General features: G+C 44.2%; 3 protein-coding genes across 55 annotated transcripts; 1 reads left to right on the plus strand and 2 right to left on the minus strand.

The window, feature by feature from the left end:
- Positions 1-8,277: 8,277 nt before the first annotated feature.
- Positions 8,278-76,292, minus strand: DZANK1 (double zinc ribbon and ankyrin repeat domains 1). 45 transcript variants are annotated; one of them, XR_014832859.1, is made up of 22 exons: positions 76,126-76,292; positions 74,501-74,617; positions 70,843-70,996; positions 65,108-65,222; positions 63,616-63,712; positions 61,911-62,029; positions 57,862-57,947; positions 53,892-54,009; positions 45,354-45,467; positions 39,546-39,638; positions 34,946-35,110; positions 32,865-33,072; positions 26,392-26,495; positions 24,411-24,485; positions 21,957-22,053; positions 21,140-21,237; positions 18,557-18,637; positions 17,518-17,645; positions 11,089-11,218; positions 10,155-10,228; positions 9,977-10,051; positions 8,278-9,259 (listed from the first exon to the last, which is right to left on the minus strand). XR_014832859.1 is itself a non-coding variant. In XM_021078183.2 (20 exons), exons 2-20 carry the CDS (start codon positions 74,607-74,609, stop codon positions 9,130-9,132), a joined length of 2,166 nt encoding a protein of 721 aa, XP_020933842.1. In that variant the 5' UTR covers positions 74,610-74,617; positions 76,126-76,292; the 3' UTR covers positions 8,278-9,129. The 45 variants fall into 45 exon arrangements, 17 of the variants coding, with proteins under 17 accessions (XP_020933842.1, XP_084860656.1, XP_020933845.1 ...); XR_014832858.1 differs by having other exon boundaries at positions 9,977-10,077; XR_014832867.1 differs by lacking the exon at positions 45,354-45,467.
- A 343-nt stretch (positions 76,293-76,635) lies between these two features.
- On the plus strand, positions 76,636-94,444 carry POLR3F (RNA polymerase III subunit F). 6 transcript variants are annotated; one of them, XR_014832884.1, is made up of 10 exons: positions 76,636-76,815; positions 78,166-78,283; positions 84,769-84,836; positions 85,278-85,298; positions 85,423-85,490; positions 87,707-87,819; positions 90,266-90,409; positions 90,630-90,717; positions 91,727-91,918; positions 93,601-94,444. XR_014832884.1 is itself a non-coding variant. In XM_003483899.5 (10 exons), the coding sequence occupies exons 1-10, from the start codon at positions 76,754-76,756 to the stop codon at positions 93,676-93,678; spliced, it is 972 nt and encodes a 323-aa protein (XP_003483947.1). In that variant the 5' UTR covers positions 76,636-76,753; the 3' UTR covers positions 93,679-94,444. The 6 variants fall into 6 exon arrangements, 4 of the variants coding, with proteins under 4 accessions (XP_003483947.1, XP_003483946.1, XP_084860674.1 ...); XM_003483899.5 differs by having other exon boundaries at positions 90,630-90,737; XR_014832885.1 differs by lacking the exon at positions 85,278-85,298.
- A 2,869-nt stretch (positions 94,445-97,313) lies between these two features.
- On the minus strand, positions 97,314-106,466 carry RBBP9 (RB binding protein 9, serine hydrolase). 4 transcript variants are annotated; one of them, XR_014832889.1, is made up of 5 exons: positions 106,354-106,466; positions 105,099-105,141; positions 102,254-103,775; positions 100,063-100,528; positions 97,314-99,389 (listed from the first exon to the last, which is right to left on the minus strand). XR_014832889.1 is itself a non-coding variant. In XM_085004554.1 (5 exons), exons 1-5 carry the CDS (start codon positions 106,450-106,452, stop codon positions 99,163-99,165), a joined length of 555 nt encoding a protein of 184 aa, XP_084860680.1. In that variant the 5' UTR covers positions 106,453-106,466; the 3' UTR covers positions 97,314-99,162. The 4 variants fall into 4 exon arrangements, 3 of the variants coding, with proteins under 3 accessions (XP_084860680.1, XP_003483948.1, XP_084860681.1); XM_085004554.1 differs by having other exon boundaries at positions 100,063-100,148; positions 103,670-103,769; XM_003483900.5 differs by having other exon boundaries at positions 100,063-100,148; positions 103,670-103,775.
- Positions 106,467-107,902: the final 1,436 nt, after the last annotated feature.

Genomic DNA, 107,902 nt, shown 5'->3' on the forward strand with positions numbered 1-107,902 from the left:
ACCCCGGACGGGCTGTAGGTGTCTGCCAAGCTGGGAGGCAGGAGGGCTGAGGGCAGACAGGCCCCTTGTGGCCCCCACCCCACCAGGAAGGCAACCCAGATCCTCTCCCCAACCAAGAGCTCAGGCCCTGCCTCCCTCACCCGGAAGGTCTTGCTGCAATGTCACCAGGCAGAAGCCTGTGCTGGGACTTAGGCTCCATGCTCTGAGCCATGGTCCTCACCTTTGGGCCTGGAAACAGAAAGCATCACACAGACCTCCTTAGGAAGAGCTCTGTGCTGGGTAACATACTGTCACAAACGTGTCACAAACAACCCACATGTCTTACCTGGAGGTTTCCGAGGGTGAGGAGCCTGGGCACAGCCAGGCTGAGACCTCCCCTGCCATGCAGGGTCACCCAGGCCATAGTCACGGTGTCACTGGGCTTGACCTCACTGAGACTCATGATTCTTTTCCACAGTCTCGGGTTGTTGGCAGAGTTCAGTCCCCAGCAGCAAGGCCTTCAGCTCCAGGAGGCTGCACATCCGTCCCCACAAAGTCAGTTTGCTTTAAGACCCAGAGACTCTCCTCTTTCGTGTCTCTGACCTTGAGATGTTCTTTTAAAGGCTCCACCGATTAGGCCAGGTCCACCGAGCACAATTTCCCTTGTTAACGTTACATCAGTTGATGGTGGTTTTTCATGACATCACAGATTCACCCCACCTTTGCCACAGAACACAATCCAATCACAGAGGGGACATCCCGCAGCACTCACAGGCCCCTCCAGGAGGGAAGAGTACAAGAGCATGACTCACTGGGAGTCCCTGTAGGTTTCTGCCCATCACACCTGGTCCACAGTGCTTGGCATCCCCAGTTTGCAGGAAAAGGAGAGCGTGAATCTGGGCTGAACATCAAAGAAAAAACAAACAGTAGGAGTTCCCGCTGTGGCACAGTGACTTGGATTTGCTCCCTGGCCTGGGAACTTCCATATGCTGCAGGTGTGGCCATAAAAAGAAAAAACTAATAAAAGAGCTGATATCTAACTCTTAATTCTTTATTGATTTTTGTTTATTTGTTTGTTTGTCTTTTCGCCTTTTCTTGGGCTGCTCCCGCGGCATATGGAGGTTCCCAGGCCAGGGGTCTAATCGGAGCTGTAGCCACCAGCCTACGCCAGAGCCACAGCAACGCGGAATCCAAGCCGTGTCTGCGACCCACACCACAGCTCACGGCATCACCAGATCCTTAACCCACTGAGTGAGGGCAGGGATCAAACCCGCAACCTCATGGTTCCTAGTTGGATTCGTTAACCACTGCACCATGACAGGAATTCCCTGATGTATGCTTTTTATATTTATTTACACAACAACCTTCTGTTCCCAGTACCTCTGAAAAGGTTGAGGGTGTTTTCTGAAACTTATTGACAAGTGTAGAACCTTATTCTCTAGACAATCTGTTAATCGACTCCTATTTATTCATTCATTATTATTATTTTTTTTTTTTTGGCTTTTTCTTAGGGCCACACCAGAGGCATGTGGAGGTTCCAGGCTAGGGGTCGAATCAGAGCTGTAGCCGCTGGCCTACACCACAGCTACAGCAATGCAGGGTCTGAGCCAAGTCTTCAACCTACACCACAGCTCATGGCAACACCGGATCCTTAACCCACTGAGCGAGGCCAGGGATGGAACCTGCGTCCTCATGGACGTTAGTCAGATTCGTTTCCGCTGATCCACGACAGGAACTCCTGTTCTGCTTATTTATTCACTGAGGTAGCCAGCTTCCAGAATGGCCCCCGTGTGATGCTTACCTCCTGGTAGTTATGCCCTTGTGTCCTTGCCTCTCTCAGCCTGTGGAGCTGAGCACAGCAGGATGCCGTGGGGATGACTGTGGGTGGTCCTGGGGCAAGGTAATGAAAGACGGCTGGGTTCTACCTCGCTCTCTCAGACCCCTCGCTTGAAGGAAGATGGGCCTCCAGGTTGTGAGGCCACTCAACCCACCCGTGGAGAGGACCACACTTGGAAAAAAGAAGCCCTAGTGACAAAAACCAGCACCAAGTCAGCAAGCCATCCTGGAAACACATCCTGTGGCCCCACTCAAGCCCTCAGATGACTGAGACCCTGAGCAACATCTCAGCCACCACCTCATGAAAGACCCCAAGCCAGCAGAACCCATCTAACTTGCTTCTGATTTTTTTTTTTTTGGTCTTTTCTTTAGGGCCATACCTTCAGCCCTAAAAAAAATGGAGGTTCCCAGGCTAGGGGTCAAATCGGAGCTGCAACTGTGGCCTACACCACAGCCACAGCAATGTCAGATCTGAGACTCATCTTCGACTTACACAGCTCACAGCAACACTGGATCCTTAACCCACTGAGGCCAGGGATCGAACCCTTGTGTTCATGGATACTAGTCGGGTTTGCCAACCACTGAGCCACGATGGGAACTCTGAATTCTTTTTTTTTTTTTTTTTTTTTTTTTTCGTCTTTTTTCTAGGGCCGCTCCCACAGCATATGGAGGCTCCCAAGCTAGGTGTCAAATCATAGCTGTAGCCACTGGCCTACACCACAGCCACAGCAACGCAGGATCTGAGCCACGTCTGCAACCTACACCACAGCTCACAGCGGCACTGGATCCTTAACCCACTGAGTGAGGCCAGGGATCAAACCTGCAACCTCATGGTTCCAAGTCAGATTCGTTAACCCCTGAGCCATGACGGGAACTCCATGGAACTTTGAATTCTTAACCCACAGAAACTACAACACAATAATGTTTTTTTTTTTTATTTCATTTTTTCTTTTTTGGCTGCCTCCATGACATATGGAAGTTCCCAGGCCAGGGATCAAATCCGAGCTGGAACTTCGACCTACAGCTGCAGCAATGCCAGATCCTTAACCCACTGTGCCCTGCCAGGAATCAAACCGGTTCCTCCATAGTGACAAGCCAGATCATTAACCCACAGTGCCACAGCAGGAATCCCAATGTTTTATTATTTTAAGCAGTTAAGTTTTAGAGTGATTTGTTAATACAGCAATGAGTACTGAAGATATTTATTTACTGAGAACGTACCGTTTGCCTGGCCTTGGGTTGAGAGAGAAGAGACAGCAGTGTTCCTACAACTGGAACATCCCTGATGTGGTGAGTCTGTGGGTGAGCTGTGGACGCTCCTGGGGCACTGTCGGTTGGTGCAGGGAGTAAGTGTAGAATTTCTGAATGCACAGGGCTGCTGGGGTAAGATGGAATGAAACTAGCACAGAGCCAGGGCCTCTCATTAAACCCAATACAATTATGAACAAATATGTAAAAATACAAGCAATACCCACACAATTCAAACTTCAGAGCAAAGGGTGTTCAGAAATGGGAGTTTCTAGAAGTTAGGTGTCTCATACTTGAGGCTAATGACCTCCCTCATCAAAGCAGCCTAGGGGAAGGAACCGAACAGTCAAATTCTCAAAATCTCTAATACCTCCCCCAAATCTGAAGGGAATCACAACTGGGAAACAGAATATACTTGCTGAAGGGAGGACACGCATGTCCCTCTAAAGGCAACCCCCTCTTTGACTACTTAGAAAAGAACTGAGCAGATTTCGTCAGCTTTTTTTTCATGCTTGGAGAAAGTAGGAAAGAAAATTTGATGGGAGAAGGAGAAAAATAAATGAGACGCACCCACCACACTGGGGGAGAGAATGCGGATCAATCCTGATTGTGGAAATGTTACAGGAAAATATGGTTTTCTTTTTTCTTTTTAGGGCTGCCCCTGCGACCTATGGAGGCTCCCAGGCTAGGAGTCAAATGGGACGGCAGCGGCTGGCCTATGTCACAGCCACAGCAACTCCAGATACGAGCCGCATCCACTGCAACACAGGATCCTTACTTGCTTAATCCACTGAGCGAGGCCAGGAATCAAACCTGCACCCTCAGGGAGGCACTGGGTCCTTAACCTGTTGAGCCACAGTGAGAACTCCAGGAAATCGTGTTTAAGGATGCCTCCCTCCACTGCAAGTCCACAAGTGCTTGGGAAATACTCCAGGGATCACCTCTTCCTCTCACCCCCTCCTCATCAGAGGAGGAGAAGCAGGAGATGCAGGCTGAAGCTGGGGAGGGAGCTGTAGAAAGGAATACAGTTTCTTTGCTTTGCTTTTTTTTTTTTTTTAGGGCTGCATCTGTGACATATGGAAGTTCCCAGGCTAGGCCACAGCCACAGAAATGCCAGATCTGAGCCGCATCTGCAACCTACAGCACAGCTCATGGCAACGCTGGATCCTTAACCCACAGAGTGAGGCCAGGGATTAATCCCCCATCCTCATGAATACTAATCATATTCTTATGATTCCCGTTGTTGCCAATAGAACTCCAGGAATACCATTTCTAGTGTTGAGTGTCTGGGTCAGAAGTAAAATTCCTCAGGCTCTTGCTGCACCAGGGGAGATGAATCTAAAAATCAGGCTGTTTATCACCACCCAACTGGAAATATGGGGAGTCGCTATCGGGGGCCTGGAGACTGACATTCATACAGAAAAACAATAAATAACTGTGGGATTCCTGTCTGCTACATATTTTTTATTTTTTAAAATTTTATTGAAATAACTGCTATATATTTTTTTAAATAAACATAATTAATGAATGAAGCAACCCCTCCCCACTTCCAGTCCACCTCAGAATTTTTTTTCTTTTTTTTCATTTTTGGCTGCCCCACGGCACATAGAGTTCCTGGGCCAGGGATCAGATCCAAGCCACAGTTTCCAACTCTGCCACAGTTGCGGCAACACTGCATATTTTAACGCATTGTGTCGGGCTGAGGATTGAACCTGTGTCCTGGCACTGCAGAGACACAGCAGATCCTGTTACGCCACAGTGGGAATTCCAGTCCACTTCATTTAAAGTCATTTCTAGGGAGTTCCTGCCGTGGCTCAGCGGAAACCCATCTGACTAGTATCCACGAGGATGGAGGTTCAATCCTTGGCCTCTCTCAAGTGGGTGAAGGATCTGGTGTTGCTGTGAGCTGTAGTGTAGGTTGCAAATGCTGCTCAGATCTAGCATTGCTGTGGCTGTGGTGTAGGCTGGCAGCTACAGCTCCCATTCGACCCCCAAGCTGGGAACCGTCATATGCCGCAGGTGCGGCCCTAAAAAAAAGGAGTAAATAAATAAAGTAACTTCTACTCTGGGAGGGGTCCTAGTGGTGGGCTACTGGTCTGAAGGTGATGGGGATTGAGCTTCAGATCACTCTGATCCCTCTCAAAAGACAGTTTAGGGGCAAAGTGGAGAGGGGAAGGAATTCAGCTTCATCTGCGCAAGTAATGTTTTCACCCCCTCGGCACTTTGGCATTTGCAGAGGGCAAGGAGCTTGCTTACCATGGACTGGCTTCACTTTCAAACCTCAAAAGAGTGGTGGGCAAACAAGAGGTTAACAATTAAATCTGAATGTAAACACAAAAAAGAAGACCTTGAGAATGTTATGAACCAAAAACCCATGCAACTTCCAAAAATGATATGCAGAAAAAATGTTACAGCCTTATACAAATAATGAAAAAAAATGTACACAGTGTTACCAATTCTATTCAAGTGAGGGGTAGGAAAGAGAAGGTAACAGTGACATTGTGGAGCTCCCACTGTGGCTCAGCAGAACGAATCTGACTAGTATCCATGATGATGCAGGTTCGATCCCTGGCCTCGATCAGTGGGTTAAGGATCTGGCGTTGCCATGAGCTGTGGCATAGGTCACTGACTCAGCTTGGATCTGGAGTTGCTGTGGCTGTGGTGTAGGCCAGCGGCTACAGCTACAATTCAACTGGGAACCTCTACATGCTGCCGGCACAGCCCTAAAAAGACCCCAAAAAAAAAAAAAAAAAAAAAAAAAGACATTGTGATAGAGGCTATGATGGTGTGTTTGTGTCAACTTGTCTAGGCCCCAGTCCCCAATTATTCAATCAAACACTAACCTAGGGGTTGCTGGGAAGGTATTTTGTACGTGTGATTACAGTTCATAATTAGCTGACTTTAAGGGAGATTCCCCTCACTGCTCTGATTCAATCAGTTGAAAGGCCTTAGACGCAGAACTGAGACCTCCCTGGAGAAGAGGAAACTCTGCAGGTGGCCAGCAGCTTCCGCTCAAGCCCAGGAAGTGCACCTGTCCTGAGGACTCTGGACTTGCCCTTCCTGGCTGGCTCTCACCTGGTGGCTGAGCTGAAGCTATCAAGATGCAGCAGGACACAGGCCTCCTCTCCAGTGCACACCTGGGGATGGCTGGGCTCTGGCTGAGCTGCAGGCCCGCCAGCTTCTCCTCGGAACCATCCTGCTCCTTCCTTTCACATGCATGGATCCCCCCTAAACACACATCCTCTTTTGTCCCACGCTGTGTCAGCATCTGCTGCTGGAGAGCCCACCCCAGAACAAGCTCCGTGGAGAACGGCCCCAGGATCTCCTACACGACACCAGTGACCATGCGGAGAGGGAGGGAGACGTGTCCCAGGGGTTTCTTTCGGCTCCGCTCATCCCTATGTGGTGCCCACTTTCCTTCCCCACTGCTGACTACGGCGCATCTGAGCCACAATCAGACTCACTCGATCCCACAGCCACCCACAGTCTAATGACTTTATCATAAAGTCCTTACTAAATAGAGTGGCTTGGCGCCCTTATCAAGCCCTGATACACTCTCATTAGGCAGAGAAAAATAGAGCCTCATAAAGGACAAAAAGAAATCCATGATTTTTTAAAACAGGCCCTAACTTAAAACACAGATTTTTTTTTTTTTTTTGCTTTTTAGGGCCACACCTGCAGCATATGGAGGTTCCTAGGCTAGGGGTCCGATCGGAGCTATAGCTGCTGGCCTACACTACAGTAACAGCAACACCAGATCTGAGCCACGTCTGTGACCTACACCACAGCTCATGGTCATGCTGGATTGTTAACCCACTGAGCAAGGCCAGGGATGGAACCCACAACCTCATGGGTCCTAGTCGGATTCATTTCCATTGTGCCACGACGGGAACTCCTAAAACATGGATTTGATTCCAGTTTTCTTCCAACCACGTAGTTCAGTGTTGATGTGGTTTTTTTGTTTGTTTGTTTTTGTCTTTTTAGGGCTGCACCTGGGGCATATGGAGGTTCCCAGGCTGGGGTCTAATCGGAGCTGTAGCTGCCAGAGCTACAGCAACACAGGATCCGAGCCGCGTCTGTGACCTACACCACAGCTCACGGCAATACCGCATCCTAACCCACTGAGCAAGGCCAGGGATCAAACCCACAACCTCATGGTTCCCAGTCGGATAACCACTGAGCCACAACGGGAACTCCTCGATGTTGATGTTTTATGTAACCTTGTAGAAGTTCATCAAGAAGTTCCTGGTTGGAACTTGTGCTGTGGCATCTTAAGTATTAAGCTACCCGTTTACTTTTTAGATGAGGTTAGATCCTGAAAGAGTGAGATTCAAGGGTGATTCGTGTAGGCTGTGGGCCTTAGTGAGAGAAAAGGGCCCTGGTGTGAGGGGTCAGGTATGGCTTGGGATTCCTGCGCCTGGCAGCTGGCACCAGGAGGGCCGCAGGTAAGGAGGGAGGACTCTCCCCCGGGAAGTGTGGAAAATGCAAGGAAGCGTGGTTCCTGCACCTGGGGTATGAAAGCGACACCCAAGAACCCCAAGGGGGTGGTTTCTGGAATCCACAGGTTCATGGGGCTCCCTGCTCCCTGAGGGCTGGGGAATCGGTCTTGGACACCACACCTTCCTCCTGGACTGTGGATTCCAGAGCCCACGGGGTGCAGCCACAGGGTGGCTGGAGCCCTAACCCACCCTCCTGGGAGGTGGCCGCTGCGTCACTTCCACCTTCTGAATCACCAACCTTGTGCAGTTTTTCCTGCAGCCAACCCTGAACTCAACCTTACACAAAGAGAATGCTGGGAAAGGTCATCCCGGCCAAGACACGGAGACACAGTGCAAACCACCCAGACCCCAATCCAGACGGCCACACTCCACGGGGCTCTCTGGACACTGGTGACCCTCACATGTGACCCAGGAAGCCAGGGTCGATGCCGCCCAATCCTGCATTGGGGTGGGGGGGCCTCGGGTCTGACACTACACATCTCTCCCTGCACAAAGTCACCCAACCTGGGGAGATAAAGTGCTGGGGGGTGATGCCAGCAGCCGCCCGGACAGAGCCTATTACTCACTGTCCTGAACTAAATACTCGAAATTAATGAATATCCTATCGACGAGTGTTAACAGAAACCACTTAGAGACTCCGCAGCTGCAGCAGCGTTACCCCCCCCCCCAAGAAAGAACCGACAATGTGAAAAAAGAAATGGATCCAAATCACACATTCCTGCGATTGGTTTATTTGAAGCTTACTTGGCAACCACAGAACAGACCGGAACAAGAGGAATATTGAGGAGTTCGGCTTAGGGGAGAAACTTTTCAATAAGCTCAATCTTTTATCTACTAATTTGGTACCACTTACAAGACATTTTAGGCACAAGAACATGCAGGGTAGTGTGGGGTTTCCCACTAGTTGTCTTACCAGAGGGGAAAGAATAAATGAGTGTCACCTCTATTATTTACGTCTTACGTATACGCTACACGAACACGAATGTACACAACACACAAGTGCTTCTACAATCCTAAACTACTCCTGGAAAGACACAGTTGACACTGGCATCACTGGCTGCTTCTGCAGAGGGGACATGGGGGCTGTGGGACAGGCACGGGAGGGAGACTCTTCACTACACAATATTTTAGACTTTTTAGCTCAAAGCCATAGGTAACTAGGATCTACTGGGGAAAAAATTTTAAATTAAAAGCAAGTTCGAAGACAAGCAGCAATACACCACTGAAAGCATACGTTAGTTAAGCTCATCACCATCCAGGGCATGTTGGGGAAATACTCGTGATATTGGTGGCTTATATGATCACATAATGTTTTTTTTGTGGACATGTCTGTGGCATGCAGAAGTTCCTGGGCCAGGGATGGAACCAGCGCCACGGCAGGGACCCGAGCTGCTGCAGTGACGATACTAGATCCTTAACCACTAGGCCACCAGGGAACTCCAATTTTTAAAAATCTTAGGAGTGCCTCTCAACCTCAGTTTCTAAAGCTCAAATACACATTGCGGAAAGAAGCGGACAAAGACTAGCTAGAGCTGGGTGGTTTCTTTAACGGAGGCCTGCGGGGCCCTCAGGGCTCACGGTCATCCAGGCCGAGCTGAGCAGCAAAGAGCGAGGTGACAGGCTCATCCGCGGCTTCCAGAGCCAGGTCGTATGCTGTCTGGCCTCGCGCATTCTTCTTCTGGACGCTCGCATTGCATCTGCAAAGGAAATAGGGGTGAACTGAAGCACGTGGATCCCTGAACCCAAGGGTCTAAGCCCTTCCTGCCACGGAGGCCAGCCTGGGAGCTCGTGGCCCCCCTTCCCAAACCTTCCCCAAGAGGCCACTGTGACCCAGCTCTGGAAGGCAGCTCTACCCTGAGACCTTCTGAGGGGCTCTGTGATTTCAAATGTCCAACACCAATCCTGGCCGTGGGTTCCCACTGAGTCAATGTCCCACAACCAAGTGGGTTTAAGGGGGCAATGTTTTTACTGTGGTTTTTTGTTTTTTGTTTTTTAAACTCTCTTTTTGGTCTTTTTATAGCCACACCTGCAGCACGGGGAAGTTCCCAGGCTAGGGGCTGAATCAGAGCTAGAGCCGCTGGCCTACACCACAGCCACAGCCACGCCAGATCCAAGCCACATCTGCCACCTATGCCGCAGCTTGCAGCAATGTCGGATCCTTAACCCACTGAGCGAGGCCAGGGATTGAACCCTCATCCTCGAGGATACTAGTTGGGTTCTTAACCTGCTGAGCCACAAGGGGAACTCCTCATGGCGCCTTTAAAAGCCCTTAGTGCCCTAGGAGCCATGGTCGGATGGTGACCCCTATTCACTGGGTTAGCTGTTCAGGAGCCAGGACTGGCTAACATCCTTATGGGTCAACTCAGGGAATCACTGTGGCATCAGAAGTGTCCCTCAGAGGCCAAGGAACGTACCGCAGTAAGGCAGCGATGCACTCCATTCCTGCCCGGCCAAGCAGGGTTGCTTCATGAAGAGCTGTATTTTGGAGCCTGTTTGGAGGGGAGAAAATCTCTGGCTAAATCCTTGGTTAGTGTCCTCAAGAAGCTGGGGAGGGAGCAGGTGACCAAAGAGGCATTGGGTTCACCCACTGACCTGCTTTTTAGGGCCACGCCTGCGGCATATGGAAGTTCCCAGGCTGGGATCAAATCAGAGCTGTAGTTGCCGGCCTACGCCACAGAAAGAGCAACACCAGATCCAAGCCACCTCTGCGACCTACATCACAGCTTATGGCAATGCTGGATCCTTAACCCACTGAGTAGGGCCAGGGATCGAACCTGCATCCTGATGGATACTAGTCAGGTTCGTTACCGCTGAAACATGATGGGAACTCCTCACTGATCTATTCAACTAAGCCAGGAAAAGCTCCTGACTCTCCCCTCTCTGCTTCTTTCCTTGGAGGATTTGGAGGGTAAACATTGATGACCAGCCAGAAAATGAAAAGCTGTCAACATGTTTATTGTTTCAAAGTGAGAAACCCCACAAGGATCTGGTTAGTAGTCAATTTAATAAGTGCTAATAAAAACTAGGTTAGTATATTTCCTGCAAGAGTTTATGGAACGTGTTGGACATGGTCTCACCCTTAGCTTGAACCTCTTGGGCGCTGTCCACATGACAATAACCTTATAGTGCTGAGACTCCTATTCTTTTTTTTTTTAGAGCTGTATCCACGGCACACGGAGGTTCCCAGGCTAGGGGTCCAATCGGAGCTGTAGCCACCGGCCTATGCCACAGCCATAGCAATGCCAGATCTGAGTCACATTTGCGACCTACACCACAGCTCACGGTAACCCACTGAGCGAGGCCAGGGATCGAACCCGCAACCTCATGGTTCCTAGTCAGACTCATTTCTACTGTGTCACGGTGGGAACTCCTGAGACACCTCTTCTTGAGTAGGGACAATGACCTTGGCTTCAGTGAGTTTGGCTTGTATAATAAGAAAATAAACAGCAATCACAGAATGCAGAGGGCAGGCCTGAGGGGTCAGACAGCATATTTCACTATGTGCCAGAATATCTTTCCACCTTACCTGGCCAGCTTTGACCCAGTGAGGGAGCAGAGGATGGCTGAAATGGAGGACGGGGTGGTACCTGCATTCTAGAACTCACGAGAGGCTCCTGATCGGAAATGGCGGGAGTGATGGAAGGTGAGAGTCATGGCTGAAGACAGAAATGAGATGAGCAGCTGAAGGTCTGCATTCTCCTGTTCCCTGATCCTTCTCTTAACACCATCACCCCATTCCCTGTACCTGCAGCCATAAATTTATCCCAATGGACAAAAAGTATGGTGGCCTCTTTTCCGAAGGAGATAAACAGAACTTCTGGTGAGAACCAGGCCAGCATCTGCCACGCCCAGAGGGAAGGCTCCCACTTCCAGCCTTCATATACCCACACCGCCAGCCCCCTGCCAGTTGATAAACTATAGTCATACACTCAGATTTCCCGCCCATCTAGCCCATTCCCCATGCTCAAATACCTGAGAAAAACTTGTAGCAGCAAAGAGAAAAACCAAGATATATAAATATAAGAAATTTAAAATGACTGAAGACAATATTAAAAATAAGACTATATGTGAGGAAGAAACAGAGCAAAAAAGGGTTTTTAGAAAGTAAAAATATGACTATTGAAATAAAAGTATTCAGTAGGAGGGTCAAGAAAATCTCTTAAGAAATTCCCATTGTGGCTCAGTGGTAACTAACCCAACTAGTATCTATGAAGAAATGGGTTCAATCCCTGGCCCTGCTGAGTGGGTTAAGGATCTGGCATTGCCATGAGCTGTGGTGTAGTTTGCAGATGTGGCTTGGATCCCACATTGCTGTGGTTGTGGTGTAGGCCAGCAGCTACAGCTCTGATTCAACCCCTAGCCTGGGAACTTCCATAGGCCAAGGGTGTGGCCCTAAAAAGTAAAAAAAAAAAAAACAAAAAACAAACAAACAAACAAACAAAAAAAAATACACACACATACACACACAAAAAAAAAATCTTAAAACTGACAGAAAAAGGGAGATGAAAAACATGGGGAAAAAAGACAAAAACAGACAGAGGGGATCAATTCAAGAGGTCCATCATCCAACTAGTAAGAATTCTAGAAAGAGAGAATAGAAAAGATGCAGGGGAAAAATACCAAAGAGATAATAGAAGAAGTTTTCCCAGGGCTGAAGAAATACATGACTTTTCAAAATGAAGGGGTCAAGGGGATGAATGAAGGACCCCACACATCAAAAAAAAAAAAAAAATACCCTTGTGAAATTTTAGGACATCAAGAATAAATGCTTCCAGAAAGAACAAACAGGTCATAAAACAAGTAAGAATTTGCTATAGAATTTTCATGGGCAGCTCTGGATGCTGGAAATCATGAGAGCAAGGCTCACTAAGACTTGAGGAAAAATTACTTTGAACACAGAAATCAATATCAAGGTATTAGTCAAGAGTGAAGACATAAGAAAGTCATTTTTGACATTCAAGGACTTAAAAGTTTTCATCTATATATGCTTTCTGAAGAAGTTCCTAAGACCACACTATAGCCTGACAAGGGTCAAAACCAAGAAAGAGGAAAATGTGAACAATAACTACAGATAGATTCCAGTGGGAAAAAATTCCCATGATGACCACTGTTTAGCAGGGCCAGAGAGCTGTCAGGCAAAACCCAAGCAGGAAGTATACTCCAAGAAGAATGTCTCTAAGAATAACAGTGTTGAAAAAGTGAGAAACCAGATAGGATTATGGATGGGGTGAAGGCATGTTCTTTTTCTAACCAGAAAAAACAAAGGCAATCAGCAATTCCAGGAAAATCAAAGACACACAAAAATGCAAGTTATTCATGGTTTATGAAAGAAAATGAAATGTGACCTGATTCTGAATCATTTATGGTGTGTAAGGAGAATCCACTAGACATTTCTGGTAAGAAAACTGTACTCTGAGTGGCCTAAGTGCTGTTATCTTGAACCCACAAACAAAAAAATCAGAGTATACCAATGAATGATAACTATGTAGCTATTATAATGCAATTGCTCTTTGTGCCTTTCAACTATTGGAATCAACCTATGGATGAAGAATAGATGTCTCCATTAGGTTAACACAGGTAAATATAACTGTGATTAGCACTGTAAAAATAAGCGCATACTACCAGAAGTTGTGAGGTGGAAGGAAAAGGAAAGCTAGTAGTTAAGGTAGAGAGCACTAGCATTCACTCGTGCACTTACATACATATGTCAGGTCCGTCAAGAGAAACCACTGAAAGCTGAGGATCAAAATCTAGGCGTTCAGGCATATCATTTATATTTGAACCATAATTAATGAACCAAAAACAGTAAGAGTGATCAAATCATGAAGGTGGGGTCAGCAAGGAAAATCACCATCTATCATAGCAAGAATCAACAGACAGTAAGCGTGCTACAGCAGGAATGATCAGTTTCAGTGCATTGTTTAGTGACAGAGAAGCAGCTGACTGCAGGGAGTTGTAAAACATTTTGATGCTGTTGTCCTTGGAGACAGCAACTGGAGATGAAGAAGGGAGGGCAGTGGAGGACTTCTAAGCACTTCTGTAGGGTTTCATTTGTTAAATTATGTCCACGTCTTTGAAAAAAATTGTGATTTGGTGTGTATGAATTGCTTTTTTTTTTTTTTTTGCTTTGTAGGGCTGCACCAGAGGCATATGGAGGTTCCCAGGCTAGGGGTTGAATCAGAGCTATAGCTGCTGGACTATGCCATAGCCACAGCAACATGGGATCTGAGCTGCATCTGTGATCTACACCACAGCTCATGGCAACGCTGGCTCCTTAACCCACTGAGTGAAGCCAGGGATTGAACCTCCAACCTCATGGTTACTAGTCAGATTCATTTTCTCTGCGCCACACTGGGAACTCCTAAATTGCTTTCAATAAACATACACAATTTAAGAACTATTTCTGCCAGACTAGTCATAAATAAGGCCATGGGAAGCTGATGAGACCAGAAATGAATGAGGAAGTTGGTGAGGAAACCCCCCAATACTTCTTTGTACCTAAAGTAGGTCTGTCCCAGACTAGCTCCAGGGGGTCTCTGGTCCTGGGGGTGGAGGTGGGGCCTTTCCTGACCACACCTCCCTCTCTTCTCTTACCTGGCTTTCTTTTCTTTGTAGCACTTATCATTCTCTGGAGTTAAAGATTCATTTGCTTACTTGTGTATTGTCTGTCTTCATCACAGCTGTATCTCCATCGCCTAGACGGTTGATCAGCACACAGTAGGTGCTCAGTAACCACGAGTGAAATGAATGCGTCAATGACAAGAATGAATATTCACAAACAAATTAAGGGAAGGCGGATTGCCTCCAAGATTGAAACGCACATGAATTGAAAGAGCTTCAGGTAAACACAGCTATGAGCCTCTCCATCGACCTGCGGAAGGATCCTCCTCTGGCTGATTTGGGCTCTGGAACCGGAACTGTCCAGTTAATGAGAAGGCTTTCCATTTTCCAAAGTAAATGAGAAACTTGGCACTTTCACTGGCTTTTGCTGCAAAAGAACTCTAAGAGTCCAACTACCCTAAATTTTTTTTCCCCTCTTTTTTGGCCTCTCTGCAGCGTATGGAGTTCCTGGGCCAGGAATCAGGTCTGAGCCTCAGTTGCGACCTAGGGTGCAGCTGCAGCAACACTGGATTCTTAACCCACTGTGCCAGGCTAGGGATTGAACCTGTGTCCCAGTGCTCCAGAGACACCACTGATCCCATTGTGCCATAGTGAGAACCCCCACCCCAATGGTTTTAGAGCTTATCTAATTTTAGATCTTATCATTCATGTAATTCCACCTAACTTACTGGCCAAGGCTCCTGGTGTTAAGTATATCTGAGTGGTGCAATCGGCTAGTTTTTCCTCATAATTCTCCAGAAGCAATAAGTGAACATGGCAAAGCCATGTGCCTTTTTTCTTTTTTTTTTTTTTTTTTTGGTCTTTTTTTTTTGCCATTTCTTGGGCCGCTCCCACGGCATATGGAGGTTCCCAGGCTAGGGGTCCAATCGGAGCTGTAGCCACGGGCCTACGCCAGAACCACAGCAACGCAGGATCCGAGCCGCATCTGCAACCTACACCACAGCTCACGGCAATGCCACATCCTTAACCCAGTGAGCAAGGGCAGGGATCGAACCCTCAACCTCATGGTTCCTAGTCGGATTCGTTAACCACTGCGCCATAACGGGAACTCCAAAGCCATGTGCCTTTTGATAGAATTTCCATTACTTTCCAGAGATCTGCATTTTGTTTCTAAACAAATAGTTTCCCCAAGCAATCAAGATTTGGGGATCAGCCTTCATACGGCTGTTGCTGGGGGTATATTATTATTAGTTTGATCAGATCAACATAACTGACCTGTTAGGCACAGGGCCCCGGGGTCAGAGGCAGGTGAGTCCCATGTCCAACAGCACTGTGAGGCCATCTCCTTACGAGGGCTGGGCTGGGCTGCCTCTTCACATCTCTCTGTTTGGAAGGACAGCCTCTGGATCCTTGCTACCCAAAACTGTGGCACCTGCACCACTGGCATCTCCTGGGAGCTTGTTAGAGATGCAGAATCTCAGCCTCAATCCCACCCAGATCTACGGAATGTGCATTTTAAAACACATTAGGTGATTTCTCTACATAGGAAAGTCTGGGAACTTACCAAGTTCATCTTCCTAGAGTATGGCTCAGTGAAAGAACACATCTGCCCTTTCTTTACGTGAAAACTTGGGCTTGGGAAGACTTGATAACATCTATTAACAGCAACAGAACTTAAATCCAGTTCTGGAGTTCCCGTTGTGGCTCAGCAGTAACAAACTAATATCCATGAGGACTCGGGTTTGATCCCTGGCCTTGCTCGTGGGTTAAGGATACGGCATTGTTGTGGCTGTGGTGTAGGCTGGCAGCTGTAGCTCTAATTCAACCCCTAGCCCGGGAATTTCCATATACTGCAGATGTGGCCATTTAAAAAAAAAAAAAAAAAAAAAAAAAAAAGGCAGCTACTGTCCAAAAGCAAACAGATTTGGAGTTTTCTTGTGACACAGCAAGTTAAGGATCCAGCGTTTTCACTACACTGCAGAGGCTTGGGTTGCTGCTGTGGCTCAGATTTGATCCCTGGCCCTGAACTTCCACATGCTGGAGGCTCAGACAATAACAAAACAAATCGAAAACAAACAGCATTTGTTTCTGTGTCCCTCTCCTTGTGAGACCTTGAATCTGTGTTGCCAAACTCTGCTGGTAAGAGGTGTCCTTAGCCATTAAGCTAAATATGAGTTTATTCTGGTAAGAAAGATAGAAACGTGGGAACCAGAAGCCCAAGGGAGAGGCTTTCGGCTCTCGGCCCAGGTACTTGACAGACTGTACCTGGTAGAGAGACCACCTAGGCTGCTTCTCCCTATTAGTTAAACAGGCTGGGGGCGGGGGGAGGGAAACAGCAATTTAAACCTTTTTTTTTTTGTCTTTTTTGCCTTTTCTTGGGCTGCTCCCGTGGCATATGGAGGTTCCCAGGCTAGGGGTCTAATCGGAGCCGTAGCCACCGGCCTACGCCACAGCCACAGCAACTCGGGATCCAAGCCGAGTCTGCAACCTACACCACAGTTCACAGCAAAGCCGGATTGTTAACCCACTGAGCAAGGGCAGGGACCGAACCCGCAACCTCATGGTTCCTAGTCGTTTTCGTTAACCACTGCGCCACAACGGGAACTCCTAAACCTTATTTAATTCAAAGTCACTGAGCCTCTTTTAGAGGCAAGTCAGAGCTCTGGGTGGCCATCCGCAGAGCCCTGGGATGATGGAGGCTTGAGGTCACGTGCCTGGGTCTATGCGTTTCAGCTGTGGGCAAAGGCCAGGTCCACCCAGGTCTAAAACCTTCAAACTAATGAACATAAGCCAGACGTAACAGAATTGGCTCTCAGTGGAAAAATCTGCTTCCCTCTATTGGCATAAACGGAAATGAAGAAGAGATCTCTGTACTCTATTTGGGGCGAGGGCCTCCAGTCTCTCTTTCCCTCCCCTCCCCCAACTCCTCGTGAGCTAAATTTTGCTAACTGTAACCATGATAAGGCAGTAGGAGTGACAAAGAGCTATTACACACCATTCAGACAGACCCTGTAACCTTGTAGAAGCAATGCAATGAGATCACAGGTGAATAAATGTCAATTTATAGAATGATGATGAAGCAAAAATGGAGACTGAACACCTGAGGGAAATAGGTCGGAGGTGCTGGCCCCACAACAGTATAAATTCACGAACTAACAAAACAGATCATTTTTATAAAAGCTACTAAAAATCAGACAATCTGAGAGTCCATTTTAAAAACTTTCTTTTACCCAGTTTTGGAAAATAGAAACAGTTAAGTCTATTATTAAGGCCAAAATGGGCTAAAATGTTCAAACTAAACAGGGCGTGCACTGATTCTGCTCAGCAGAGCCCCCGAGGCACCAGCTGGCTGCGACATGGAACCAGCACCCTCCCTCCCTTGAGTTTTACTTACGGTCCCCACTGCTGGTCCACGTCTGCTCCTCTCTGCACAAGAACCGGAATCGCTTCATGGTGCTTGTTCATGACAGCTGTGCTAAGGACGGGGCGGTCCTCACTGTCACTGCAGTTGGGGTCTGCTCCCTGCAGGATGTGGAAAAGGACAAACTCGCCATAAAAGCCCACACTCACAGCATCCACTCCCCATTCCAGGTAACAAACATCCCAATGGAACTAAACTGCTTTAACTCAAAAGAGAGGAGAAGCAGAAGCAGACAGAGCTGCCGGGTCACGTGAGAAACAAAAGCGGAGCTCCCCTGGCAGGAGGGTCAGGCACCCAGACAACCTTGCTTCTTTAGGACACAGGAAGGTCGCACAGGGTCACAGACCAGGGATGCTGTCCACCTGCCTACATGTTATTTCAGCTCCTGTGCACTTTCCGTTTTTTGTTTTTTCGTTTTTTCCCCATTAAAAATTAGCAGAGTTCCCATTGCAGCTCAGCAGTAAAGAACCCGACTAGTATCCATGAGGATGTGGGTTCAATCCCTGGCCTTGCTCAGTGGGTTAAGGATCCAGCATTGCCATGGGCTGTGGTGAAGGTAGCAGATGTGGCTAGGACTCTGTTGCTGTGGTGCAGACCAGCAGCTGCAGCTCCAACGCAACCCCTAGCCTGGGAACGTCCATATGCTGCAGGTGAGGCCCTAAAAGAGGCAGGAAAAAAAAAAGCCCACAGAAAACAAATATTAGCGGAGTTCCCTTGTGGCACATCAGGCTAGGGACCCAGTGTTGTCACTGCAGTAGCTCAGGTTGCTGCTGCGGCTCGGGTTGGATCCCTGGTCCAGGAACTTCCACACGCTGTGGGGATGGCCAAAAACACTAGCAACAAGTAACAATTAATGTAAAGTTTTTGACTAGCCATTGAGCCCACTTCCAGACAGTTTTGAGTTAAACGGCACTGTGATGATCATAATACAGAACAAAACCTCCATCTGAAAGAGACAGAGGCGGAACACCAGGCTGAGGTCCTGGGAGAGCCTTGCTGTGGTTGCACTGACCTCATCAAGCAGCTGTTCCATCACAGAGGCTCTTCCTTCCCCCGCTGGTCCAACTTCCTTCAGCAGGAGCATGTTTTCAGGCTGCAGGATTACAGAATGCGGTCATTGCCAAGGCCGTAAAATACGTTTACTGTCAAGTCCCACCTGGTTCAGGCTCAACCTTCAGGGCAAATGTTTCTTCTCCCAGGTAAGTCCTGAACCCCTGGGGCAGGTGTGTGATGTGGTATGTGTGTGTGTGGTCTTTCACAGCCAGCAGCACAAATAAACACATCTAATGTAAATCTTGCCAGTCTCTGAAGCCTTGCCTTGGGGAGAGACACCCCACTGACACTGTTTCCTGTTATGAAGGACAGGATGCAGTGAGAAACCTCACAAAAACCCAGAAACGCCACACTAATATCATTGTGACTATCTCTAGGCAGAGCAACCAGGTGAATCCTAACATTTTCTTTGCACACTTTAAAAGGTGTTCAGGGGTTCCCGCTGTGGCTCAGTGGTAATGAACCTGACTAGTATCCATGAGGATGAGGGTTCAATCCCTGGTCTTGCTCAGTGGGTTAAAGGATCTGGCATTGCCATGAGCTATAGTGTAGGTTGAAGATGCGGCTTGGGTCTCATGTTGCTATGGCTGTGGCATAGGCTGGCAGCGGCAGCTCCAATTCAACCACTTGCCTGGGAACTTCCACATGCTGCAAAAATAAAATAAAATAAAAAGGTGTTCAAATTAGCCTAAGTATGATCCTGCCTATGGAGAACTCCTGCTGCAGGCCGGGTGCTAGTGTGAGCCTCTGAGCGGTACCAGGGCCTGGCTTAACTGAAGGTGGAGGGAAGCACTGACACTGAGTCCACCTCCGTCTCCATCTCAGGCAGAGATGACACTGTGTCCGTCTCCATCTCCGGCGGAGACCCCAGCCTTGGGCTCATCACTAAGCACGTGTGTTCCCCTACCGCAGCCAAAGAGGTTGACCAGGGCAAGAAGGTGGATGAGCACAGGCACCCACTGTCTCTTTCTCCAAAGCTCCCATTAAAACTATTCACAGTCTATATTCTCGAAGAACAAAACAGCCATGGGAAACTCTGAAAGGGTACCATCCATGGATCAGAAATTGGGAGGAATCCCAAAGATTCCAAGCAGATGGAATGGGACTGACAGGGAAGTCAAAGCCAAGAAGAAAACTGGGTGCAGACCCAAAGGTATGTGTTCTCTCCCAGGAGCCCTGCAGATGCCCAGGGTGCATCAGCAGGAGGGCAGATACTGGGCGCAGCTGAATTCACAGCATATTAGTAAAAGGCTTTGTGAAGAGATAAGATGGCAGGTATCCCCCGCCTCTCCCCTGAAGAAGAGCAGGAGGCTTTGCTCTCTCCTTAAACCCTGATACTATTTTCCAGACAGCCCAACAAAGGCTTCTACTGGGAGCACTGGGGTTCGAGAAGGACAGAGCCCAGGCCTCTATGACAGGCACGGAAAGGGTCTGGAGAGCCGGGAAGGAATGGAAAAACACCAGAATATTCTCACCGCCCTGCTCAGCACCAGGGGAAAGACCTTCCTACAAAGTCAGGGACTCCCAGCCCACCTGCCCTCCACCCACACAGACCTCAAGCCCACATTCTCGTGCTGGGGACCCAGGCTGGGCTCCTGTGCCAATTCAACCAGACCTTCATTTGTCAATACGACCTGACAACCAAGGGTCATCACATATTTGAAACAAACCAAAGGCAAGAAAGAGAAAGATGAACAGATGGAATTGACCCCAGAGGAAACAGAGGTGATTGGGGAAACTGAGGAGAACTTTACAATAATTTCAATGAATCATCTTGAGAGATTTTTAAAAGATTCTGTCTCCATAAAATAAAAACTGTTAGAAAAATGGGAACAGAAAATAAAAAAGTATTCATCCATTTTTTTCCTTTTTTTTTTTTTTTGTCTTTTTGTCCTTTTGAGGGCCATACCCACGGTATACAGAGGTTTCCAGGCTAGGAGTCCAATCGGAGCTGTAGCCGCTGGCCTACACCACAGCCACAGCAATGCCAGATCCGAGCCTCGTCTTCAATGCACACCACAGCTCATGGCAACACCGGATCCTTAACCCACTGAGCAAGGCCAGGGATTGAACCCAAAACCTCATAGGTCCTAGTCGGATTCATTTCCACTGCGCCACGACAGGAACTCCTTTTTCCTTTTTTTCAACTCAATGAATTTTACTATTTATAGTTGTACAACCATCATCACAACCCAAATATTCGTCCATTTAAAAAACAGTCTCAGAGTTTCCATCATGGCTCAGCGGAAACAAATCTGACAGGCATCCATGAGAATGCAGGTTTGATCCCTGGCCTTGCTCAGTGTGTTAAGGATCCGGCGTTCCCATGAGCTGTGGTGTAGGTCGCAGATGCGGCCCAGATCCTGCATTGCTATGGCTGTGGCATAGGCCAGCAGCTACAGCTCCAATTTGACCCCTAGCCTGGGAACCTCCATATGCTGTGGTGGGGCCCTAAAAAGAACAACAAAAAAAGTCTCAACATAAAAAACATTAAATACACAGAATGAAGAAGACAGTGATAAAGATCAAGGTGTAAGCATACTGTAAGCTGCTGCTTTTCTTGAAACGCTTTGGTCTTGAAATTCTTGGACCTTGTGACTTTTTCGGCGCCGTCCGAGGAGCTCTGGCTGTAGTCACTCACTGCAACAACAGAGTCAAGGACAAAAATGATGCCCCCGCCGCCACTCCCCTCCTGTAAAGAGCCACTCTCCCACCATGCCCCTCTCAAGAGGTCAGAGGGAGAAAAAGGCTTTTATAGAAATGTCTATTTGATGAAAACTGGCAGGAACTGGAGCTGTTCCTCTTGGTCCAAAACCAGACGATGGGTGGAAGAAGAGAGAATAAAACGGACTACAGTTTTCAGGCCCCAATGAGCACCCCTTCCCCAATTTTATCTCCCTAATTCCGGTGAAAGACTTCAAAGGTCTCACCCCTGACTTCAGGGAGGCCAGAAGAATAACACAGATGGAACATGAGAGTCAGATATGTGGCTGGACTGGAAAATTTTAAGGAATTCTCTGCCATTCTTGCCAAGTCAGTGTGCTGTTTTTGCCAACTGTTTTTGTTTGTTTTGCTTTTCTTTTTTAATTATTACTTTTTCTTCCAGTTTTATTGAGATATAATTGACATATAGCACCATATGAGTTTCAGGTGAAAGCATCATGATTTGACTTAACATACGCCATGAAATGATTATCACTGCAAGTTTAATGAACATAATCATCTCATGTAGAAACAAAATTAAACAAAGAGGAAAAATTTTTTTTCCTCATGATGAGAACTCTTAGGATTTACTCTCTTAACCACATCCATCTATAACTGGTCAACTGTTTTGAAGTCGCCGGAAAAGTACAACTCACCCAAGCTGGACCTGCTGCCATACAGGCCGTTTGCACCCTCGGTGACACTGCTCAGAAAGTGGTCACTGAAGTTCACCGCCTTGTTTAGGTAAAGGTTCTGGCCAGTGAAAAAATTCAAGCACCATGAATGATGAGGCTGCCGGGTCCCAGCAGAAAGAATCATTCTGCTAAGCCGCCCCTCTTTTTGTTACTGTCATCTCTGTCTACCCCTGACACCTGGCCTTTCTTCCAGACACCTCCCTCAACACACGTGAGGATTTGTCCACTTTGCCTCTGAAATGACCCCTCAGTCTAGCCCCTTGTCTTACACTGACATCATTGCAACAGCCTCCGAGCAGGTTGCTGCCAGCCCACCTCTACTGTGGTTGCCCCAGCACCTTTACACAACTAATAAGTAGCTGTGTCCTTCTCCTGCTTAAAACCCTTGGAATTAGGGAGGCCTGATGGAGAGGCTTAGACTGCCTGGTTCTGCCACTAGCTTAGGGACCTTGGAAGGAGCAAGCTGCTTAACTTCTCAGAGACTCGAGTTTCCTTGTCAATAAAGTGGAAATATTATGCTCTGCCTCAAAGAGGTTATAGAAGTAAAACGGGGTTAAATGGATGTCTATAAAATGAGAGTAGATGATACACAGGCCAGACCCAGAGTCTGTATTCATCTGGATAGATTCCATAGCATAGCATCCTGCCGCCTCCCTCTGCCCCCCTGTAGCCATGAGGCTGCCTGACCTGCCTGAGGAACCACCTGTTGCTTCCTGAGTGCAGAACACACAGGCTAAGAAAAAACACATACTGTGAGTTCCCAGGTGGCTTAGCGGGTTAAGGATCTGGTGTTGTCACTGCAATGACTCTGGTTGGTTGGTTGGTTTCTTATTTGGCCGCCCCATGGCATGTGGAGTTTCCAGGCCAGGGAACAGATCTAAGCTGCTGTTACAACCTACACCACAGCTGCAGCAACGCTGGATCCTGAACTGCTGTGCCAGGCCGGGGATTGAACCCGCATCCTGGTGCTCCAGAGATGCTGCCAATCCTGCTGCACCACAGTGAGAACTCTGTGGCTCTGGTTATTGCTGTGGCACAGGTTCTGTCCCTGGCCCAGGAACTTCTGCATGTCACATGCACGTGGCCAAAAAACAATAAGAACACATGCACACTGATCCTGGGGACACCTCTCCCACTTCCACTTGAGAGACAGCATATTGCGGCTGTACGTGGTACCCACCTAGTTTCCCTTAACTGGTCAGTGTAACCCTCCCAGCTGTTGCACTGGATGTTAACAGCTCTCAGCTGCCCCCCCCCCTTATTCCCTAGAGGTGATGCCCCTACCCCCGCCTCAACTGAGGACAGGTGTGTCAAGTGACTCACACTCTAGAGCTCCTCTTGGATGCGGCTACAGCTAGACTTTCCTGTCACTCAGCCCCTCCTTGCCTTGTCCTGTGTGCCTCGGTCCCATTCTCCTGAAGCACCTGCCTGGCCCAAGCTCTGCTGCAGCCACTCAACCAAAAACACGGCATTTAGTGCTTTGCTTGGTTTCAAAGCCGGTTCATGTGCTTTTTCATGCTGGACACCCCCAGGCTCCCTGAGTGTCAGGCAGGGCCCATGAAACCCCAGTTCTGGAGGCACCAGGAGCACCTGCCGGATCATGGCGCTGCTGAGTTCCCCTCCTTCCCCCTGCCTTCTTCGCTCATCTTCTCAATCCACTAATTATCCTTTTGTATTGTTGTGACTTCTTGTCCGATGGAACTAAAGCTGTCAATATCAATCAGTTAACATCTGTCACACACACTTACGGGCTCTGTGGCAGTGTTTCTGTTGCCAAACAAGAGGGCAGATCAAGGGAGACATGTCCACAGAGTCTGGCTTATATTTATAGGCAAACAGGTCAAAGTACATATCAGCAAACATTTTTGTCAGTTTTTCGTCTATAATCAGGCCTCAGTGAGTATAAATAAGCCTGAGAGGACCAATAGGGTGGGTGATAATTCCTGTTCTTTTTTTTTTTTTTTTGCTTTTTTTTCTTTTAGGCCCATACCCATGGCATATGGAAGTTCCCAGGCTAGGGGTTCAATAGGAGCTCCAGCTGCTGGCCCATACCACAACCACAGCAACTCAGGATCTGAGCCACATCTGCAACCTACACCATAGGTCACAGCAACACCGGATCCTTAATCCACTGAGCAAGGCCAGGAATCAAACCCGCATCCTCATGGATATTAGTCAGGTTAGTTTCCGCTGCACCACAATGGGAACTCCTGAAAATTCCTGTTTTTACTGCACCTTTATGTGCCTTAAAATTGGCTTCTCTAAGGTTTAGGTCAGTTATTTACCTAAAGCTATGAAACTGCATGAAACTCTCCCTTTCTATGGATTATGCAGAAGCATTTCAATAAACTACAAGCTACAATTTACTGGGTCAGTCAATTCTCAAATGAACAACCTCTGATGGTTTTTACTCACCTTGTTTGAGACTTGAATGTAATTCAGCCTGATGCTGACTTCATAGCCATCCTCATGGACAGTAGCAGAGATAAGCTTGTAAAAAAGTGTTAGAGAGAATTTACAAATGTGGGGTGGGATTCAATGCCCTGAGCCACAGCCAAGAAACTCTGAGATGCTAAACTGTAAATGTAATCAAAGGTTTAACACAAAAGAAGACAGGAAAAGAGAAACAAAAACGAGATGAACACAGATAGGAAAATGGCCGACAAATCCAACCTTATCCATAATTCCACTAATTAGAAATGAAATTAATACTCCTATAATGGAAAAAAATAAAAATCATTACAAAATAAAATTAAAAAAAATACTCCAAAGAGCAGAAACTGTGAGATTAAGAAAGCAAGACCCACATTTATACTTTCTATAAGAGACACGTTAATCGAGCCACGTGTCTGCATGTCATCACCAAGAAAAAGATGTCCTGGAGAGGAAAGGGGGGCGGGGGAGGGGGCAGGCCTTGGGATCAAGTGCCAAGTATTCAGTTGAGCAGCCGTCTCTCTAAGTAGCCGGAGGAATTCAGATCACAAGGCTCAGAAAATGCTTTAAGGATCAGATAGTAAATATGTTGGGTCTCATGGGCCATGTGGTCCTTGCCATAGGAACACAAAAGCAACTACAGACAATAAGTAAATGAATGAGCACAGCTGTGAGTCAATAAAACCTGATTTACCAAACTGGGTGGCAGGCTGGATTTGTCTCACAGGCCATAGGTGGCAGACCCCTAGATTAGGCCAAAGAATCATTTAACCACCAAAATAGTTTATCCAAGGAACTTGAGCAATACCTGACGGTGACACAGTTTCCATGTTGGCCTACTTGGTGGCAGAGGAGGGGTGGCGGAGGCTGACTTTTAAAGGTTCTTTCTAGTCTCCTGACAGAGGAAAAGGGCTCCTCACAGATGTTTTTCTAGAACAGCAATGTCCTCTGGACCCGCTCTAAATCCTGAATCCCCTGAGGCCCAGAGTGCAGTCCTGGGCAGGTCACTGAATCTCTCTGAGCCAGTTTCCCTGGGTGTCAAATAAGGCTTGTTCTGCTTTTCTACTGCCAGGTAAAAGCTGCCCAAACTTAGCGACATTGAACAACCCCCTTTTTATTACGTTCACGGATTCTGAAGGCACAGCAGGGAGCTTGTCTTTGCTCCACATCAGAGGCCTCAGCTGGAAGGACTCGAACGGCTAGAGGTGGCTCCACTTGGGGGCTGGACCGACCTAGAGTCGTGTCACTCATCTGCCTGGCTCCTGAGCCTGGACGATGCGAGGACTGGGTCTGGCCAGGGCTGCAGACGGTGCAGCCATGGGCCTCTCAGAGCAGAGTGGCCAGGCTCCACGACGGAGTGCGGGAGGTGGGCACGCCACGCAGAGGAAGGCACGTGGCCTGCGTGACCAGCCTCGGGGGCCCAAAGCACCGCTTCCGCCAGGGTCTGCTAGTCCAGCAGTCACCAGCCCACCCAGGTTCAAGGTAAGGGGACACAGATTCCACCCTCTGAAGGGAAGGCTCTCAAAGAACGTGTGGGCATGTTTCACAAACTGCCAGAGTGGTGCTACTGCTACCTACAGGTCTGCTACGAGACTAGAGATGATGGGCACACGCAGTTAAGGAGTAACTGGTGACTCCTATGACCACTAGTTGTAGGGCAGCATTTAGTGCACAGTGTGGCTGGACTAAATTACTCTTTAAGCCCTGACCATCAGAATTCCCACCGCAGGAGGCATCTGAAAGCGTGACAGGTTCCCACGTTATAGTCCCAGGTCAGGTGCCCAGACGCAGACCCTGAGACAAGACATGTACAAGTGGTTTCCTTAGCGCTTGTGGGGAGGACAGTGAGGGAGCGTGCAGAGCAGGGCAAGCAAAGTGCAATTTTGGGAAAGCCCGCGGGGGTGACCTCGGCCAGACCCCATGGGACACTCTGGAGCGGAAGTTCCACTCAGAGGCCACCCACCTTTCCCATCCTGGGCTCTGCAATCAAGGCCCGGAATTCAGGGTTGTTCTGAGCATAAGACCGGAGGTGAGCGGCAATGTGGTCCACCTGTTTTCTCCAGTATCCTAAAGAGAGAGAGAAACCCGATCACACGGATGACTCCTCTGAGGTGTAGAAAGGAAAGTACTAGCATGTAACACATAAATTCTCAGAAAGCCGACTTCTCTTTGCCAGACTCTGTGATGGTTGTTACCTACTGAACCTCGGCTGTGTACTAGAATAAGCTTCATTTTTGCTCCCAGCTTTTTTTAAACACATGATTAATCATAGAATAGAATAGAATTTTAAAAAATACATATTTTGATCGCCACATATAGGGTCTTTTTCTTTTATTCTTTTTTTTTTTTTTTGCTACTCCTGCGGCACATAGAAGTTCCTGAGCCAGGGATCAAACCCATGCCACAGCAGTAACAACAAAGAGACAAAAACAGAGTTCCCTTGTGGCACAGAGGGTTAAGGACCAGTACTGTTACTGTAGTGGCTCAGATCACCACTGCAGTGTGGATTCAATCCTTGGCTGGGAACTTCCACTTGATGAAGATATGGCCAAAAAAAAAAGAAAGCAGTGAGAGAGAGATGAAAACAAAGATAAAAATTTTTCTTTTTGCTTTTTAGGGCCGCACCCATGACATATGGAGTTTCCCAGGCTAGGGGTAGAACTGGAGCTGCAGCTGCCAGCCTACACCACAGCCACAGCAACACGGGATCCAAGCTGTGTCTGTGACCTACACCACAGCTCACGGCAACACCAGATCCTTAACCTACTGAGCGAGGCCAGGGATCGAATCCACATCCTCATGGTTACTAGTTGGGTTCATTACCAAAGATAGAATCTTGAGAGCAGCAAGAGAGAAGTGACTCATCACACACAAAGGATCCACAACAGACTAAAAGCAGATTTCTAACCAGAAGTCATAGGGGCCAGAAGACATATCATATTCAAAGAGCTTAAAAAAAAAAAACAAACCCAAACCCTGTCATTCTATTCCCAGGAAAGCTATTCCCGGGAAAGCTATCTTTCAAAAATGAAGGTGAGATGAAGACATTACCAGATTTTAAAAAACGGAGGAAAGTCGTTGCTAGCAGATCCACCTTATAAGAAACACTAAAGAAAGTTCTTCAGGCTCAAAGCAAATGGCCCCAGACAGTAATGTGAATCCACACACAAAAGAACAAAGAGCACTGATGAAATAACTACATAATCATAAAAGACATTATAAATGCGTACTTCTTTTAACAAATATACAAAAAGAAATTTCATAAAATGATATGTATATAATTATAAAACTTGGTCTATGCCATACAGAAATGTAACATATTGGCCAATAACTGCACAGAGGAGGTAGATGGGAACAGAGTATTACTGGGTTATTCCAGTATTAATGACTCCAGATGGTAGCTCAAATCCATAGGAGTAAATGAAGAGAACTAGAAATAGGAAGAGAAAAAAAGCTAAAATAACGAAAGCCATTAATACATAAGACAGTTGGTCCTTGGACAACATGGTGGTTGGGGCACCAACCCTCTGTGTGGTCAAAATCCCTACATAACTTTACAGTAGGTGGTGCTCCATATACATGGTTCCACGTTCATGGATTCAACCAACTGTGGATCATGTAGTACTGGAGCAGGAATTTAGTGAAAAAAATCTGCGGATAAATTGTCTACACAGTTCAAACTCATGGTGTTCAAGGGTCAACAGTAGTTCTTTCTTCTTTCAGCATCTTAAAAGACCTAAGGGAATATAAAGTAATAAATAATAGTGTTTTGTTGAGTTTATAATATATATTGATGTAACATACATAAACAGGTAGTATTTTATATACACCTATAAAAGCAGGAAGAAAGAAGAGAGCTACAGGAAGTTCCCACTGCGGTGCAGCAGAAACAAATCCAACTAGTATCCATAAGGATGAGGGTTCGATTCCTGGTCCCTCAGTGGGTTGGGGATCCAGGGTTGCTCTGAACTGTGGTATAAGCCATAGACACAGCTTGGATCCCACATTGCTGTGGCTGTGGCTGTGGCCGTGGCTGGCAGTTACAGCTCCGATTTAACTCCTAGCCTGGGAACTTCCATATGCTTCCAGTGTGGCCTTAAAAAGCAAGAAAAAAAAGGGGGGTTGGTGAGAAAAGAGAATAGAACTATATAGGAGTGGCACTTCTATATTTTATTGGAATTAAATTACTAGAAATCTGAAACATATTCCGATAAGATTATAAAGTAAGCCCTAGAGCAACCACTTAAGGCAATAGCTCAAAACATATGTGGAAAAGAATCATTAAACAATAAAATGTTACATTAGAGAATATGCAACACAAAAGAAAGCAGTAAAGAAAAACAGAGGAACAAAAATATAAACATTTAGAAAAGAACAAGCAAAAGTGAAGACATAAATCCAATTTTATCAGTAATAATATTAAATGTGAATGAATTAAACCCAATCAAAAAATAGATTATTAGACCAGATTTTTAAAAAAAAGATCCAATGACAGACTATCTATAGACATACTTTAGATTCAAAGGTACAAACAGATTGAAAGTAAAAAAGATGGAAACATATATTCCATGAAACAGCAACCATAAGAAAGCTGGAGTGACTACACTAATACTAGACAAAATAGATTTTAAGTCCAAATAAAATGTTATTAGATAAAAATATGACATTTTATTTTATTTATTTATTTTTTTTGGTCTTTTTGCTATTTCTTTGGGCTGCTCCTGCGGCATATGGAGGTTCCCAGGCTAGGGGTTGAATCGGAGCTGTAGCCACTGGCCTACGCCAGAGCCACAGCAATGCGGGATCCAAGCTGCATCTGCAACCTACACCACAGCTCACAGCAACGCCGGATCGTTAACCCACTGAGCAAGGGCAGGGACCGAACCCGCAACCTCATGGTTCCTAGTCGGATTCGTTCACCACTGCGCCACGACGGGAACTCCAAAATAGGACATTTTATGATGATAAAAAGGTATGAGGAAGGTATAACAATTATAAACAACTATACATACGCACCGAACAGCAGATCACCAAAATACGTGAAGCAAAAATGAACAGAAATGATGGAGAAATAGACAGTTCAGCAATAATGGTTGGACACCATAATATCCCATTTTCAAAATGGATAGAAAAACTAGGCCGAAGGTCAACAAGAAGCAGATCACTTGAACAGCACTCTAAATTAGCTGAACCTAATGGACATGTGTGGAACATTTTACCCCCAAAGAGCAGAATATATATTCTTCTCAAGGGCACTTGGAAAACTCTCCAGGATAGACCTTATGTCAGGCCATGTCAAGTCTCAATAAATTTAAAAGGATTAAAATCATACAAAGTATGTTTCTGATTGCAAGAGAATAAAACTAGAAACCAAAAACAGACAGAAATTTGGGGAACTCATTAATATTTGGAAATTAAATAACTCTTAAACAACCAACAGGTCAAAGAAGAAACCACAAGGGAAAAATACATTGTTGAAAGAAAATGAAGATACAACACACCAAAAAAAAAGCAATGTTCACAAGGGAATTTATGGTTGTAAATGCCTACATTAAAAAATAAGAAAGATCTCAAATCAAGATCTGAACCAGGAGTTCCCATTGTGGCTCAGCGGTTAACGAATCCGACTACGAACCATGAGGTTGCAGGTTCCATCCCTGGCCTTGCCCAATGGGTTAAGGATCCGGCGTTGCCGTGAGCTGTGGTGTAGGTTGCAGATGTGGCTCGGATTTGGCATTGTTGTGGCTCTGGCATAAGCTGGCAGCTACAGCTCCGATTGGACTCCTAGCCTGGGAACCTCCATATGCCGTGGGTGCGGCCCTAGAAAAGACAAAAAGACAATTAAAAAAAAAAAAAAAAAAAAAAAAACCTGAACCAAAAATATATAAATAATAATAATTTCACCTAAAAAAAAAAAAGACCTGAACCTTTGACTTTGAGAAACTAGAAAAAGAACAAACTCAACCTAAAGCAAGAAGAAATGAGGAAATAATGAAGATCAGAGTGGAACTTAAAGAAGAGAAAATCAATAGAAAAAAATCAGCAAAGCCCAAAGTTGGTTCCTTAAAAATTATCAACAAAATTGACAAATCTTTATCTAGACTTACCAAGAAAAAGAGAAGTGACTCAAACTGCTAGAATCAAAAATTAAATAGGTCTAATACCACCAACCTTATCGAGATAAAAAGGATGATAAAGGAATACTCTATATGAGTTCCTGCAGTGGCAAAGTGGGTTAAAAGATTGGGCACTGCCACAGCTGTGGTGTAGTTCATAGCTGCAGCTCGGTTTAATCCCTGGCCCAGGAGCTTTCATATGCCACAGGTATGGACATTTAAAAAAGGAATGCTATATGGAGTTCCCGTCGTGGCTCAGCAGTTAGCAAACCCAACTAGCATCCATGAGGACGCGGGTTCGATCCCTGGCCTCGCTCAGTGGGTTAGGATCCAGTGTTGCCATGAGCTGTGGTGTAGGTCACAGATGCAGCTCAGATCTAGCGTTGTTGGGGCTGTTGTGCAGGCCGGCAGCTACAGCTCTGATTGGACCCCTGGCCTGGGAACCTCCATATGCCACAAGTGTGGCCCTAAAAAGCCAAAAAAAAAAAAAAAAAGGAATACTATGAACAACTGGATGCTAATGAATTAGACAGTTCAGATGAAATGATGCTCAGCATTATCAGACATCAGGGAAATGCTGATCAAAACCATTTTGAGATACCACTCACGAGGATGATTATAATGAAAAAGTCAGGTAATAACTGTTTCTCCAAGGATGTGGAGATATCAGTACCCTCATGCAGTGCTGGTCAGAATGAAAGACAGTGCAGCCCCTTTGGAAGACAATCTGGAAGTTCTTCAAAAAGTTAAATATAATGTTTAACTTTACCCTTTGACCCAGCAACAGCACTCCTATATACACGCTTAACAGAGATGAAAACATCCCACGAAAAAAAATTTATACGTTACGGGTCAAAACAGCATTATTCCTAACAGTTGAAAGGTGGACACAACGCAGATGTCCATTACTGGTGAACAGACCAACAAATGTCACATATCCATACAGCAGAATATCACTGAGATAGAAAAAAAAGAACACAGTACTGAAAATGTGCTAATGGACAAAACTGGAAAATATTATACTAAGTAAAAGAAGCCAGTCACAAAAGCCCATGTACTACATGCCTCCACTTCTAAGTTCAGAAAAGACAGAAAGCAGATGAGTGGTGATTAAACACTTTGGGAGCGTGATGCTTAAAGAGAATGGGATTTACTTTCAGGGTGATGAAAATGTTCCAGAAATAGAGTGGTGATGGCTGTATAATACTGTTCACATCCTAAATGCCACTGAATTGTATACTTTAAAATGGTTAAGATGGGAGTTCCCGTCATGGCGCAGTGGTTAACGAATCCGACTAGGAACCATGAGGTTGCGGGTTCGGTCCCTGCCCTTGCTCAGTGGGTTAACGATCCGGTGTCGCCGTAAGCTGTGGTGTAGGTTGCAGATGCAGCTCAGATCCCACGTTGCTGTGGCTCTGGCATAGGCTGGCAGCTACAGCTCCGATTCAACCCCTAGCCTGGGAACCTCCATATGCCGTGGGAGCAGCCCAGAGAAATAGCAAAAAGACAAAAAAAAAAAAAAAAAAAGATGGGAGTTCCCGTTGTGGCGCATTGGTTAACAAATGTGACTAGGAACCATAAGGTTGCAGGTTCAATCCCTGGCCTTGCTCAGTGGGTTAAGGATCCGGTGTTGCTGTGAGCTGTGGTGTAGGTCGCAGACGTGGCTCAGATCCCATGTTGCTGTGGCTGTGGCATAGGCTGGCACCTAAGCTCCAATTTGACCCCTAGCCTGGAAACCTCCATATGCTGCAGGAGCAGCCCTAGAAAAGGCAAAAAGACAAAAATAAAAATAAAAAATAAAATGGTTAAGATGGTGAATTTTACCACAATGAAAAAAGGGATAATGGCAGACAGCAGTAATGACAGAGACTAACGACATTTCTACACGAGTGGTAGAAATCCTTATGCGCTGTCTGCTTTACAAATTGAAAAAAGGAAAATAAAGGCTCTTACTTCTTATATATAAAAATGCATTGAGGAGTTCCCGTCGTGGCTCCGTGGTTAATGAATCCGACTAGGAACCAGGAAGTTGTGGGTTCAATCCCTGGCCTTGCTCATCCGGCATTGCCGTGAACCGTGGTGTAGCAACGTTGCAGATGCAGCTCGGATCTGGCGTTGCTGTGGCCGTGGGGTAGGCTGGCGACTACAGCTCCGATTGGACCCCTAGCCTGGGAACCTCCATATACCGCAGGTGCGGCCCTAGAAAAGACAAGAAAAAAGAAAAAAGACCAAAAAAAAAAAAAAAATCAAAGGGAAGGAAAAAAATGAAATTTTCTCCTAGAGAAAGAAAGAGTTCCCTCCTGAGCAGAGGGTGTCTCACCTCTTCCTGGGCTGACGGCTGTGAGGAGAGGCTTATGGTCGCTCATTTTCTCCTGCCTCTGCTTCTGAGAGGCCACTTCCAGTTCTTTTTTCGCCAGCAGCGTCCCAGATGGGTAGAAGAGGCCAGTGGTCTGTGTGCCTGTGTCCTTCTTGGTCCCAGCATCAGCTCTGGGCAAAGTAACACTGAGGGACTGCCAGGCAGATCGAGGCTACGCGAGCAAGGCAGAAAACATTAAAAAACAATAATATTAATTTAATCGATTCTCCTTTTTACTCAAAAAAACCCAACAATTCTAATCAGAAGTAGCTCCCCAAAGCTACTTTGAACTAAAAAAGGGGGGTTTTGGCCCTTACCTCATGTTCCTTGCTTGTTTTTCCCAGAAACTCCCAGCCTGATCCATGAAGCCAGCTCACTCCCTTGTCCACAGATTGTCTCAAATTCAGTAAATCAACTGATATTCCCTGTCCTGCCACCTGAGGCCTGGAGGAAATCTATCCTCTCAGCTCTGCAGTCTAGTGGAGCATACACTTTACTACCCATTCACATTCAACTGGGCACCAACATTTTCTCTGAGACACTCTCCAGTATCTAGGCCAGGCACTGGAAAGGACCACCACGTAAGGTTGTGTGCATTGTGCACTGCACAACCGCATTGCATCTAAAGGGGTAACATTCACATGGTGGACATTGTCTATTTGCATATTGATTAGGACAATTTTTCTGATATATAAAAGAAAATAATAACAAAATTAGTAAATTATAATCAATTTCCAACAGAGGAGTCGAGTGTCTTGAGGAAAAAAACACCCTGTCTCATTTGCACAAAGATTGTCACCTGGGTTACTGGTAGTCCCAGGATCTGCATGTTGTTCATTCTGTGTTAAGAAAGCATGAACACCCTACGGATGAATTCAAAGCTGCTGAATGCACTTTCATCCTAACAATTATCAAGCTTTAAATTCTTGGAGTTCCTGTTGTGGTTCAGCAGGTTAAGAACCTGACATAGCGTCTGTGAGGATGAGGGTTTGATGCCTGGCCTCCCTCAGTGGGTTAAAGATCCTGTGTTACTGCAAGCTGTGGCACAGGTCACAGATGCGGCTCAGATCTGATGTTGCCTAGCTGTGGTGTAGGTCTGTAGCTGCAGCTCTGATTCCACCCCTAGCCTGGGAACTTGCATATGTTGCAGGTGTGGCTGTAAAAAGTAAACAAAATTTTTTTAAATAAATTCTTCTAATGAAAAGATAAAAAGAAACCTGAAAAGTCTTTCTGTAGTTTAGAAATTCATAAAAGGCTAACATGAAGCTGGTTAGAAATTAAGTCCTTCTGAAAATAATCTTGTGAGATTTTTCTCAACTATCTCCAGTTGTCATGAAGGGCAAAAGCAATTTTATGTGCCCATTTTAAGTTTTCTCAAACATGAAAGAGCAGGGGGGAAGTTCTTAGTGTGCTACCTGAGAACTTCAAGGGACAATTCAAGGAGTTCCTATTGCGGTTCAGTGGGTTATGAATCCAACTAATATCCAAGAGGATGTGGGTTCAATCCCTGGCCTTGTTCAGTGGGTTAAGCATCTGGCATTGCTGTGAACTGTGGTGAAGGTCGCAGATGCAGCTCAGATCCAGCATTGCTGTGGCTGTGGTGTATGCTGGCAGCTATAGCTCTGATTCCACCCCTAGCCTGGGAACCTCCATATACCGCAGGTGTGGCCCTAAAAAGCAAAAAAAAAAAAAAAAAAAAAAACAAAGAGACAATTCAAGAGAAAGTCAAGAAGTCCATTCTGTCCCATATATTTTAAAACTCCATGATGACATTACATCTACTGCTTTGCAAATGCAATTAGACCTCGATTTACTATAGATAAATGTATATCTATATTTATGCATCCTTGAATTCTGAAGAAGTCACTGAAGAGTGTTTAAAACATAAGTTGGTTGAGGTTATTTACACACACAGCTGAAAGTCCAGGAGAAAGGTCTCAATGTTTTGGCTCTCCTCCCCTGGGCTGGTTCACAGGGAAGAGAACACAAACTCAGAGTCACAACTTCTTCCCAGCCACCAGCTCCTCCTTCGGGGGAGGTCTCACCTCAGCAAAAAGGCCAGGTTCTCCAGCAGCGGGAGCCAGGCTGTTCTCCATGCTTGGTCTTGCCAAGGACTTCACATAAATACCACAGGAGCCACAGAACTGGGCAGATGGGTGATTGCTGGCCCCACATTTAGAGCAAACAGAGTAGCAGGTAGGAGTGCCAGGCTAAAGGATAGAAAATACTTTTCTATTTTCATGAATATTAGAGACATAATCTTCCCACATGAGTTATGCCCATCCTATACAATCTGCAGTCATCAAAAGAGCATATGCCTATACCCTCTGACCCTGCAATTCTACCTTCTAGAATTTACAGATGGACCAGTTCACAGTATTCAAGGTCATTGTCAGCAGAACTGTGGTTCTAGAGGAAATAACAGGAAAGAGCCTAAGTGCCCAGCACTACGGGATGGCCTACTCACTCCAGGGTATATCCAGACAGCAGAATGTTGTAAAGCTACTGGGAAAAAAATGAGCTTACTGACAAGACACATTGCAAGATAAAAAGAATTGGGACAGTGTCCATATTCAACCAGCAGTTTACTCATGAATGTGGTGAGTGGCTGAAAGATGACCTCAGAAGCTGGCTAACAGGGATTACTTCTGGGGACAGGAGCCCTGGGTCCAGGACGGGAAGGGAAACTATCTTTTCACATGAAAGTTTTTGCATTATTTACCACACTGACTCAATCATTTTGGATTTTTTTGGTGGTGTTTTGTTTTTTGCTTCTTTGCTTTTTAGGGCCGCAGGTGGGGCACATGGAAGTTCCCAGGCTGAGGATGGAACTGGAGCTGCAGCTGCTGATCTACACCACAGACACAGCAACAGCGGATCCTTAACCCACTGAGTGAGGCCAGGGATCAAATCTGCATCTTCATGGATACCAGTCAGGTCTGTAACCCACTGAGCCACAACAGGAGCTCCGGACGTTTTATTAAAAAGGTAAGCAGGAGTTCCTGCTGTAGCGCAATGGCATTGGCAGTATCTTGGGAGCTCTGGGATGCAGGTTCAATCCCCAGCCTGGCACAGTGGGTTAAGGATCCAACATTGCTGCAGCTGAGGCTTAGACTGAGACTGTGGCTCAGATCTGATCCCTGGCCCAGGGACTACTGGGCAGCCAAAAAAACTATAAGCAAAAAATTAATAAAAGAGAAAATACCAATAGTCAATAAATGAATGAAAAGGCTTAACCTCAAAGGAAGGCAAAGTAAAACAGCAATGAGAGACCTTCTCAGTTTGAGAGAACTAACTGCCTCTGTCTCCAGATTCTTATGTAAACAGATGCTAGTACCCAAGCCCCAAGAAGTGATTTCTGCAAGACTGTGGGAGGAGAGGAGCCGGCTCTGGGGTGGCTGTGAGGCAGGAAGAAGCTGTTTGAAAACACCTACCATGGCTCCACACCAATCACAGAAGCAAGCTTCCTGCCAAATTGCAACCTACCTCTCAATCCAGGGGAGAAGAAAGCCCCAGACCGGTGCATGGAAATACAGTATTTTTGTCCCAAAGAGTAAAATTATGATAAGCTTCACCAATTAAAAAATTAGAACAAAGAGCACCCATTCCTTCACCAAAAGGGAGTGGAACTGGTGGGCCTCACACCACTTGATGTCCCTCAGAACCCTGAATACCAAAGGCAGCAAGCCCGCTGCCCTTCATTGCCAGGACAGTAACAGAGAACCGGGTAAGGAGAGCTGGGCTACCTCAGGGGTCATGACGGAGGCTCATTCTCTACTCTTTGGAGTCTGGTTTCCATCTGGAAATGTGAATTTACTTCCCACTCCCGACACATGAAAGAATGAGTTATTGGGGGAGGGAGATGGGATTGTTTCGTGAGAATTCCTGGGCCTTTGTTACAGGCCGACCTGGATTCAAGTCTTTGTTCCTGCTACTAACTGGCTACTACTGCTGGGTAAGAGATCTTCTCATCACATAAATGGGGACGACAGTTGGGGCCAGTGCCAAGTGATGACCTACTATGCGCAGGCACTGTTCTGAGTGCTGCCCCGCCCCCTCGCAGCAAACCATCTGGGATGTGGCTGCCATCATTCTCTTTGTTTTACAGAGGAGAGAAACTGAGGCCCAAAGAGGATGAGACCCAAGATTTGAACCCAGGCTGCCCAACTCTAAAGCCTGGTTTTTATCCACAGCTCCATCAGCCTCTTCAATACAACAGCTTCCTCCCCGAGGGCTTCAGATGGTCAACTGGAATCAAGTACATAGGAACACTGGGCACGGGTCAGGGTCCGTGTGTCAGCTTCCTTCCCTTCCCATCCTACTTTCCACCAGATCCTGATGTCTTTATGGGAAAGGACTAGCATTGCACATTTTTTCCCCCACTGGCACAGTACCTGGGGCCCTGGCACATGGCAGGCATTTAAGTGGTTACCAAATGAATGAATCAATCAGTAAATAACTGATAACTGAATACTATATGTCACATACTCTATGAATACACACACTATGGAAAACTTTTATGAAGGGTAATTTTTCCTCAAAGGAAACTTTTTTTTTTTGTCTTTTTAGAGGCCAAACTGGAGGCATATGGAGGTTCCCAGGCTAGGGGTCTAATCAGAGCTGTAGCCACCAGCCTATGCCAGAGCCATAGCAACACAGGATCTGAGCAGCGTCTGTGACCTATACCACAGCTCATGGCCATGCTGGATCCTTAACCCACTGAGCGAGGCCAGGGATCGAACCCACGTCCTCATGGATGCTAATTGGGTTCGTTAACCACTGAGCCACAACGGGAATGCCCCTCAAAGATAACTTTATGGGCCCAGCTGTATCCTGTTTTACTTCAGGGACTGCTCTGTTGTTCTAAAGCAGACATCTATCCAAAAAGAGGCCACACCAGCCCCCAATATCCACAGATTCTGAGAAAGAAGACCCTTTTTGCATGAAACTCACCCTCACCCCATTAATGTACAATTAGAGGAGGTTCCTTGGGATAAACTAAAGGAGAAACCCTTTGCAAGCTTTTGCTTTAGACTTAAATTTCAATTTAGCTTGCTAAAAGACAGGGAACAGGGTTTTTATATAAAATTTGCCAATCTGGATTTCTAAATACAAAGCCTTCAGACCTTTCATTTAAATGTACCTACTCTTTTTTTTTTTTTTTTTTGTCTTTTTGCTATTTCTTGGGCCGCTTCCACGGCATATGGAGGTTCCCAGGCTAGGGGTCAAATCGGAGCTGTAGCCACCAGCCTACGCCAGAGCCACAGCAACGCAGGATCCGAGCCGCGTCTGCAACCTACACCACAGCTCACGGCAACGCCAGATCGTTAACCCACTGAGCAAGGGCAGGGACTGAACCCGCGACCTCATGGTTCCTAGTCGGATTCGTTAACCACTGCGCCACGACGGGAACTCCTAAATGTACCTACTCTTCAAGTGGATTTTTATATACCACTGCCTTAAAGAAAGAAAAGTTATCTTACCCCATTCATATTAAGGCAGCTAAACCAAGGGAAAAAGTTACCAGGTTGTTACTTCTATGCATTGGTACTTTGATGGCACTGTGTTACTCAATGATAAATACGCTCACTCTGATGTACCACTCAGCCAGAAACACAGCTTCAAAAACAATTCAATTTTGTCCTTGTTCCTCAAACAGTTTTGTTGATAGGTGTGACACAGAAACAATTTCATCACTGACAGTTAATAAAGGGAATTTAAACTATTTTACTATTTACATAAAAAGTCCAGAATGTCTGAGAAAATAAATCTTTTGCTTGGCAATTTACTTAAATCTATCAACAAAATCACACCAAGAATACCAAAGTACCACTGTTCCCTTTTTTTTTATGGCTGCACCTGCAGCACATGGAGGTTCCCAGACTAGGAGTTCAACTGGAGTTGCAGCTGAGGTCTATGCAGCAATGTGGGATCCCAGCTGTGTCTGCGACCTACACCACAGCTCACGGTAATGCCAGATCCTTGACACACGGAGTGAGACCAGGGATCGAACCCACAGCCTCATGGATACTAGTCAGGTTCTTAACCCACTGAGCCACAACAGGCTTTTTTTAACCCACTTCCCCTCCCCCCCCCTTTTTAATGCCAACTTCTTTTTGGTATTGTTAGGCCAGGACAAGAGTCACCTGGAAGTAATCTTAAACTTCATCAGAAAACACTTTATAAACACAAAACAGCTCATCTAACCTGAGCCTAGTCACTGCGTTGAAATGGCACGTACTCCTATTCCTTCATTTTAAATGCTCAAGACAGACTGGCAGGAGATCCAAGGAATGGGTGCCCACCATGTTCTCAGTCTCAAAACACAGCCGGCATGGTCCACATAGACATGCCTGCCTGTGGGTGAGCCATGACCGGGCCCCTTCCATGAAATATTACTAAAGGAAACTCTAAGAAACTGCTGATTTTATTGAATCCCCTCGAAGACTCTGAAAACAGCTTTGCACCGGTGAGCACAGAAGGACCTCGCGACACACAGAAATGCTGCTTTCAGCCGGTTGAGAAGCTTCTTTTAGTCTCCCAGCCCCAAACTTCCTCCCCACTCTGCAAATTATATTCCTTATCATTAACACTGAACATTTATCAGCCACTAAAACACAGGACTGGCACAGGCCATCGCCCTACCTCTTGCGACGAAGGCAGGGGCCCGTCACAGGTGACGCAGTATCTCAGGTGAGCAGGATTCCCGGTGCCGCAGGTGCGGCAGATCACTTTGTCCTTGAAAACAGAGAATAAGAAATATATGTTTCCATGGTGGTTCTCTGATTTCTTCATAGATAAATGTATTCGTTTTTCCTGCCAATTGATCTGAATAGTACAGCAACTCTAGGACAAAGGGGTGTTATTAAGGTGGAATCATAGGAGCTACATTATCCACCACTTTTAACAAAGTACTGAGATCGAACAAAAATAATCTAGCTGTTTGCTGCAGGAAATACTCTAGAAAAAGAGAAGTGTAAACCAAGTTAAATTGCTTATGTTAAGTCCAATGGCTTACCTCAAGACCCTCAACTTGCAGGACCCAAAATCCCAAACTAGGATGTCCTCACATAATTGCCCTTTGTGTGTGTGGCATGTGTGCAGTGATAGCACCTGAAATCTATTCTTAGCAAATTTCTAGTATACAAAGATAGATGTTAATTAGCTTGACTGCAGTAATCATTTCACTATATATGTGTGTATCAAAACATCACGACCTTAAAGATATAACATTTTTATTAAAGGAAATAAAAACTTTAAACTAGGTTGTCACAACTTGGCCGAATCCAAACTAACTCGTCTCAGTCCAAATCCTGCTTTGCAAAACTCTCTTTAATAAATTTTGTAACTAGGAGTCCCACTGTGGTGCATCCGAAACGAATCTGAGTAGGAACCATGAGGTTGTGGGTTCGATCCCTGGCCTTGCTCAGTGGGTTAAGGATCCGGCGTTGCCATGAGCTGTGGTATAGGTTGAAGACGTGGCTCGGATCTGATGCTGTGGCTGTGGTGTAGGCCAGCGACTACAGCTCTGATTCAACCCCTAGCCTGGGAACTTCAATATACCACACCTGCAGCCCTAAAAAGCAAAAACAAAAAACAAAACAAACCCAAAAACTTTAAAGAACTATGCTAAAATTTTTAATAAAAATAAAAAATGAATAAAAACCAGACAAAATTTAAATGTGTGAATATGTAAGAATATGTTTCTGTGCATATAGAAAAACACATACAAAGACATTCACTCAACTGCTAACACTGGTTATTCCAGGGAATAGAAGTGGAGATGGGGTGAGGAAATTGTGCACTTTGTGTATCTTTGGACCATTTCACTTGCTCCCAAACATCAGAAAAATTTTAAAAGCATAAAGTCCTCTCGTATTCTTAAATACAGGCCAGAGGATAAAAGAAGAACTCCTGCTACTATGTCTTCTAATTCTGGCAATAAATAAACAAACCAAAAAAAAGCATGGGATCAAGCAAAATTCCTCAGCATTCACAAGGGCTTTGCATCAACACCAGAGAAGCCTGCCAAGCAGCTGGCTGTGTCTTTATTAAGCCCGAGGAGGATGGATGATGCTCTCTGCACATGAAGTGTAGTGGAGACCAACATGGAAATGGGAGGGGAGTTGCCAACTGGCCCTGCTGGTGCCCTGGGGAGGGGAAGGCTTGTTGGCGTCCGTAAGCAGTTTATACAGGCATTCCCAATGACCTGAGAGGGGAGAATGTTCTCTAAAAGCCTCTCACCTGGAGTTCCTGTCGTGGCTCAACAGGTTAAGAACCTGACTAGCATCCATGAGGATGCGGGTTCGATCCCTGGCCTCCTTCAGTTAGTTAAAGGATCTGGCGTTGCTGTGGCTGTGGTGTAGGGTGGTAGTTGCAGCTCCAAATCGACCCCATGCCTGGGAACCTCCATATACCGCAGGTGTGGCCCTAAAAAGAATAAATAAATAAAAACCTGTCACCTTTGTACCATCTGAGAAAGCCCCTGGGATGATTCCCAACTGGGGTTCTTTTGTGAGAAGCAGCAGCAATCCTGACTGTCCACCATAAAACTTGAGCATTGCCCACCAGATCGGATGTGATTAAAGTCTCCCTAAAATTCAAATCTGATTAAAAGCTGTCCTTGCCTTCAACCCTCCAGGGTCCACTGGAGGCGCCATCTCGCACAGCCCACAGCTCCCTGTCAGCATTTCTGCACCTCACAAAACCAAACTGCTTGGGAAGTTTTGAAGCACATCCTGCAATTTCTAGTTTCCACCGTCTTCCTGGCATGCCCCCCCCACCGCCCTCCCCCGAAAACACATACCCATGAGCCACTTCTCTTTGCCCCACCCCTTCTCATCTGGCAAATGCTTGTGCCTCCCACTGTATCTGCTCAGATGACACCCCCTCTTCAAAGCTATCCCTGGGCCCAGACCCCTGATACGAACCCCTCCTCTGTGCCCACACACACCACGACTGCCATCGCCACCATGGTAAGCAGGGGCCCAGGTCACAGGCACCTTGGGTGTAGGGGTCACAGTCCAGGAAATGCAGAATGCGGAGCCCTAGGGAGTGGTCCAGGGAGGAGTATGATGGGACAAGTCACATCAAAGGAGGCCTTTTTAGGGCTGTACCCTCAGCATATGGAAGTTCCCAGGCAAGGGGTCAAATTAGAGCTGCAGCTGCCAGCCTACACCATAGCCACAGCAACACCAGATCTGAGCTACATCTGCAACCTACATCATAGCTCATGGCAACACCAGATTCTTAACCTACTGAGCTGGGCCAGTGATTGAACCCCACATCCTCATGAATACTAGTCAGGTTCATTAGCACTGAGCCACAGTGGGAACTCCCAAAGGGTGTCTTTGACCTAGGGATACAGAGAACAGATTTGTGACTGCCAAGGGAGAGGGATAGATTGGGAGCTTTGGATTAGGAGATGCAAACTATTACATTTAGAATGGATAAGCAGGAGTTCCCATCGTGGCTCAGCAGTAACAAACCTGACTAGCATCCATGAGGACGCAGGTTCGATCCCTGCCCTCGCTCAGTGGGTTAAGGATCGGGCATTGCTGTGGCTGTGGTGTAGGCTGGCGGCTACAGCTCTGATTGGACCCCTAGCCTGGGAACCTCCATATGCTGCAGGTGCAGCCCTAAAAAGACAAAAAAAAAAAAAATGGAATGGATAAGCAATGAGGTCCTACTGTATAGCACAGAGAAATGTATCCAATCTCCTGAGATAGACTATGATTGAAAAGAACATAAAAAAGGTGTGTGCCTATATGTGTATACACACACACACACACACACACACATACACACTTTGTGTCACTTGCTGTATGGCAGAAATTGGCATAACAATGTAAATCAACTATACCTCAATAAAAAAAGATTTTTTTGAAAAAAGTGTCTTTGAGAAAGCTCCTCAGTACCTGAAGTCTCACACTGGAATGGCAAGGCAGAACCCAGAGAAACTGGGTGAACCTGAAGGAAGGCTCAAGGCTGCACCGTGGGGAGGCTGCCTGGGGCAAGGAGACCAGACCACTGGAGACCAGCCTGGAGCCTCGCTCCTTCCTGGGGTCCCTCCCCATCCCCGTCTTCCCTGTCCAGTGACCCTAGGACCGGTGTCCAGTGATTGCTGCCCAGGCTCACACCACTCCCTGTGCCATCCTGGCACTGCTGGGAGTGCAGACTCGTTCCAGTAAATTCTTAGGATGCAGAATATAATGTATACGTGGTAAAGCTTCCAACCAAAGAAGAGTCAGCGATAAGAGTGATCTGAGGAGTTCTATCGTGGCTCAGCGTAAATAAATCTGACTAGGAACCATGAGGTTGTGTGTTCAATCCCTGACCTTGCTCTCGTGGGTTAAGGATCTTGTGTTGCCGTGAGCTGTGGTGTAGGTCACAGACACGGCTTGGATCTGGTGTTCTTGTGGCTGTGGTGTAGGCCAGCAGCTGTAGCTCTGATTGGACCCCTAGCCTGGGAATTTCCATATGCCATGTGTGTGCCCCTAAAAAGACCAAAAAAAAAATTTTTTTCTTAAGATTGAAAATAGTCATCTCTAAAAATAAATAAATTACAAATAAAAAAGAAAACAGTCATCTAACAAAAGATTAATAAATATTCATATACCTGACTTTGGCCCAGCCAATTCTTTAAAATCTCACTTCTGAAGGTTTACATAGCCTGGGACACTGCTGAATTTTTTACAGTGAAAGGGAACAAAGACAGGTTAAAAAGAAGACGTTTTCTCTTGTAAACTTCAATAAATTTTGCCTACATAAAATCTGTAAGGTCACTTTAGGAGTGTTACAGTTCTGGAGCTCCCGTCCTGGCGCAGTGGTTAATGAATCTGACTAGGAACCATGAGGTTGTGGGTTCGATCCCTGGCCTTGCTCAGCAGGTTAAGGATCCGGCGTTGCCGTGAGCTGTGGTGTAGGTTGCAGACGCAGCAAGGATACAGCGTTGCTGTGGCTCTGGTATAGGCCTGTGGCTATGGCTCCGATTAGACCCCTAGCCTGGGAACTCCATATGCCGCGGGAGCCCTAGAAAAGGCAAAAAGACCAAAAAAAAAAAAAAAAAAAAAAAAAGGAGTGTTACAGTTCTAATTGTACATTAAGTCCACGCACTTCTCTTGTTAAAATTCTTGCTTTTTCTATACCCAATTTTATATATATTTTTTTCTTTTTACAACCACATCTCTGGTATGAAAGTTCCCAGGGTACAGGGCTGGATTGGAACCACAGCCATAGCAATGCAGGATCAGAGCCACATCTGAGCAAGGCCAGGAATCAAACCCACATTCTCACAGAGACTAAGTTGGGTCCTTAAACCACTGAGCCACAATGGGAACTCCTTTATTTGTATTGATTGATTGATTGGTTGATTGATTGATTTGGCCATGCCCACAGCATATAGAAGTTCCTGGACCAGGATCAAATCTGAGCCAATGCATCAACCCAAGCCACAGCAGTGATAACTCAAGATCCTTAACCCGCTGTGCAACAGGAGAACTCCCAACATTATCTTTATTAAATCTATTTCAATCTCTTTTTACTTGAGGTCAAGTTAAAAAGGAGGTGAATGGGAGTGCAAATTGAAAAACAGAGAAAAGATACAATGATGCTTGAAAGTTTTCACTGCAGGATGTCATCTGTCAAATAAGGATTTTTGAATGTTGGTGATGACACAACTTTTTCACCCATGTGACTAGTTGTAATCCCTCTTTTCTACATAATAGGGACCCCGTAATCAAACAAACCAAAGAAAAGTGTGAATCGACTTTAAGGACATGACTTAAAATCAATATAATTACAATGTTCAAGTTTAAACATATGAAGTAAAAAACTGTTTACACTGGCTGTAGTGCAATACGCCCTCCAAAACCATGTTCAGGGAACAAATCTCTATGGATCTCTCTCTCTCTTTTTTTTGGGGGGGGGGGGTCACACCTGCAGCATATGGAAGTTTCCAGGCTAGGGGCTGAATTGGAGCTGTAGCCACTGGCCAGATCCAAGCCGAATCTTCGACCTACACCACAGCACACGGCAACACCAGATCCTTAACCCAATGTGTGAGGCCAGGAATTGAACCTGCATCCTCATGGATACTAGTCAGATTCGTTTCCGCTGAGCCACGACAGGAACTCCTTTTTTTTCCTTTTTTTTTGGCCTCACCAGCAGCATGTGAAAGTTCCCAGGCCAGGGGGAACTGCAGTGACAATGCTGGATATCTCAACTTGCCATGCCACCAGGGAACTCCAATGAATCTCTGTTAGCATTTAGATCCAACTGGCAAGTTAAACTCTTGGGCAACATGTCTTCCCAAAAATAAGAAGGGCTTTTGTGCAGAGGTATTAGCTAATCAATTGTTAGCCAACTCCCTCAGCTGAAGAAAGATGTTTAATTGTTCGAACCTTCATTTCTGTCTATTTTACTCATAGTTTTACAGATTTCACGCTTCATTACCTTCAGGCGGAGGCTGGCCTGTGGCTGCAGTTGTGGAGCAAGAGGGGCCTCGCACACCACACAGATGGGGGCATTCATGGGCACCAGGTTTTCACACTCCACACACAGGCCCATCTGCACGAAGAGAGATGTCAGGTTTGTCTTGGGATGCAAAAACTAAAGGTATAAGTCCATCTTAAATGCCATATTTACTTTGCTTTTGTAAACATTTTTATTTTTACTTTTGGCTGCACCAGCAGCATGTGGAAGTTCCCAGGCCAGGGATTAAACCCCCACCATAGCAGTGACCTAAGCCACTCTAGTAACCCACTGAGCTACAAGAGAACTCCTTTAAACGTTACTTTTATTTTTTTAAATTAATTAATTAATTTATTTTTAGGGCCACACCCACGGTATATGGTGGTTCCCAGGCTAGGGGTCGAATCAGAGCTACAGCTGCCAGCCTACGACACAGCCAGAGCAACGCCAGATCCGAGCCATGCCTGCAACCTACACCACAGCTCACGGCAACACTAGATCCTCAACCCACTGAGCGAGGCCAGGGACTGAACCCGAGTCCCCATGGATACTAGTCAGGTTCGTTAACTGCTGAGCCATGATGGGAACTCCCTAAACATTATTTTTAAATAACCACCACTTTTATTCTTACTCTTTTCCTATTAAGGTCAAAACATGTTTATTGTAGAAAAGAGCAGTGAAAGAGAATAAAGGAAAAAATAGCTTATAGCATTGCAGAGTAAGGAAATCAACAAGTCTTCGCTCCAAAAAGCAATTATAAAGTTGGATAAAACTTAAAAAAACAGGGGTTTCTGTCATGGCTCAGCAGAAATGAATCTAACTATCATCCATGAGGATGCAGGTTTGATCCCTGGCCTCGTTCAGTGGGTTAAGGATCCGGCATTGCCACGAGCTGTGGTATAGGTCGCAGACGTGGCTCGGATCTGGTGTTGCTGTGGCTCTGGCGCCAGTCGGCAGCAACAGCTCCGATTCATCCCCTAGCCTGGGAACCTCCTTATGCCTCAGGTGCAGCCCTAAAAAGAAAAAGAAGAAAAAAAAAAAAAAGAGGTAATGTTCTCAGTGGCAAGCAAACAGGGAGGGCAGTGGATCCACTACCCTGAGATGGTGGTATTGTTTGGGGCAATGAACCTGCAACTAGCCGGGGACTTAACAGGGAGTTCCAGAAGGTAGGCCGTCTATAGTGTGCTTGATAAATCCCCCACATACTATTAGTTAACTGGAGGATATTTGCATTTGCAACTTCAACCTGAGTGAGTCTAAGCCACCCACACACCCCCAGCCACACACAGAGGTACAAAAGAGTGCAGCATAAAGTAAGAGCTGGGGCAGATTTGAAAACTGCCTGAAGTTTGAATGTTCCACCCAGCCCACCACAGATCCATCAGCAGAGATCAGATCAGCCCACCATAGATCAGATCAGCAGAGAGCAGAAGACTTAAAGGACCAAGGTGTTTGAGCACAACTTCTGGCCACTCTTTAGTTGAACTCTAAGCTACACACACTCAGGGGTGATCGCAGGCTTAAAAATAAAACAAGGGGAAAAGCCTGATATTACTGGCTGAATCCTACAGGGAAGACAGACTTGAAAGAGTTAATCCAAGTAAAAACAAAGACCAAGACAAAACAACAACACAAGGAGTTCCTTTGTGACACTGCAGGTTAAGTATCCGGCATTATCACTGCAGTGGCCCAGGTTGATCCCAAGCCCAGGTTTGATTCCCCCTGCCGTGGGTGTGGTCAAAACAAAAACAAAAACCAAAAAACACACATAAGGAGAAAACGTTGGAATCCCATGTAATTATAATATATTACCTAAAATGTCCAAAATTCAAGAAAAAATTGTGAGACATGCAAAAAACAAGGAAATGGTTTTTTTTCATATTCAGGGGAAAAAAAGGAATAGAAATTGTCTTTGGGTGCCCCAGATGTTGGATTGAGTAAGCAAAGATTTCAAAACAGGTATTATAAAAATGTTCAAAGAACTATAGAAAACCGTATTCTAAAAAATGAGAGTATGAGGGAGTTCCCGTCGTGGCCCGGTGGTTAACGAATCCGACTAGGAACCATGAGGTTGGGGGTTTGGTCCCTGGCCTTGCTCAATGGGTTAAGAATCTGGCGTTGCCGTGAGCTGTGGTGTAGGTTGCAGACGCGGCTCGCATCCCGAGTTGCTGTGGCTCTGGCGTAGGCCGGTGGCTACAGCTCTGATTAGACCCCTAGCCTGGGAACCTCCATATGCCGCAGGAGCGGCCCAAAGAAATAGCAAAAAGCCAAAAAAAAAATTAAGATGGCAAATTCTGTTATACAGATTTTATCACAATAAAAAGAATTTAAAAAAAATGAGAGTATGAAAGCAATGAACCGAAAACAGGGCACCTCAAAAAGAAATTTTTTAACTATTTATTTACTTGTTTTTTTGTTTATTTTTGACTTTTTAGGACTGTATCCAAGGCATATGGAAGTTCCCAGGTTAGGGGTCCAATTGGAGCTGTAGTTGCTGGCCTACACCCACAGCCACAGCAATACCAGATCCTTAATCCACTGAGTGAGGCCAGGGATTGAACCCAAGTCCTCATGGATATTAGTCAGGTTCATTACTGCTGAGCCACAATGGGAACTCCCAAAAGAAATTATTTTAAAAGTATAAAATCAAGGAGTTCTCTTGCAGCACAGCAGGTTAAGGATCCAGTGTTGTCACTGAAGTGGCTCAGGTCACTGCTGTGGAGCAGGTTCAATCCCTGGACAAGGAACTTCCATATGCTATGGGTACAGACAACATACATACATACATACATACAAACATACATACATGCATGCATACCTGGAATACACATACATACATACATAATGCATGCATACATATACATGCATACCTGGAACTGAAAAGTAAAATAACTGAAGTGAAAAAAATTGCCAGAGGGACTCAATAAAAGATCAGAAATGACAGAAGAATCAGTGAACTTGAATATAGTTCAATAGAAATTTTCCAATATGAAGAACAGAGAAAAAAGACTTAAGAAAATAAACAGAACATCAAAGTTCTCTAGAGCAACATCAATAACAACATACATGTAATAGGAATCCGAGAAGGGGAGGAGTGAGAAAAAGGCAGAAAGAGATTTTGAAAAAATAATGGCCAAAAACTTTCCATATTTCCACAGCAAATGGAAGTTCCCAGGACCAAGATTAAACCCACTCCACAGCAACGAACTGAGCTGCTGCAGTAACAACGCTGGACTCCTTAGCCCACAGCACCACTAGGGAATTTCAAAACCTCCCATATTTGAAGAAGTAGCATTCATCTATAGGTCCAATAACCTCAATCAATCCCAAGAAAGATAAACACAAAGAGAACCACACTTGAGCACATTATAGTCAACCCATTAAATGTCAGACAAAGAGAAAATCTTGAAAATAGCAAGAGAAAAAACTACTTATCACATACACCAAAACCCATGGCAGCCAGAAGATAGCAGAATGACATATTCAAAGGACTGAAATGAAAAGTAACTGACCAATAAGAATTTTATATCCAGTAAAACTGTTCTTCAGAAGTAAAGGTAAAATAAACATTCTAAGATAAACACAGAGAGAAAATACATGCCTTTAGGAAAGGAAGTCCTTCAGGCTGAAAATAAGTCACATTGATAATAACCTGAGTTCATAGGAAAGAAATAAAGAAATGAGAGACTAGATATGATAAATATGTGGGTAAATATAAACGACTACGTAAACATTTTCTCTCATCTTTAAGCGACATAATTAACCCTGCATTTTCAGTTTAAAATACATAGATGTAACATATGTAACAATATAAAAAGAAAATGAGGAAGAAAAGGTGATAATACTGGAGAAAAATTTCTATGTATTACTAAATTTAAGTTAAATTATTCTGAAACAGACTGAGGAATTAAGGTGTACATTGCAATCACTAGAACACTATTAGAAAATAACTTTTAAAAATATTTTTTGTAAAAATCAGCATAGGAATTAAGATGGCACACTAAAAATTATTTAACATAACAAACAGAAGCAAAGGAGGAACTAAGGAACAAAAAAAGACATGAGACAAATAGAAAACAAACAGCAAAACAGCTGTTTGTAAAACAGCGTATGTAAATCCAACCACATCATTAAAGCATTAAGTATGAACAGACCAAACACCTCACTCAAAAGGCAGAGACTGTCAGACTGGATGAAAAAACAAGACCTAACTATATGCTGTCTACTAAAGACATGCCCTAGATTCAAAGACACAAATAGGTCAAAAGTAAACGCAGGAGTTCCCATCGTGACACAGTGGTTAACGAATCCAACTAGGAACCATGAGGTTGCGGGTTCGATCCCTGGCCTTGCTCAGTGGGTTAAGGATCCGGCGTTGCCGTGAGCTGTGGTGTAGGTCACAGATGCGGCTTGGATCCCACGTTGCTGTGGCTCTGGCGCAGGCTGGCAGCTACAGTCCTGATTAGACCCCTAGCCTGGGAACCTCCATATGCCGCGGGAGTGGCCCAGAAATGGAAAAAAAAGAAAAAAAAAAAAGTAAATGCAACGAAAAGGATAATAATTCAAATAGTAACTGTAAGAGAGCTGGGGTGGCTGCATAAATATTAGAAAAAGAGGACTAAAAACAAGAACTATTACTAGAGACAAAGAGAGACATTTTGTGATGATGAAAGAATCAATCAAGACACAGCAGTTACAAAATGTATACCAACGTAACAAGTCCCCAAAATATGTGATGCAAAAACTATGAGTCAGCCTCGAGGTAAGGCTCCATCGATCATCTGACCACCTAAGCCCCAGCTTTTACTGGTGGACCACAGTGGTGTGTTGGATCTCCAAGAATTAGCATCAATTCAGAGCCAGTATCTAGTAATTTCCCAAAGCTTTGGGCATTTCCTTTTCCTGAAGGCACAGTCACTCTAATGAAGGCAGTGGGTTCCTTTGAAAAGGCTCCAAGGATGAGTTAAGACATGTACTTGCAAAGAGGCAGGGTCCATCCCCAAGGAGACCCAGTCTCTCTTCAATCGGGGAGCTATGGGTTTGTGAAATGACTTGTCTTTTTTTTTTTGGCTTTTTGCCACTTCTAGGGCCGCTCCTGCAGCATATGGAGGTTCCCAAGCTAAGGTTCTAATTGGAGCTGTAGCCACTGGCCTACACCACAGCCACAGCAATGCAGGATCCGAGCCGAGTCTGCAACCTACACCACAGCTCATGGCAACGCTGGATCCTTAACCCACTGAGCAAGGCCAGGGATCGAACCTGCAACCTCATGGTTCCCAGTTCGATTCACTAACCACTGAGCCACAACGGGAACTCCATGAAATGACTTAAGTCTTGAACCTGTGTGAAAGACTTGGATGTTCCACTGTGGTAACTAAGGTCACATTTTTGGCTACAGAATGTGGTTTGTTTGTTTGTTTGTTTTTCTAATTATATAAACCAAGCAATATACCAGTAGGCTGTCCACCTATTTCACTCTTGGGAATACCATGACTGGATTCTGATTACTGATACATCACTGCTGCCTTTTACAACAGATATGATACTCTGGAATCCCATTAGCCCGCTGAAATCAGGGAGCTCATCTCAACAGCAGCATCTCCCATGATCATGCCCGGCCTCCAAAGGAAAGCATCCATGGAACTTTTCATGGACGCAAGAGCTCCTTTCACTAGTGTCATCCTCAACGCCTTAGTCAAGAAAGTGTCTTCTGACCTTCTTGTGAAAGGCAGGTGAGCGTTGGGGACACACAAGACAGACTTGATAAACCTACTCCCGCATGATAGCAGGAAAAGCCTGGTATCTCAGTCTCACTAAATATGGGCTACTACTGAGTCCAAGTTTTCATGAGTCAACCAAAAAAGCAGTTGGAGCCACCGCCAGCTGCATTAGCTAAGTCAATTTAGAACCTACAGAAGATGCATGCATATCAGTGAACTTGGCCCAAATTAGTGTTATATTCTGCCTCTTTAAAATCCACTCCCACACTTGTTCCTCAAGATCCTGCCAATATATATTAGCAAAATTGTGCACTTCTTTTTCTTTTCCTTTTTTTTTTTTTTTTTTTTTTTTTTTGGCCACGCCTGCAGTGACATGCAGAAGTTCCTGGGCCAGGGATCCAACTCGAGCCACAGCAGTGACAACACCAGATGCTTAACCCGCTGAGCCATCAAGGAGCTCCTGGGTCTTCTTTTCATGGGTAAGCTTTTTTCCTGGATCACGGTGTGTACCTGGCCCTCTACAGCATGCTGGGATTGGACCGGAGCAATGCTACAAGGTGGTTGTGGTGAGTGTTGAGGAGAATACACCTCCCCTTTCAAAGTCACCGCCCCAGGTGAGGTTATCACAGAAATTTCAAGGAAAGGTAGGCTAGCATCCTCAGACAGAAGGGTAAGTTCACCCACTGGCAGGATGCTTAGAGTATTTTAGAAAACAGAGATTGTACCTTTTGCTTGGGTCCAACCCAACACTTCCATTCCAAGTTTCAGGATCCTAGTCTGTCCCAATGTAACTTTCAGAAAAGAAATACAGGCATTCCCTGGCAGCTCAGCAGGTTAAGGATCTGGCATTGTCACTGCTACAACGTGGGTTTGATCCCTGGCCAGAGAACTTCCTCATGCCATGGGCATAGCCAAAACAAACAAAAAAAGAAATGTGGTGAGAGTGAATTCAGCTGATGTTGTCACTCGCCAACACATACAAGTCAATGCTGGGTTTGAGTTCAGCAGTATAACCCTGGAGCTACAAGACACGGGTCCTTTTAGGGCTGCCTCGGGAGCACTCTGGTTCTCAGACTATGAGTTAAAGGCCCTGAGCTTGTCAGGTGCTGCGATGCTCCCAGGTGCTCAGAAGGACCCACCCACACCACAGCCCTCAGCTCATCAGTGTTGCCTAACCATCAAGTGCAGCAGACTCTAGCAGCTCAAGAGGCTTGCTTCAGGTGACACTTCTTCACGACCTGCCCGATGAGATGGCTTGATTTACTGTGATGCCACTTTATGCTGTGGATCACTAGCATCCTGTTTCCCACTGGGAAGGAGCTCAGCATTGCTTTCCAGGAAAGGGAAGGACCAAAGAACTTCCAAAACTCTGTCTCTGCAGGTTTAGTTCCTGAAGCTACTCCAGGTACCAATTCTGTATCAGAGTCCATCCGGGAGACAGAAACCACTGGGTACTATGAACAGGGAAAGTTTAATATAAATAGTCACTATCTATTACTACTACTACTACTACAGAATTAACTACTAATAGGTAAAGCAAACTGTAATGGGTACAGGACTGCCCAGGACAAGAAGATGTTACCACCTCTGTGGCTGAAGCAGAAACCCAAAGAGAATGAAATCTGGAAGAGGACCTCACTGAATTGTGTGTGGCTGTCACCCACTGGCTGGCAGAGAAGTTCACTGGGGCGACACAGACCAGAGCTGGCAGGTGAAAGGCCACCTGTGGGGTCCTACGAAATTCATTAGGAGTTTCCCTCTGAGGAGCTGGCAGAATGTGCTGGGAGGTCACGTGCAGAACTGCTGGGAAACTGCCCACCAGATGCCTGAGAGAGTACCCAGAAGTGGGTAGATACCCCTGGAACCCACTGAGGTCTTCACAGGAGTCTGCTGTGGTTCACTGCGCTCCTCACGACCGGGTGTGAACTAAGCATCATCAGAGCCAAAGGAGAGGGAAGCACCCCAGAAACAGGAAGAGGTGCCAAGCCCGTCCTCCTGCACTGGCCCTCCCGGCAATGTGCCTCCATTCAAGTCAGCTGGCAAAGACTTTATTTTTTTAATTTTTATTTATTTTTTTTTATTTTTAGGGGATATGGAAGTTCCCAGGCTAGGGATCGAATTGGAGCTGCAGCTGTCTGCCTACACAACAGCCACAGCAACACCGGATCCGAGCTGCATTTATACCCTACACTGCAGCTTGCGGCAATGCTGGATGCTTAACCCACTGAGAGAGGGCCAGAGATTGAATCTTCATCCTCATAGATCTTCAACAGGTTCTTAAACTGCTGAGCCACAATGGAAACTCCTCTAACTGCAAACTTAATTATAGGATAATATCAGTTATCTACACTTAGTCAAAATGTTTTAACTTAGATACAGTGATCAAGCCATAGCCTATATAAACAGCCTTTTTGGACAGAATGATGTATCTTATGGATATACAGACTTGAAAGTAGAACTTTTGTCATGTGTTTCTAGAACATATTCATATTTGTCTCCAGATTATAAAAAGAAATATATGAGTAGGAAACGTGTTTATCCATGCATGCACCATTGAAACAAAAAGATTTCAGTCTTTTTCTGAGCCCATGCTTTTCCCAGACCACACAAAAGAAATGGCATTGCAAACAAGTTTTTTCATTCTTAAATAGGATTCTGGATAGTAAAAGATTCATTTGCCAGTAACTCTTTCAACAAGCATTCATACCTGTGGGTCACGTGTGCCAAGTACTGTGCTCCTGCTGCAGAGAAAGATCAGACCAACCAATGCAAGAAGGTTTTAAGGATTCGTGTTGCTCACCTGAGCTCCTTCTGGGGGTGGCAGACGACAGCCAAATATGGGCGGGACAGAAGAGCCGCATTCAAGACAGTAGCGAGCAAAGGGATCAGACGGGCGGCGCACGAGGCAGTGGGCACACCTGCAACAAAAGGCAGTCCTGATGAGGGCACACTAGGAAGTCAAGTGAAAATTAAAAGCACTCAGATGTTTTTTTATTTTGTGGCCACACCCTGAGCATATGGAAGTTCCCGGGCCAGGAATCGAACCTGTGCTGCAGCTGCAACCTGTGCCATAGTTGTGGCAATGCCGTGTCCTTAACCTGCTACACCACACGGAAACTTCCTCAAACCTTCTTTTAAAATAAAATAAGAAGCAGGACACTCTCAAAGGCTATGGAACAAGGTCAAGACAGGAGATGCTTCTCTAGTCATTTTATTACAAAGGGGCCTCAGCTGGAACCACTTGTGGTGCCCTCAACCTGGAGGCTAGGCCCATCTCACTTCTTGACCGAAGCAACCTTGATCCCATTCCTGAGTGGGGCCTTGGCTTGTCCTATGACCTTGGATTTGGCATGGATTTGGGTGAGCTCTGGGAATACCAGCCATGTCTATGTTGCACTTTTCTGACTTCCTACCTCAGCATGGAGCCCAGTGTGAGTGATAGGTCCTCTTACTTCGCACTTTAGAGAGTCACCATCCGTCCGGCTCCACCTTCATCCTCACTCACCTGGGAAGAGTCTGAGGCCCTGCCCCAGCAACATCTGGCCCCACTTCCTGGGCCACTGGATCCCAGCTTTTAGCCCTCATCCACCCACCTGCTTTGGGATATCAGCCAAAGCAGAAGGATTCCTGAAACTGGGCTTTCCTGTGACTAACAGTGCCACTGCCACACTTTCCAGGCAGCCTGGGGGACTGATCCTGTGACCTATCTGAACTGTTCCCCAGATCCGATTATTTGTTGCCTGTACCAGTCTCTTCCACAGCCTCTCAATAATCACCAGCCTCTGTAGTTGAGTCCACTTGGGGAAGGACAGTCTTTTCAACAATGCTGCTGGGCAAACTGGATATCACATGCAAAGGAATAAGGTTGGATCCATACCTTATGCCATACATAAAAACGAACTCCAAATAGACCAAAGGCCTAAATGTTTGAGGTACATTTATAAATCTCCCAGAAGGGCACATATGACACTGGATTTTAAGAATGATTTCATGGATATCATCCCAAAATCACGGGATTTTTTTTACATAAAAATTTGTAAATCAAAAAATACTATCAAGAAGAGTGAAAAGACAACTTACAGATGGAAGAAACTATTTGCAAATCATATATCTGATAAGGGATTCATATCTGGGATATGTAAAAAACTCTTGCAACTAACAACAAAAAGCAAACAACCCGGAGTTCCCTTCATGGCACAGTAGAAACAAATCCGATTGGGAACCATGAGGTTGTGGGTTCCATCCCTGGCCTTGCTCAGTGGGTTAAAGATCCAGCATTGTCGTGAGCTGTGGTGTAGGTCACAGACACAGCTCAGATCTGGCATTGCTGTGGCTGTGGCATAGGCCGGCACCCCTGATTAGACCCCTAGCCTAGGAACCTCCATATGCCACAGGTACAGCCCTAAAAAGCAAAAAAAAAAAAAAAAAAAAAAAAAAAAAACCCAAAAAACAAAAAACAAAAACTAGTAATATATTTTCAGAAGTAAAATAAACGACCACAAGAGCACAAAGGCTGTGGTTATTCAGCTACTGGAAGTAAACTGTCATAGGTTCTTAGGCTATATATGAAGTGGCATAATACTACATGAAGACAGAGTGGATAAGCTAAAAGTATTGTACTATAACCCTACTACTGAAAAAAAACTTATACTAATAAGCCAACAAAGGATACAAAATAAAATCTAAAAGAAAACTTACACTAATAAGCCAACAAAGGATACAAAATAAAATAGAATCATAAAACATACCCAATTAATCCAAAAGAAAGCAGAAAAAAATAAGGGCAACAAAAGATAGATAAGACACACAGAAAACAAATAATATGATGGTTGACTTAAATTAAAACATATCAATATCAGAAAAAATACAAATACTCTTAACAGCTCAATTAAAACGCAGAGATTGTTAGCTTTTTTTAAAATAAAAAAGCAAGACCTAATTATAAAAGAAACCAACTTTATAATAGAGAAACATAAATAAAAGGATGAAAAAAGATACATCATGCAAATTCTAATCAAGAGAAAGCCTGATAGGAATATCATTAATAAAGCTGATACTAATATCGGGCATGTTTGATTCTGGGCAGAGAATATTATCTGGGTTTAAAAAAGTTATTTCCTAATGATAATGGGTCAATTCTGCAATGGCACAGAAGTATCCAGAAGGTTTTATACATTTACTAATAGAGCTTCAAAGTATATGAAGCAAGAACTGGTAGAAATACAAGGATAAGTAAACAAATGCATAATTACAGCCATAGATTTCAGCACAATTTCCTCAAGGATTGATAAAACAATAGACAAAACTGGTAAAGATAGAGAGGACTTAATACAACATTATGTTCGTTTCAGGCATACAACATAAAGATTCAATAGTTGTATGCACTGCAAAATGATCACATCACCACAATAAGTCTAGTTAACATCTGTCACTATATATAGATACAGACTTTCTTTTTCTTGGGATGATGAGAACTTCTTAGATTTACTCTCAGCAACCTTCAAATATGCAATACATTCGTGTTATACAGTATTAGTGTAGTAGTATGAACTATGGTCACTGTACTGTATGTTATATCCCCAGGATTTGTTTATTTTATAACTGAACATTTGTACCTTTTGATCACCTTCATCCATTTCACCCACCCTCCCAAATCATAGGGAAACACAAATTAAAACCACGACTACCGCCTCACCAGAAGGGCTGAAAATAAAAATAAAAGTATGGGTGACGGTATAAAGAAACTGGAACTCTCATAAATCATATATTGCTGGTGGGAATGCAAAATGATAACAACCTCTTAGGAAAACAGTTGGGCAGTTTTCTTAAAAAGTTAAATATACAGCTATGATATGACCTGGCTACTTCACTCTGAGCTATTTACCTAAGAGAAATGAAAGCAGATGTGCACAGGACGACTTGTATACAAATGTTCACAGCAGCTTTATCTGTTAACTGCCAAAAACTGGATACAAGCTAAATGTCCATCAATAGGAGACTGGATAACCACTGTGATGTATCCATACGATGGAACAGTACTCGGCAATAAAAAGAAAGAAATGTCTGATGTATGTAACCATGTAACCACACGGGTGAGTCTCAAAATAATTAGGTGAGTGAAAGAAGCCTGGCAAAGGAGTAAATCATTCCATTTACATATGGAATCAAATGCAAACTAAACTACAGTGATAAGAAGCAGACCCACAGGTGCCTGGGGATGGGGAGGGACAGATGGGAAAAAGGGTGCAATGTAGGAAATTTTGAAGGTGATGGATTTGTTCATTTTCTTTTCTTTTTTGTATTTTTAGGGTCACACTTGTGGCATATGGAGCTTCCCAGGCTAGGGGTCGAATCAGAGCTGCAGCTGCTGGCCTACACCACAGCCACAGCAACGCCAGATCTGAGCCACGTCTGAGAACTACACTGCAGCTCTTGGCAACACCAGATCCTTAACTCTGAGCGAGGCCAGGGATCAAACCTGCGTCCTCATGGAAACTAGTCAGATTTGTTTCTGCCGAGCCATGAAGGGAACTCTGATTTGTTTATTTTCTTGATTGTTATGAGAGTTTCAAGATTATATGTATATGTCAATTGTACTCTTTAAGAGCAGTTTATTGTATGTCATTTGTACCTTTTAAGTCTGGAAAATTTTAATAAAAAACAGCTGGGGATGGGCAAATACCATTATTATATCCCAACGTCAAATTCTTCTTGACCACAATGTGTCTTAGGTAGGACCTAGGAAATAGTAAAGAGAAAGTAATACTTACTTGAGAAAGTCTGTCTCCCTCTGAATTCTCATGATCTCCGTGCTTGTCAAACTCTTCTGACCAGTTATGTGCGCAAAACCAGGGAACTAAAATTAAGAATATGTATACAATCATGGCAAAAGCTATGGTATAGAAAATTACATTAAAATTCATTGTCATCATTTTAATATTTTGTCTCGCCATATCTGGCATCCATTTAAAAAAAAAAAAAAAAACCATGCTGGGGAAAGTCTTCAGTAATGATCACTCCAGTACACAACACTAAAAAATTGTAAATGGTGCTCATAATCAGATATGTATATTTCATTACCTGTAAGAGTTTACAAGAAAAGACACCTGAATTACCATCAGAGAGACCAGGTTTGAGAATTTAGAGACCTAGATGAGCTCACCTGAAAGAATAATCATCTCTGTTATCTAGAAACATTTAACTCACTCTGTTTTAAAATTTTATTTATGTATTTTTCCTTTTTATGACCACACCAGTGGCATATGAAAGTTCCCAGGCTAAGGGTCAGAGCTGCAGCTGCCAGCCTACACCACAGCCACGGCAATACCAGATCCGAGTTGCATCTGTGACCTGTGCAGCAGCTTGCGGCAATGCCAGATCCTTAATCCACTGAGCGAGGCCAGGGATCAAACCCGCATCCTCATGGATACTAGTCAGGTTCTTAACAGGAACTCCCTGATTTTTTTTGGCCACACTCAAAGCATGCAAAAGTTCCCAGGCCAGGGGTCAAATCTGCACCACAGCAGTGACCTGAGCCACAGAAGTGACAACGCTGGATCCCTAACCCACTAGGTCACCAGGGACTCCTGATATATTTTTATTTGAGCATCTTCCTTGTACCAGACACTGTGTTGGAGGGTCTGATAGCAGGAAATGTGCCTGACATGCTGCAGTCATCACCTCCTAGACATTTCGTAGCAACCTTATGAAGTAGGGTATCATCCCCATCTCATCAGAGTTTTGTAACATTTTCTTTGATGTAATTTCAAGGTTAGAGGAAAGCTGCAAGGAGAGTACAGCTAAGTCCTGTGTGCCCAGCTTGACCAACTGTTCACATTAACACCTTGTCCCAAGTGCTCCCATTCTCTCTCTCTCATTTCTTTTTTCTTGTTTTGCTTTTTAAGGCTGCACTCACAGCATATGGAAGTTCCCAAGCAGGGGCTGAATCAGAGCTACAGCTGCCAGCCTATGCCACAGTCATAGAAACCTGGGACCCCCAACCCACTGAGTGAGGCCAGGGATTGAATCTGCATCCTCATGGATAATAGCTCGTTACTGCTGAGCTACAAAGGGAACATCCACATTCTCTCTCCGAAGCATGAGAATAATCAGTGGCAGTCACATCCTGCCTCCGAACGCTGCAACACTTCCCGAGGACAGGAGCGTCCTCCTACACAACCATGCAGGTACCAAAACCAGAAGAGGCAGCGGTGATACAGCACTACTGATCCTTATTCAAATTCCATCAGCTGTGCCAGTGACATTTTCCTCCTGGGTGAGGATCCAGCCCGATACCACACTTTGCACTTACTGGTCATGTCTTTTCTGTCTCCTTGAATTGGGAATAATTCCTCAGTCTGTATCTTTCATAATACACACTTTTTTCCCCTCTTTTGGCCATCCTGCAGCATATGGAAATACCTGGGCCAGGGATCAGATCAAAGCCACAGCTGTGACCTACACTGCAGCTGTGGTAATGCCGGATCCTTAACCCACTGTGCCAGGCTGGGGATCGAACCTGCATCCCAGCGCTCCAGAGATACTGCCAATCCTGTTGTGCCACATGAAAGTGGGAACTCCTCTTTCATGACCTTAATCTATGGATTCTCCCTCAATCTGGTTTTGTCTGACGTTTCCTTGTGACTGGCACAAATGCCAGAGAAATACTAAGTCTTTCTTACATAAGGAGGCACACGTGACACCCCCTCTTAAAAATGAGCTCAGAATGTCTGAGTCACCTGTGTGGGTCACGTCCACGATGCATGTACGATCTCATGTCCTCGAGCCTGTCCGACCCCAGCAGACTCCATTTACCATAGGCCTGCAGGCTGAGTTTACGACTGCAGAAGCTACCCTTGAAGGCAAGTCAGGGGTTTTAGTTGCTTTTGTGTCAGATCCAACCCTAGACCAAATGGCGCAAAGTGGCCGGTCTACTGGCTAAATTTGGTCTGCCACTGACTGAGTTTCATCTAGCCCATACATACTGTTCCCATAGCACATCAAAATTTAATTCAATTGTTAAAACTTTAAATTCAGGAGTTCCCTTCATGGCTCAGTGGTTAACAAACCAAACACGGCTAGGATCCATGAGGATGCAGGTTTAATCCCTGGCCTCGATCAGTGGGTTAAGGATCCAGCATTGCCAAGAGCTGTGGTGTAGGTCGCAGACGTGGCTCAGATATGGCGTGGCTGTGGCGTAGGCCGGCAGCTGCAGCTCCAATTCAACCCCTAGCCTGGGAGCTTCCATATGCTGTGGGTATGGCCCTAAAAAGCAAAAAAAAAAAAAAAAAAAAGAGAAGAAAGCAAAAAAAAAAACCACTTTAAATTCTGTTATAACACATAAAGGTGCAGGTTTTTTACTTCTCTCCCAAATTCCTCAAGATGCGGGAACACTGAGCCTGCAGGCCTTCTTGTCAATGAAGCTGACAGAGATGGAGTTGAGCAGAGATGGCCTATTTAGCTAGCTGGCTTGGGCATCATTCCACGTGGCCAGAGAAACCACAATTCTGTGCCCTGACACTAAAGCCAGGTGTCAGCTGTCCTTTCCCTTCCACACTGGCTGTACCATCCACCTACTCAGCTCCTTGTCTGCAGGGCACTCCCACGCCAGAGGCCCAGCTCAGAGATACTCTGTCTCCCTGGTGACTGCTGGCCCGCTGTAACATCCGCCAGCATCACTAATGCTGATGTCTGATGAGCGTCACCTATGCTTCAAGGATGCCTCAGCTAAGACTGAGCTGGAATATGGAGAAGAACCACTTACCAATACGAAGAAAGAGTGAAAGATCAAAGTTTTGTGGTCCTCTTTTGGCCTCCTTGGTCCTGTGAACCCTAGTCAAATGCCCCCAATTTGTCCCCACGTTTCCAGTCTTTTGTGGGATCTGAATCTTGGAATCTTTACATATGGTTTTGCTCTTTTTCCTTAGAAGCAGCTCTTAAATTACTAGGTGGGCAAGGAAATCCAAACACTCACGCACAAAGAAAGCAATTCTTTCTAGACACACTACAGATAACTATGGTCAGGGATCGAACCTGACTAGTATCCATGAGGTTGCGGGTTCAATCCCTGGCCTTGCTCAGTGGGTTAGGGATCTGGCGTTGCAGTGAGCTGTGGTGTTGGTTGCGGAGGTGACTTGGATCCTGAGTTGCTGTGGCTCTGGTGTAGGCTGGTGGCTATAGCTCCGATTCAACCCCTAGCCTGGGAACCTCCATATGCCACGGGAAGCGGCTCTAGAAAAAGGCAAAAAAAAAAAAAAAAAAAAAAAAAGACAGATTATCAGGCCCACCCCCCAGAGTCCCTGATTTAGCAGGTCTGGGGTGGCACCTGAGGATCTGCATTTCTGATGAGCTTCTAAGTGACACTGATGCTACTGGTCTGGCGGCCTCACTTTGAGAACTCCTGATCTGCCCCCTTACTCAGCTCTTTTCCAAGACATACATCACCAGTCTTAATTTTTTATTTGATTATTCATATGTTCATTATCTGCCTGTCCCCACTCCCAATAAAATGTGAGCTCCATGAAGACAAGGGCTTTTCTTGTTCAACTAGGTATTCCCGGCACTGGAAGTGCCTCTGGAGTGTGGTGAAAAGGCAGGGGATGCTTCCTTAGAATATTTTATGGGACGCACTAAAAACATAGTAGGTATTCTAGAAGTTCCACCATGGCACAGAGTGTTAAGGATAATCCGGTGTTGCTGCAGCTGTGGCACGGGTTCGACCCCTGGTCCAGGAACTTCCACATGTTGCAGGTACAGCCAACCTCTCCACACCAAAACACAGAAAGTCTTCAGTACCCCAAAGATTTTGTTTAGAAGTTACCTGGGTCTGTTGGGTGGCTGGTCTAGAGGCTGATTCTTCACGGAAAGCTGGAGTTTCCCGTGGACTCTCTGAGAAGCGAAGATCTTTTAAAGTTTTAGGGTCATTTCTTTCACCCATATCTACAATTACATCAAAAGCATCACTCTGTGAATATCTGCAATTACATATGGCTTCATGCAAATGTCTTCATAGTGGGAAACATTTTAATAAGGGACCTCGCTTGTCACCTTCTTTTTCCAAAGCAGTAATTATACAAAGAAGCTCCCACTCAGTTGAATTAAATATGAGAAAGAAAAATATTAGCCCAGACTGAGAAAATTAAAGTCTGCCCTGTGACACTCTACAACAATCCACCCTAGACTGGGAAACAAGATAAATCCAATTGCAAGGTTGGCAGGAAACATTGTGGGTCCCAAGGACACGCAGCAGCTGTTAACACAACGGCCCCCACTCCAAGTGACGGCTGTTTCTTACTTGCCCAGAAACCTTGTTCTCGAAAATCAGACTGTGAGGACCTTTGCCATCTGAGATCCCATCGATAAGAATGAAACATCCTCCGATTCGATCCTGGAGGACCCAAGTCACTGACATAGAGAAGCAGCCAGAGTTCCTTCCTTCCATCCTTCCTCCCTTCCCTCACCACAGCAACACCAGATCTGAGCCTCGTCTGCAACCTACACACGAGCTCACGACACAAACAGATCCTTAACCCACTGAGTGGGGCCAGGGATCAAACCTGCATCCTCATGGACACTAGTCAGGTTCCTAACTCGCTGAGCTACAGCAGGAACTCCCAGCAGCTGCAGTTTCCAACCCTGGTGCAGAGCTTCAGAGAAAGGTTTCTGAGTGTGATAGTCCATATCTATCTTTGTTGTTCCCAAGGTAACAGAGCCCTGGTCCTCCTCTTGTTCCATATCTTATGGTGACCATTTCACACAGAGGCCTGCTTGCCTTCAGCCTATCAAAACTCTGCTTTTGTTTAAATTTCACTCAAACTCCACCCCTTCCCCCAAAGCCCTGTAACTGTCATCTGTGCTCGGTGATGAGAAGCCCCATGGCTCCTCTGCTGTGAGTTTCCTGAGCTGCAATGAGTAGGTAAATCTGACTTTGCTGAATAGCTTGAAAATCCCTCATGGTCTTATGCTGTTAGCTAGGGTAGCATTAAAACTCAAATTGAAAAGTTCCCTTGTGGCACAGCCAGTTAAGGACCTAGAGTTGTCACTGCAGTGGCTCAGGTCACTGCTTCAGCGAGGGTTTGATCCTTGACCTGGGAACTTCCACATGCCATGGGTGCAACCAATAAAAACCCAAAAAAACAAAACTCAAACTATAGCTTGCAGGAGTTCTGTTGTGGCTCAGCGGTAAGGAACCAGACTAGAATTCATGAGAACACAGGTTCATTCCCTAGCCTTGCTCAGTGGGTTAAGGATCTGATGTTGCCGTGAGCTGTGGTGTAGGTCACAGATGAGGCTCAGATCTGCCATTGCTTCGGTTGTGGTGTAGGCTGGCAGCTACAGCTCTGACTTGACCCCAGCCTGGGAATTTCCACATGCCATGGGTATGGCCTTAAAAAAAAGACCAAAAAAATTGTAGCTTACTTTCCTGCTCCAGCATTTCTTATGCAACCCTTCTGCGGGCAAGAAAACAAGCAGTGAACCTGTTAGGTGGTTTAGAATGTAAAACTTATCTTCCAGTTACATCATACCTGGAAATTTTCCAAGGTTAACATTCCAACCCAGTTTATTTTCAGCATTCTTATACTTCTTCCTTACTTTTGGTTCAACAAATCCATTTTTCAAATCCTAGGAAGGAAAAGATTGCATATCAGTCCCTTGATTCTGGCCCATTTAGAAAAGAAAATGAGAGGCTCCATGGGAGGGACAGTGACAGAGCTTCTTACAAAAGGGTTTACAGTCATTCTCGCCAAGTGACCTCTGCCTCACCTTTCTTCAGAACCACACAGCTTTGAAGCTGGGTTGCTTGGCTGGCAGTACCTCTGCTGGGGAAGCTCCACCAGATCAAGTGGCCAAGACTGGAGGCAGGATGCAACACATGCAGGCAGGACGTGGCAATCACGGAGTCCGAGGAATAACTGAGGGACCACCCGATTCAGGGGGCAAAGACAGGGTGGGCTCAGGCCACCACCTGACCACACAGGGTCCTGAAGAAGCATAAACATTCTTTTCTCTGGACGTTCTTTTCCTCAGACTCAGTCCCTTCTGCTTGGCTCAAGTTGAGCTCCTGCTGATACATGGATGCTCAGCCTCTGTGAGCTGCCCTTGCCCAGCACAGAGCCCTTCCCTGATGCCCACACTATGCCTGCACCCACTGCTGTGATCCCACAGCCTCCTCTCTGGCCCCTGGTCCATCGCTGGGCTGAAGGGACTCCCCAAAAGTTCTCATCACCCCCAGCAAGTCCTTTGTGGCTGAGATTTTTTGGTTGGTTGCCTTGCAGTGAACTGGCCCATCCTCTGGCCCTGGGATCTGTCTCACTGATGCCCAGAACCTAGGGATTAATGTTTCAAATGTCCTTTCTAGATGGGTCCAGTTCATTCTCCAAAGAGGTGAGGCTTTGCAGCTATTTGCGGATGAAGATTTGAACATGACTGAAGGCTCTGCTCACTGAGGGTTTCTCTGATGCATCCTACTCAACAAATATACATGCACGGCACACTCCTACCTGCCCCCAGGCATCACACTGAGTTTGGCAGACGTGTTCTCTGCCCCAAGAGCTTACAATGTACAGGAGACCGACGAGGAGCAAAGGAATTGCATAACCAGACCATTTGTAAAAGGACAAAGCCTGGGTTCGAGGGGAACAGAGTCACAACACAGCACACACAGATTAGTGTGGCTGGAATATAAACAAAGGAGTCACAAAGCAAGAAGGGATGCCTGAGGACAGAAAGTGATCACCTGGGCTGCCAGGTGAAAGGTTTCCGATTTCTTCGACAGGTAAGGGGAGGCACAGAAGAGAAGGATGCTTGCTAGGAACCTCTCATGAGCGAGTGGAGGAGGGACCGACCAGTGGGTGAGAAATCCGCAGATACTGTGCAACGACTGATACTGACCCCAATTATAAGGACCTAATGTGGATAAAATGACTGTGGTGGTAAGTGAAGGGGAAGCCGTGACCACTGAGAAAAGGAACCAGGGACGTGGTGAGGATCCGGGTGCCTCAGAGTTTCGTTACTTGCCTGCTTTGAAGAATCTTTGAGAGCATTTTCCACAGTGTCTTCTGAAGAGGCTGCATCTGGTGGCACAAAGTCCACCTGAAACACCTTTGTTACAACGGCGCTCTGTCTGCAGTCTCTGAAAGTTATTTAAAACGGGAAAAGTCTGTTACATCAAGATTCAAAGAAAAAGTACCTGGCAATTAAGATGACTAATAAAAAAAAAAAAGAGAGAGAGAGAGACTCAACCAAAGTCCCTTAGTCTAGCAACTAAATTTATTACATCTTAAATTGGAGAAACCAAAATACAACTTTGCGAGTCTTACCTTGTTCTCACTCAGGTTATCTATTGCTACGTAACAAACCACTCCAAAATGTAATGTCTTAAAACACACACCTGAGGGTTTGCTGTCCCTCGTGAGGTTGCCATCAGATGTCGGCTGGGGCTGGAGTCGGCTGAAAGACCAACTCAGCCAGACGTGCAAAATGGTTTCTTCGTCATGGTCTAAGCCTGGCCTGGGATCACTGAAGAGCTGGGGGCTCACCAGTCATCCCTCTCCTTCTCTCTGTCTCCCTCTCCAAGTGGTGAACTTGGGCTTTTTCACAGTCCGGAAGCCTCGGGGAGGTCAGACTTCCCACATGGTGGCTGGATCCCCCCAGCATTTACATCCCAAGAGACAGCCAGAAACTGCAATGCTTTATTTTATTTTATTTTATATTTTATTTTATTTTATTTTATTTTACTTTTTAGGGCCGTGCCCACGCCTTATGGAGGCACCCAGGATAGGGGTCTAATCGGAGCTATAGCTGCCGGCTATAGCCACAGCCACGCCAGATCCAAGCCACATCTGTGACCTAAACCACAGCTCGTGGCCAATGCCGGATCCTTAACCCACCGAGTGAGGACAGGGATCGAACCCACAACCTCATGGTTCCTAGTCAGATTCATTTCCGATGCACCACAACGGGAACTCCTGCGATGCTTCTTGTGATCTGGACTTTGCATCATTTCTGAAGCATTCCATTGCTCAGGAGGAAGTCACAGGGTCAGCTTTGATTCAAGTGGGGATGGGGGGCTACACTGGAGGCATGGTTTCCTGGGGGGGTCATAGTGGAGGACTATCTACCTCACTCACCATGAGGATTTCATACCTTATGCCTCAAACTATTCTAAACAAAAAGGGGCTTTTACCTATACACCAGTCACTCCATGTGGGTCATGAATTTCCCCTGTGTGGGTGGCATAGTATATGCCGCCTTGTCATTCTCAAATACTAGCATGTTTTCAATTTATTCATAATTTTTTACAATTAATCTTGTTCCTCTCTGATGCAACAGTAGTTCCATGAAAAAGCAGAGCAGAGGTACCCATAACTAAAAACTGGCAGGGATTTCATCTCAGCAACAGCAGCTCACCTATCATCTTTCTTTCTTTACTTTTATTTTATGGCCGCACTCAGCATATGGAAGTTCCTGGGCCAGGGACTGAACCTGAGCCACAGCTGCAATCAATGCTGCAATTGTGCCTTTATCCCACTGTGCCAGGCCGGGGATTGAGCCCAAACCTCCACAGAGGCCCGAGCTGCTGTAGTTGCATTCTTAACTCCCATCTTTATTTTTTTTTAAACAGATTTATTAAGGTGTAATTTACATGACATGTAATTCACCTGTTCTAAGGATGTAATTTGCTGATATGCAGTAAATTTATACAATTGTGCAACTACCACCATAGTCGTTTTAGAATATTTCCCTTGCGCCTGTGTGTAGTCACTCCTTGTTACCACCTCCTACCCCAGCAACCACTGATCTCCTGGTCACCATAGTTTTACCTTTTCTAGAAAGTTAAAACAGATGTAATCATGCAAATATAGTCTTACAGAGAGTTCCCATTGTGGCTCAGTGGGTTAATAACCTGACACAGGACCTGACATGAGGATGCTGGTTAAATCCCTGGCCTTGCTCAGTGGGTTAAGGATCTGGCATTGCCCTGAGCTGTGGTGTAGGTCACAGATGATGCTTGGATCTAGTGTTGTTGTGACTGTGGTGTAGACTGGCAGCTACAGCTCTGATTCAGCCCCAGCCTGGGAACATCCATATACTGCAGGTGCACCCTAAAGACATATATATTTTTTTTTCTTACATATCTGGCTGCTTTCACTTATCCTTATTTTTGTGGTAATTGCATGCACGAGTCGTTTCTTTATTGTTTTACTGTTGAGTAATATTCCCCTTTATGGCTATAGCACAGTTTGTTAATCCGTTTCCCAGTGGATAATTATTTGGATTTTCTCCATCTTTGGGTTATTATGAATAATGCTGCTATGACCATTCACATATGTCTTTGTGGTACAGGCCCTGACAACTGGGTTTTCTCTGTTTTGTAAGGAGAATGCCTGACTTTAAGCACTGCTAGCTGAGGCATCCACTTTAAAGACGGCAAGTATGAGTAAACATGTGGCCAGCAACATGGCTAGATATAGAGCCAGGCTGCCTCCCCACACGGAGGCTCCTCTGTACTTGAGATCTTGGTTGGAGGCTCCTTTGTACTTGAGATCTTGGTTGGAGGCTCCTTTGTACTTGAGATCTTGGTTGGTTTTGATGACTGACCATTTGGGCTGACTTATTTTTTCTCTTCCTGCGTTATTACGTTCCTCTTATGTTTAAAATTCACCAATTAAGGAAGTTCCCATCGTGGCTCAGCAGTAACGAACCCAACTAGTATCCATGAGGATGCGGGTTCAATCCCTGGCCTCGCTCAGTGGGTTAAGGATCTGGCATTGCTGTGGGTGTGGTGCAAGCCAGCAGTTGCAGCTCCAATTTGACCCCTAGCCTGGGAACTTCCATATGCCATGGGTGTAGCCCTAAAAAGACAAAAAGAAAAAGAAAAAAAGAAAAATTCACCAATTGAGTGAACCTCTGAAACCTAGCCCCTCCCCCCAACCAGGATAAAGGAAAGCAGAACTCTAAGCTTGTGCTTTCTATCCTTCCTCCTCCCTCCCTCCCTCTCCCTCCCTTTCTCCTTGTGACCTCACTGTGTGCCATGTGATTTCCAAGACTTGTAAGTAATAACCCTTGTCTCTTTCAAAGTTTCCTGATGATTATTGCTAAGGTATCTTGCAATCATAATAAGAACAGTAAGGGCTGGTCTAGCCATGTGGGTGGATGTATTTTCACCTCTCTTGGATAGACACACAGATGTAACTTGGAAAGATACATCTTTCTTGGATAGATACACATGCTGGGTCATATGGTAAATGTGTTTAACGTTTTAGAAACTGCTAAATGGTGGTTTTCCATTTTCCATTCCCACTGGCATTATCTGAGGGTTCCAGTTTCTCCACACTCGCAAACACCTGATATTGTTGACCTGTTTTCTTGAGTATGCTCTCCACAAGTATTTTCTTGAGTCGTGTCGCTAGTGTGTTAGGATATAGGCTTGGCTGTTGTAACACAGAACAAAAACAACAGTGGCTTAAACAGGAGAGCTGGCATGGAGGGCAATTCTTCCAGAGCTGCACGGAGAGAGAAGCCGTGGTGACAGGGCCCAGTGTTGAGTTTCCACCCTGTTGCTCCACCATATCTGGGACACATGCTGTGTTCTCATGACCCAGTGTGGCTGACCACTACGTCCACACTCCAGCCAGCAGGGACCAAGGCCCACCTCTTCTTCACTTTAGGACACAATCCAGAAGGTGCCATGTCACTTCCACATACATCTGCTGGCTACACCTGGTGACATGGCTGTTGCTAGCTTCAAGGAGGACTGGGAAATAGCTTTCTTCTAGGCAACTGTCTTTCTGGCTTAATACTGTTTACATCTCCAGTTGTCTTCGTCTTCATTTGCCTTGCTCACTGATTTTCAGATCAATCTTTGATAATTTTATGTTCCATTAGCATTTCTTTTGCAATAGCTCAGATTTCTTACATATCAGTTTTTTAATTTCTTAAAATTTTTGAACCTTCAAGTAAATAAGAGCCCCAAGGTGCTTAAAAAAAATTTTTTAGGGGCCACACTTATGGCATATGGAAGTTACCAGGCTAGAAGTCAAATCAGAGCGGCAGCTGCCAACCCACTCCACAGTCACAGCCCCAGCAGATCCGAACCATGACTGCAACCTATGCCTCAGCTAGCAGCAACAGCAGATCCTTAACCCACCGAGTGAGACCAAGGATCGAACTTGCATCCTCATGGACACTAGTCGGGTTAGTCTCCACTGAGTCACAATGGGAACTCCCTAACATTTTTTGCTTAGGTAAATATTCAGAAATAAAAAGACATCAGTTCCAAAATAGTTGAGAAATTTTTTTTTCTTTTGTCTTTTCAGGGCCACACCTACAGCATACGGAGGTTCCCAGGCTAGGGGTCTAATTGGAGCTACAGCTGCAGGCCTATGCCAGAGCCACAGCAACTCAGGATCCGAGCCGAGTCTACAATCCACACCACAGCTCACGGCAACACCGGATCCTTAACTCACTGAGAGAGGCCAGGGATCAAACCGGCAACCTCATGGTTCCTAGTCGGATCCCTTAACCACTGAGCCATGATGGGAACTCCAATTTATTAATTTTTAGTAACTGAAATGCTTTGTTTTAATAGAAATGGTTTGGCAAGTGGGAAAAGTCTCATATTCCAATCTCCAATAAAGTATAATAATGTGTAAGGGGGTTTTTTTTTATTATTAAAAAAAATTTTAAATACCAAAGCAGTTATCCTTGGCGTAGAATTTGCAGCTCTTATCAAAAAGTCATGCATGGAGTTCCCGTCGTGGCGCAGTGGTTAACGAATCCGACTAGGAACCATGAGGTTGCAGGTTCGGTCCCTGCCCTTGCTCAGTGGGTTAACGATCCGGCGTTGCCGTGAGCTGTGGTGTAGGTTGCAGACGTGGCTTGGATCCCGCGTTGCTGTGGCTCTGGCGTAGGCCGGTGGCTACAGCTCCGATTGGACCCCTAGCCTGGGAACCTCCATATGCCATGGGAGCAGCCCAAAGAAATAGCAAAAAAAAAAAAAAAGTCATGCAGCAGTTTAGCCAGCAGGGGGAGCCTGGAGTCTTTTCTAAATTACCTGCGCCAGCCAGGGATCGGTTTAGGCCTTAAAAATGTTCTGAAAACGTGGCCAAACCTGTCATGTTTCACAAAATAATTCCTCTATCACAGACATACAAACTTGCCAAGCATTTGAGGGTTTCTTCTCTACAACCCGCAATGATGGATACCAAATTAAGTGGTGTTTCTATATTTGAAAATGAAAAAAAAAAAAAAAAAAAAAAGCTGTTGACTAGGACAGAAATGACGAAGAAAAGGATAAATTAGCTAATGTCCAACAGATTGAAATAATGTTAGCTTTGAAGGCCAATGAAGTCAATACAGAATTAAATTGAGAACCATGGTGGTCAGAGGCCATGTCCTGGGGAATAAAAGAACCATCCACTGAAAACCAAATTTTCCTCAGAGCCAGACGCATCTCTTCGGAAGACCTAAACCCTTAAAAGGTTCTTCCTTCCCCAAATCCCAATGTGAAATTCAAACTAAAAACAGTGCAAATATACACAAAATTTCACGGAACTGTTCCCCTGACTTGTGCACTTTACAATATGACTCAACAGAAGACAAATGAAACACAGAAGACATATGCTGAAATTAAGGTTACTTTGTCTCTAGTGTCCTTCTAACCCAGCCCAATTCTCATTGAAATAAACAAAAACATAATAATTAAAACATAATGAATATAAACTATCTTCATCAATACACTCTTAACTTACTTAGAGACTGCAATAGCTTTAACTTGTATTTTTCCATCAGGCAGGGTAATAGGCTTCGTGTACTTAAATGTATTATTTTCGCCATAACCAATTTTCTTTAGGAATTCAGGTTTGCTGCCATCCAGGGTATAATAGATGTTGACATCTGGGGTGTCTGAAAAACCCAAAACAGGATAACTGGAATTAACACTAAAGTAGCAAGCCTCTGACTAATGGATATGGGTCAGTTGTTCAATGAGTTTTATTAAAAATATACCTATAGCAATGAATGGCAATAACTAATGATAAGTTGAGTTCTTTCTCTGTGCCAGGCACTGTGCTTTACAGGAATTACCTCATTCTATCTACACAACCTTATGAGATGATGCGTCCTATTTTATAGCCACTTTATAGATGAGGAAAGTGAAGCCCAGAGACTTGTTCAATAACAGCAGAGTTGTTATTATGGGAAGCTGGATCCATAGCCCATGCTCTTTAACTGCCCTGGTATTTTGTCTCTCCAACAGAGCACTGATATGACTCAAGCAGGGGTGAACTTTAAATCCACAATACCTACTTAAAAAACAAGCTAATTTTTCTTTTTTGAGCACTGCTTAAGAAATGCTTTTATTATATTTCATTTGGACTTGGCAAATGATTCCTGCACTTCTAGGGAAAAAGGTAAAGGCAGTAAATTCATGATTCAAAAGGTCAAAAAGGATATTCAATTAAAACTCTCTCTCCCACCCCTGACAGCAGCTATCCAAAGGCAACCAATAATATTGACTATCCTTCCAAAAATATTTTACACCTATAAAAGCATACACGTACATATTCTTATTTCCTCCTCGTTTTTAATTTGTAAATGGTGGCATGTCCTACCCTGTTCCACACATTTGTCTTCTCATTTAACAAAATATCTTGGATATTGTCCTATACTGTTACCTAAAAAGCATCCCATTCTCTGTTACGGCTGCATCATATTCTGTCTACAGCTGAATCATGGCAAACAGCCAATCCCTACAGATGAACATCTAAAGTGTTTTCTTTTCCCTTTCTTCTTTCCTTTTTCTTTAACTATTATAAGCTAAAGAACTCCTGTAAAGAGTTCTTTTTATAAGTATATCTGTAAAATATGAACTAGTCCTGTTGAGTCAAAAGCTATATGTATTTGTGATTTTGCTTAACACTGTCAGACTTCCCTCCATGGATGATGAGACAATTTACACCGTTACCAGAAAAGCATGGAAATGCCCATTCACCCACATTCACCCACAATCTCAGCCATAGCGTGTGTAATCGGTTTTTCTTCCCCCCGCCTTTTTTTTTTTTGTCTTTTTAGGGCCACAGGTGTGGCATATGGGCAAGGGATCAAATCAGAGCTGTGGCCTCCAGCCGACACCACAGCCATAGCTACAGCAATGCTGGATTCAAGCCAAGTCTGCAATCTACACCGTAGCTCATGGCAACACCAGATCCTTAACCCATTGAACCTGCATCCTCATGGATACTACTCAGGTTCATTACCACTGAGTCACAATGGGAACTCCCCTTTTTCTTTTATTTTTGCCAATATTTTTTTACATGTTCCTAGGGTTGAAAAAAAAAAAAGTCTCTCATCATTTTAACTTACCTTTCTTACATTTTGAGTAAGATTTACTCATCCGTTTGACAAGTATTTATCAGGTACCTATTACGTGCCAGTCACCATTCTAGACACTGGAGATACACCAGTGACCAAAGTCCTTGCTCTTATAGAGCTTTTAGGAAAAACACACAAACAGTAAACAAACAATTACATAAAATCTGTTGAGTGGTGATTAAATGCAACGGAGTAAATAAAAGAGAGGATAAAGTGTGCTCAGCAAGTAGGTGAAGGCCTGAGTCAGAGCATATTCTCACGTTTAAAAGATGTTTACATTTCCTTTCCTATAAGATGTCCTTTCACATCCTTTGTCCACTTTTCTACTGGGTTATTATTATTATTGTCACTGAATCACAGAACTTTTTATTTATTAGAAACCTTGGATGCCTTAACATTCATATCATTCCTCAATAACCACTCAACTTCTCCTGAGGGTCATGGCACATGTGCTAAAATTTGTATTTTGGTTTGAGAATTGTTTAAAATAATATCAGCTTTTAAGATAAAGAGAGACACAGTATAATGTAATATATTCTTAGTTGGAACTCTCAGTCTGGGAAGTCCAAGTGTCATACCATCAACAGAGATAAACATTTATATGCATATCAGTGATTAAAATATATAACTGGAGTCTCAAAGTCATTTTTTTTATTGAAGTATAGTTAATTTACAATGTTGTGTTAGCTTCAAGTGTACAGCAAAGTGACCGTCATATACACCAATCTTTTCCAGATTCTTCTCCATTATAGGTGATAATGAGTATAGTTCCCTGTGCCATACAGCAGGTCCTTGTTGTTTATCTATTTTATATATGGTAGAATGCATACATTAATCCAAAATTTCTGATTTATATCCCCCGTTCTTCCCAGTATCCCCTTTGGTAACCATAAGTTTGTTTCCTATGTCTGGGAGTCTTTTTCTGTTTTATAAATAAGTTCATTTGTATGATTTTTTTTTAAGATTCCACATATAAGGTGTTACATGATGTTTGTCTTTGTCTGACTTATTTCACTCAATATGATAATCTCTAGGTCCATCTATGTAGTGCCAAACAGAGTCTGTTTTAAATAAGAATTTGTTTGTGTTCTATCTATAGAACTTTTTCTTCTCCTTATATTAATCGTGTGGGGTGTGTGTGTGTGTGCATTCCTGGCATTAATAGGAATATATTCACTGCTTTATTTCTGCAAAAATAGCTAAGATTTATTCTGGCACTACCATGTGCCAGAAATTGTGCACTTCACATCAAATATCAATTCATTTAATCTTTTTTTTTTTTTTTTTTTTTGTCTTTTGTTGTTGTTGTTGCTATTTCTTGGGCCGCTCCCGCGGCAGATGGAGGTTCCCAGGCCAGGGGTTGAATCGGAGCTGTAGTCACCGGCCTACGCCAGAGCCACAGCAACGCGGGATCCGAGCCGCGTCTGCAACCTACACCACAGCTCACGGCAACGCCGGATCGTTAACCCACTGAGCAAGGGCAGGGACCGAACCTGCAACCTCATGGTTCCTAGTCGGATTCGTTAACCACTGCGCCACGACGGGAACTCCCATTTAATCTTTTTTTCAATGGCTCTAAATGGTAGATGATATTGTCACTGTCTTAGAATGAGGAAGGGGAGACTCAGAAAGGCTAAGCAAAGTGCTGAAGGTCACTAGCTGTCAAAGCCAAGATTCACTCTCCAATCTGCCAGAGTGGAAAGCCTGTGTTGGTAGGTCAAACCTGTCATTCCAGGAAAAATACTGAGACTCCTGGGAAAGACTGGGGGAGCACCAGGACATCCTATCCTGGCTAAAGTGAGGCAAGGCATTGCTGCAACTATGTACCTACACAAATGGAAGGCTGTTCAGAGCCATCCGTTTTATGCTATATAAATACCACACTATAAACCACCATAATTTCAAATTTTGGAAATTTTACAAACTTCGCAAGATCCTGACTACAGAAAGCATGTAAAGAAATCAGTCAACAACCAGATGAAGATAAAGAATATGGCAATGCTATTTGCAACAATTTCAAGCACATTTGATTCTTACCTGATTTCATTTCCAAAAGTGTATTGTTATCAATTTCATGGTTGGCTTTTCCGGGCTGAGGCACCCTCAGTGGTATGATTTGAGGAACACACACTGAACCAGCAGTCATTTTCCCTCCTTACATTTCAAAAAAAAAAGTGGATGAAACAAAATTCCAATAAATTCCTGTATCGGAACACAAAAACTGGAGAGAAGTACCTCATCCAAATACAGTAAAACTAGCAAAAACTAAAGAGAATACTGTTAATATACCATCTACAAATATTATTTTTAATTGAAGGGATTATTGTTTCAGCTGTATTTTTGCTGTTGAGATCTTGTGTGGGGTTTTGATTGTCTAAATATTTATCCCACTTCTGGGGGAAAAGTATGAATGTATGGGATGGGGAATAGAATTATTTTAAATGGGCAAATTAAATGAATGCATTGGAGCAGATGAACTGACTTCACTGATGAACTGACATAAGCAACCCTGCATCATCACAATCCTCTCCTGTCTCTTATGAGTATGCCACCTCTCTTGGCTACAGGGCAAGTCAGCACATAAGAAGCACAGAAATAGCTGTGTACGTGGCATGAAATGCTAATTTAGAGCCAGCTCTCTGGGGACAGCTCCAGGTTCAAACCCCTATGGTTGTCACCAATTCGATCTTGCATATGAAATTTGCCAAGACATTTCAGAAGAACAACAGCCGGAAGAAAATGGGCATGGATATAAAAAGTGAGCAAGAAACACAAAAGGCTCCTGCTCCATCTACTGTATTTATAAATAATTAAGTATGAGAATGGAAGCCTTAGTGATCTTTTCCCTGGGAGTCAGGGAGGTTCATAATTTTTAATGCCTAAAGGATTCATGAAAAAAAAAAAAACACCACACCTTAATGCAGCAACCATTTACATCTCAGAAGGTCTGTTCAAATTTCAATGATAATAGATGCACAGGTTTACTTAATAAAAACCTATATAAAAACTAAATTTTTATAGTGTATTTCTTGCAACCCCTGCTATTATTTACAATTTGTCAAGTACTTACATAATCTTATCAATTTGTGATTAGGCATTTAAGCTATTGCTAGTTTCTCTTTAGTTTTGGTTTTTGCTATTCTAAATAATGTTGCTCTGAAAATCTCTGTGCTTTGAGGATTGTCAGAGACTGTAACCCAAAGGTGAGATAATTAAATTCAAGCAGGGAATTTAACGCCTGGTTGGATAATTCCAGGTCGGAGGCTAGGAACGTAAATTGCAGATTCAGATAGTAGAGCAAAAATACCCTTCCAGAAAGGTGGCTGGGCTCTGGAGATTACCCATCCTCACATTTTCATCTAAGTGAGAGGCAATTGAAATTAAAATTGTTTACAATTAGCTCAAAATAAAAGCAGCTACGGAGGGAATAATTCGCGCGGCGACTAGGAGCTGCCCTTGGAAGGCCGACAGTGGGCAGGCCAGTGGGCCCCGAGCGTAGGGGATCAAGAAATAAACCGATCCGTTAGGCCCAAATGGCAGTGTGGCGTCAACAACATTCCCCACCCCCATCCCTGCATCCAGACTGCCCCTCACCGCCGGGATCTGGAACCCCGTCTGATCCCCATCCCCGCCCTTCAGATGCAGTCAAGGACACTCGCTACCTCTCAGCTGGAGTGAGGGATGCAATCCTCCTCCTCCTCCTCTGACCACCGGGAACCGATTGGGACCCCCCGAGGTACCTCCGCCGCCCCCAGGCAGACAGCCCACAGCTCAACGCCCTTCGCCCTCTCCTTCACTGCAGTCCGGGTTACCACAGACGCTGCGAGTCGCGCCCCGCCCACTGACAGCTGGGCCGGTGATTGGCGGGAACTCGGCTTCCTAGCAACTAGCTCCGCCCCTGCGCTTGGTCCGGCGAATGGTACTGGCCTGGAGCTCCTGTCGTCAGACTGCATGATAGGCATCCGAGGACGTGCCTTGACAGAGGTTGGTGACTGCTACAAGGTGGCGTTCCAACCTAGAATGGGGGAACCAGGCTCGTTGGTCCGACAGATAACTATCATTCTGGAAAAAAAACAGCTGGAATAAGAAGCTGTACGGGAGCGCGCGAGTGAGGCGGCGCAGGCACGGCTTGGCCACCTCAAGGCGTCAATCAAGGAAGGGCCGGCTGCGACAGGAGGAGGGAGGCCCCTTGCGCCGGCCGGGCGCTATATTCGCCGTTCCCTGGTTCCCCGGTTCCCTTTCCCTCGGTTCTAGAATCTCTTTCCCCCAAGGGGTGGGAACTGCACCCTCATGGCCGAGGTAAAGGTGAAGGTGCAGCCGCCTGATGCAGATCCGGTCGAAATCGAAAACAGGTAAATCGGTGCGAAAGGCCCGGTTTCCGGCTGGGGAGCCCCCGCAAGGCCCTGGACCCGTTTTTCGGGACCCTTAGTAGACGCGGGCTCAGGTTGAGTGAATGTACGGAGCGGGGGCTGGGCGGGGATCGCGGGGCCTGGAACCCTCCTTCCTATCCTAGAAATTCAGAACTCTTAAGAAGTTCAAAAAGAGTTTGACATTTTGCAATTTTGTGTAGCCGAATTGCCCTTGGTGCTGTTCGGGAAGCTGTACTCAACGCGCTTCCTGCTCACTTTAAGGTGATCCACGCTGCGAGTGAAGACTCGGCATTTTCCCAGTAGTACTTGTGGGTACACCTTCTGATCCAGGATTGCCCTTGTCATTAAGGGACCTGCCATGAAAGAACGTTTGTGAGTCCCCGTCGTGGCGCAGCGGAAATGAATCCCCGTGGGAACCATGAGGTTGCGGGTTCCATCCCCGGCCTCGCTCAGTGGGTTAAGGATCCGGCATTGCCGTGAGCTGTGGTGTAGTTCTCAGATGAGGCTCGGATCCTGTGTTGCTGTGGCTCTGGTATAGGCCGGCAGCTGTAGCTCCTATTCAACCCTTAGCCTGGGAACCTCCACATGCCGCAGGTGCGGCCCTAAAAACCATTTAAAAAACAAAACAAACAAACAAACGAAAAAAACGTTTGGCTAAAGTTAGGCCGCAGTTTTTGACTACGAAGCGACTTAAGCCAAAAGGTTTTAGGGCAGTATTTAAGTGAAGGCTTTAGGGTGCCCACAGTCTCACACAAGATTTATGGTCTCTACCCGTGCATTGCAGTTTTTAGGTAACCACATAGTTTTTAAAGACTCCAACGTTCTCAAACTATTATGAATAACACATATGATGATCCTATGACAAAGTGAAGTTTGGGGTTTATTTTTGTTAGGGATCATTCCAAAAGCAGATCCCAGTGATGGCAAATTGTCATAACAAATTTTGACTTCCCACCAAAAGTGTTTGGTTTGCCTCCTGCCTTACGGCCACCCAAGGCACTGTATCTTCACGTTGCCACACTTGTTTCATCTGACAAAATTGAAATCTCAGCTTTAGTGTGTTTTCCTATATTTTCATTTGACTTTTATTCTCCTTTAAAGGTCATCTTAATAAAGAAAACAAGTGCTTCTCTTATAATAATGTAAATGTGTGTTTCAAAACCATCTCCTCATTTTTAACATGCTTTGATTCAGAACCACTGTAGAAACCCAGATCATCTGCCAAATGTGAAAAAAGGCACAATTCCAAACTGCTCTGCCTGGATTTTTTTTCCCCCTACTGCCTCTTAAAATAGGTAAAAACATGAATATCATTAATGCCTTTGTTTCTAGGATTATAGAATTATGTCACCAGTTCCCTCATGGAATCACAGACCAAGTAATTCAGAATGAAATGCCGCACATAGAAGCCCAGCAGCGGGCAGTGGCCATCAATAGATTGTTGTCCATGGTAAGGTGAATCCAAATAGTTAATGTAATTTCTTATATGTTGTGATTATTACTATTTTTCTGTTATATAGTCATGAAATCATTCTTGAAAATGTGTTGGGTTGTGACTGATAAGACTCCAAACCAGAAGACAATTCAGACCACCTCAATTGGGAAAAAAAGAAATACTTATGCATTTTACAAGACAAATAAAAATGTACTTTAATTGTTAATTAATCTAATTGTCACTAAGATACATAAGGGTTCACATCTACATATAGGCATAGTCTCTCCTCACCTGTTTGCTTCCTACTGCTGGTATTAGCCATTCCCTATGAAATATCTTCCCTTCCCTCAGCCCTTGGCCCTGATTTTTCTGTGAGTCATCAGAGCCAGTTCACTAGGGTATCACTCCCCACGGTCTCACTCTGATCATTTTAGAGGCAGGAATAAGTCCAGTGAATGTTGGCAGTGTTGGGCCTCTGGAAGGAAGCACAGATTCAGCCCCCTGTGCCACTGCAGTGGGGTTCTTTTTAGTGAAGCCCTTCTGCCTGCTCTTTTTTCTTCTTAAGAACCTAAAGCCTTCATGTCATTCTTCTCCAGCTGTCCAAAACCACCCAACTTGCTGGTACCTTGTGGTCTAAATCTAATTCTCCTTCCTTTCGCCTATCAGCAAAATTCCCATGTCTTGAGAGCATTTCACTGTAGTCTTAGCAATTGGGTAAAAGAGTTCTACCTGAAAGACATCTGAAAACTGATTGGCTTTTTAAATCTACAAGCTTTGTTGGATTTCTAAGATCTCTGGAGATTTGACAACAAGTGATCCTTCTGTTAAACCACTCCCTTCAACCTTCTAGCTTGGTTGGCAAATATTTCCTATAAAGTGCCAGATGGTATATGTTTTGGGCTTTGCAGATCATACAGTTTCTGTCACTATTCAACTCTGCAAGAAAGCAGCCATGGACAATACAGAAATGAATGGGTATAGCTATGTTCTGTTAAAACGTTATTTATAAAGAGTTCCTGAGGACTCAGCAGGTTAAGGATCCCAAGTTGCCTCTACTGTGGATTGGGTTGCTACTGTGGCACGGGTTTGATCCCTGGCCTGGGAACCTCCACATGCCATGGGAATGGACAAAAAAAAAAAAAAAAAAGTGAGGAAAGAGATGGAGATGGCAATGTAGGAGGATGCTGACCTCACCTTCTCCCACAAACACAGGAAAAACACATTTATATGTGGAACAACTCTCACTGAAAACAAACTGGAAACTGGCAGAAAGACTCATCTACAACCAAAGCTGTAAAGAAAGATTCACAAGGAATCAGGTGGTAAGGGAGAAGAAGCAGTCAGGTCAGGACCTATGGCCTAGGAGGAGACACAAAAGGAAAGGGGGATGTCGTGAGCTCAGAGATCCTCCCTGGGGAGCGAGGGGTTTGAACCACAGACTGGGTGCCCCAGCCCTGGGATCCAACACCGAGAAAACAGGGCCCCTTTGCTGTGATTTGGTTTCTTGTTTTTCTTTTGTTTTGTTTTGTTTTTGGTCTTTTAGGGCCCACACCTGTGGCATATGGAAATTCCCAGGCTAGGGGTTGAATCAAAGCTATAGCTCCCAGCCCGCCTCTGCAACCTGCACCACAGCTCATGGCAATGCCGGATCCCCAACCCACGAGCGAGACCAGGGATTGAACCTGCATCCTCATGGATACTAGTCAGGTTTGTTATCACTAGGCCATGATGGGAACTCCTCCTTTGCTATTTTGAAAAGCAGTCTCCCAGTGGCGCTTACAGGAGGGCTATTAATTAAAAAAAAAAAAAAAGGCAAGATTTTATGCCTGAAGAGCATTCACACGCTTGCTTTCTGGTATGAATAAGGTTGAAGAAGTAGATTGAAACTGCCCTGGGCTCTGGCTGGTTTCCGTGGCTGGCCCTGACCCCTCTAGCTCCAGCATGGCTCCACACTAAGGTGAAGGTTACCAGTGCAGAGGACAGTGCATATTTGGAAGGGACAGAGCTGGCTTAGACCTGGACTGCATCTGAATGGGGCAAGAACGGCTTTTACTGGCACTCCTGGAGGCAGTGGATTGGGAGCTGTCTGGAACTTCTGACTGGCATGCCACGACCATCCCAGCACATGCCCTGGCCCCAGTTATTTCAGTACTGCTCCCCTCTGTGGTGAAGGTGCCATTGCAGGAGTGTGAGGAGTGCACACTTAAAGGGAATGGGACTACCTCAGAACCTCAGGATTTCTGATCCCACCCCTAATAGGGCAGTGATGGCCACTAAGTGTAGGAGAAGCCATGGTTCACACCTGGCTCTGGCTTAGCTCCTTCATCTCCAGCCCCACCTCTCACCAAGGTCATAACTGCTAGCACACCCTGGGGGAACATGTGACCCAGGGTCACTTCAGATTCAGTTCTCCCACCAAAGCCACTGGGCACACACAGACCAAATAGGGATGCTCCCATGCAAGGATATCCCTTTAAGACCAGAATAGGTAACCTTCACATTAATTTCACAGAAAGTTAACCAAAATGAGAAGACAAAAGAATTTGTTTCAAGAAAGAACAAGAGTTCCTGTCATGGTTCAGTGGTTAATGAACCCGGCTAGTATCCATGAGGACAAGGGTTCAATCCCTGGCCTTGCTCAGTGGGTTAAGGATCCAGCATTGCTGTGAGCTGTGGTTTAAGTCACAGACACGGCCCAAATCTAGCTTTGCTGTGGCTATGGTATAGACTGGCAGTGACAGCTCCAATTTGACCCCTAGCCTGGGAACTTCCATATGCTAAGGATGCAGCCCTAAAAAGACAAAGGAAAAAAAAAAAAAAAAAAAAGAGCAAGAAAAAAGCCTGAAAATACAATTAATGAAATAGAAATGAATAGTTTACCAGATAGAGTTTAAAGCATTAGTAACAAGAATGCTAACTGAACTTGGGGAAAGAATAGATGAACATGGTGATAATTTTAACAAGGAATCAGAAAGTATAAAAAAATAGGGAGTTCCCATTGTAACAAATCCAACTAGTATACATGGGAGGATGCAGGTTTGATCCCTGGCCTCGCTCAGTGTGTCGAGGATCCGCTGTGGCTGTGGCTGTGGCATAGGCCAGCAGCTGTAGCTCTGATTCAGCCCCTAGCCTGGGAACTTCCATATGGCTCAGATGTGACCCTAAAAAAATAAAAAATAAATCAAGTATAAAAACAATAAAAAGGAATCAGTCAGAGCTGAAGAATACAATAACTGAAATGAAAAACACTATAAGGAAGTAACAGCAGACCTGGGGATACAGAAGAACACATAAGTGATCTGGAGGGTGGAATAATGGAATTACCCAGTCAGAACAGCAAAAAGAAAAGCATGTTAAAAAAATGAGGACAGTTTAAGGGACCTCTGGGATAACATCAAACATCAGACATTCACATTATAGGGGTCCCAGAAGGAGCAGAGGAAAGAAAGGGATCAAAAATGTCTTTGATAAAGTTATGGCTAAAAACTTGCCAAACCTGAAGAAGAAAACATATCCAGGTACCGGAAACACAGGGCCCCAAATAAAATTAAAGAGACCCACATCAAGACATGTAACTAAAATGGCAAAAGTTAAACAGAGCATTCAAAAGACAGCAAGGTAAAAACATGGCTCAGCAGTAACGAACCCAGCTAATATCCTTGCTGACGGGGGTTTGATCCCTGGCCTCACTCAGTGGGTTAAGGATCTGGCATTGCCGTGAGCTGTCGTATAGGTTGCCTATGTGGCTCAGATCCCATGTTGCTGTGGCTCTGATGTCAGCCATCAGCTGCAGCTCCAGTTTGACCCCTAGCATGGGAATTTCCATATTCTCTAGGTGTGGCCCTCAAAAGACCAAAAAAAAAAAAAAAAAAAAAAAAAAAAGATGATCACTAAGAAATAGACAATCTAAACAGACTAATCACTAGTAATAAAATTGAATTAGTAATCAAAAAACTACCATCAGAGTTTTTTTGTGGTGCAGCAGGTTAAGGATCTGGCATTGTCACTGCAATAGCTTGGGTCATAGCATATGGGTTTCCAGGCCAGGGATCGGATTTGAGCCACAGTTGTGACCTAAGCTGCAGCCACAGCAATGCCTGATTCTTTACCCACTGTGCTGAGCCAGGAATCAAACCTTCATCCCAGCACTCCAAAAATGCCTGCCAAGCCCATTATACCAGAGTGGGAACTCTTGTGCACAGGTTCTAATCGCTGGCCCAGGAACTTCCAGGTGCCACAAGCATGGCAAAGGAAAAAAAAAAAAACCTCCCAGCAAACAGAAGTCCAGGACTGGATGGCTTCATAGGGGAATTCTACCAGACATATAAAGAAGAGCAAATACTTGTCCTTCTCAAACTGTTCTAAAAAACTGAAACAGAGAAAACACTCCCAGGAAGTTCCCTGGTGGCCTAGCAGTTACCGATCTGGCATTGTCACTGCTGTGACTTGAGTCGCTGCTCTGGCTCAGGTTCAGTCCCTGGCCTGGGAACTTCCGAATGCTGTGGGCACAATCAAAAGAAAAAAAAGAAAACACTCCCAAATTCATTCTACAAGGCCACCATTACTCTGATACAGAGACCAGACAAAGATACTACCAAAAAAAGAAAATTAGAGGCCAGTGTTTCTGATGAATACACATGCAGAAATCCTTAACAAAGTATTAGCAAACTGAGTTCAACAATACACAGAAAGGATCATACAGCATGATCAAATGGGATTTATTCTAAGGATGTGAAAATATTCAGTATGCACAAATAAATCAGTATAATACATTAACAAAAGGAAGGCTAAAAATCATGTGACACTGTCAGTATGATCATGAAAAAGCATTTGACAAAATTGAACATCCATTCATAATAAAAAAAAAAACCTCATTGAAGTTGTTATAGAGGGAACGTGTTTTAACATAATAAAAGCCAGGGAGTTCCTTTCGTGGCTCAGTGGTAAACGAACCCTACTAAGATCCCTGAGGACATGGGTTCAATCCCTTACCTCACTCAATGGGGTTAAAGATCCAGCATTGCTGTGAGCTGTGGTGTAGGTCCCAGACAAGTCTCAGATCCCGAGTTGCTGTGGCTGTGGCGTAGGCTGGCAGCTGTAGCTCCGATTTGACCCCTAGCCTGGGAACTTCGATATGCCATGGGTGTGGCCCTAAAAAGCAAAAAACAAAAACAAAACAAAACAAAACAAAAAAAACTTTTAGAACTGAGAGTTCCCTTGTGCCTCAGTGGGTTAAAGTTCTTGTGTTGTCATTGCTGTGGCACAGGTTCAGTCTCTGGCCTAGGAACCTCCCTGTGCTGCAGGTGCATTCAAAAAAACCCTAAACTATTAGAACTAATAAATGAATTCAGTAAAGTCACAGGATCAAGATTAATATCTGGACATCTATTGCTTTTCTATACACTGATAATGAACTATCAAAAAGAGGAAACAAGAAAATCTCACTTAAAAATCACATAAAAAGAATAAAATACTTAGGAATAAACTTAACCAAGGAGGTGAAAGACCTAACTCTGAAAACTGTAAAACACTGATGAAGGAAATGGAAGATACTACAAAGAAATGGAAAGATGTCCCATGTTCATGGACTAGATATAATTAAAATATCCCTGTTACTCAAAGCAGTCTGAAGATTTAATGCAGTTCACATCAAAAATATCCAGGACAGTTTTCATGGAGCCTTCAGATTGGCCTTTGTGGTTCAATTTTTCCACTTCTGGGGCCGGAGTGGGAGGAAAGTATTGCTGTTAAGCCATTTATGTAAACCTGATTCCAGGTCATGGGTCTGCTTGGCCTTAACCCATGGAAACGGGGCTTCTCTTAGCCATACTTCCCTGAACTGCTGACAGCCCAGTGGTCAGCCATCTGGGTTCTTCCAAGTTCAGAACCAGAGAAATGCAGAAGCATGACAGACATGCTTTATTTTACTTTTGACTTGTATAAAAACAAAACTACTGCAAGCCTTTTATTCACTGGTCGACTTTTCCACCTAATTTTCATGTAACATTTCAGAAATCACACACATCAGTAAATGTTACTATTAACTTTGTAAATTTTACTTCATCACTTTCATAGACTATTTTTGCATGTTTAGCTTTTATTTGAACATTTTAGGTAAATTATTGTATTTATATTTGATACACTTAACTGAATTTGCTTGAATATGGATTTTTATTTGTTATTCTGACTTTTGTTTAAAATTCTTTAAAGCATTGATCATATAACCAAGCCAGGATCAAGCATGTAGAAAATTATTAGGTATTAATGTTTTGGGAAATGATGAGATAAAGAGCTAAGTTCTTAAAAATATATCACATGTGATACGTAGGAAGAAGCTTAAGTCTCAAGTGAGAAACTGACAAATAACTATGGGAGGTAGGATATTTTAATCCATATAAACTATTGAAGAATATATTAATGTGTTTATCATTGGATTTGATCTATCTCCCAAATAACTCACTGCTATTTTCTTTTAAAAACAAACAAACAAACAACTTTAGGGTCAGTTGGATCTCTTAAGAAGCAATACAGGCCTTCTGTATAGAATAAAGGACTCTCAGAATGCTGGGTAAGCACCTAATTTTTTATTTTAAGAAAATTTTAATATCATGAAAGGAGTATAAATCTGGGGGGTGGGGGAGCCAGTGCAGCATAAAGTAAAGCATAATGTAAATCTGTCCTACATAATCATCTCACCTCCCATCATGAGTTCCATTTCCCAGAGATAACTGCTCTTATTAATATAGTGGTATATATCTTTCTTATAGGTATATGTAAATACATATAGATGATTATATATTTATATTCCATATATTTATATATAATCTCTTATAGGTATATGTAAATACATATAGACGATTATATATTTATATTCCATATATTTATATATAATCTCTTTTCTTTTTTTTTTTTTTTTAAACAAAAATTGGATCATGCTATCCATACTGTTTTGCAACTTGTTTTTTTCACTTACTATATCATGGACATCTTTTCATTCTGGTACATACAGCCCTGTCTCATTCTTTTTAAGGTAAGCCCTTCTTTTGGTAAATCAGTAAATGTGATGACCTTGTCTGCTGATTCATTTAGTTGTGTAGATTATTAGATTATCCTGTACCTCTTTGCCTTTTTAATTCTACTTTATTCCCCTGCAGTAAAATGAAAGGATCAGATAATCAAGAGAAACTAGTATATCAAATCATAGAGGATGCGGGAAATAAAGGTAAGCATGTGCAGGAACAAGCAGAAAAAAACCATCGTCTTTAGGACCAGATATAGGAACTGAGATCCTGGCTTCCCAGGGTATGGATCAGTCAGGAGAGTATGCAGCCATTTGTGTTAAAAGGGGAAAAAAATGTAAAAAATGTGTGTGTGTGTGTGTAATGTACATAGGCTTGAAGGACACTCAGGAGTGATGCTTTTGTTGCCTGAAGGGAGACAGGGACCAGATGGCTGTGGGTAGGGATGGAAAGAAATGTCCAAATTCTGAATCATGTGAATGTATTATTCATTCAAAATAAATAAATTAAAACTTAAAACTTAAGGGCTTTTTTGTTTGTTTGTTTTAGTTGTACAATGATCATTACAACCCAATTTTATAGCATTTCTGTCCCAAACCCTCAGTGCAAACTTAAGGGTTTTTTTTTTTAATATTCACTTTCTTTCTTTTTTTTTTTTTTTTTTTGTCTTTTTAGGGCCGCAGCATCAGCATATGGAGGTTCCCAGACTAGGGGTCTAATTGGAGCTGTTGTTGCTGGCCTACGCCACAGCCACAGCAACTCAGGATCCAAGACTCATCTGTGATCTACGCCACAGCTCACGGCAATGTGGGATCCTTAACCCCTGAGTGAGGCCAGGGATCAAACCCGCAACCTCATGGTTCCTAGTTGGATTTGTTTCCGATGCGCCACAACGGGAACTCCAGTATTCACTTTCTAAATTTTAGAAACCTTTATTTCTTCCTTTCCTCTGTAAATTGTGGACAATAACATCTCTGGTTTTTGCACAAACCAGAGGATGCCTAGTGCAGTATGGCAGTGTCTGATGTAGTTTCTTCAACAGCTATTTAGTTCCTTTTCTATTGCCCTTGAAGACTATAGTAGCCCTTGCTAATATTATAATTTAAGATCTACTTGAGTCACCGATATTAGCTTCAACAATTATGATGTAACCTGAAATCATGTGATTTTTATATATGTTAGAAAGTTAAATTAACATTTTGAAAACAGGAGTTCCCATTGTGGCTCAGCAGAAATGAGCCTGACTCGTATCCATGAGGATGCAGGATCAATCCGTGGCCTCTCTCAGTGGGTTAAGGATCCAGCATTGCCACAAGCTGCAGTGTAAGTTGCAGATGCAGCTCAAATCTGGCTGTGTAGGCCAGCAGCTGTAGCTCTGATTCAACCCTTAGCCTGAGAACTTCCATATGCCGCACCTGCAGCCCTAAAATTAAAAAAAAATAAATAAAAACAAATATGAATAAATCATTCTCTATTTAAAATATTCTTCTGGGGAGTTCCTGTCGTGGTGCAGTGGTTAACGAATCTGACTAGGAACCATGAGGTTTCAGGTTCAATCCCTGGCATTGCTCAGTGGGTTAAGGATCCGGTGTTGCCGTGAGCTATGGTGTAGGTAGCAGACATGGCTTGGATCCCATGTTGCTGTGGCTCTAGTGTAGGCCGGAGGCTACAGCTCTGATTCGACCCCTAGCCTGGGACCTCCGTATGCGGAGGGAGTGGCCCTAGAAAAGGCAAAAAGACAAAAAATAAAATATTCTTCCTATTTCATGCCTTTATGCTGGGAAGAAAATGCAGCAAAATATCTTTACATAAATTCTCTTTATGTAACACATTTCCTTCTTTGAAAGAAAAATCATAGCTTTCTGCACAGGCCTTTAGTGACCATAAGAAGTATAATCTTTCTGTTTTCCAAACAGAATGTTGTATAAATAATGGACATACATGCATACAGATGCTCCCATAAAGAGCTTTTTTTTTTTTTTGCTCTATATTGAGAATGGCAGTTCACCCTGGCCCAAACTTAATTTTGTTTTTCACATAAACAGTCTAAAGTGAAATTTCCACAAAAAAGGGGTTAGAGTGCAGGAGGGCATGGAAAAAACAATACAAGTTAATTCAATTATATTCAAGATTTTTCTAACATTATAAAAATGTCCTTTTTATATGATTTTCAAAAGGGGCCACACTAGCATTTCAAGAAATTTCCAGTTAGCAAATAGAACATATAATTTCTGTATTGTGTTGAATATTTTTGTTACTCTGTCTGAGGTTCTTACCTCTTAGTCGTTTTTCCTATAGCTCTGCCCTAGGTACACATACATATATATGTATTTTGCTAGATTTGTAATGAGATATAAGCAATGGGAAGAGAAACACAAATCCTGTAATGTTCAACTTATTTTACTTTACTTTCTTATAGGAATATGGAGCAGAGATATCCGATACAAAAGCAACTTGCCATTGACAGAAATTAACAAAATTCTAAAGAATCTAGAAAGTAAAAAGCTTATCAAAGCTGTTAAGTCTGTGGCAGTAAGTAGTCTTCTCTTTTCTTCCCCTGAACGTTCACTGTACATGTATTTCTCCAAGTATATTTCAGGCTCTTATTGTTCTTTAAGCTATGTCATGATTTAAAACAACTGACCAAAAAAGATTTTTTTAAATGTAGGTCATGGAGTTCTCGTTGTGGTGCAGCAGAAATGAATCTGACTAGTATCCATGAGAATGTGGATTTGATCCCCGGCCTCCCTCAGTGGGTTAAGGATCCAGTGTTACCATGAGCTGTGGTGTAAGTCACAGATGCGACTCAGATCTGGTGTTGCTGTGGCTGCGGTGTAGGCTGGCAGTTGCAGCTCCGATTTGACCCCTAGCTGGAAACTTCCACATGCTGCAGGTGCTCAGTGGGTTAAGGATCTGGTTTTGTCACTGCTGTGGTGCAGGTTCAGTCCTTGGCTCAGGAATTTCCACATGCCACAGGCGTGGCCAAAAAATAAAGTGCTTGAACACAAAATTCAGCATATAAGAATTTGATAGTCATCAGTGATTTTATTTATCAATGATAGTTATCATACCACTCCCTCATTTAGAATATTATTTCTCTGGGAGTTCCCGTCGTGGCGCAGTGGTTAACGAATCCGACTAGGAACCATGAGGTTGCGGGTTCGGTCCCTGCCCCTGCTCAGTGGGTTAACGATCTGGCGTTGCCGTGAGCTGTGGTGTAGGTTGCAGACGCGGCTCGGATCCCGCGTTGCTGTGGCTCTGGCGTAGGCCGGTGGCTACAGCTCCGATTCGACCCCTAGCCTGGGAACCTCCATATGCCGCGGGAGCAGCCCAAAGAAATAGCAAAAAGACAAAAAAAAAAAAAAAAAAAAAAAAGAATATTATTTCTCTGCTGTATTTTTACTGAATAATTTCAAATATATACAAAAGTATGTAAAATAACAAAGTGAATCCCTACATACCCATGCCTGGCTTCATGCTTCATGTTGCCAATCAAGTGTCTTATTTTTTTTTAAATATTTTTTAGTAACTGCTTTATTGAGATTTAGTGGGTTGTAATATATTCAGAGTTCTGCAACCATCACACTCTTCTAATTTTAGAATATCTTCATCACCCTAAGATGTGACTTCACTAGCAGCTACTCCCTAGCCTCCCTGTCCCCAAGCCTTGACAATCATTAGCATACTTTCTGTCTTTATAGATTTGCCTTTTCTGAACATTTAATGTGGTCTTTGGTGCCTGGTTTCTTTCACCTAGCATGATGTTTTCAAAGTTTCAAACTAGAAATCAAAAATCAGTATTAGATTGTAACCCAAAATATAAAATAGATATTCATGAGTCCATACTGATAAAGATGTTTGAATAAGTCAATAATGGGAGGAAACAGACAAATCTCCCATGCAGAAGAATTCCAAATGATTTAGTAGACCTTCCATCCTCAAAGAAATAGAGCATAACTCCCAGTCCTTAAGTCTGAGCTGTGCATGGTGGCTTCTTTCCACAAATGGAAAGGGCGGCAGAAAGTAACTTCACAGTGGAGAAAACTGAGAACCACCACCAGATCAGGTGATCAATTTGTAATGTCAATGCTGATACGTTTTATATATATATATGTGTGTATATATATATATATATATATATATTTTTTTTTTTTTTTTCCTTTTCGTGGCCTCATCTGCAGCACATGAAAATTCCTGGGCTAGGGGTCAAATCAGAGCTGCAGCTGCTGGCCTACCCCATAGCCATGGCAACAATGGATCCAAGCTGCATCTGCAACCTACACCGCAGCTTGCGGCAATGCCTTAACCCACTGAGCAAGGCCAGGGATTGAACCCGCATCCTCATAGACACTATGTAGGGTTCTTAACCTGCTGAGCCACAGCAGGAACTCCTGATAAGTTTTATTGATGACAGTCAGTCATCACTTGGTGCTGCTCAGGTACCCTTGCTGAAATATGAGAAGGGCACTTTACTTCTGTGGTCCTTTTTCCAGTCTAATCAGACAAATCCCAGTTAAGGGACATTCTACAGAATTTTTGCCATTCAGGTGAGTTTCTCAAAACTGATAAATTCATCAATAACAAGGAAAGTCTGAGAAAACTGTCACAACTAAAATTTGTGTATTTACATCTACTTACGCAAATAAGTAAATGTAATGTAGTGTTCTGGATAGCATCGTGGACCATAGAAAGGACATTAGGGAAAAACTAAGGAAATCTCAATAAAATATAGACCTAAGAGTTAGTACTGACATATTAATATTGGTTCATTAATTGTAACAAATGTACTCTAGTAATGTCAGATGTTGCTAATAGGGGAAGCTGAGCACAAGGTCAGTGGGCAGTCTGTACCATCTTTGCAATAATTCTGTAAGCCCAAAACTGTTCTGAAATATAAAGTTTGGAAGGCTTTGAAGTCTTAGTTTTGGAAGCCTGTGTTGTTACCTCTGAACCATCTGCTCTGCATGTTTTTTCCTAGGCCTCTAAAAAGAAGGTGTATATGCTCTATAACCTGCAGCCGGACCGGTCTGTGACTGGAGGAGCCTGGTACAGTGACCAGGATTTTGAATCTGAATTTGTAGAAGTGCTTAACCAACAGTGTTTCAAATTCTTGCAAACCAAGGTGAGGCATAACTGAGATCACATGATCACTGTAGTTTTTTTTTTTTTTAAGTTTCTTCACAAGAAATGTTTAATCTTGTACATCATATTTTGTTTCAATTGAAAATATTGAGATTGTTCTTTTTCACTGAACAAAATACATTCTGTTGCTTTCACTCTATATAAACTGTATTTAGAAAACACCAGAATTCTTCCTGAAATTTATGTTTCTATCTTTATAGGCAGAAACGGCAAGAGAAAGCAAACAGAATCCCGTTATCCAAAGAAATAGTTCTTTTGCTTCATCACATGAAGTGTGGAAGTATATCTGTGAGTTGGGGATCAGTAAGGTCAGAACTCAGTTTCTAATTTTATCTTGTTCTTAAAAACTTATTCTTCAGGAGTTCCCGTCATGGTGCAGTGGATAACAAATCTGACTAGGAACCATGAGGTTGCGGGTTCGATCCCTGGCCTTGCTCAGTGGGTTAAGGATCCGGCATTGCTGTGGGCTTTGGTGTAGGTTGCAGATGCGGCTCAGATCCTGCGTTGCTGTGGCTCTGGCGTAGGCCGGTGGCTACAGCTCCAATTGGACACCTAACCTGGGAACCTCCATATGCCGTGGGAGCAGCCCTAGAAAAGGCAAAAAGACCAAAAACAAAATACTTATTCTTCATCACAGGGATATAGTTTACAGTATATTCCAGACACACCTGACACAGACCCTTTTTTCAGGTGATACCTGTGTATATTCTGCAGAACCCATTTTGAGAAAGTACCATTCTAAGCCAGTTAGGCAAAGGCGGTCATTGCCATCGGGCACTTGGTGAACTGTATGTGCTTGAGCCTGGGATACAGGGTAGCAGAGTGGAGGCCTGACAGTTCGTTTCACTGCCAGATTCAAGTCTGTTCTGGCAAGTCTGTGACTCTCTGGGGGACATTTCAACATATGTGCCAAACATCAGTCATCGTATCAGTTGTCACTAATTGGTATTTTCCTCCTTATGAGATGCAAGTGGTGGTGTCAGCACACTCTTCTGAACATCCATACATATGGACAACATCAGAGAAGAAACTGAAGCAGTCACTTGGACAAGTCATTTTCATTTCCTGGGTTGCAGATGTTTCTTTCACAAAAAACCAGGAATTTGGACTATTTGATACTCAACCATTTTATAACTCTCCATCAAATTCTTGCCAAAGAAATGTTACGAGATGTCTGGATCTTACTTAGGAGCGTGAAGATGTCAACAAATGTCAAGCTCAGCATGAGCTCAGTTAACCACCCTCCAGAAGGGTGTCTCCTTGTCCTTGGGTCCTTTCTAACATGTCCCTTTTTTAGGTAGAGTTGTCCATGGAGGATATTGAGACCATCTTGAATACGCTCATTTATGATGGGAAAGTGGAGATGACCATCATTGCTGCAAAAGAAGGCACTGTTGGCAGTGTGGACGGGCACATGAAACTATACAGGGCAGTCAACCCAATCATCTCTCCCACGGGATTGGTCCGGGCCCCCTGTGGACTCTGCCCGGTGAGTTCAAGTGGCATCACTGTACACTTCACTGCCACCAAGTGCAAAGCTGCATAACGTACCAGCAAGCACACCCTAGTTTTCTCAAACCTAGGGTTGAACCAGTGCTGCTGAAGCCTCCATGTAACCTTGAGGACAGGCCTTTAATGAGCAAATGATCACCATACATTCTTAGAACAACCAGGTTAAAGAAATTTGTTTTCTGTTCTTGGTCCCAAAATGGACATTTTTTTTGTTTTGTTTCGTTTGGTTTTGGTTTTGGTTTTTTGGTTTTTTTACTTCTTATTTTTTTTTATTACTCAAATGAATTTATCACATCTATAGTTGTATAATGATCATCACACAAAATGGACAATTTTTTGATGGGAGCAAATCATTTAACCTATGTAGGGAGGGAACTGAGATTTATTGAGAACCTGTCATGGGCCAGACATGTTCGTGAAGGTCTCTGTGGTCTCATTTAACCCTCAGGTCCCTCACAGCTGGCAGTGTCATTTCCCTTTAAGCATGAGGGAACTTAGGCTAAGGGCGCTCTGAGAGCATACAGCTCAGACACAGCAGCCAGGACTCACAGCTAGAAGTGATGTGCTTTCCTGAGGCCTGGCCCACCCACGTTTTCATTTGTTCCTTCCCAGAGAGCTCCTGAGCACCACCCGTGTGCTGCAGGCACTGTCCCAGCCCTCATGGCATTTATATCCTTGGCCTGCTGGCCTGTGTTTTATGATCTACACGCCTAAGCTCTCTATGCCCTGGTTTCAGCTCTCATAAAAATGGCTAACCTGTTGGGAATTCCATTTATCACCTTTCACACAAAGAAGGTAGCTAAACAGGGGGTGTTTGGTCAGTTAAGTCATTTGTGTGTATAGATCTCCCTTCCTGGGCTCTTGTTACCTGCCAGCACCCCAGTGGGCAAATGAACGTGGTTATCTTTATGTGTGTTGTCTTTTTTTTTTTTTTTTTTTTTGTCTTTTAGGGCCGCACCCGAGGCACATGGAGGTTCCCAGGCTAGGGGTCTAATCAGAGGGGTCTAACCACAGCCATAGCAACATAGGATCCAAGCTGCGTCTGAGACCTGCATCACAGCTCATGGCAACGCCAGATCCTTAACCCACCAAGTGAGGCCAGGATCGAACCTGTGTCCTCATGAATGCCAGTCAGGTTCACTAACCGCTGAGCCATGAGGGGAACTCCTTGTGTGTCTTTTTAGGGCTGCGGCTGTGGCATATGGAGGTTCCCAGGCTAGGGGTTGAATCGGAGCTGTAGCTGCTGGCCTATGCCACAGCCACACAAGATCCTTAACCCACTGAGCAAGGCCAGGGATCGAACCTGTGACCTCATGGATGCTAGTCAGATTTGTTTCCACTGAGCCACACAGGAACTCCAAACATGGTTATCTTAATGCTAAAGTGAAAGGTCTCTCACTGACTGATCACAAAGCAAGTCCTGTTTCAGTATGTTCTTACATACAGTCCTAATAAAACCTCTTTCAATTTGAAAGTTTTGTTGTTAATATTGTTTTAAATAAACAGTTGGGGCTGGGGTATTTTATTAGAAATTTCAGTTGTAGTTGATATTAAGACATTATCTGTAATGTAATAATTTTATAAAGTAATAATTTAAAACCTCAGCATTCTTAAACTTTTTAAAACCTCAGTGTTTATAAACTTTTTTCTTTTTTAAAGGTATTTGATGACTGCCACGAAGGTGGTGAGATTTCCCCATCGAACTGTATTTACATGACAGAGTGGCTTGAATTTTAATAGAGAGATACGAACTTTACTGACATTTTGCCAATGAAGTTACATTGGAAGCAAGTAATTAATGACGGAACATCAGATTCACTTCAAGGCAAACTTCAAGATACAGACTCATTGCTATGGAAAAGTATTTTTGAAGACTAAATTTATATTGGTAGTCAACAGAATATGCAACAGGTAAGGTTAGTAGTAAAATCTATCCTTCAATAAATCAAATATTTCTGGAAGACCACACTCTGAAACGTCCAAGATTTTTGATAATTCACAGAAAAGGAAGCCAACATCCCATATTCACCAAGTACTGTGATAATGACTGGAGCTTTAAAATGCCCATTTTAAAGTTATTTATTAAGGTCTTCATTGGGAATTTTTTATATATGGCTTACTATTGCCATTTCTGTTTTGTTTTCTCAGTGGTTTCATTGAGAAGAACTTAAAAGTGGTGAAGGCAGGAATAGCAGGGGAGGACACAGCAAACTTAGAGCATGAGTGGGGGAGAGAGGGGAACATCCCTTTTCCAGACACTATTGATTCCTTTTTTATGTCAGAACTGTTCTTTCAGAGGATTATGTCTCTGTACTTACCTCAAACCCAAATGACGACCATTGTCAAGGAAATGTTTTCAGTGCATAAACATTATTCTAAAGGGAATATTTTTACTGCTCCTTCTTTGTTAAAGTCTTACAAGTTTCACTCTGTGGCTCAACTGTATTATTTGCTGGAATTTTCCCCTGGGTTCTTATTTAATTAAAATTAAAACTAAAAATAATCCATTGCCTTCTACTTACTATATTTGGAGGGAGGGAGTATCATTCTTCTTTTCTTATCCTGTTTTAGATTTGTTTCCTTACTCTGTTCTAAAAAATCATGGCATAATAAGCAGGAAGCCATTATAATTGTCCTCAGTTCTAATAGCACTTTCAGTCCCAATCTTCAGCTCTGTAGAGAACAACAGGTTACATGATGTATTGCTGCACAGATATTAGCTATAGGGCTCTTTAGGATCTCAGCTGTTGTATTTTCACTTTGTAGCACCACTCAAAAGTTTGTGTCCAGGCCACAAGCATGGGACCTAGGGAAAGGAAAGCTTATCCTGGGACCTGAGTTCAAACACCAGTTTGGAGAGCCAACATAAGAGTTATTTTGAGGAGTTCCCGTCATGGCTCAGTGGTTAACGAATCTGACTAGGAACCATGAGGTTGCAGGTTCGATCCCTGGCCTTGCTCAGTGGGTTAAGGATCTTGCGTTGCTGTGAGCTGTGGTGTAGGTCGCAGATGCGGTTTGGATCCTCGTTGCTGTGGCTCTGGTGTAGGCTGGCAGCTACAGCTCCGATTCGACCCCTAGCCTGGGAACCTCCATATGCTGCTGGTACAGCCCTAAAAGGACAAAAGACAAAAAAAAAAACAAAACAAAACAGTACCTGTCCCTCCCGGGACCTGGCCTATCACAGAGGCACCAGCCTCATTTAATGAGAAAACTGAATTTGGAGGAGGGTTAGAAGTGGAGAGAAGGAATCAGCTTATGTTTTAAATATAGATGTTGCATTATTCCTTGATAGCCAGAGTTTTATTTTCTTTTGTTTCTGTTTTGCCCATGCTTGAGGCAAATGGATGTTCCCAGGCCAGGGATCAAACCTGTACCATGGCAGTGATATAAGCTACTACATTGACAATGCCAGATCTTTAACCTGCTGTGCCACAAGGGAACTCCAGCCAGAAATTTTTTAAAGCTTACAATCAGGAGCTCCCATTGTGGCTCAGGGGTTAATGAACCTGACTAACGAACCAAGGACACAGGTTGGATCCCTGGCTTCAATAAGGTGAGTTAAGGATCCAGTGTTGCCATGCGCTGTGGCAGATGCGGTGTAGTTGCAAATGAGTTGCTGCAGCTGTGGCATAGAGCAGCAGCTACAGCTCCGATTTGACCCTAGCCTGAGAGCTTCCATATGCTGTAGGTGTGGCCCAAAAAAAAGACAAATAAAGTAAAATTAAAAAATAAAGCTTACGGTCAGTGGCTAAAACAAAAGTATTCTGGATACCCTCCTTCGCCGTTGGTGGGAATGTAAATTGATACAATCACTATGGAAAATAGCATGGAGGTACCTCAGAAAACTAAATATAGAACTACCATATGATCCAGCAATCCCACTCCTGGGCACATATGCAGATAAAACTTCCACTGAAAAAGACACATGCACTGCTATATTCATTGCAGCACTATTCACAATAGTCAAGATATGGAAACAACCTAAGTATCCATCCACAGATTAATGCATTAAGAGATGTGGTACATATACACAATGGAATACCACTCAGCCATAAAAAGGAACAAATAATGCCATCTGCAGTAACGTGGATGGAACTAGAGATTCTCATACTAAGTGAAAATAAGTCAGAAAGAGAAAGACAAATACCATGTGATATCACTTATACCTGGAATCTAATATATGGCACAAATGAACCTATCTATAGAAAAGAACTCATGGACATGGAGAACAGACTTGTGGTTGCCAAGATGGAGTGAGTGAGATGGACTGGGAGTTTGGGGTTAGTAGATGCAAGCTATTGCATTTGGAGTGGATAAGCAATAAGATCCTGCTGTACACACAGGGAACTCTATCTAATCACTTGTGATGGAACATGATAATATGAGAAAAAAGAAGGAGTATATATGTATAACTGGGTCACTGCTGTACAGCAGAAATTGACAGAACATTGGAAATCAACTATAATAAAAAATAATCTTAAAAAATAAAAATCTTTTTAAAAATATTCCCTGCCTAAGAGAATAAAGAGCCCCTTTAAACTTTTTTCCCTTAACTTTTCATTCTGAATATTAACTGAAGAAGGAAAGAGATAATAACAGCACCTCTGATAATAGTTACATATTCACCCTATAAGAGTAAATTTTGACAAAAAATTGTGGGGCTTCAGACTCGTAACACCACCAAAAAATCAAATTGTCAGTGAAGTCTTAATCCTTACAATTGATTTCCATTTAGTGAAAGGTATTTTGCTCACCTGAAAAGAGATAATCCCTGGAGTTAGTCTATCAAGGCCTTTCTCTGTTTTATAATGATCTGTAGTCAAACCCAGAATCATGAAAGCCCATGATTTGATGGTTGAAATGAACTTTTCATGTGGGATTCTTCCATGAAATTCTCCAACTTTAGTTTGACGATGAGTACGTTATATGGAGCCATAATTTTTATGGTGATCAACTAAGCAAATTAGTAATTTCAGAGTTCCCTCATGGCTCAGTGGGTTGAGGATCCAGCATTGTCACTGCTGTGGTTCTGGTTACAGCTGTGGCTCAGGTTCAATCCGTTCAATCCCTCAGTGCAACCAAAAAAAAAAGTAATTTCAAGTTGAGTCATTTTTACTTTGGTGCTGGATGAGGCAAGACTATAACACGTGCCGTTGACCAGTGCTGTCCAATAGGACTTTGTATTGGGATGGAAATATTCTATATCTGCTGTCCAGTAAGGTAGCCACTAGTCACCTGTGGCTGGTGAGCACCTGAAATGTGGCTCCTGTGAATGAAGAACTGAATGTTTTCATTGACAGCTCCCCTGTGGTTACCAGCTACCATACTGGGGCAGCATAACGCATCAGTCACAGAGCTCTACATTCAAGTTATTTTTATCAAATATATTTTTATCAAATTTCTCAATGGAACTTGAAGAAACATTGTAAATCAACTATACTTTAATTATAATAATAATAAAATTACTTCTCAGTTGTATGTATTTGGTTTTGTTCTACAGAGGAAGAGCGCGACAAAGTATTACAAACTGTTGTTTGTGTAGGTTGATAGTTTTTTTTTAAAGGACTTCAGAAAACAAGGCAGAGCATAAGTAGAGCAATTACTACTTCCAAATAATTCAAACAGAATCAAACTTTGATTATAGGCTTGGTCAAATCAATGCTAAACAGCCTTGCTAAGAAAACTATTCAACTGATTTATCTACTACACTTTTCACTAACTTGTCAAATATGCCGTTTTAAATCTTTATTTGTAATGATAAAAGTAATACACATTCAGTGGAACAAATTCCAATCATCTCCAGGTATATAAAGTAAAAAGGAGACATCCACCACACCATCCTGACCAGAATTCCCATCTCCTACAATAGTTACTGCCAGAAATGCAGAGAATTTCTGCTGACCTGTATTGAGCACATTTAGAAATCAAAAGATTTTTTCAGGTTAAAATGATGGCTTTGGATCTTTGTTAGGTATAAACAGCATGGGAATTCACATTACTGTAGCAAATGTCAGGTACAGATTCACCAGGAACTGTTTGAGGGAACACTTGGGGACCATAGCCAAAAATGCCGGAAAATGATAAAGGGGTTTTTCTTGCGGGAGTAGGACTAGAAGAAAAATCATGCGGTGGTGCTGACAGAGGTCTAAAGGAACATGGACACTGAAAGGCAGAACTCTTTACAGAACACAATTTGAGGAATGGAAAGATGATTTTTAAAAATATCTAAGACTTTGTAACAAACCCAAATTGTTCCCATGATTTTATCCTTTGACATGACGTTCATTTCTCAGACTTTTCTCAGGCTTTATAGTGAGTCATTTAAAGCATCTGGCTAAGTTAAGCACCTCTACTTACGGCGGAGGCCACAGATGGCTGGCTGGGACTTCTTGTGTCTTGCAGTGTTTGCAGATTTTTACTTCACACTGTAGTTCCCAACTAACATAACCCATATATCTATGGCCTGGACATAATTTGTGTACATATGGATTATACATATGTACTCTTATAGTACCTAAATATAAAAACCACAGTATGAAGTTTTATCCTTGTAAAATCAGAAAACTGGCAGTATCTTGCCAAACTCCCACATGGCAACAATTCAGTCAGGGCCCAGCAGTTCTCCACGTTGCCCAAAGCCTCAGCAGTCCGGTCTTCGTCAGCTGTATCCCCACCTGACCTTTCAGATCCTGCCCCAGCATCCTTGCACATCACTCTCGGCATGTTTGAAGGACGAGGGGTCAGGGTGTCAAAGGGGAAAGGCCTGGTTGATATCCTGGGCAAGCTCCAAACAGCAGCTATTTTGAGTTCTAGCCAACACTCTGGACCTTTGGTCATGTTTTCTTTCCCCAATAAAACAAAAACATTTTATGTCAGAGAAAGAACAACTCCTACAATCTAACATGAAACCTACTTAATTTAATCTGGACTGGGGATCAGGAAACCTGAATGGATAAGGGTGGTGAAGCTGCCCTATGTCCCTTATCAAATGGGAAAAATACTGTTTTAGGTCACAGCAACATGAGATACAAATTTCAGGAAAATGAAAATGCTGTTTGTGATTTAATTTGAACATTGAAACTTGCGTGTCTTTTGGGCATTTTTTGGAACTTGATTTGTTTTGTGTGCCCAGTAATCATCTGACAATAGATGACTGTTGTCTGTTCACCTGGTCATTGCTTGCTCCTGTGCTATTAAGCAGAACAGCAGGAGCTGTCCCGTCTATGCTTGTACTTTCAGCAGGGACTTGACCACATTAACCAGTTCATGAAACTCTGTGTTCTGAAAATGGCCGCGGTCAGTGAAGCTGTACAATTTGGCTTCCAACCTGTCAGCCACTTCTTGTTGTTCCTTCCAAGGAAGGAAAGGATCATCGGTGGAGCCGAACTGCACAATGTGAGGGCAGTTGGCTTTGATCTTCTCCCACTGCCAGGGGCGGCTGAAGTATCCTGCGAGGAAGACATACAACCCGTGAGCGTGGATCATCCCCACCCGAGCCATTCTAGGGAGACCATGGCAGAGACACTGACTCAGAGCCTACGTGTGAGTCAGAAGCCCTGCTTTGGTTTTCAAATCTGTAGGGTCTGATACGGTAGCTACTAGTGAGGTGAGAGGATATGGCTCAAAAACGGGGCCCTAGGGTTCAGTTCCACACTATGGATTAGAAGGTGGTCTACCACCTCTCCAAGTCCTAACTTCTGTCTAAAGATGAGGGGTAATGGAGTTCCCACTGTGGCTCAGCAGTGACGAACCCAACTAGTATCTATGAGGATATGGGTCTGATTCCTGGCCTCACTCAGTGGGTTAAGGATCCAGTGTTGCTGTGAGCAGTAGCGTAGGTACATATGCGGCTCGGATCCTTTGTTGCTGTGGCTGTGGTGTAGACTGGCAGCTGCAGCTCTGATTCAACCCCCAGCCTGGGAACTTCCATATGCAACCCTAAAAAGCAAAAAATGTATATAAAATAAAATAAAAATTAGTAAATACAGATGAGTGGTAAGTATTTCTCACATGCTATTAGGTTTGTTAGTCTGCTGGAAGACAGTGCTGTTTTATTACCCAAGCCCGCGGCCCCTGGATCTGGAAAAAGGGCTCTCCCAGGGTTTCTGCCTTCAGACTCACCACTCGCACGCTCGTTCTCATCCCCCAGGTCGGATGTGTAGGCAGACACTAACACAATAGCATACACTCGGTGGGTTTCTGCATACCTGGAGAGAGAGAAATGTAGTCAGCTGATGTTTAGGTCAAATTTGATGACCAGAAAGTCAGTAAGCCACCTAAAAACTCATGTGATGTAGCTTACAGAAAGCACATGTACAAGCAGCTGAGGTAAGTATATAAAAGAGCGAGGAGCCTGCAGAACCACAAGCCCTGTGGTTCATCACGTCAACAGGGCTACCTGAGTCTCCAGTCTTTTTTTTTTTTTTTTGTCTCTTTAGGGCCGCACCCACAGTGGATGGAGGTTCCCAGGCTAGGGATAGAATCAGAAATGCAGCTGCCGGCCTACACCACAGCCACTGCAATGCCAGATCCAAGCTACATCTTCGACCTACACCACAGCTCACAGCAACACCGGATCCTTAACCCACTGAGTGAGGCCAGGGACTGAACCTATGTCCTCATAGATACTAGTCAGATTTGTTTCTGCTGAGACGTGACAGGAACTCCACCACTCATTTTTCAACGTAGTCTAAATCTCTGTCGTTCTTTCTGAATGAACATAGAATGTGTATCATTCTCTTTGATGTGTGCATTGATCTGCGTTTAGAACATGTCTGCATACTTGGTTGGCTTACATGTAGGTCCCAGGTTCAGTCTCAGCCCAGAGGATTTGATTCAGGAGTGAGGCCTGGGAATCTACATTTTAAGGCATGATGCCTCCTCCGACCCAGGGGACAGATGCAAGTGACTGTACCATCCCAGAACTGTGCCTCTTTTATGCACTCTCCACACTGCACTGTTACTTGTTTGTGTTGTATTTTATCTGCCTCCTCTAAGGGCATCCCTTAAGGGCAGGTCTGAGCTTTGATTTTTGTGACCCCGGCACCTGGTACAGTGTCCAGCAAGTAGACACTTGGATAACTGTGTAGACAGTTCCCTTGCTCAGCAAAAACCAAGCTAAGGAAGGACATACAATAGCAGCGGTTCCAGGAGCCTTTGTGCCAGGCAAGACCGGGGTTGGTGTTCTACTCCCAGGTCTAAACTTCTCCCCAACCTTTGGTTTTGAAAAATTTCAAAATACAGAAAAGAAAGAAGAACAAGCACCTAGATTCACTAATTTTGCTATATGTCACCTTGAAATACTTCAGCATGTATCCCCTAAGAACAAGGCCATTCTCTTGTGTAACTACAGTACCATTATTACACCTAATAAATTTAACATTGGGACAGTAATATTACCTGTATTCATTTTCCCAGTTGTATCAAGAAGGTTCTATGACATGGCTTTTCAACCCTAGAGCCAATCAAAGATCATGCATTTGGTTTCATGACTCTTCAGTCACTTCAAAATGTTTTGTTTTAGTTCCCACTGTGGTGCAGTGGAAATGAATCCAACTAGTATCCATGAGAATGCGGGTTCGATCCCTGGCCTCATTCAGTGGGTTAAGGATCCAGTGTTGCCATGAGCTATGGTTTCAGATCACAAACATGGCTCAGATCTCTCGCTGCTGTGGCTGTGGTGCAGGCCAGCGGCTATAGCTCTGATTAGACCCCCAGCCTGGGAACTTCCATATGCCACGGGTGCGGCCCTAGAAGGCAAAATAAGTAAATAAATAAGTAAAAATAAATTTTTTGTTTTAAATGACATTTTTAAGAGTTTTAGGCCAGTTCTCTTGTACTTTGTCCTGTAAACTGACTTTGTTTCCTTGGTCAGACTGAGGCAATGTTGCATCCTGACCACTCCTTCACCAGGGGCACATGCCAATTGGTCCCATTGCTGGTGAGACTGTCAGAAGACTTAAGTGACACCCTCAGATTCCTCACTGTAAAGACACAATCTCCCCTGTGTGATGAATAAGTAATCTGTGGGGCGATCCTGTCAATAATATCCTGTTCCCTTACAATCTTACACCCCATGGTTTTGGCATCTAGTGTTCTCCTGGCCCACCTTAACTTTATTTATTTTTATTTTTTATTATTTATGTAGTTGTTTGTTTTTGCTTTTTAGGGCCACACCCATGGCATATGGAGGTGCTCAGGCTAGGGGTCCAATCAGAGCTACAGCTGACGGCCTACACCATAGCAACATCAGATCTGAGCCTTGTCTGCAACCTTCACCACAGCTCATGGCAATGCCGGATCCTTAACCCACTGAGCAAGGCCAGGGATTGAACCCACAATCTCATGGTTCCTAGTCGGATTCATTTCTGCTGTGCCATGACAGGAAGTCCTCACCTTAACTTTAGAAGTTAATTTTTAGAAGGTTGCTGACAATCCTGCACAATAAATTTCAGGAGTCTTTAAAAGAAGGAACATTGTTACTAGCCAGTGGCCTGAGAAAAATTCAGTTGGCCCCGAGCTGGTAAAGTTTTCAGCATAAAGGGATTTCTTCATTTTCCAGACAGCCCCTGGCAGCTAACGAACACATTCTGTAGGTCCATGTCGGAAAGCATTATTCTCGTGGCTGAAAAGCTATGGAATTTGGCAAGATTGCTCTGACAAGCAATTCATACGACATCCAGAGGGACTGCTTGGGACAAGAGGCTACACGGAAACTATAATCGTTTGTCATCCAGCCTAGCAAATAAGGAAGAAACCCAACCCAACAGGCTTATTCAGCCAGCTAAATCCTCACCCTCTAGGGCTTATAAGCCTAAAGGGAGAGACGTGATTTTATTTATTTATTTATTTTTTTGGCAGCACCCATGGCATGTGTAAGTTCCCAGGTCCAGAGGTCGAACCTGAGCCACAGCAGTGATCCAAGCTGCTGCAGTGACAACACCAGGTTCTTAACCTACTGTCCCACAAGGGAACTCCCAGAGAGATGTAATGTTCTAATGGAAGCAGCAGGGACCTTTCCATGAAGCCTGAGGACTGGGGGCTGAGGCTGGGACAGCACCTGCCATATGCCAGACACTCTGCCTGGCATGGGGGTTTCAGCGTCAGAGTGAATGAAGTCCCACCCTCATGGAGCTTACACTCAATTGGCAGGAGACAGGCAGGAAATAAATAGAATGTTGGATGGTAAAAAGATCTATAGCTTATAAGATATAAAGGGATAAGATCCAATGGGGCGAGGCTGCTGTTTCAGATGGAGTGATTACAGAAGGTCTCACTGGAAGAGGACATGGAGCAGAGACTTAAAGAAGAGAAAGCCACGCAGGTATCTAGGGACAGAGTCCCAGGCATAACAACAACGAGCACAGGCTTAAGGAAGGTACATGTTGGGGAACTTCACGGAAGTCTGGAACCCAGACAGGGAGCAGTGAAGAGGAGATGGGACAGATGAGTGGGGGCCCTGAAGGCGGAGAATTTCTTCTGAGGGTGATGGGAAGCTGATGTGGTTTAGAGGCATTTATGTTTTTAAAGGATCCTCTGTACCCTAATAAAAGCAAAAACGTTCTTAATCCGCTCACCAAACCAGGAAGGAATTAGAACAGATTACATTACCACTGTTGAGGTCAGCACTGTTTCCTCTGCAGTGGAAACTTAAGATATGCCCAAGGTATTCTGCAAGCAAGCATGGCTGGAGCCCACAGGGCAGGTGACAACTGAACAAGTATCGCACCTCATGGCCGCAATGGCCCCGGAACTGTGGCCTATAATGATGGTCTCCTCATCACAGCGCAGCTCCGTCTCCATGAAAGGCAGCCAGATGCTCTCTCGGGCTGTGACTCAGGTTCAGAGGAAAGAAAGAGCCTGTCACTCGATAGGGACAGTCTTAGTCTAATGATGCCCTACCTTTCCAGCAGAGGACGACTCAGCGGGTCAGGACTTTTCAAACTGCAGGACCACAATAGGAGATGGGGCTGTTTTAACAGAGCCAGGGTTTTTTTTGTTTGTTTGTTTTTTGGTCTTTTGTTTTTTTAGGCCTCACCTGCAGCATATAGAGGTTCCCAGGCTAAGGGTCTAACCAGAGCTGTTGCTGCCAGCCTACGCCAGAGCACAGCAACGCCAGATCCAAGCCATGTCTGCGACCTACATACACCACAGCTCATGGCAACACCGGATCCTTAACCCAATGAGCAAGGCCAGGGATCAAACCCACAACCTCGTGGTTCCAGTTGGATTCGTTTCTGCTGTGCTATAATGGGAACTCCAACAGAGCCAGTTTCCTGTACTGCTGTTTGAAAGACTCAAATCTATAGTTTTGGTAAAGAGTTTTGTTTTTACTTTTTTTTTTTACCATGTTTTTGTAAGAAAGTACTAAAGAATAATAAGATATAACTCTGAAGCTCTAATGCAAAACTTTCCAAAATCTCTTGACAATACTGTCTCTCAAGTTCACGTCCATCCTTTCTTTCCAAAAAGGAAATTACTGAGACAAGTCATAAGCTTATTCAGAACAAAAGTGGCAGTGTTACATTTTTTAAATATTAGGATCTCATTGAGATGCTATAAAGTTTTTGTCATACCTCTGCCTCGAGACATCCAGAAATTCTAATTGAAAATATTTGACTTTGGAGTTCCCGTCGTGGCGCAGTGGTTAACGAATCCAACTAGGAACCATGAGGATGCAGGTTTAGTCCCTGCCCTTGCTCAGTGGGTTAACGATCTGGCGTTGCCGTGAGCTGTGGTGTAGGTTGCAGATGCGGCTCGGATCCAGCGTTGCTGTGGCTCTGGCGTAGGCCGGTGGCTGCAGCTCCGATTCAACCCCTAGCCTGGGAACCTCCATATGCCATGGGAGCGGCCCAAGAAATAGCAAAAAAAGACAACAACAACAACAAAAAAAATTGACTTGAAGAAGGGAAGATCAAGTTGCTTCCAAAGCTGAAAATTAAATTTCACTGAGCCCAAGCACTCTTCTTGATCCTTACTCAAATTTTCTATAGTGTTTTGGTTTGCATCCTCCTCTCCCAGATACTTGCCATCCTTCACTCTGAGGTCTGTATTCCCTTTGGCTTCTCTACTAAGATATTCTTCTTCTCTACCCAGAAAATGGCAAGATCAAAACCCAACATATGGAGGATTTTTAAAAACACGTTTAAAAAACTTACTTGGGTCAGGCATGTTTTTAGCCAAACACTGGAAACCAGGTATCTATGATATGAGGAGGGGAAAAAAAAGCTATAATAAAGAGCTTAATAACAACTAATACATTGCTAATAAGAAATGTGACACCTGATAACGATCTTTATCAGTTTAGTAAGTATCTGCTTCTATTATGAAATAAAGTGGATTAAGTGCTATAGGATTACATATGAGTAACAATCCTGCCTCATAAGCTCCATCTGTTTGTAGTTCTCTATCCAGCCAGCTCTGCAGATCTCTACATATTTATTATCACCCCTGGCATATACCTATAGGGAGAGAATGAATGAACAGGTTCTAGACAAACTGACCTGGAGCCAATCAGACTGTGCTCCAGGGAGTAGGTAAAATGTGGTACAGAAACATGATACACAAAGCTGGAGATCCCATCCTCCTGGACAGCTCCAGCCCCAACCTTTTGGTTTGTAGCTCTGGCCATGGCTCTCAGCCACAAGCCTGGGATTTTATACTAGAGACCCACTCTGGAGCTCTAGAGGGTTGGCAACTCAGAAAGCAGTCTTATTGCCTGATTAAGGAAGAGGGTTTTAAAAAAAAAAAAATCAAGATGCACAAGACACTCTACAGTAAGAAGCCATTTTTATAGTGCTCACAAAGAAGCCAAACTTAACAATACATTGCTTAAAGCATACATACATAGGTTGCAAAAGTTCATTAATTTCTAGAAGAGGAGCAAATGAAAAAAATTTCCAATGGCAAGGAAATGGGATGGGGGGAGCATTCCAAGGTGGTTTTGAAGGTATTGGTACTGTTCTAGATTTCAGTTTGTTTATGGATTATCAGGTCTTCATTACATTCTGCTTCATAATGCACAGAAATATCTGATACACCCTTAGTACATATTAATATTACGCACTGAAATTTTTAAAAATCCTAGGAAGGTAGCAAAGAAGATAGATGTGGAATTATCTCGAAGTTCCATATCTGAACCCGTAGGAAATACGGGGAGGGGGCTCGGCTCCAGTTTAAGAGGTGGTGCCTGGTACTCTGAGCCCTCGCAGAAGGCTTCCAGGCAGTTTTAGCAACCGCAATACCGACTGCTAGTTGTAGAATTAAAGACAGGGGAGCAGGAACAGGAATGAAAACACACAGGGCTTTGCAGAAGGGGGCCGGTGTAAGGAGGGGACACACGTGCCAACTTCAGTCCTCCGGCCCCTCCAGCTCCAGGCTAACCTCCCTGGCGCAGCGAGATGCGTCTCCTACCTGCTCCAGCCTCTTCTTCACCCAGCCATACCAGCCGTGAGTGGCCACATCGCCACCACCGTTGCCTGGGACAATCACCGCCTTGCTGGGCGAAGCCATGAGCGCAGCGGACCAGCGCGCCGGGAGCCTGGGCTGCGTCCCGGGAAGGCTGACCCGTGGCCTTCTGGGAATTGTAGTTCCAGGTTGCTAGAGCGCATTTATGTATTCTCTGATCCTTTACCGCACACCGCGGTCATGGGCAGACTTTGCCAGTTTCCGTCAGACGTAAATAACCTTTCACTTGCATCTTACTGGCGTCCTCATTTCCTCCCCTTATTTACGACGAGTTGTGATATGCACAGGGTGTGTTATCTCTTTACTAGAATTACTGATCTTCCTATAGAAAAGTGTGTTTTAGACCCAAAGAAGCAAAACACAACCCATTGTATTAATTGAGGACTTCTGGAATCCTTACGATTTTTCCTTCTGATTTCAAAACAGTCCTTTTTTTTTTTTTTTTTTTTTTTTTTTTTTTTTTTTTTTTTTTTGTCTTTTCTAGGGCCGCTACCGGCGGCATATGGAGGTTCCCAGGCTAGGGGTCGAATCAGAGATGTAGTCACCGGTCTAAACGCCAGGGCCACAGCAGCTTGGGATCCGAGCCGCGCTTGCAACCTACACCACAGCTCGCGGCAACGCCGGATCCTTAATCCACTGAGCGAGGCCAGGGATTGAACCCATAACCTCATGGTTCCTAGTCGGATTCATTAACCACTGCACCACGACGGGAACTCCTCAAAACAGTTCTTAATGGAATAATCAATACCACCCATGGTTGTTATCCTCATTGCTTTAAAGGCTGTTCTTTGGGAGTTCCTTTCGAGGCTCAGCGGAAACGAATCTGACTAACATCCATAAGCACGCAGGTTTGATCTCTGGCCTCGCTCAGTGGGTTAAGAATCTGGCGCTGCCCTGAGCGTGGTGTAGGTCACAGCTGCCCCTGGGATCCTAAGTTGCTGTGGTGTAGGCCAGCGGCTACAGTTCCAATTGGAACCCTAGCCTGGGAACCTCCATATGCCAAGGGTGTGACCCTAAAGAAACTAAAAAAAAAATCAAGGCTGTCCTTTTTTTTTTTTCTCTCTTTTGGCCACACCCATGTTACACATAAGTTCCTGGATCAAGACTCGAACCTGCCCACAGCAGCAATCCAAGCCTTGGCAGTGACAATGCTGGATCCTTAACTAGCATTGTGCCAGAGGAGAACTCCTAAATACTATCCTTTTAAATAATATCACCATTGGTGTAGGGCACATGAATAACATTTTTACCTAAACCAATTTAGAGATTGGGGAAACTGAGGTACCAATGAAATTATTTACCTATTGTGGAAGAAAATAAGCAATAACTAATCTACAATAGGAATAGAAAAGAGTTTTATTTGAGCCAAACTGAGGATTATACAAATTCCCATTGAGGCTTAATGGTGAAAATTCCAACTAGTATCCATGAGGATTCGGGTTCCATCCCTGGTCTTGTTCAGTGGGTTAAGGATCCAGTGTTACCATGAGCTACA

This window comes from Sus scrofa, chromosome 17 (assembly GCF_054392235.1).
Source record: "Sus scrofa isolate SSC_HxYL_T2T_F1_AM1 chromosome 17, Sscrofa_HxYL_maternal_Yorkshire_Landrace_v2.0, whole genome shotgun sequence".
Classification (NCBI taxonomy): Eukaryota; Metazoa; Chordata; class Mammalia; order Artiodactyla; family Suidae; genus Sus; species Sus scrofa.

What these genes read in the sequence shown, in the direction of transcription:
- DZANK1 (XM_021078183.2), bottom strand. Translation starts at nt 74,609, where the DNA reads ATGACTGCTGGTTCAGTGTGTGTTCCTCAAATCATACCACTGAGGGTG. An exon ending in ACTTTTGGAAATGAAATCAG is followed by an intron (nt 70,997 to 74,500) that starts GTAAGAATCAAA and finishes TGGGTTTTTCAG; the next exon opens with ACACCCCAGATGTCAACATC. An exon ending in AAGAAAAGCAGCAGCTTACA is followed by an intron (nt 18,638 to 21,139) that starts GTATGCTTACAC and finishes GTAATCCTGCAG; the next exon opens with CCTGAAAACATGCTCCTGCT.
- POLR3F (XM_003483899.5), top strand. Translation starts at nt 76,754, where the DNA reads ATGGCCGAGGTAAAGGTGAAGGTGCAGCCGCCTGATGCAGATCCGGTC. An exon ending in TCAATAGATTGTTGTCCATG is followed by an intron (nt 78,284 to 84,768) that starts GTAAGGTGAATC and finishes AAACAACTTTAG; the next exon opens with GGTCAGTTGGATCTCTTAAG. An exon ending in CCTGTCTCATTCTTTTTAAG is followed by an intron (nt 85,299 to 85,422) that starts GTAAGCCCTTCT and finishes ATTCCCCTGCAG; the next exon opens with TAAAATGAAAGGATCAGATA.
- RBBP9 (XM_003483900.5), bottom strand. Translation starts at nt 106,452, where the DNA reads ATGGCTTCGCCCAGCAAGGCGGTGATTGTCCCAGGCAACGGTGGTGGC. An exon ending in TGAAGAAGAGGCTGGAGCAG is followed by an intron (nt 105,142 to 106,353) that starts GTAGGAGACGCA and finishes CTCATATCATAG; the next exon opens with ATACCTGGTTTCCAGTGTTT. An exon ending in TAAAAACATGCCTGACCCAA is followed by an intron (nt 103,776 to 105,098) that starts GTAAGTTTTTTA and finishes TCTGAACCTGAG; the next exon opens with TCACAGCCCGAGAGAGCATC.